This window comes from Cinclus cinclus, chromosome Z, assembly GCF_963662255.1.
Source record: "Cinclus cinclus chromosome Z, bCinCin1.1, whole genome shotgun sequence".
NCBI classification, from domain to species: domain Eukaryota; kingdom Metazoa; phylum Chordata; class Aves; order Passeriformes; family Cinclidae; genus Cinclus; species Cinclus cinclus.
This window is the reverse complement of record NC_085084.1, coordinates 75,384,409-75,487,991: the sequence shown is the minus strand read 5'-3', so window position 1 is coordinate 75,487,991 and position 103,583 is coordinate 75,384,409. Positions and strand designations below refer to the sequence as shown.

General features: G+C 41.7%; 2 protein-coding genes across 2 annotated transcripts; both read right to left on the bottom strand.

Moving 5' to 3' along the window:
* Positions 1-885: 885 nt before the first annotated feature.
* MRPL17 (mitochondrial ribosomal protein L17) lies at positions 886-1,744 on the bottom strand. Its single transcript, XM_062513618.1, has 3 exons — positions 1,571-1,744; positions 1,356-1,424; positions 886-1,285 (listed from the first exon to the last, which is right to left on the bottom strand). The coding sequence occupies exons 1-3, from the start codon at positions 1,742-1,744 to the stop codon at positions 1,022-1,024; spliced, it is 507 nt and encodes a 168-aa protein (XP_062369602.1). The 3' UTR covers positions 886-1,021.
* A 5,717-nt stretch (positions 1,745-7,461) lies between these two features.
* Positions 7,462-100,018, bottom strand: CCBE1 (collagen and calcium binding EGF domains 1). The gene is made up of 11 exons (XM_062513491.1): positions 99,918-100,018; positions 99,691-99,771; positions 28,433-28,485; positions 23,136-23,270; positions 22,235-22,372; positions 17,004-17,110; positions 12,002-12,122; positions 9,924-10,063; positions 9,796-9,831; positions 9,214-9,249; positions 7,462-7,695 (listed from the first exon to the last, which is right to left on the bottom strand). The coding sequence occupies exons 1-11, from the start codon at positions 100,016-100,018 to the stop codon at positions 7,462-7,464; spliced, it is 1,182 nt and encodes a 393-aa protein (XP_062369475.1).
* Between the last annotated feature and the right edge of the window lie 3,565 nt (positions 100,019-103,583).

Below are 103,583 nucleotides of genomic sequence, written 5' to 3'. Positions count from 1 at the left end.
AGGAAGAAATGCAACAATGTTTTAGGAAGCCACACTGGTTCCACCGTGTTTTGTCAAGAAAAGTTGGGGCAGGTGTTCTTGAAGTCCTTTCCAACTGGGTATTCTATCCTGTGATTCTACATTTGGGTTGGTTTGGGTTTTTTCACTTCAAAGTTACAGCCAGGACTTTCAAGTCCTTGCTGTACCTGAAATTAAAGGCAAAGTGAACAGTTTTGGATTCTTATTGCTTAGTGGTTGTATCTCTTTGAGAAAGCTCGGCTACTCCCCCTTTTCGCTCTAACAGATTTATACAGAGATACCTTGCAATCCTGCCTCTCAAGCTCTTCTAATGTTACTATGATTCATGCCTATGTTACCACCCCCATAATAAGTTGCTTTGGTTGTCTCTTTATAGGACTTAGCTCAGTGTTACAATCCTATTTGCATTCAGCACTTTTTAAACAGCAGAACTATTTTCCTGTCCTGAAATGCTGAACACTGGCTCCCAGAACACACTGTGAGCAAACCCATTTTTCTGGAATAAGGTATGAGTCAGGGGATGCTTATGTAATACATTAGGAAGAATTTCTTCACAGAAAGGGTGAATAGAACTGCTCAGGAGGTGGTGGAGTCATGGTCTCTGGAAGTGCAAAAATAAAGACTGGATGTGGCACTAAGTGCCATCATGGTCTGGCTGACAAGGTGGTGTTTGGTCATAGGTTGGATTTTATAACATCAAAGGTCTTGTCTGACCTAAATAATTCTCCAAATACAACTCAAATACAAAACAAACAGACTTTCTGAACAAAGTTTATTTACACAGAAAATATCAATCATCAGGGCTCCTAGCTTGATTTCCTTCTCCTGCTGAGTCTCTACTCAAACCACTCGAAGCAGCCAGTAAATTCAACCCTTGCCACGGCAACTTCCATCACCCTCCCGGCTCTCTTACCACACCTTTCCCTCCCCGTGCCTCAGGACAGCACCCGGGGCTGGTGCGTGGGCAGCTCCCCCGGACCTTGCTCAGGGCACGGGGGGAACCCTAGACGGGAGTGCCGCGGGCGGCGGCCGCCCTCTGCGCGTCCTGCCGGTATCCCTTGAGCAGCTGGTTCAGCAGCGTCTTGTCGGAGCCGCGGCGCGGGCGGACGAGCGGCGGGAGCGGGTTCCCCTTCAGCTCGATCACCGCCATCTTAGCGCGGTCCAGCCCGTCCCGGCTGGGGATCTGCAGCAGCCGCGTGTAGCTGCCGGGGTGCGGCTGGAAGCGGGGCGCCAGCACTTTGAACAGCTTGTGGATGAGATCCTTCTCCTGCGGGGCGGCACGCTCAGCCCCGGCTCCGCGGCGGGCCGGGACGGATGCGGGGCTGGGGGGTACTTACGGTCAGCCAGAAATCCGCCATGCGCATGGCGCGCTCGTCCTCGTCCCCCCGCTTGGCGTAGTCGATGAGCTGCGGGGAGGAAGGAGAGCGGCGGGTCAGGAAGGAGAGCGGCGGGTCAGGAAGGAGATCGGCGGGTCAGGGTGCTTCGGCTGCCCGCCGCCCCCCGGCCCGGCCAGGCCCGGCCCGGCCCGACCCGACCCGGTGCTGCCGCTCACCCGCTCGGCGTAGCCGCGCATCTCGTCGGCCCGCGCCCAGGGCGTCTCGATGCGCTCATGCCGCACCAGCGCTGTCACCAGGTTCCGCAGCAGGTCCAGGCGCGACCGCGGGCTGAGCCCGAACCGCCGGTACACGCGGCCATGAGAGATGGCGGCCGCCACCGACAGCCGCATCCCGCCGACCGACAGACCGACAGACCGCCCCGGCTGCCGCCACCGCCTCCCGGCAGCGCCCGGGCGCCGAGCTGCGCGTCGGGAAATGTAGTCACAGCCACAGAATCCCGGAACGGGTCAGGTTGGAAAGGCACCACGGCAGGACATCTGGTTCAACCTCCCTGCTCCAACAGGGTCGTCCTGGAGCACACCGCACTGGAATGCGTCCGTGCAGTTCTTGAGTATCGCGGATAAGGCAGACTCCGCAGCCTCTCCGGGAAATCTGTTTCAGTGCTCGGTCACCCGAGCAGTAGAGAAGTTCTTCCTCTTGTTCAAGAGGAACTTCCTGCGCACCAGTTTCTGCCCTTGTGTTCTGCTGCTCGGCACCGCCGAGCAGAGCCTGGTCCATCGTCTGACCCCTCCCTGGAGACACTGAGGGACATCGATGAGGTCCCCTCGCAGTCATCTCCTCTGGAGGCTGAGCAAACCCAGCTCGCGCAGTCTTTTCTCATAAGAGATACTCCAGCCTTTTAATTTTGTCACCCTCAGCTGGAGCCGCTCTAGGGTCTCTCTCTGCACGTCTCTCTTGCGCTCAGGAGCCCAGAGCGCTCCATGCTGAATAGAGGGACGGGATCACATCGCCCTGCTGTCACTGCTCTTCCTCACGGCGTTCAGCCCGCAGCCGCGTACCGGGACGTCTGACCGGGACGGGGAGCCGGCACAGACCCGCCGGAGCGGAGAGATGGCAAGCGGGAGCGAAGGAGCCGCGCCTCCGCGATCCAGTGTCCCGGCGGCCCTATGTTAGTTCTTTTTAAAACTCTCGGATGTAAGTTAATTAAACAGGCAGATTTTAAAATGTCTGTCTTTAATACACCTCCGTGTAACTGGTTACGAGTAAAAGGACTGCATCATGTCATACAACTACCATCTGGCTTTCCCCAAATGCACACATCAAGTAACTGAGATTCTGCCTTCCATGGATTCCTCACATGGACGTGTCAAGAACATGAGTTCTGTTCTGTTATCCTCATACAATCACGGGATCCCCAGTACGACCAAGAGCTCTTCTGTCTACCTTTTCATTCCTAGGTCTGCAAACCATAGATTTTTGCCTTTAACATTTTGTTTCTACTATCTACTTTCTAAAACCGAAGGCAGTTGTTATTACGACTATTCCAACTTTTTCTTTTTTTGCTTCCCCTCCCTCCCCCCCCCCCCCCCCCCCCAATGTTTCACTATGATTTATATACACTTACACTTTCCATTTTACTTTGTTTACACATTTATCAGCATATCGGGGATCCTGGATCCTGGTGGTGGAGTAGGATCCTGCCAGACATGACAGCCAATTTGGGCAGGCACCGTGGGCTCTGCAGGAAGGAAGGAGCAAGATGGGCTCCTTGCTGACCCTCAGCTGTCGGACACAGCCTGCAGGATGTTCCTGGAGCTGAAGGGAGGGGCTCGACCGGATGCATGCGAGAAGCAGGCAAGGCCTGATGGAGCCTATGTGTTATTCCCCCTTTCCCCCATTACTGGTGGTGGGATTCCAGAGAGCTCTGGGCCCCCGTATCCCATCCCTGAGCTGTGCAGAAGATGTGCACAGCCGACAGCATGGGGTGGGGCTGCTGGATTCAGCTTCATGTAGCCCTGATGTGGTACAGGAGCAACCATCCACCCGCAGAGCAAAGGTGGCTGTGTGCTTTATTCTCACAAAGAGAGAAACCCACCTTAGCTTGCAGGAGCTCATGCCTCAGAGTCAAAGAATTATTACAGTGCTGTTCAGCTCCAAGAAAAATGCTAGAAGGCAGCCTAAGGAGATTTCCTGCCATCTGTTTCTTCCAGGCAACACCACTGTGTGGCAGAGAAAGGACAATGTGTAACAAAAAAACAGCTACCAACAGAGTAAGAAAAAATATCTTTGTTATTATGAATACATCATAAAATCACAGTCATCTTATACACATTTTAGTATTTCATATATAAATAAAGTGAACAGTATAGTTTTTGGAATGTGTAGAAGGAACAAACATACAGATTTTTAAAAATGTGAAATTAACAGAGAATTGGACCCCACCCCACCTTTTGTTGCTGCTCTGGGACTTGGTACATTAACTCTGAAATACTTCCAGGGGGAAGTCTATGCAAGCTGTGATGCTAATAGGCATTACCATAATTTCATTTACAATCAATTTTCCTCTCATTTTCCTAATTTAGCCAGCCTATACAGGAATTCTTCTGTGTCAGAACTACAGCTTTGCAAGAAAGACTAAACCTTTATGTATTTGGCAGAGTGTTGAAAGAAAACATTTTTCATTATTTGTGATTTTGTTAAACCCATTAACAATTAGAATTTTCTCATCACTACACACTCTTGCAAATGTTCCCATTAAATATATTTCTAATATTTATAAAATAACAACTTCTTTATTATCCTTCTGCTTATAATTTGGTGTCTTAACATCAAAATAATATTTCTTTCTAATAAAATTATACATACCATTTATATGAAACAAAGTTGTCATGTGCATGAGCCTGGTAATGAGACTAGCCATGAGTGCAGAAGTTTCTACTTTCTTGTTTTGCATTCTTGGGAGAGTCTGTTATTTTTGGAGCCACTGAGTAATAAATAATTTGCAAGGTAATGACTTCTCTGGCTACCACTAACAAAACTTAAGATTGGAAATAATTCCTCTACTCTGGCTTTATGAAACATTGGGTACACTGAAGAAAATTACTCTTTTCTATGTCCTTACGTGTTTATCCCAAAATTTGAATGAAATGTTGCTGATACAATGTTTTATGAGTTATCATACAGGTAATCAGAAATGAGAAAGTTCCAGACAAAGATCTCAGCTGGATGCAGATCAAAGGCTGACCCTTCCCAGCCAGCTGTGCTCAGAGGGACTCTCCCTGCTGCAGGAATTCCTATGTCATGTCGGGTGGTCTTTGCCATAGTGTTCCCTCCTTGCTGCTGTGGCTCAGTTTTGAGGGCAAGGACAAGAGCAAACCCAAGGAACACATTCTGTCATCTTTCTTTTAAAGTACTGTGAAATCCAATGATGCCAGCTCCAGAAAGGAAAGTCATTGAGGTTTCCATTCAGAAAGGCATGTAAACATGTGCTATGTTTATATTTATACATCTGCAGGAAAACTTGCTGTACTTACAGTGAAATATGTATTTTATCTGCTTTTTTGGTCCAATCTCAGAATAGCTCTTCCCTGGCCACTTTTTCATACAGCAGGGCAGTTGTCACCTCTCCCTGAATTTGATGGTCAGACTGTGGGAACTTCTCATTTGGTATGTGCCTTTAGTTGGAAAAGGAGAACTTAGAAATAAAGTAAGTGCCTTTTTTAAAATACATCACCTTGTGGGCAGCAGGCAAGAGAATTAATTTATGTGTAGGAAGTGACTCATCTAACATAAGTTGGATCATTCAGCATCTGATGGTCAAAAACCTGCAGCTACTAATTCTCTAGTGGGAACCAGTCTGATCCAGCAGGGTGCAGTGGTAAGCATATGCAAATATTCTATAATTTGCTAGATTTAAAAATACAACATTTGACATTTAACAAATTTAACTAAAATTGCATATTCATAAATGATGTAATTTATACTCAGTTGCCTGCTTGAAGTTAAGAAAATAAGACACAAATACCTCAGTTCATGTTACCTTTGAGGTTTTTTTTCCAGCCTGCTGCATATAAGACCATCCCTCTTTTGGACACAGGTACCTTCCTCAGGTCTCTCTTATTATGTGATTTAGAAGATTACTTGGATCTGCAGCTGCTGGCAGAGCTCCTCCCAGACAGAAGAGAAGCCCAAGGACCACAGGGTTAGATTGCTATAAGTATTTTCAGCTATCCCCACAACTTAGGCATTGCTTTGTAAATACTGATACAGATATAACATGAAAAGAAATACAGAACACTCATGTTCTTAAAAGCTAATGCCCTGGCTTGTGGCTTAGTAGCAGTGAGACATTGGGAAATGGCCACAGGAATGAACACATCCTCTTAAGACAATACACAGAAGTTATGGAAAAGTCTAGACAGCCAGCTGTTTATGCAGCATGACCTGTACTGATGATGTCTGGATTACACCAACTATCTTTTGGCCCAGAAAATATGGAAGGGAATCCAAACCTTTACCTATTACCTGAAAAGGCCCTTCTTATATTTTACCTGTATTTATTCTACTGGAACATGCAAGCCCTGAAAAACATGGCAAAGTAACAACATTTTCTTTGCATTTGTGACATGGACACTACTGAACACCAAACATACTGTAGAAGTAGCAACTACACAGACACAACATTGAAATTTTGTGCTTAATATGCTCCTTTATATTCTAAGCCTGGCAAAGTCCTCAGCAGCTGTGGTAATCCAAAAGAAATGGCAATGTACATCATCCATGAGGTATGGTGTAACTTGTGCATCCAATTTTCCAGTGTAAATAAAGGGCACTCCCTTTTATCCCCATTCACAAGTATAGGATCCCATGTGCAGTACCTCACCTTAGCCATCCTCGTACCAGTTGAAATGTTTTGTCATGTGCACTCCTGCACCTACTCACAATTCTCATACACCCAGCCAAACCTGCTGCCACTCTGTGTTCCAGTTTGGTGAAAGCCATTAAGGTTGGTCTCATGCAGCAGAGGAACAAAACAGGTGGAAGCTCTTTGCAAACATGAAGCCTCTCTCTGGACTTGATTTTACTCAGACTTCAGAATTTCACCAAGGAAGATACACACCTGCAGGAGGTCAGAACCTGACTCTTTCTGCAAGGCTGGGGTATATTTTTTTCTTGCCAATAAGCCTGCTTGATTCACTTTTGATTTGGTTTCCTGCTTTAAGCATCCCCTTTATCTTGCCTATCATTGTGTAATGTGTCCAACATGTATCTGTTGAGAAAGCAAACTGGCCTTCACATTAAGCAGTGGGACAATGGTAAAGTAAAAGTAGTGTTTGTGTGTGTCCTAAAGTGATTTAGGACACACACATCTTTTGATTATCTCTGAACAATACTCTAGCAACACAAAGGCAAATAATTTCCCGATCAAGTAGCAGCACCCTTGTTTAACCCTTCAATGTACTTTTTCTTTTTTTTGGCCTTTTTCTGCCTTGATGAGGCATAATAGAGGACATGTCTCATAAATGGCCTCTGCTGTGAGACAGGGATCCACTTCTCACACTCTCCTAAGGCTGGGGACAGTAGCTGGAGAATTAAGTTCAGTGGTACAATTTATTTGCATTAGTAAAGTAACTGTGGACCAAGGTATTCATTATCAACATCATCCAGGGATGATGTTCAGCTAACCCTCTCTCCCTGGCAAAATTTATGTACTGGGTCATTTGGACATAGAATGCAAAGTGGGCAGATGGAATGCTGTGATCTGTGCTTTAGCTAGAGCATGGCTTAATCATATTATATGCTAAGAAGGTTTTTTTATAGTCTAGGTACAATGCAGAGTGCAGGCTTGGCATTACGGAATTTTTGCAAGGAGGCTACCATGAACCAGGAAAGCTACAGTACAGGCAGCATGGTTCAGGAAAAGCAGAAAGAAAAATGGGAAAATATACATATACATATACATATACATATACATATACATATACATATACATATACATATACATATACACATACACATATACATATACGTATATATATATTACATTGTCAGTGCATTTTTTTATATTGAAGAATCCTAAAGAGGCTTTATTTTTCAGTAGGAATAGCTAAGGATGGTCTGCCTTCTGTATTCTGGCATTTCTGGATGTTGCTCGTGGTTTGTAGTCTTCTCCGGATCCAAAATCTACTGTGTCGTGATAGTTTGTGAATTCCTGAGGTAATGGAAACTCTTCTGTTGATGAATGAGTCCTGTGTCCAAACACTCTCTCTTGCAGCTCAGCGATGTCGTTTCTGATGTCTGCCATCATCAGCAATAGGAAATCAAATGAACCCGGTGGGCCCTGCATTAATAACTGCCATTAATAGCAATCCAGCTTGCTCTCACAGTTTTCAAACTGGCCAATAGAATTACTCCTACAGGGGTTGTTCAGTGAAATTCTGATTTTTATCAGTTGCCAAAAGCTAATGGTCCATTTTTTTAACCAGCTTTGATCAGGAAACAATTTTCAAGAGAATCAAATGTTTTTGCAGAGCATACATTTACAAGATGCTCAGCCCTTTTGTCACTTGACCATTTCTTTGCTTCCTAAGAATATCTTGAGTCCTCAAGGGAATAGAGGAGATTAATCTTGATTTCTTGTCTTCTTGGTTATTAAACTGACATAAATTACATTCTTAGAATGATTAATCAACAAATTCTTTTCAGGTTGCTATTATTTGTCAAGTGTCTTTTCAATATGGTAACCTCACTGCTGTCCATCACTTACTAAATATATTGTTAATTACAATGCAGAGATACATGGCTTTAGAAAATCATTATTTCTTTTTAGCTGACTTCACACAGTAAAATAAACTATTTAATACTGAGCACACCCTGCTGGGCACACTCTTAAAAATAAACTCCACCAATGAGAAAATGCCTTAAGTATATTAATAGAATCACAGAGTGGTTTGGGTTGGAAGGGACCATAAAGACCATGTAGTCCCAGCACTTCTGCCATAGGCAGGGACACTTTCCATTAGACCAGGTTGCTCAGTGCCCCATCCTGCTTGGCTTAAGCACTTGCAGGGATCGGGCATCCACAGCTTCTCTTGGCAACTTGTGCCAGTGTCTTACCACCCTCCCAGTAAAGAATATCCTAATAAATATCTAATATCTAATTTAAACCAGCCTTCTTTCAGTTTGAAACCATTCCTTTGTCCTATCACTACATGTCCTTGTGAAGGGTCCCTCTCCATCTTCCTTGTGGATTCCCTTCAGGTACTGAAAAGCCATAATTAGGACGCCCTTAAGCCTTCTCTTTTCCAGACTTAAAAATCCCAACTCTCTCAGCCTTTCCTCATAGGAGAGGTGATCCAGCCCTCTAATCAACTTGGTGGCCTCCTCTGGACTTGCTCCAACAGGTCCATGTCCTTCCTGTGCTGGGGCTCCCAGAATTTTTTTAAACGAGTTCATCTGAAAACAGATTGTCAGTACTCATTCCTTCTTCTGAACTCAAAACCTATAGTTTCCCAAATCTGAGAGAGATGAGGGGCAGGGTTTTAAAAGGTTCCAGGGATGAATTTCCCATTGGGAGCAGAGGTTGAACTGTACTAAGTAGCTCCCTGCATGATTCTGCCTTCTAAGGATGTCTCAGCACCACTGTAAGACAGAGGTGCACCTACTGCCTTCAGTTGCACACCCAGGAAAGTAAGAGGTTTGTAGGCAAAAACATTTGAATGAAAACATGCAATTAATTTGTTTCCAACAACATTTTCTTGGCACAGGAGTTTTTTTTTTTTCTTTAACTTCTGGCTGACCTGTTGTTAGTAGTCAACATCACTCTGTTGTGGAAATTCCTCCTGTGTGGAATACTTACAGGTATCCCCTTTGGTCCTGGTGCTCCTCGCTCTCCCTGTAATCAATACCACCTCAGTTAGTTTGCTGTGACTAAAGGACATTTTAAAAATCACAATTTGCTTCTGCAGCCTCACTTAACTATCCCTAGATCAAGAATCATCAATTAATGCTTGTTTGGAAAAAAAGAAGGAAGTGAAGTAGTAATGAAAGGAAGTCGCTGCTGATTCTAATGGGAGCAGAGTGGGGCATTTCTGATATTTCTCCTGGACAGTAACAAGCAAATCAATGAACAGAAAGAATTCACAATGAATGAAAAGGGCTAAAGCATCAACATTTCTGCATGGAAAAGCCAAAAGAGTTGCAGAGAAAGAGAAGAATGCTGTGTGACATATAGCCTGGCAGGATAATTTGCAAGACTTTAGGAATGGCAAACACAAAATAGCAGAAGGATGACATGGAGTGTGACAACAGGATGCTTTCATCTTAGCAAAGGAAATGAGGTGGTAAGAGGGAGTAACTGCAAGTGTGTACAGTTTCTCCAGCAGCCCTACACTTCACATGTGCATATGCCCAGCTTATGGAAATTAGTACCTCTCCTCACCTTGCTACCGTCTCTCCCTGGGGCTCCAGGTGGGCCCTGCAAGAGAAGAGAAAATATTCACAAGGGTGTGAGAAGTTGTGGAGCTAAGGGCAATTGTGCAGTGCATGGCAAGAGACAAGAATACTGACCACAGGGCCCCGTCTGCCCTGCTTAATGTGTGATATATCTGGAGATGGGCCCATAGGTCCCATTGATCCACGAGGGCCTGGCTGTCCAGGAGGTCCAGGTAATCCAGGAGTTCCTTGACTCCCTTTAGGTCCTGGAGCCCCTGAAATCAAAAGCAAAAGTTACCTACCAGGGAAAGCCTTCAGAACAGTTCATCAGTGCAAGAAGTGGGGAACCACCACTTTTTTCAAAGACACAATGGGCTGGTTACTTTAACACACCCATATCCATAAGAACACAACCAATTTATTTGCATCTGCACATCAGCAGCCATCTGAGACAACATTAACCCTTGTCACAGTAGCTACAAGTGATGACCACCAAACAATTAAATCTTGTGTATAACAAGAATTGGAGTCTGCCAGGTGCTTAGGAATACAGACTGGGAATTAAAAGAAAAGCACAAATGCCTCATTTTCAGACAAAGAAGAGCAAATCACATTTGAGGAACATCTCATAAAAAGAAAGCCTCCAAAAACTCATGGGAATTTTGGGTCATGGACATCTACATGACTGACACAAGCAGGCTCTTTCCAGTGGGAAGCTGCACCTCTCTTTTACTCAGTGCAATAGCAATGTGCTAGGGGCAAAAGAGGCTCTGTTCTTCCATTTTGCTTTATATAATTTTCAGCTTCTGCTGGTTCAGCAGAGCATGTTACTTTTTAGGGTGCATTCAGGCAACAAAACATATGTTTAACTCAAGAGAAACAGTAGGAAACATAAACCAGAAAATCAGACAGCTGAAACAACTTTTGCAGACAATAAAGATCATTAAAATGTCTCTTGCTGAAATGCTTCATTATTAGAGGGGGAAACACTTCTCTTCATACTTAGGGCTCATGAAAGGTGTAGAGAATAAAATGCAGAGAGTAAAAAGCATTCAGCAGGATTGAATATGTACAGTTAGGATTTTCAAAAGGAGCCAACTCAGGTTCAGTGATGACTCCCTGGGACTCCTCCTGGGGAGGTGGTTTTAGCACCCAGCAGAGGAGAGTGAGCAGGGGTGGTTTTAGGGGGGGGAGCAGATTTCTACAGCACCTCGGACAGCTCCGAGTCAAGGGGAAACCCAGTGGGAGGGAGACCTGCAGGGTCAGACCTACCTTGGAGAGATTGCAAAGCAACCCATTCTACCCTTCAGAGTCTGTTGCAAAGCTTCTAAACCTACTTTCCTTGCATGTAAGGTGAATTGAAGACTGAAAATACTCATCCTCCAGGAAAACGAGGTAAAGACTCAGAAAAAAAAGACTGCAAAAGGGAGTATAAACAGGAAGGTGGGGTGCAGTTCAGGAGGGAGTAAATCAATCATCATAAGGAACATTTGCCATTACTCTGCAAGAATCCTTCTGAAATCCACCACAATGCTTGGATTTATTGCTGACCCAAAATTAGATCTGCATTCAACAGAATTTGCAAAATTTTAATTATTGCTGGCCACCATGTGCAAGGTGTCTGGATTAAGTTTGAGCTTTAGGATCTCTTTGTTTTGTGCATTGTTTCAAGCTATAACTTAGCAAAGAAGGTGTGAGTGGAGTTATACTTTTCTTTTCAGATTCCTTTCAGTCTGGAATACAACATAAAACCAACAGATGAATCCTTGCAAATCAGACAAGGAAAAATAAAAGAGCTGGCACAAACTCCTACAAACTGAAAGCACATTTTTTCCTCTGACAGTGAGCTAAAGCAATAGATATTCCAGAAATGAAATGGAGAGTGTTTTAAGACAGGGTTAAAGTACAGGAAATGACAACTGAAGCAGGTGAGATATCCCAGGGAGACGGAGAAATTTAACACATACAGGACAAACACAGCTTGCATGCCAAGAAACACATGGAGTCACAATGGATGATGTCAGACAGTTGGCAGAGACTGACCATGACACCCATAAAGCTTCTATTTTTTTCAATTTATCACAAATGTAAACATAATTTATCAATCAGAGTATGAAATACATTAAATGTATGAAATTGTATCACACTGGAAGACTGAAGTTTACTTTTTTTAGTCCTAGCACTTTTACACATTTCAACCTCTGTAGTATTACCTGGAGGGCCTGGTTGACCAGGCTGGCCTGGAGGGCCAGGGATATATGCATTAGAGGCAAGCACTTTTTCACCAGTGATTTGCTTGCTAAGATCAGCAGCATTATTTGGCAGCAAAGCAACCTGCCAAGAAAAGAAAATCTATGTAAGACCTTCATTGCTGAGCCAGGTAAAACACATTCTTATTTAAGCTTTCATGTGTAAAAGCAGCTATTTAAATATTTCAGGAAAATATAAAGTGCTTATTCATATCCTTTTTTGATACTATCAGAAAAATGTTCTTATTCTGTGGGTCTGTTCACTTTTCAAGTCACTGTGGAAATACTACAAGCCAATCCAAGAGAGGACAGAGGAAATTCAGGAGAGATGCAGCAACAAACTCTGAAAAACTTTAGAAAAACTTCATTATTGCTTCTCAGGAAACTTATTTTTGCTTATTTGAAGTTTCCTCTCTTCATTTACCGCCTTTCTCAGGGCAACATTTGCTCAGATATTAAGTTGCTTTACAAACTACTCACTTTCCATCGTTTAATGGGAACCCTAATTCCTTTGTGAATCTGGCCCTGGAAAGTAACCACACTTTAACCCATCAGATATCTGGATCTGCTCTGCACAGAGACACTAAGATAAAGTAAGTGAGAATGTAGGAGTATTGCACACTATAGTATAAAATGTCATTATCCATTATCTGTTTAATTATCCATAAAACATTCATCTATCCAGTTGAATATATTTAATAATTAAACATATTTAGAAATATTCTGCAAATGTTTAGTTTCTTGAGAGGCAGCTGAAGGGAGATGACAAGCCAGGAGGCTGGCCTGCAGTGAGGAAAGAAGTTTATTAGTAGTGAGTCGCTGCATGTAGATTTTGGGATTTTGCTCTGCCAAACTGAACAAGAAAACTATTTCAGAAATAGCTGTGCAGACCTACCCCTGGGTGAGTTTTGTTGTTTCTTGAATGAATTTGGCTCACTGGATAATCTGATGCTGAATTCAGCAACATTTGCCTGTGAGAGCTGCATTGAATAAAATAGATGATGACTCCTGCTATCTGACAAAGCTTTTCATCAGATATCTGTAATTCTCTGACCTGGGCTGTTCTCAAGACTCCTACCTGTTTCTGTAATTATTTCACATATATTCTTCTGCAATTACTGCTAACCTAATGTTTGTAAAGCACAGGGAAAAAACACAGTGTTATTCACTTGCAGTACCAACTTGAACTGGGAAAATTACCTTTGGCAAACAAGTATTGCTTAAGGATTACAGTATAAAGGCAACCAGTGCTGCTTGTAGTTTGGGGTTGAATGCACAGAACCGTTATGAAGAAAAAAAATTGGAAAAAAAAGTTAGAAATGCTGAGATAGTTCCCCGGCAGCATTTCCAAAGTACCTGTTTGATTTTGAGACTGGAACTCAAAATGTGGTAACAGGAAAACAAGGATTTAACAGACATTTGTGAGTTAGGTTTTGGAGAGGATTGTAGTTCCAAAGATCAGATGTCTGCTCTATAGGCAAATTAAGAATCATGAAGTAAGTCTAACAAGAATTTGATAGTTTAACTCCACCCCTGCAGAAATCAGTGGCTGGATGAGGTAATATTTTCACAGAAGTCCCACAGGGTGTTTCTTATATCCTTACTCCTATGAATTTGCTTTTCACACAGAAAATTGGGATTCAGCACACCTATAGTACTGGGGTGAGCTGTCATCTCTGCTTTTTCAATGGAAAACCTGTGCTTTGTGTGCCCGTGACCTCACAGTTTTCCCATCTAACTTCCCAGCCAATGCAGCACAGACAAAGCTGCGGAGCTCCAAAGTTGGAGGGCTCCTCTGTGGGACACAAAACCCTACCCCTGGGGCTGAAGAGAAAAATTCAGTGGCTGGGGGCTCTCACAACCTCACTATCTGGGTACCAGCATGGAAAGGTCTACTGGCTGGCTCTGGTCAGCAAAGTTTGTTTTCCTAGAGGTGTGTCCTGTCCAGAGCAGGTTCGATACAAAGGAAAAGCTTGAAAGGACCATGGTTCAAAACTTCCACTGCATGACAGAAATCAACTAAGGACTCTGAAGTGCCAATGCTGCCATGCTAAAACAGAGACAGAAAATCAAATCCCGTGGCTATCTGAGAGTATATTATATTTTTAAAGTAGTTTTTGTGAGAATTTTTTCAGTGTCATCAGTGAGTGCCTCTCCTTAGGGGTGGCCACAATTGAATGTCAGATTAATTAAAGTCCTCTTTTTAGCTTGGGTGTAAATTTTTCAAAATATCTCATTCTGGGCATCTATAGCTATATCAGTTGATAAATAGATGCCACTTGGTACATAGACCCAGCCATGAATACTCTTCAGGTTACACTGCAAATGGTCAGACTGGAGTAAAAAGGTGCATTAAGTGACAAAGACTTATCATGAAGTCAATTTGGAAGTGTATTCTCTTCTGATGCTTAAAAATTTACTTGTTCCTGCCAGCCAGGCTGTTATAACAACTGAGCAAGTTACAAAAGAAATCACATAGCTGCTGTGAAAGTATCTGTGCATGCTTCCCCACTGACTCAGCTAGACTTGAAGTACACACTAGGAGTGCCAAAATACCCAGGCTCTGGTCTAGCTCACTAATGTTTGATATCTTCTGGCCAGAAAATGGTTGTTACGTGCACTGGGCCAAACCATGTGTTTATGTTGTTGACTCACATCCTCTTAGCTATTGGCTATACTCACTGGCCTAATTTCTTTTTCACCTTTTAGCTGAACCAGGATCCTAGTCCGGGATAACCTTGGCTTTCTCCATCTACAGCTCTGAATCTTAATGGCCCTTGGAAAATAACATTTTTTCCCCTATGTGCAAGCAAATATTAGCAAGAGTAAATTCTAAAGAAAGACTGTTCTAGAAACAAGGCTTCAATGTGCTGCATTGCATGCTGCATTTGGAGTTTTGCATAGTTTCTAGGAGGTCTGTGGTTTAGAAAATTGGACAGTGCTTGTCAGGAGCAATGTGAAACATGGCTTTCTAATTAAGATGTTTAAACACATCTGTGCAATAGGATCAAGCTTACTAATCATTTTTCTTTTTTTAATTGTTCCATGTGTGTCAGTATGCCGGGTATCTTTTCCCCCTGTTTTTCAGCTTTCCACTCTTCCTCCTTTCATCAAGGTCTTAGATCAACCTAGGATGCCTGCAGACCTCTAGTCTATCAGGACAGTGCATTTCATTGGAGATAACAAGCTTTTCTGCTAACCACAATTTTGAATAAAGTTCATAAAATCTGAAAGCTTAAACCACAAGACTGAAGACTCATTTCATAAACCATGTCCCTGACAGACAGAAATGAACTTTTCTATGCAAAACAGAACAGCTTTAACCACAGCTATTGAGAGACATCCTCCCCAGGAGAGCTTGGCCATGGGGAGTGGCTGGTGAAACATGAGGGTTGATGTCTCCCTGGGCAGAGAAGCACCATGGGGCCAGGTCTCCATTCAGCATAGACAAAAATTCTCCTTTCTGTGGGGCTACAGTTGCTTAGGGTATTGGGAACCTTCTGTTTCAGCTCCTTCTGTGTGAAGCACAGCCCAGTGGGCTCCCTTTGAGGATGCCAAGTTGTTCAAGTCTCTCTAGGGGGATACTGGGGGAAAAATCTAGTTAGGGACTATGTATGAGACTTAGCTATGAAGCAAGAATGAGCTGCTTAATTTATCCACAGCTACTGTACAAATGCCCACAATGACAGGTATCAATAGTCTGAGTTTTCCTGGAATGAGTTTTGAACATGAGCATCTAACAGCAGAAGTTAGACAAAAATCCCCTTCCATTAATTCCATCAATCAATTCTCTAGTAAACAATGTGGCCAGCAATGTGACCCCAGATCCTTCCCTGGAGGTCAGTGTGAGTCTGCTCAGCATCATGGACAACAGCTGGAGAAACAGCCACTTAAAAGCATACATCCTTTTTTAACCTCTCTGCTACCATGTCTTTGAAAATCAGAATTTCCATCACACATGAAATTCTGTCACTTCCATGTTTGTGTTCATACTGATTCAGAAGGAATGCATGATGTTTTGAGATTTTGGAGATAAAGAGTATCTCCAACCTCAGTGGATTTCACTTTAATGAAGATAACTTCTTTCTTCCTAATATTAAATCAGTAACATCAAATGCAATGAGTGAATACACCAAATTGTGTTTTGACACAATAGAAAAAAATTAATTGAGCACCCTGGGTGAAATAATTACAGCCTGTCAGAATGAATTGCTGAGAATATTCCTACAGAGAACTTCAATTTGAGAGAACCTCAGTGATCAACGGAGATGTCACCAGAAAAGTCATTACACCTGCATCCCCGCATATGTCTCTCCAAACCTGAGGCTGGGTCTTTGGATTATTTCAATCCCACTAAAGTGCAAAAGGAAGCTACACATGGGAGCAATTAAAGCCCAGGATAAGTTTCTAAATGCATTATTCTCTATTTGCAAGGGAACAGGGGAAAACAAAAAAAAAAGTGTTTGTGACTGAGGGTTTTTCTTTTTTAAGGAGAAAGTAATATTTAAAGCTAGTGATATTTTTGCTTAGTCCCACACCTATTTGGCAAGAATCTTGTACCAGAATCCTATTAATAAAAAATCATGTTCCTGCATCTATGAAATATCTTGCACATGCTTACTCTGAAGGTGGATCATGTCCAAAACGCTGTTCATTCAGAGGGAATGAAAAGCTTGGGCCAGCACAGATTTCAAAGAAACATGGGCTCAGCCTGGGATGGGTGTTTGTCAGATTCTGTTACCACAAGCTTGGTAACACAGCTCCATGAACTTGGGGAGCAATCTGCTTACAAGTTGTACAGGAGCATAAGGCAGAGATGTCATTCTTACATGGTTTTAAAATATATTTCCATCCTCTTTGTATGTACAAGAACCACATGTCAGTGACAGCTCCAAACATAGAAATTAACCTCAGTTGTTGCAAAACATGCCAGTCTGGTAAAGACATGAGTGATCAGCGTTCATACCTTTTGCTTCAGCTGTAAAACCGTCTGCTTTATTTGATGGAATTCCTTACATGAGGCACAGCATGTCCCTGGTTTTGCCACACTTTCAGATTTTTCAGGAAGCCCAACTAAAAGAAAGCAATTTCCACTATAAATATAAAGATCCAAATGAAAGTAATTCATAAAGTGATAGCAAAAGCAACTTGAAGGTTGTTATATTTCCCAGACTGTGAAAAGAGAAGAGAATCCTGCCATTGTTAAATCTTTGACTGTGAATTTCTGTGTAAGGCTGAGAAACTTTGCAGGGACAGCTCTGACCACATTTTTAAAGCAGCTGTTTCCAGTTAACAGTCCCTAGAGAATTCATTTGTTTAATACCTGGAAAAGTTCACACCCCTTCTTTTATCTTTTTGTTTAGGGTAGACTAACCCCATAGATCTGAGCTGATTTACAGTTCCCTGAAGGGCAAATTTTCATATGCTATAAATTAAAGTAAAATCCCTCAGAATATGCTTATTTCACTCATTTTGCACAAACTGCTCTTTATCATCATGGGTTATTCTCCATGTGATGGAATCAGCCTAAGCAGAGATGGGGATTGAGATTAATGACAGGGATTTAAATCCACACCAGAGGAAGGGTCACATCTGTTGATACCATGCATGAATAGGATCTTTTCAAGAATCCATTAAATTTTTCAAACTGTGAGAGATATTGCAAATGTTATTTTTGTCCTTTTTCCAGTACCATACGCAGTCAAACAGTTCTGCATTGCAAGCAAACAAGCACTGTTGTAACAGATGTCTGCTTAAAGACAAATCTGGTTTCTGAACCAGAGGGTGAGTTCATACTGGCAAACTCTAGGTGAGTTTTTTTCACTTTAACATTGCTGAGAGATATCAAGTCTATTGAGGGTTTGCATATGATGTATAGCCTTGTAAGATGTTACCTGGGAGAGATGCTGGGCACGTTTAAACACTGATCTTTCAAGTCCCACAGTGATAAAACTCAGCTCCTGTTAAAGCCAAATAATCTTCAAAATCTTCCAAAAGGATCAACTGCAACGTGCTGACTTACTGTGTTACAATTGTCTCTTGGACACACCCTTAAATGCCCACCATCTTTTGGGAAATGTGTATTGATTTTGAAATATCTGCATCTTTTTAAATGGACTCTGAATTTTCTAATACTAAAAATATTATGTGCTACTTGACTTTAAATACTTTCAGGATCCAGTATGGAAGATTGCAACCATCTGATGGTCACCTATGGACCACCTACGCACATATTTAGGAAAGGCTGATTTTCAATACGTTTAGTCCATTGGCTGTAATGGCATATAAGGTATGCTTGATTTAAGAAGACAAAAATCCATCTTGCTTATCTGCTAATCAGTTAGGAGAGATGTAAGGGCAAGATATCGGAATAACCAGGAGCATTAAGACAGCTATTAGTACTGAACTGATTGGAAAATTGGGACACAAAGGCTTGGGCTTTTTCCACAGTCATGAACAGCCATTCCCATGGCTGCAGTCCAACAACCTTACAATATTACACATATTATTTACCATTTTTTATGGCAGGAAGCACAGTCTGCTGTTTGAGCTTGCCAGGCCTTCCCCCAGCACAGGTTTTGTACCTGATCAGCTTTCTGTGCAGTGTTCAGATGGCTCAAAGATTTAAGTCCAGATGGTACTTCTTGGTGTTTTCCAATGGACTCTACACAGCACAGAATAGAGTTTCACCAAATTTCAGCTATGCTGGATCCAAGACTATTTAACCACAAGACCTGCCAGAGGAACTCCAGCATTTTAATGAAGGTACTGGAATACACAACATATGCTGCTTTCCTTCTTCTCTCCTGTATTGCTAATGCTAATAATTTTGCCTTTGATTCCCTCCAAAGCCTCTTTGCCCATAAACATTTATCTTGTAGATGAAATAATTTGCACCATGCAGGGCTTTTTTTCCTTAAGAGGAAATTGATGTGCTGTAATGAAGACATCATTTTACATTTCTGTAAAATAAATTTACTCTTGAACACAAGTCTGTTTTGCAGAGTTCTTCCTCTCTAATTTTTCATCTTCCTCTAGAAAAACAGTGTCTTTACATGCCCAGTTTTGGATCTGTGTAGGAGTTACAGATGGATGTATATAGAGCCATTAGGAGTAAAAAAAAAAGCAACTAACAAAAAACCCCAAACAACCAGTTTTTCTTTTTTTCTTTTTTCTTTTTTTTCAAAGACCAATAAACTCTGGATTTTGTACTAGTCTCAACAAAAATTTCTTTTATTAGTTATCTCACCAAATGAATTCTATCATTGTGTTAGGAAATGTTGCTGAAAGTAACACAAAGTCATGGGGAGAAACTGACAGAGCCCTTGCTATTGGAAACCTAATGCAATCCCATCAGAATCTGTGGGATTATATGCAGATTAAGAAGCAGTGAATTTGGCCTCATGTTTCATTCTAAGATCCATTTTATCTTCCAGAAGGATGTGACACACCAGGCTGATAACTGCAGACAAAACAGGGCTGTAACAATCCATGGAGATGAATGCTGGGGGGGATCAGCTAATGTTTGGGAAATGTCATACAACTGAGATTTCTGCAAAGCTGGCTGGATTGACTTTTTGGAGGAAAACGTCCAAGATCCTTGTATGAGCAAGCATGAGCTGCTTCCCAGGAGAGAGGTGGAATCCCCCTAACTCATACCAGACAGAGGTGATGATTTGCCCAGGAAAGAGTCATCCATCAAACATTCACTCTACCCCCATCCAACTCTGTATCAGGACCAAACCACAAGTAAAGCCAGAATAAAGTGTGGATAAGGCCAGAAGTCACCTAGGACAGGCCAGCAGAGGCAAAAAGCCATTAGATGGAGCCACCCACGCATGGTGCAGAAACTGAGTTCACCCACCAGGATCAGCTGGGCCAGCATTGAGCAAGGCATTTACACAATTTGTTCCCACTGCACAGACCTACACATGGAAACCGAAATTGTTTTGAAGAAGGCTGAAAGCATCCCCATTTCATAAAGGTTCTCAGAACACAAAGTCTAACTCATGCATGATGGGAATCCTTTAATCTTGGTGAGATGCTGGTGAGCCCTGTGGCACCTCTTGCTAAGAGATCTGCTTGGGGGAGTGATGTGTTTTCTTTGTGTACGGGCTCAGAGGCCATGCCTTCCTGATGCTGGAAGAGGAGGAGATGCTGGCAGGGGAGACCTCTGCGGGAGCTCTGCTGTGGGTGGTTTTTGCATGGAGCCTCTTTAGCTGATCATCTGTGTCGTATTATCTGGGCTCAGCCTGCTGAGATGGCTTCATCTGCCTGCTTCTGCATGGGTTGTCTCCATCAAATGGGACTGTTAGATGCAAGAAAAGGCTCCCTCTTCTTGCATCCACTGACCAACCCAAAGCTCTCTGTCAAGTCACTTACAGAACCAAAAAAAAAAAAAAAAAGTGACCACATGGCAGCCACTTACAGAGCCAAAAAAAGTGTCTGAATTGCTTCCTTCGGGCATGGAATAATGAAAACACGGCTGTATCTCCCGGCAAACGTCCACCCTCGTTAGAAATGGAGAGAAGAACTCGTCTTTTGGCCTCTCACACTAAACCTAAACTAAAACGTGAATGTTCCGGCTACGATGAAAAGCAAATGATGTGTTTATTAGGCAGCCGCTCCGGCAGGGATGCGGTGCAGGGCTGGGGCTGGCCGCGGGGTGGAGCGTCTCCACAGCTGGCTCCGTGCACCATCCTTTTCCCAGGAACGAGTTACGGGCACAGCTCCTCGTTTTCTCCAGAACTGAAAATTCATAACATTTAAGTAGAGTACAGCGGAGTAACTGACCAGAAGGCATCCCTCTTTACTTCGCACAGCTGATTTGGGAGGTACCTGGAGAGACGGTGGGTATTTAATTCCTGGTTATATGCTGGAACTTACATTTCTATGAGCCATGTACATTCAGTGTAAAAATGATGGTTTTCAAACAGTAGAATCATTTCCATAATCTTGAGTATTTCGAATGGTTGGTTATCCGGAATACTTCAGACATTACTGTATCAAGAAATTTGATCTACCCAGAGGAAAAGTTTTAAAACACCCCCTATTTGTAAGGGGATTACCTAGGTTATGTGTCTTTCCTTACACACACATACACTGATAAGGAAAAAAAGTCTAAAACTTCAAGGAACAATTAAAGTTAATGCAGTGGCTCCAGTTACATATTTTCAGATGAAAATCAAAATTATAAATTGCTCTGGCCATCCAGTGGGATTTGGATCACCCTGTGATATCACATTAAGGCATTAATAGATGAACCTGTGGTAAGTCACCATTCATCAAAACTTGTTGGTGTTTTTTCTCCAGGGCAGTGTCCTCTTACTCCTTTCTTTTTAAATTTTCATAATAGTATTTATTCTGTAGCAGTTTAAACATTGTAATTTAATAACTGGGATGAAGTCAAAACCTTTAAAATAATTTTTGCACAGCACATGTATACACTTTGAACCAACAGTGAGGTGCAAGAACAAGCCCTTACATTTACCTCTTTCCTATTACATTTCATTTCCAAAAAAAGAAAAAAAGAAAAAAAAGAAAAAAATTGACCCCAGCCATTGGACACACAAACCAATTGCAGGTCAGCAGTATTTAATCTTAGTCAGTGTAATCTAGAAGTTGATTTAAGCAAGGCTTGTAAAATGTGTTGAACGCCCAAGCACACATTTTCTGAGCCTCTAAGGGCTGAGGGGCACTAGCCATCCAACCCAGGGCCATTTGCTAATCTCAGATGTGGGCGTGTAAATACAAATTAAAGTTACTGAAATAATTTCATTAGCAGGTGAAATGAGTGAAATTTTTAAAGTCTCATCATCTGGTAAGACTTTTCCCTGTGTCTCCTTAACTCTGTACCACAAAAAAAGTTGTAACCTAGACTGGTATTGAAATAAACCACGACTTTTAGCACTGGATCCAGCCAGAATGATCTAACTGAAGCTGTCATGCTAAGTTTCATTATTCAGCCATCCTGCGTCCCTAGAAGAAGATGCCTTCCACATACTTTAGTGTACTTACACAATGGAGGAGAGAGTATGGCCAGGCTGCTCCACAGGTGCTCAGGCACCCAGCAAACAGCCTGGCTGCCCCAGGAGCATCATCTACATCTCACCTTCAGACCCCCAGGTCCAAGTGTAGTGTCGGGAACAGTTCCTCTTCATGACATTCCCAGGACATTTAATCTACACTAGCACCTACCTTTATCTCCTTTGGTGCATGTCCTGCCATCCTCTTCCCGGACATAACCTTCGTGACACTCACACCTGTAGCTGCCCACAGTGTTGACACAGATCTGAGAGCACAGAGTCCCGTTGCTTGTGGCACACTCGTCAATATCTGGAGAGAAGCAGAAATTAAAAATGCCCTTTAACTGGAGGTTTCAGAATTCCAATACAATAAAAGATTTCCTTTAGAGTTAAAAAGAGATTTAGTGGTTAAACAAACAAGAAATTGCAGCACCACAATTGCAATTGCAGATGGAGCCTTTGGTCTGGAGTTCTGGGCAAGCTGCATTATTATTATTATTATTATTATTATTATTATTATTATTATTATTATTACTATTACTATTATTAACACACCTAGCATTTTATCAGTGAGCATTGCTTGACTTGAGTTTCCTTGCATTGAAAAGCTCACAAGCAAAGCTCAATCCTGCAAATCTTGGCTTCCTGGCAAGGCAAGTCATGCAGGGCAGGGTGGGACTAACCACAGAAGGACCACATGTAAATTATCAGTCCTGAATTATGTACTGGCCATTGAATCAAACCCCAAGGACTGGTTTTAGTAATTGTGCCTGGTGACAATGCTTCAATATTCAGCAAATATGGCTCATGACCTGCAGGAGGAATTAAAGGAAAAATTACATCAGCCCAACACTTCAAAGTGCTAGGGTACGTATGTCTTCTTGTAGGTAATACCTCCTAATAATTTCAGGAGAATCTAGATCTCTCAATTCTTAACATAGCTAACCCTCACATTTCTTTTGTAATAATATTGAGAAAAAAAAAAGGTTTCAGATCTAAATTGACTCCTAAAACACCCAAGGGAGCAGGATAAATCATTAACCAGGAGGAGCTCAACATGGTCATCCACCCACCCAGGCAGTAAGGCTTCTCCCTGTTCCTGTGCCTCTCCCGGTCATAGCGGTATCCAGGATAGCAAGTGCATAAGACTCGCCCAAAATTATCTGTGCACTGCTGTTCGCAGGGAGCTTCAGCACAGACATCATAGTCTAAGGGAGAGAAAAACATGGTTAGGAAAAATACCAAAATCTGTAGAGGGATGATACTTAGACTGCAAACATTTTACCTCTCTGCTAATTAATATAAAGTTGAGTTACATTGTTTTTAAGGGCTGAAGTAACCTAGATATAAAACATTCATGAGACATAAGCAAGGGAATACATTATAATTGGAATTGATATTCACTGCTTTACAGCTGTTAGGCTATTTCTTAAAGACATATTTTAAGCAAGGATCCCTTCTGCAGTTGGCAGATTTTAGGAACTCTTTTCACAGAAATATTAAATTACCTAAAACTTTCTTTCAGTTTTCTTTGACAGACTTTTAAGTCTAACAGCAACATTTCTTATACAGAATACTGTGAAAAAACCATTAGGTTAACTGCCAAAGCCAGGCAGAAAGTATATCACAAGGAAAAGTTAATTACATCACAAGTTAATTGTTCAAATCCAGATATAACCCTTCTAGCAAAGACTGCATTGTTACAAACCCATCATCTCTCTTAATAGCTGCAGTGTGAACATCAGGGTATGTCAGTGAAATCCCAAAAGACTGAAGCCCCTGTTTGAAGCCCAAAGGAGGGAAAATCTGTTTCTAATTTCACTGCTGTGTGGCAGTAGAACTGAAGCCTCAGGGATGGACACCAGAGCACAGTGGGGTTTGACCCACATCCCTGTCCTGTCAGGGGCTGCATGTGGCCCCTGGCATGGTGCTGGTGGAGAAGGATAACTCTCAGCTGTGGGTGTGAGGGTTTTGCAGCACCATGCCAGGAGACACCAGGAATGAAGTGGCATCTGGTCTCAAACCCAGCTTGGGCACAGCCTGCCCAAGGTCAGGTTTTACACGAAAGCAAGTGGCAGTTTCTGTGGCCATTTCAGAGAACATCAGCCTGCAGAGACCATCTTGGTGGCTGTGACAATCCAGTGAGTGGGTACTGGGGGCCACAACAGAAATATTTCATCCATGCTACAGACCAAACATGTCCAAACAAAATCTAAGTGGTTCAAGCAAGTTCCCAGCATAGCACTGTGTTTCCGTATACAAAATTAAAACTCATTATTGACTCGCCCCTATGACTAGCAGACACCTTTGGGTGCAATGATTGTTCTGAACAATTAAAATGAGCTAAGAGATGTCAGAGCAAATGAAAACACATTTTCTGTATGAAGTATATAGAACACATGCGCATCACTGGGGTTAAAAGTGACAGCATGCCAAAATAGAAAAGAACTAAATGAGACTTAACAAGATGCTGTATGTCACATCAGAACCCGTTAGAAAAAAATGTACTATTGTAATAGATGTACTACTCTAATAATGCCAAGCATTCTGCTTGTCACCTCCTAAATAATGGGCATCCTTTCTTTCCTTCTTGCTTCACAACTTGAAGTTTGCCCACAGCGCTGTGGTGTTGAATGGCAATGCTAGGACCCCCTGCAGTAACCAGGGTTCAACAATGCAGAGCCACTAAATGAAAACATAACTCTTGCCTTCAAATTGTTCAGTCTGGGGGTTGTTTGGACTTTTTAGGTGATGCTGGGCTGTAAACTCCTGTTACATTTGGCACTACTAAATAGTCCCAACTATAAAGCACTGCTGATGTTTCCCCTGTGCATGGTTGCAATTTTTGTTTTCCACTGAAACGAAATCAGAGTGAGAACAAGATGGTATGGAGATGAATGTCCTGCTCCTTATCCAGTGTACCTGTTCAGGTGTGAGGCTTGGCCTGTGCCATGTTCAGCTATTCAGAACAGAGATAAAACAAGTTTTGTCTTTCCTATTCTTCCATGAATAGATGTGCCCTAACAAGATCAGAAAAAAACAATGCTGGAAGGGGCCATCTCCCATCACAAGCAGGAGTAACTGTGCATAAACCTTTCCTAGTTTTCCATTTCCCTAAGGCATGGATATGGTCTGCCTTGTAGTCCAGTCCCAATATGAAATATCCTTGCAGACAGAAAGCTTTTTACTCATATCTAATCCAAGCTCCCCTTACAGCCACTTAAGCCCATTATTTTTGTCCTGTTCTCCTTGGCCATAAAGAACAGTTTACCTTCCTCCTTGCAGCAAGTTTTCACTTACCTAAAAACTCTTATCATGTCTCCCCTTAGCCTCCTTTTTTCTAGACTAAACAATGCCAGTTATTTTTATCCATCTGTCACCATATTTATTGTAACCAGTCTTTGAACATGGGCCTCACGTCCACCTCAGCACAACTCTGTTATATCCATTGCCACATTTACTTTCTCACAAAGCTGGGGAAGGGTCCAGGAAGTATAAATATCCCTGATGGGGTCCCACACAGTCAACCCAGATCACACAATGGCAGTAGGCAGGTCCCAGAGCTGTATCATCAAGGCTTTGGTCCCAGGTTACATGACTTTCTTAAAGACAGTTCTCAGAACTTAGATGAAATTAGGCAAAAAGCTGCTGCACCACGTGTGTGCTCTGCAGCACTGAAGATAAACACTCCCTCCTATGTTCAAACCCCTTGTTTGCCAGCTCAGCCTAAGAAATGTAGTTTGAGGATGAACCAAAACCATACAATGAGGATCAGGCTGTTCCAGATTTTTGGAAAATGTAGACGCCAAAGTAGAGCAACTAATACCTCCATATAAGTTTCAATAAACTGAGAAATGACAATACAACATGGAAAGTTGTACCAAGGAAATTTTTGAAACTATATTAGTAAGGAAAGAGCAGATCTGACTATAGTTCGCCTGTAATATTTTACTCTGAATTCTTCCATAGCCAGCTCAGGGAACAAATCAGCAGTAGGAAGGGTGGTCTCCAAAATAAACTGCTCCATACTGCATCTGTCCCTTCTTCACTCTGACACCATGAGACAGGATCCAAGACTGGACTTGGCTGGAGCTGTGTCTCTAATGAAAAGAAAAAGGAGGTCACACAGGAGAAAAAGGTGAGGAGTTTTTTTTTTTTTCCACTTTGCTGAATAGGTGGAACAGGAAGAGTTGCTATGGAGAGAATCAGACACACAGAAGTCACACTTCACTCAATGTTTTCTGAAGACCATTGCTCCCTGGTCCTGCAGCTGGAAGCCACAGTGAGAAGGTTAGTAAAAACAAATGAAATGCAGAAACTGGAGACATGGACTCATACTGTACTACACTGATTTCTGTTCCTTTTCAAGGGCAGATAAAAAAATAACAGGACAAAAACCAGTAAGGGACATGGACAAAGCCACAAGCCTTTTGGAAAGAGTCTGTTTAAGAAACAGCTTTCCCAGAAAGAGATTAGTGTGTTCCTCAGGCAGCTATAAAAGGGTGGAAAAGGGAGGATCTATAGCTCTGTCAACTCTCCTCCCTGTAGCCACTGCTAAATCATAGAGAAGACAGGGCTGGAACTACTTCTCACAGTTTCAATATGCCAGTACTGGATTAAAAGGTGCAGATGTGCTCTAATGAACTCACATCTGTAATGCATTTATGTGGCTGATTTGAGCTATGGATTTCATACAGCTACTCTGTCAAGATTATGCCAAAACAATGTGTGAAGAGCCAAGTGATGTCTTGTAACAAAGTAAGGGAAACTAATACTTCAGTGAATCATGTTTCTCATCCCTTTACCAAGGGCCTGAGATTGTCTCTGATGTTATAGCAACTGCTGTAGCCTCTGAAGTTCCAGGCAAAATGCAGATAAAGCTGAAAAAGAAATGGAAAAACAAAGGGAGAGGGGCTGCAGCCAGCAGAGAATTGAATTAGGGGCAGAAACTCTCAGGTTACTGAAATGCAGTTAAAAGACAGGATTAGACAAAGTCAGTGGGCACAAAATAAAAGCTGCTTTCATAATCACCTAACATCTCAAGAGACGAAAATTAGAAGCCAAAGTAATAAACTGCCATGGCTCTCATTTTATTTTTGCTCCTATTAATTCTCCTGCTCTATCCATTATATTCAGTGAACAGCCAGTACATAAAATTCTTAAATTCATAGGAAAGCTGGAGGACAGACTGTAGAGTCCTGGCTTCCTTCCACCCTGAATGGATTCAGGACTTCTGCCTCCAATAGACACTACTGCCTCCTCCAAGTGTGTGTCTCACACTGGAGCTGTCACCTGTATCACATGTGGTGAGACAAAACTCAAAGCAAAACCATGGAATGAGGAACTCATGCCATGAGATGAAGGATGTGTGAGCACCAATTTCACCCAAATTCTATCCAGCTCCTTCAGGCACAGAGTCATCATGAGCTGTTTCTCTCTTCTTTTCTCCCTGCCCCTGCCCCCAACAATCCACCAATTGTTTTACTGTTTTTAGCCAGCAGCAAAGAAGACACAAATTAAAAGCAACAACAGCAACAAACCACAACAAACCCACCAGAATTAGAGTTTGGGTTATAATCCCTTTTGTCTGGACACTGTAACTCAAAACCAGCTGATTCTCCAGTATGTTAATTTGTCACTTTTTTTCTGAAATATCACAAACATAAACTAGGAAAATTCTCAGACCAAATCAAGGCTTGCCATATACCACCAAATAGAAGAATGTGTTGCTATAGATCAACTTTTAACTTACTTTTTGCAAAAAAAGTTTATTGGCATGTTGTCTCCTGCCTGTCAGTTTCTGTGGTCCAACAACTTCAGAGTCAGTTTTATCCAAATCAGGTCCATTTTTACTACTGCATGAACTATCCTGATTAAATCTGCATCTTCCTTGGCCCCTGGTGACAAGGAAGTCAAGCCCATGGGAAATTAAAGGCAGGACTAACTCACCTATTCACCATCTCCCTGCACTGACAAGGGAAGCTGTACCAGATCCAAGGGATAAAAGGGGAATGCCGTCATCCATGAAGTTGTTTGGGGTGCACAGAATGCTCCCAACTACCCAGCCAAGGGCAGAACACGTTCCTCTGTCTGCAGGTTCCTCTCAGTTCAGCAGGTCATGGCACAAGCCATGTGTACTTAGGGGAGGATCAAGGCTTGGCATGCTAAGCAGAACTTTTGGAAGTTGTGGATCTTTTTATTTTCTCAACAATTTCTGGGAAACAGTTCCTCCCCACACTGATACATGAGATATGGACAAGCTTGTGCTTATATCAGGTTGCTTTTCCAAACAGACAATGTGGAGAAGAGGGCAAATGGGGAAAGACAAATGCATGGGGACATGATGTGTAAGAACAGTGAAATCACATACCTTCAGGGATGCACTGTCCAAGAACAAACTTATAACCCTTACAGCATTTTTTCCTGAAAAACAATAAAATAAATAAATGAATAAATAAATGTATTATCTATAGATTGGTGCTGCCTTAAAAAACAGCCATAAGTGGATTGTGGATGTGATGAACCAAACAAGACAAGGATCCTGAACAGCTGGAGTTCAGCATTACAGAACACAACAGGGAAATGCACCATCTGGCCCAGGGTGGGATTTCTCATGGGAGCGTGTCCAGCCACCTCAGAAGCCTGGGGCAGAATACCCCAACACTGACCCACCCAACATCCCAAGTGATTTCCAAAAAATTGTGCTCTCTTGTGTTGTCTGGATGTTGTCTGGACAGCTCAGTGCTGTTTAAATACACAACTCAGGTCATCATTTTCATGGTACAGTGAAGGGTGTTTTCAAATATCTGTCAATACAATGTAAACCTGCAGAAAGGGGTAAGTCTTAGTGAGGAGTACACAAAGGATAAATATTATCAGTCGTTTCTCATCTTCTAATAAACCTGGAAGGGGTAAATTAAATATACTGGGTACTTGAACTGGAGGAAGGGAGAGTACCATATAGTCTGAAATACTCTTATAAGAGTATCTTATACAGAACTGCAGTGTATATTCAATAGGATCAGACACTTCTTATCTGACTTTGATATGAACAAAGTCTGAATGCTGAGAAATTACTGTTTCTGACACACTGGCCTGTTATAAAATTCAGGCATCCAGCTAAACCTGCTGGTTTTCTCTCTAGGCAGCAGAACACATAAAGTCACCAAGGCTCCCAGCAGTACTCAGGAGCCTTTACAAATGGTTGTGTCCCTTACCACCCTGTGAGTCTCTCACTATAGGGGCCTGGTGACTTTCAAAGGGTCCTTGTCACCAGTCATGGTGACTACCATGAGTACTTAAAAAGAAAAAAAACTGCTGTTCAGTGCATTATTACATCAAACATGCATAAATCTGAGGGGGAATAAAAAACCTCAGTATTTTACAAGTTTTCACAAGTTTTTCATACTTTGTGGACATGCTGAAATATCTCCCAAACTGGGAAACCATCCATTCTGTCTTTTCCTTTGATTCAAAAACTAATTCAGAAGAGTGCTAAAGCCACATAGTCAATGACACAACACTCCCCTGGACAACATGTGGTCATCACAAATCATCATTATGTTGAATTTAATTCAACTATCATTTGCAACTGATGGCTTAAAACAAACAATGCATTTCTCTAAATAGTGTATAAACAAACTTTGGCTCCATATTTTACCCTCTTCCAAAGATTAGCTGGAATATAAATTATGCTTAATGAGTGTTGAACATCTGAAGAGGAAGACTTTCTTTGTTATGCAAACAGTGGTGCCTCATTAGACCTCTCTCTAAACACTGCTGTGAAGTTTTATCTGCAAGACAAACAAATGCAGGAGGAATGAGTTCAAAGGTGCATTGAGGAGGCTGTTCATGTGCTGCAAGCCCTGCTGAGGGCTTTCCAAGTGCACATCATCTCCTCCTTTCTGCAGAAGAAGAGGCACTTGCTTGTAGCTGCTCTTCAGAGGGAGATGCAGCCCAGCTTGAGAGGGCTGAGGGATGAGCAAGGAGAGGAGCATCTCCCTGCCATGAGATGATGACCTGTGGGGTTGTGCCAGTCAGAGCTAACCAGCCATAGGGAGCAGCAACTTCCATAATTTGTACCCTTCTCCAGGGAATTCCCACCTTATTTTCAGATTTAGGACCAATAAGACCCGTGTCAGCAGATGATGTGATAACCTGCTGCTGAGTAAGGGGTCACCTGCTGGGAGCCTTGCAGGAGCTGCCTCTCTCCTCTCAGCTTGCCTGGTGATGGCTTTTGGCTGGACTCATTGGATTTCTTGTGGTTAAAATGAGGTTTTACCTGCCTGACTGGATTCTCCTGAAAGCCAAACCACTTGCCCTGATCAACCCCTTCTCCCACAGCCATACATTGAGACCCATCACATGCCAAACTACAGTTATTAAATACTGCCCTGGCACCTTGATATTGCTCCAAAGCAAGCACAGCCTTGTGCTGTACTTTCACTTAAAACAACCAGAAAATCATGTCCCCTGGATAATATCCAAGTGCTTGCTGAAATCCCTCTCTTCAGTGACTTCTTCCAGCAATGGGTTCCACAGTGGGATTACATGGCTTTGAGAAACACTTTCCTTGTTTTCAGTGTCCTTCTCAAATTTTTGTTTGAATTTTCCCAAGCCTTACTGGTAAGGAGATGTTGAAGTATTTTCTCTAAATATATGATGATTTTTATGCATTGTAAAAGTTTTAAATCATGCTTAAAGAAGTGCTTAGAAGAGGGATACCCTTCCTTCGGACCACATTCCAGAAACCAATTTCCCATGATAATCTCTTCCTAGTTGAAAGTTACAGATCTCTGCATTAGTGCAGCCTGTACTCAACAGCACTCTTATCAACATGATTTTGCCAGGGAAACTGCTACTTTAGGGTTAATGCAAAGGAAATACAATACCTGTTTCTCTGAACATTACATTGCAACCCTGGGATTCCTGCATGCTTTAGCTTTCTACATTCTTAAAGTGAAATCTGTCAAAATGATGGACACATGAGCATTAGCAAAGGCATTTTAATAGTAACACTCATTTTCAGACATACAGGTCCAGCTGACATATCTAATCAACGTTGCACAGCAGCAATCTCATTGTACATAATGAGAGGTAAGAAGGGGTTCCTACTGATAATTTTAGCTACTGGATAACTTTCAGCAAGGTGGTTGGTATGCAGCTGTACTGGTGGCCACGCATGAAACAAAAATACACGGCTGTGTAAGGAGCTCCACCACTAAAACCTGGATCTCTGGGGAAATTAGGTTGATTTGTTAACCTGACATCAGATTTACAAAGGATGAAGCTTCTGGCAGACTTCTATCTGTTACAGGTTTTAATGGGGTACTTCAGCAATTAAAAACACAGTAACTTTTGATTCTCCTGCAGTCTTTAGTCAAGAATAGAAACAAGCCCAAACTGGAGAGTTTGGGGCACCACGATTTTGATTATTGCAACATTCAGCTTTTGTGGTTGCAAGAAAATCTGTAGCAATAGGGACACCCCCAAAGCTGATTCACCCCATTTTTTTCCCTGGTGGGTAGCTGCTGGAAAAGCAGGGAGGTATTGTGTGTCTCCCCACCTGCTCTGGAGGTAGAGATGCTTCTGGATCACTAATTACTGGAAGATGGGATTTAGGGTCAAACTTTTGGTACCAATAAATATATCCATGACTAGGCAAGTGTCAGATATACAATTTTTCCCAGGATTTGTGGCCCATTACCTTACAAACTGAGAGAGGACCTGAGCTTTCCAGTAGCTCCCCTGTGTCCCATCCCCCTTAGGACCTCCAGCATGCCTAACACACAGGGTTGCATCAACACAGCACCCTTGCCCCATCCTGCAGAGCAGTAGCTGCTTCATAGCTTCACCTCAGACAGGCTGGACAAGAGGCAAGATGAGAGGAATGTGGCTTAATTAAGCCACTGCTTTATTAAGTTAGCTTATCTGGCAGCTATCAGCAGTAACTCATCCAGCAAGGACCGTGTTTTTTTCCCCATAATTGCTTCCACCTGGTGCAGAGCTGCAGTCACCCCAGCCCCACCTCCTGCTCTGCACGGGGCACCACAGCAATGCTGAAGACACCAACCAGGGCATGCTGAACCCAGAAAATAAATACACTGTGTGAGAGGGGAGGGAGTCACTCAGGGTCCTACAGCTGCTGATAATCTTCAGAAATGCAAACAATAAGAGGATAAACATTTAAAATTATAATTAACCTGCATCTGTCTGCAGAAACATGGCAGTGAGTTGGGTTATAACAACAGCTGCTCAGTACATTTGTTGAGGTTTTGGAGAGGCAGCTCTAAAACTCTGCCATGACTTAGCTGAAAAAGATACATGATACATGAAAAAGACACAAATGATGCATGATGAAAAAACTGAATGCAAAGGGGAAATGCAAAGGGAAGAAGAAAAATGCAAGTTTTATACCAGTTTCAGACTGAACATAATATGTTAAGGAAGCTGTTGCTAAAGATGTCAAAAGTAGAAAGAGTCTGCTCTAAGAAATATTTGCCTCCTAGGAGCAAAGCAGACAGAGAAATCTCTATGTTGAGCCTGAAAATGAGTCCTTAGGATAAAATATTGCCCTTACTATATCCCAAAAATGCTGGCAGGCAATCAGTCTCCAGGCTGACTCCTCCCAGAGGTAGTTCAAGAAGAGAATCTTTACCTCCCAGTCACTGGGGCTAGGACAGCACACATGGATAGTTTCTAGAGCTCAGCAGAGGCCTGAGGTTGTGCCACTGGAAGATGCAGCAACTCCATAGGTGGTCAGGCAGGTCAAATCCCTCATCTCCAAAACACTCTTTCTGACCTATGGATGCCAAATGAGCTGCAATTTAGGGGGTAAAAGAAATGCTTAAGATTTTATACAGATTTGAATAGATCAGCACTGTTGTTTCAAGTTGGTGTGGGTAGAAAGCAACAACAGTACACTCAAGAAATGTCTTTAATAAAAAAGCAATTTCCTATTGTGAAAGGAGAGAACTTTTTTTTTTTTAATACCAGGCTTGTTCAGTCTAAATCATAACTTGAACTCAGAAGAACTTCTACTGTGTTCTGAGGACCTGAGTTAGCAAAGGCCATGGCACGATGCTTTTAATTGCCCAGAGTCTTTGTTAGATCCCTCTCCTTATTGTTCCTGCCCAGTGTTTCTTTTTTGATCACTCTGGCTTTGAGAAATACATGGCATAGCAAAAGTGCAAATATAAAATACAGAAATAAATGTACAAAAATTAATTAGACATCTATAAATGCAAGCCAGCAAGGTACACTAAAAAACAAGCTTAAGAAAAGCAACAAGCAAACTCATTTTTCTCCTATATTAAATCCAAATGAGCAACAGGTTTTTCTGCCAAAGCACGCACAGACAAAGCCCATCTGCAGCACAAGGGCAGCAGCTCAGTAGCTGTGCACAATTTCACCGTAATTCACATGCAGAGAGGATTTATGTCAACATGGTGTAAAACTGAAGCAATGCACTTTATTTTGTTTGCCTTTCTGTGGGACACATACCGAAATCTTGAGTAAGAGGGGATGGCCTCCCTGCAGACACTTGCTCAGCATACACTTTGCCATGATTTCCAGACTTAGTCCTTTTTCACAGTTTTGTAAAGAGATAATTTATGTTCACACTGGGTGTAATGCAAGGTCCAAGGCCAGCCCAAGCCCTTCCTGTCATCATCCCAGCTGAGGGTGAATACCCCAAGTACAGTAAAGTCTTCCAATGCTGCAGCACCTATGACTGCTGTGTGTACCTCTGCACTTCCTAATTTCTCTTAATTGACTGATCAGAACAGGATTTGCCTGAACAACAGTGTGGAACTCAGACCTCTGAGAGCAAATCACTGCAACTTATTAGCTGATTTCTGTAGAAGTAAAATTTTCAGTGTTAAAAACATTGCCTGAATCTAAGACTTGTTTGCTGGTTAGCTATTAAAGTAAAATAATTTTGCCCACACATAATGATTTTCTTTCTTTTAGGGAAAAAAAAAAGCGCACTCTGCTATCTGCTCTTTTGCTCAACTCTGGCTATTAAGACAGATACCAGAAATGAAATCACATTCCAGTCATTGCTAATGGGAAGGTTTTGATAAGATTCACAGTTTCTGGACTCCTCTTATGTGAACACAAGCCAGGGACCAGATCCTCCCCTAGCAAAAGCCACATACCTCTCTTGACTCTAAGGAACTGTGCCAGTGCTTACCCTGGGAGACCCTGACTGATGCTCTTGAAAGCTTTCATACACACTCCTTGACTGCTTCTTACTGTTAAATGACCCCTCCCCTACTCGAAGTGCTGTTTCATGTCATCTTTTTATGGCCAAAGGGATTTTTATGGTGGTGGAGCATAAACTGTAGTTCCTTCTTCCCAGAAGACACCTTCCAAACCAATATGATGGTTTACAGCCTCTGCAGAGCACAGTATTTGTAAATGCTTGAAGCTGATTCCTCTATAAAAGAGAATGAAAATACTTTGAGGTGTGGAAGAAACCCACTACCCCACATGGATATCAGTTGGGCTTGAAGATGCTGACCTGCATGAAACTGAAAGATGGACAAAAAACAAAACCTCACAGATCTGACAAATTTAGCCACCAATAAAAAAGTCCATTCTTTCCATAGGATACCCTGGGCCTCTGTTCTCCACAGGGACAGTGCAGGATGCCTCTCCCCATGAAGTTTGTGGTTTTGCTTAAGTAAATGAGATGTGGTGACATACTCACTAGAGGTTTCAAACAGCATCAAAGCAGGCTGACCATTCCCTCAACACACCTCCCTGCATCAGCAGATCAGCACTCCCAGGAGACCATCTTTTTTGGACTTTTTTAGGGCTTCAGGATGCAGAGAAAGGGGTTGGTGTTAAAACCCTGTAGGCAGCCACACCAGAAAAAATTTCTCATGAGCTTCTGCTCACTGCAGAAAGAAGTTCCAACCAAACCTCTGCTTTCTATCTCTCTCTTGGGGAGAATAAAAAGGACCTTTAGAAATGTTTATTGTGATCCTCCCTTTCAATGTTTAGTAAAATAAAAAGATACTATTGGGATTTCCACCTGAGCCACACACATCACAGCTCCACGCTTTTGGAGGAGCTATGACACTGTGCAACAGGGCCAGAACCAACCTAGGTTTTCCCTTGTTGGTTCCTGGCCCACTCAGAGCCTTGGGACTGCAAACACATTGACCAAACACAGGCTAATCAGCACCTTTTTTCTGCAGACCAACTGGCAGCACTGGTAACCATCAGGGCCTGTGTCTCACTTAGCATACCAGTGTCCAAAAATAACTAAATAAATGTCTGCCTGCAAATGTCCTCTAAGCAAAGAAGGAAACTCTCAGCAGGAAAAACGTTATGCAACTTCGAAAAGGTAATGACCTTGGCTGCCAATGGAAAAGCCATTTGTTGGATACTTTACACGCATGTAAACATCATTCTTGAAATCACATATGTGATTCCTTCAGAGCTAGACTGTGCTTTCTTCCGCTCTTTCTTGGATTTTTATTTCATAGTTTTTTTTTCTTAACACAAGGGAATGCTCATGTGGTTTATCACTAGACAACATGTCAAAAATAGAAGAATGATTAAATAAAAGGCTTTTGACTGTTTTCATCTGCTTAGGCTCAGCTTTATATACATTCTGTCAGCTTTGTCTTGCTTTCTTTTCTAACAAATTTCTTTTATTTTCTGGCATTGTACCAAGAAAATGATTTTGTTTAGTTTTGCAGGTGAAGTTGGTGTGGATTCTGCAGAATCAAGTCAATGTTTGACAGGTATGAAATCTGAGGGGAATAAAAAATGGAATTTTATACAATGATAGCACTCCTTGCCTTCAATAAGAGGTCTAATGTACTGGCAAAGTATAATGCATCCCCATAAATATATAGTAATTTCTACAAACAAGTAGCCTTCTAAATATCAATTCAAATGATCCAAGATTAAGCCTGAGTTTTAAAATAATTCACTGCTTTGAGATCTAAAGCAGGAGAATTGAGCAAAAGCCTTTTTTCCACCATCTCTGACTTCCAATTAGAGGACTGCAAGCCAAATTTTCTTCCAAGTCTGCAAGTACTATGTTTTGCTGACGGCACGCATTCAATTATTTATCTAACCCAAGGTGAGCTAGAGTACAGGACTAATCACAGCACATCTGTCCTGTCTCTTGGATTTTTTTAAACTTCCATGACTCTTCATTTTGTAACTCCAATTTCCTACCAACTATGCATGTGAGATAGAGAGTAATAAATTCCATTTCAGAAGGGAAGGCAGAGCCAGAGCAGTGCTGTGAGGAGCTACACTCATGGGCTGGCTGCTGTGTTGGTGCTTGGTCACTGGAGTCAAACAGCAAAAAATTGCTGGCAAGCTCTCAGACTTACAGAATCCAGTCCAATGCAGCCCTGTTTATATAGCATTTTTCATCAACAAGATCACAAAAATGCTGCATAAGCAACGTCTAATAAACTCCTTTTGATAAACAGCAAAAGGAAAGCCCCTTTTACACACGCATGCACAGAAAAAAACATCACACAAATCGTGCCAGGAAGTCAGATCTCTAAAGCTGGATCTCCAAACAGGACATAAATCCCAATTAACCTTCAGAGACAAGCTAGTCTCTACGTTTACTTACTGCTGTGCTGATATTAAAGGGCATGATCTTGGTTCTGCTGCAATCCCTGGCAGTTTTGCCAGGAGCATGTGATGAATTGGGAGCAGGCTCCAACCGGGGCTCAGGATGGTGGGTGAAGACATACTCAGCTCTGAGGATGTGCTACAATTGGACTTCTTGGAAGAACAGTTCCAGATAATCACTCTGACATAAACTTGATCATGTCTTGCTGACATTTGTCTTTGAAACAGTTGTAAGACTCTTCCTGGTTTTGATGGATTTGGGGTGTGACGTGTGTCACTGCTCCTGTACTCCCCTCCTGGGCACAACATCCATCTATACCTTAAATTATCCACCTACACCCTAGACACAGGCCCAGATATTTATTCCAGATATTTAATAGATCTTTAAATTTGCTTTTGAATAGCTTTTGAAATTCCATTCCAGGAAAAAATGTAAGTAAATAAGTCCAGCCAGGCTAACATTTCCAACTTAAATAGTCTAGAAGTGGGGAGAGCCAAACACAAAGCCTTCAGCTTTTAAGGAAATCAAATAGCATGGAAAAACACTTGAAGAAAGATACATCTTTGAGCACCTTAATCTCCACACTGGCTCTCCATGATGTCCGGACAACACTGTGGTTTCCAGCACTTGGCTGGAATGAGGATGATGTCTGCATTTGGAAATTCTGCCCCTCTGTGGAAAGATCATAGTGAAAGGACAAGAGACACGCAGGGCATGGAGGTCTATATGGTTTGTTCCTGATTTCAGGGACAAGGTGAAAATGTCAGTGGTCACTCTCCACACCACCTGTAGGTGAGGGGTATGTGATGGCTCCTCTCTTCAAAGCACATTTTGTGCAAAAGGCACGGCAGTTTAATTTTATACAATGTGCATCTCATAAGGGTGCTTAGCAACTCCTTATGCCTAAGAATTTTTATCCTTCCAGAACTGGCTTAGAGTCACCAGGACATGACCCTGCTTCAGCACAGCTGAGGGGATTTTTCAAGGCAAGGTTTCAGCCAAGCAATAGAAACAAAACCCCCATAATTTTAAAAAACAGATTCACAGCATAATTTGAGTGGCAAGGGACCTTTGGAAAGCTTGTGATCCAAGTGCACCTGACAGCAGAAAACTGCTCAGAGACTTGCCCAGACCAGTGCTGAATGTCTTCAGGGATGGAGATTGCCTCACTTCTCTGGGACCCTCTTCCAAGTGCTTAACCACTTCACTGCCCATTTTCCCCTTCATATCTTCTTAAAATGTCCCTGCTGCAACCCGTGGCTCTTGTCTCTTGTTGTTTTGCAGTGCACCTCTGATGAAGGTCTGGCTTCATCTTCTCTGTACCCCCAGCACATCTTCCCTGTAAATCCCCATTAGTTAGTGGCAGACACCAATTAAATGTCCCCTTAGCTCCCTCCTCTTCAGGCTGAGAAAACACCGGTTTGTATTCAAGATCTCTTAGGCTCCCCTCAAATACAATGTGCTCCAGACCCTGAGCATCTTAGCTCCAGCTTATTGGTGAATGTACAAAACTGCACATAACCAAATCAAAAAGTAACACTAGCAGGTATTCTTTAAAATATAAATAATAATAAAAAAGATACAAACAAACAAAAAAAAATTAAAAAATGGATGAAAGAGTGATCTGCTAAATTGCAATGCAATGGCAGCTTTAATCCCCTAACACTATTTTCTCTTCCCACTTAATTTCCACATTAGAAGTTTAAAAGAAAAAAAACTGACAAAAAAGGCAGTAAAATGCCTTGAATGAGATAAAAACTTTGAGATACTTTTTCACTAAAGTATTGTCAAATAGAAAAGTTCACCAGTTATCATCACTATCTAAGCAACAAGAACTTAAAGTTGCTTTTTGGTATAATTTCAACATCAATAGCAGCAATGCAATTAAGTTATTATTGTAAGTCCTTGGAAATATTTATAAAGATATTTCTAAAAACATACTATTTCAAGACTCTTTCACTGATACAGATGTTTTTCTCTTTTTTCTGTCTGTTTTATTGTTCCCAGAGAAGACATTATAAATACTGAAACAGCTTATTAAGTATACACACTTAATGAATTGGACAAGGGAAGAAATAATTCTTAACATAACATGCTCACAAGTCAGATCCATGTTTATTGTCAATGGAGATGATAGAAAAATACTCTTTATGCACAGAGTAGTCTCTGTTAGGGCAGAATCTGTCTCCATGAACCACTTCTAGCATACTGAAAAGATTAATTTCTAAGACAGTGCAGTATGAAAGTATGCTGAATTATGAAGTGATGCTATACCATGACCCAGGTGCCAAGGTTTATTTTTAGAGCCACACATCTGCAGGTGGATGGAGTGAATCCTTAAACAATTTCCCAAGTAGGGAATCATTATTGGAACAAGCAGTTGTTTATATGGCGCCACTGGAAGACCTGGTATCTGGGATGCTCCAGAGGTGTCAGAGCTCCTTGGGTAGCTGAGACTACTTCACTTATGCAGTACTCAACAGACAGTGGGAAGCTCACAAAGCGGCTTTTTGATGTGGCAGCCAGCTCCTCTGTTCAAAGTGGCAGGAGCAGGAATGCCATCCAGCTATGTGATTTTGCAACGGGAGTGCATTGCCCTCTCAAAGCCAGCACATCCCACTCTTTAATTTATAAGCAAATGGGTGGCACTATGACAGTCCCAAACATAAAAAGAAAAGCTATTTTCAGAAACTTCCCTCCTTTACCCCACCATGCTGTGTCCTACACAGGGCTCAGCTTTCAATCCAGCTTGAGACAGCCAATTGCCTGTTAGCCATATACTAACTGCAGGAGCACCCACACCATGCCCTAGCTGATCAAACCACTGCCCTACTCTCAGTTTTTATTGCCTAATTTAATTGGATTGGCACTGGCTGCTGCTCCTCTTTCTCATTCTGCTGTTAGAATATGGTTTTAGCTCTAAATAACCTACTGAGGTTAAACACAAGACTTCTGTGGGATGCTGAAATGCTATTGAGACAACTCACGCCCATTTCACTCTGTATACTTGATATTTGCAGCCATGTTTCAGTTAGAAGAATCTCCCTGCCCAAGTCCCCTCTAACCTACTGTCTCAAAAGTGGGATGCGGTCTGCTACCAGGCATGACAACCAGGAAGTCTGAGGCTGGATGGAGAAGCACTTTGCTCTGGACAGCTATGAAACACTGAGAGCAAAGAGATAGGAATGAGTCAAAGGAAAGTGGACCTGCTGTGGGACAAAATCTTCCTGCTGGGGAAGAGACTTTTGCTGAACGCAAAAATTTTTGGGATGCACCAGGAAGCTGAGAGGAAAGGTCTCAAACCCAAACCTGGACCCTCCCATCCTCAGATGGGCAGTGAAGATATGGTACTGAGCTGGTGAGGATGACTTGTGATGGATGCATGGAGAGCCTTGAGCCTTCATGAATTCTAAGAGGAAGCCTGATGGCTTGCAGCACTGTGCAATTGCTCTTGCATTAATTACACCTGCCATTAAAATGGGGTCATGTTTTCAGATACTGGTGTCTGAAGGCACACACCAAATTTGTATTTCTACCCCCTTTCCTAAAATCAATGCACACTGTGGATGACTGCTGGAGCTGGTGCAGCAGTTCCAGTTCCAGGCAGCAATTCAGAGCTGGAAGTGCTGGAGTGACTCTGACGTTTGAAGCACTGAATTGGGCTCAACATTTGTACTCAGAAGCGAAAAACCTGACACAATTGTGAGAGCAGAGTCAAGGTTGTTGACTAATTTATCCAGGAAGATTGAGTAGGCCCCTCAGTTGGCCACATTTCATTAGGTTTCCCCTCCCTGCAGACCAGCCTGGACAGCCAGCCCAGTTGTGACATTCAGTGGTTTAGTCTGTGATGGTAAGGTCTTTACAACTCACTTGCAAGCGTTTGTTTTCTTCTAGTGATGGGACTTTGCTTTGTCTGCCTTATTTCCGTGACCCACAATGAGGGCAAATGTCCTGCTGGGTGTCAGTTTTAAGATGTGCTTGCTGCTGGTTGTGTTCTTGTTCGCCTGTGGGAACCCGTCTCTCCCCATTACTCTGCCATGGCTTTTTGGTATTTCTCTCACAATGTCACTTATTTTGTTGGCTGATTTTGGTGGTCTGGGTCAGGCTGTCATTTCTTGACAATGCTTAGTGCCACATTTCTTGTTCTTCCTTTACCATTAGTACATTTAAGGTATTACAGCATGAATATCCTGCTGCTGTAATGCCTGTTCATACCTAGGAAATATGTGGAAGAATGGTCCTTAAGGAAGGACCTGAACCTACCTGCACAGCTGTCATTGGAATGGCACCATAAACCTGACAATTGCAACAATATGTGCATTTATCTCTGCTAATGCTTTATTCTCTCTACAGCGTTTAAACATCTTTTTCATGTCACAACAGTCATGGCTGAGAGGAGGCCCAGGACAAACCATGACCATGGCCTTAGGCAAGAGTCATCACCTTCATCTAAAGCAAGCCAGATGTGGATTTGGGTGAATTCTTCCTATTAACTTATACTTCTCTAATATGTTTCATGATGTGTTATTACTAAACTTCCAGAAATTCTCAAGCTGATGTTGCACTTAAATAATTAAATACAGAGTGACTGCCGAGGTAGGAGATAAGAGAGCAGTGTATTTTTACTGGCTTATCTTGACTGGTGTGACTGTGGGTGACAATAACTTTGGCTCTCCAAGAGTTAAATTTAATTCTTCCTGGAAAGTGCAAGTCATGCCCAAAAAGTGGTATTGCAGGTAAGCACACTGTACACTCAAGGCATCTGTCTGTGCTAGCCTGTAAAGACAATGATGAATTTAGACCTGAGAATAAATCAGTATGAGTAAAAAAAAAATTATAATTAAAGTATAATATATAAAAACATATAATATGTAATATACAATATACAATATACAATATATAATATATAACATGTAATATGTAATATGCAATATTTATTATATATTATATAATATATAATATTTTATGTTTCTTATAATATATTAGTATAGATTCACACCTCAGGACATTCATTTTGTGTTTCTGTTCCTCTCAGAATGCACATTTTGTGTCATTTTGTATTATTTCTACATCACCACCAATTTATCTACATGTAACACTTGTGCATTGTCTTTGAGTGCACTGTTCGCACCAGAATACTTTTGTAGAGATAATATTTTATGCAGAATAAACCAAATTATTTTTTTTCCTACTCTATTCACAAGTTGGTTTTTACTTCTGAGACACTCCAAGGAAGAAAACCCAATATTTTTATGGGCTGAGATATCAATCTGATTCTGCAATGCTCTTTGAAAGCACTATAGCATAACTGGCTCACTCTAATATATTTGGAATAAAGGTTTGGCATGTGGTCTAAAGAAAACTCCCCAAACCCGTGAGTGCAAGCAACAAAATTAAGTCAATATTGTGTGCATTCCTTGAGAAATTTCATCTCAGTTTGGATTTTTTTCCCACCTTTTCTACTAATGAAGTGCTTGTTCATCATTGTTACAACCCGATGGGCACAGTGTGTATTACAATCTCACCATCTGCATCATTTACATTCCCAAATGTGGAATCTCAGCCAGATGTCTGACTTATCTCCAAGGCATTGACTTCAGACATATGGTTTTTATTTAAATGAATCACAATATGAACAGAAATCCAGCATCTATTATCAGTCATAATTGCAGATAATAACTTAGAATAAATTTAACTTGAACTTTTTATTATTGCCCACATAGACACTTCCGTGGATGAATCTCCAAAAGTGCAATAATGAAAATTGAGTGAAAGTTAAGGCAGAATGTTAAGCAGAATAGTTCATTACAGATGAAGTTTCAGGTTCTATTGCAAGAAGAAAAATGTGCAACCTTTAGTAACATAGAGAGCCTGAAGCAGTGCTCGACACCAAGAAACAATTCAATGCCAGGCAACCCCAAGCCATATTCTGTTAATTCCTTTATGGGTCCAGCAAAACCCAATGCATTGGTGTTCAGCAGTAATGACTGCCACCATGTATGTAGGAGGGGTGGGGGGGGAGGCTCATAACCTGAAAACGGCATCACACTCTCCAGTTAGCACACAGAACTTGAAGCTTCTACTCAGAACTTGTGTGGTGTTTGCTGGCAGAAAACTGCCCACTTGAAATAAAATGTACACATTCATTTAGAAATGTGTCGTGTTACATATTTTGCTCTGACTTGGATTTCTGGATCTTTCCACACTCTTAATTAGTACTGGCAGTAGTAATAATATGTTTTTACTTCCATGATGTTAACCACTAGGGTATGAATGCTGCAAATAGAAACTAAGTGCACCATAAAGAAAATGGATAGTTCCTATCTTGGATTGTTTTCCTCCTCACTTTGATAAGTCTATGATTCTAATTCTTTAGATTAGCTACCAAATAAACACCACTCTTTACCTTTCACAGAAGAAAAGTACTGGTGCTTACACTAGATTGGCATCAAAATGTGCCTGTCATGGACCAGAATCCCAAATCCTTATGCAAACCCTGACCAGAACAATAATTTCTGACTGAATATTTTCAGTTATGACAGGATGCAAGGACCAGGACAGAGTTCTCCGCATGAGCACATTTCTGAGTGCAGTAAAATCAAAGCCATTACATTCCTTATTGTAACTGTACACAATTTTCTGAAGTGAAATAGCTCAATTTCATATCAAAACCACCATGTTGGCATGCACAGGGACAAATGTGCCCAAGTACAAGTGCCTCTGTCTTCCTCAGGGGGGGACAGAGGGACAGATACCTCTGGAGAGCATCTCAGCCTGGCAGTAGCATGGCAAAACTCCTAAACCCAGAGCCTTGCTTGAGACATGTAAGCAGAGAAAACCTGGTCTTTAATGCCCCAGTTTTCATCAGAGCTATACAATTTCTTTACACTCTTTCAGATTTTTGCTACTATGAAAGGTGGTCGAAAGCCATGAAATGATGAAATTTTCACCAAAACCAAGAGGAGGAGGTGGCCTCCTTGCTCACTCTGCTGACAGTTTCCAGCCACATCCCTTCTGGGGTGAGGAGACCCCACAGAGGTACCTCCTCAACCCTAAGCACCCCCGTGCACAGATGCATCACCCCATGTGGGAGGCTGGGTGTGTGCCTGTGGTTTGACAGCCAAGCATTGTGAACCCAGAGCAACTCCAGAGAGGGGTCAGCCTTGAGGGAGCTCTTAGGGGATCTCTGTTTGCAGAGCTGGAGACAAGGGCAGATGCCCCCTCAGCTGTGCAGCTTCTCTGACTCTCCCTGTGGATTCAGCTGTTTTGTAAGCCAGGGAGAGTGCAATACTAAAATATCATTGCATTTGGACCTCTCAGGAAACCCTTCCAGAAATGGAACTGGAAAAAAACTCCAGGCTACAATCATGTAATTAAATGCTGAATCACAACAGGGAACCACAGAAGTCCAGTGAAAATTGTGCTGGCATGTGGTTAATGCTGGCTTTTCTTTATCTGTGAGTGCCAAAACCCTTTGTGTGTTCACAAGGTCACTGTCATGGGCAATGGTGACTTTCTTTGTTCGCTGTTTCTCTGCACACGAAACTCTGTTTCAGCGCTGCTTGAAGCCATCAGAGATTATGCTTTTCTCCCTGTACTTTTTCAGCCAATGCCCAATTTAATTACTTCATCTGCCAGAATGCCAGAATGTTTGAACGATGCAGTCCTGCAGAAGACTGGGTCAGAGCACCACAGTGAGACACTCATGGGCTGTCTCTACAGCTCAGTACCAGCCCTGAGAGGGGTCTCTTCACCATCCAAGAGCACTGGTGGTTGTCTAAGAAGGATCAACTATAAAACACAACTCAGGGTGAAAATCGTGGGAATTGTCTCTCCCAGTCTTTGTGTCCCGATTTCTTAGCCCAGTATGGAGCAGACATATCTATGTCAGCATCCGTGTAACAACTCCCTTGGAGAGAGCAGCTGAGTGCTCTATCCCCCAGAACAAATCCAAACTAGTCTGATTTTTTTACACCTTGTGCCAGGTAACTTCAAGCAAAGCCCTGCAGACACAGAAAACTCCAACACTTCACTCATGGATAGGCAAGAACAGGCAAGGAGAAACACTCCTCTAGGTCATGGTGAGAAGTGCTTCCTTCCCATAGGACTTTGCAGGCACATGTTAATCCCTTGAGTTCTGTTGGTTTACACAGTTGATATCACCCCTGTTCACCCCAGTTCAGCCCCCATTTACCATATGTGTACCTTCCCTAGAATGTTCTTCCCTCTCCTGATCCCCATTTGTCCTGGTTTGCTGCAGTGCTCTTCTCCTGTCACCCCATTTGTTCTCCCTTTGGCTGCCCCTCTGCACAACTTTCACCTACTCCCATTGGCCCTTGACCCTCAGATCCACCCTCTTTGTTCCCTATTTAACCCTGTGCCCTCAACCCGCTTCTGGTCTTTGTCCAAGGAACCTCTTTGAGGCAATAAGTAGTTCTTGGAGCTCCACACAAAGACCCAGCCTTTGTTTGCTGGCAATTCAGTTATTGTGCTCCAGGCTTTGAGCATGCTGGTCACACTCAGAGACTTGTTGAACTGCACTGCTTCACTTTCCATGTTCACTACCTGATGATATGGGTACTGGCCTCACTGGCACACAGCTTGAATCTCTGAATTTTCATAGATTCAATTCACTGTTCACACACAGTGTAGTGCAGTAGTGCTCAAAGGTGCCCAAGCCAGTTTTCAACACACTAGCATGGGTCTGGAAGTGGGGCAGCTGCCTGAATCCATTATTCTGCCCTGGCATTGCTCTGTGTTGATGTATTTCTTTGTTCTATGGCTTTGGGGATAAAACAGGGACAACAGGATTTCTATTTTGCTTTTATTATTATCACCATAATCACAGTAAAGCAGCCGCTCTGGTTAGTTTCTGCTGGGGGATGATCTTTGGAGTAAATGCTGCTGAGGATTGATAAAAAAAAGGTTGATAGTTCTGCTTGAGGAGCAAGCTCATGGCTTGAGAGCATCCCCCTTTCTTTCACATGCGCAATGAAAAACAAGCACAAAGTCCAGCTGAAGCCTCCTGCCTTTGAAAGCTGGACAACTGTTCAGGTGTTGTCTGATCTCACCACAGCTGTCTGCTACAGAAGGATGGGCAGGACTGGTTTGGCCCTCCATGAGTGATAAAGCAGTTAAGAGAACATATGAGATATTATAAAAATGATGAATTCACTTTCCACAGAGAGTCCAGTAAGTTTTATGCTGCTACCTACAAAAATGTCAACTGCTCAGTTTCTCACTGAGATTTAGTTGTTGCATTTTGACAACAATGGAAAAGAACAGCAAAATGGCCAAATCTGCTCTTATTAGAGCTGAGCAGTAAATTACACGCTCTGCTCCATCCACAAAGAAATGTTTATCAACTGCTGCCAAAAACCACAGCACCCTGGTGTTTCTTCAGGCTTGCCTTCCCTTTCTACAGCCACTGAGGAGGTTGTTACCCTTGGGAAGTCTCATTTAGAATAAACAGTTCTTCATGTTCATTATCGAGAAAGGACTCCGTGAGAAAGGATTGGAGGAGCTAATTAGCAACTAAGCATGACTGGAAGTGCCAGGCTAGACCCAGCAGATCTGCGAGTGCATCCTCCAGGCTGAAGAGCTACGGCAAACCCATGACTCTTTCTTTGGCCTCAAGGATGCCTGGGCTTTGAGATAGGGATTTTCTTCTTTTTTATTGGGATGACAAGCAGTTCACTGGAGGAGGGTAGGGGAGAAATCTAACTACAGCACTATTTCAGGAGATGACCAATTCTAAGAAAAATATAAGATGGACCTGAGGGCCAAAAATGTTCCAGTTCCTCACAAAAAAGTGGTGTAAAAGGAAACTCCAAGCCCCCAAAAATGAGTGTTTTAGGGGAAGCCCAGTTTGCATTGTTTGGTGTTTCTTTGCAGATCAGTTCAACCTCTGGATCTGTTTGTCTCTGGTTCAGTCTCACCCCTGTGATGATGGCAGGTCCAGCCAGGCTCAGTGAGCTTGGAGCTTTGGAGCTTTTGGAGCACTCAGCAATGCTCACAGATTCCTCATCTGCATGGACCACGGGCTCTGGACCAAGAGAGCAGCTTGCCCAGCTGCTGGGGCCGGGGCTCACACCCAGGGTTGCCCAGCTCCACCCCCCAATCCCAGCACACTGGGGATCCTGGACCCAGCAGCTGTAGTCCATCATACTACCAGTCAGGGGAAAACAGAACTGATGAATGCCTTCTCAGAGCAGGTCTTTTTAAGTCCAGCAAGATGAAGCATTTTGCCAGTTATGGAATTAGCCACAGACTTTGCCAGTGGCACAGATTTTTTTGGTTCAGCTTTTTGCCTTCACCAGAGATTCAGCTCAACTTCTAATGGTAGGGGTTAATCTCCTCTAGTCAACACAATTTATTAGGAGATCACAGTAATCCCTGTATGGGCTCAAAATCAACAAGTTAAAAATGTATTAACCTATGCAAAGCCATGGCAGATTAAAAGAAATTATGCTCGTGTTGAGGCCTATCTATAAGTTGGGGGCTGGGTTTTCTTTTGCTGATTGTACTACTTAAAGGAGCTGTTTTACAAAATACAGCTTAATTGCTGTCTGATGTCTTTCTAACAGGCACAGAGATTGTTTTACTTTTGAAATGTCTAAGATTTCAAAGACTCACAAGGACAGTCTTCCAATTCCCACTGGACTGCAGGAAATGCTTGTAACCCATGAATTTGAATCAGAACAGTGGTTTTTTTTAATCAAATCTTGTTCAAGTTTTTTTTTAAATCAAATCTTATTCAAGTTTTTTTTTTTTATTACCAATTCCCCCCCCCACCCCCAAAATCATTACTTGCTTATACATTCTTTGCTACTTAGAAACTCAGGAGGAGAGAACAACTGCATCAGCCGGCGATGCACCGAGGATCATCTCTGGAAACGCTAAGGGCTTCTCACTCAACAAATAGATTTTGATGTATGCATGTCTCATTCAGAGAAGGAAGGTGAGAGAATGGCACTATTTCACATGAAAGCACATAGAGATGGCTGAAACCCTTACATAGCACCATGGGATTATCAGTGTGGTTAAAAACAAAACCATCTCTGTGGTGCTGGACTGCGCTGCATACATGGTGTCCTGGAGACCTGCCTGTCCTGGATGCAGCAGAGCATACAAAATTCTGAGCTGTTTACATGGATGAGGAGTCTTGGCCAGAATTCCACTGCATCTGTAGAGCCTGAGTTATCCAATGTGCTCTGGACATGCAGGGAGCACATCCCTGCAACTGCACCAACATGAGAACATGCCTTGACAGAGCCTTGACATGGCTCCATCTGCCTTCTCCACCTCAGCCTATCTGTATTTGTCCCTGCAGCCCAGGAGGCAGAAAGTGAAGAAATAGGGTCTGGCATGGGGGAAATAATATTTTTAAAAGGCAACATTTAAATTTCCTGTTTCACTGAAAGCCAGAAAACATATGCAGGATGAACTGAAAAGGCAGGTTTTGATTTGTAGGGAAATTCAGGATCTCCTCCTGCAAGACTGCACAGGGCCCCCAAAAACCAGTAACCTACATTTTTTGCTTTAGTACTTGCAAAGTACCTAGAAAGGCATGGCATTGTCTTATGAAACCAGAACAAAAATGAGCCAGCCCTGTGGTGCCTCAGCCAGACTGAGGTGACCCCCCAGAGCTGCTTCCTCCTTGCAGGAACCTGTTTCCTTTGCCACCAACACATGTGGAGTCAGCAGTTTACTCCCAGCCTGCACAGAGTGCCATTGCACAGGGATACCCAGGGAGATGGGCTAATCCTAGGTACCCCTTCCTCACCTCTTGGATGCTGCATGTCCTGCACACAGCATCACTCAGGAAACTGAGGCTCCAGCAGCCCTCCCTCCACTGCAGCCCCTAACAGACTATGGGGTTGATGGTCTGCAACCCACCAGCTTGAAGGCAGGTGAAAGGTGCCCTCTGTATCTACAGGACTGGGACAAAACACCTGAATTGTAAACATAAGGTGAGTTGCATCCCCAGCTCCCAAAGAGCTCACCAGAGCTCACCCATAGAGGCAGATCCTGGAGTGGGGAGGAGATCTTCAGATATCTGGAGAAAAAGTGCAGGAATGTTCAAAAGTATATAATTCTGTGAAGAAAATTTGTAAACAAGACAAGAAGTTTCAGTGTAAAAAAAAAAAAAAAAGACAGTGAAAGGGAGGAACAATGGGCTAAAACTCTAGAATGGTGGGGAGCAGGCAGATAAGGAGCAGTGCTGTGCCATGTCTCACTTCATAAAGTCCAAAGATAGTCCAAGGAAATGATGAGGCAGCAGAATTAAATAAACCAGATAACAAGTACTTTTTCATACAACACTAAGATGCAATATTTCGGGTGAGTTGAAGGCTAGAGGCTTAAGGAGGTTCACACAGGACTCAGACAAATCCATGAGGAAGGGCTAGATAAGCATCACAGGCACAAGCCTGCCTGTCCCCACTGTCACAGACAAGCAGAGATGCTTGTTAGGCACAGCACCAATCCTGCCTTGCGCTGCTTTTATGCTGTCACCTGCCAACATTTTATCTAAGCTCATACAAAAACACTCTCTCAGGTCATTGAGTCCAAATATTAACCCAGCGCTGCCAAACCCACCACCAAACCTGTCCTGGACTGCCACATCCATCTGTCTTTTAAATGCCTCCAGGGATGATGACTACACCATTTTCCTGGGCAGCCTGTTCCAGTGCTTGACAACCCTTTTGTTGAAGAAATTTTTCCTAGTATCCAAACTAATCCCACCCTGGTGCAACTTGAGGCCATTTCCTTTGGTCCTAAGCTTTGAAGCTCTTGCTTCAAGCAAGAATGCTGAGGAAGAGCAGCTTACTCTTAGCCTACCCAGTTACCTGGGCTAGTTTGAAAGCAAGATAAAGCAGCCCCCTGAGTGTTATGACAAGAAGCTTTTCAGCAAAAATGAAGCAGTGAGACTGTTTACAAGAACCACTTGTAAATGGAAACCAAGACACAAATCTGAAAGGAAAACCACATGGCCATAATCTCTCTCTTGTGAAAGGAGCAGTAATTACAGTGTCACACAGCAATCTAAATGGTCTCTAACCAAACTAGGATTACAACCGCATTCCTGGATCATACCTGACCTGGAGAGTGCTCTGAAGTGCAGGGAGGGAATCAGACCTCCCCCCAGCTGCATTACATGTCCCTGGCACAGCTGGACAAAAGGTTACAGATCAGCTCAGTAAAGTTTACAAAACACCCCAAATGATTTTCCTGGAATGAAACCTTGACATGAATGTTTCCAGTGGGGATGGATACCAGCCTGCTTCCTCAGCTTTGTTGTCAACAGGAAACGTGTGAAGTATGCGATGGGATTCTCCACATTTCATAATTCAGCCTATTGGTGCTAAGTAAGTGTGGATTGAGGAAGCTGTTGCAGTATTTATTCCACCAGCGGATGTTCCATGCAAAGCTGGACTTCAGTTTGTACTTCAACCCAGATGAATCATGGGTTAGGTTTGGATCTGCTCTGAAGGACTGTGCAAGTTGGGGGTCACAAGGACCAGCATATGCTGCACATGTACACTTGGGACAGATGCAGATGGATAAGCCAGCGCTTTTACAGGCAACAGGGCTTATTAACATGGCATTAAGAATGCCTTGTAGCTATGGAGCAGAGATTCCACCCAGGGGTTTCTGCACCTCTATTCTGGCCATTGGAATGTGAAACAACTCCAGGGCTCAGCTCCTCCAAACCCCCATCTTCCTCTGACATGCCACCTGTGGAAATGTAGGGTTGGGAAAAAGTCTTAAAACTAGCCAGGAGTGGCAATGTAACTCAAAAAACTTTGCGGGTTAGTGTCTTTGCTACACTGAGTAATCCCAACAGGGAATAAGAGGTAGCCTCTAAAGACCAAAACCAAGGTCTGGGTTAGAAGGCCCTTATCGTCAACTCTAAAAAGGAGGTAGCAATGTGCACTGACACAGGACATTCAGTCAGAGGCACAATTAAATGTGTAAGAAAACAGGAAAGTCCTTGTTCTCCTTGGGAAAACTCTGGAGACAGACACTCTTGTACCCACACAACTAAGCATCCAATTGCATGGCCTTGCAACACGATTCTCACGGGTTTTCACATGGTGGGTCATGATGAAAAGGCTCGCTGCAAAGCCCTCACATCAGCGGGGACCTCCCCTACTCCAGGTCACCACACGCAAAAAAGAGCAGACGCTTTCACGAAGTCCTTACCCTCAAACAGAGACATCGTCTGCTGACAGCCACGGTCACTGGTCTTGGTACGTGGGGAAACAAAACAGCCCAGCAAGTCAGTAACCACACACTGCTGAGCACTGTGGTGCAGACAGAGGCAGAGATGCGTCCAATTCACAGCATTCTCCCTGACCAGCACTTCTTGTGGCAAATGTTCACATTAAAGTACCTGAAAAACCACTGCAATCAGTGCTTGCCCAGCCCCAGACCCCAGTCAGCTCAGATCCCCAAGGTACTGCAGTTTTTCCTAAGTAATTTGCAACTTTTGGCTTTCACTTGAGAACTCAACACACTGCAAATTCCAAGAAAACTGTTGATATTTTTAGCAGCATCACACTCAGGAAACAAAATCAAGAAATAATCCTTAAAGCATCATCCAAAAGCAAATAACCCAAGGAACTAATGGCTGTACTGACACCCTTTTCTGGTAAGCACTGGTTATACCCCAGCATATTTCTGATGATTGAGTGGAGGCATAAGCCAAGCTTTCCCTACTTCAAAAATATAGCAGTCATTTTTTAAGAGCTGAAATTTCACCAGTGGCTGCTAGTCACTCTGCTAACCATCATGACAAGCTGGCTTGCTGCAGAAGGGAGTTGTTTTCTTTGTTAATTATACTGTTATTTCCAAAAACATGCTTTAGATGATAGGATATAAATCTTGGTAGGCCTCTCCTAAGCGCATTCTGGCCCACATAAATATCAGCAGTGAAGAAGCATTTGACAAAAGCATTAGACCTAAAAGAGGAACAGGGCTGGGGGGAATGCTGGTGAGAAGCACAGCTCTGTGATAGCACAGCAGCCAAAGTAAACAGGGATACTCTGAAACTGTCCTTTGTGCAGATGAAAAAACAGATAAAAAAATGATAAACCCACAGGTAGCAGCTGTGCCGCAACCGGCATGTTTCTACTTCCAGGTGTTGTTTATTATTTCCCCTCTTCCAAAGAATTAGAGAATCTTTAGAGATCCTAGCAGCTTGCAGGAGACAAAGTGGCATCCACAACACAATGCACACTGAAAGCGCTGCACAGGACAAGAACTGCTGGGTTTTCATCTCAGAGTTGAAAATATCTTGCAAGATTGTTCTATCTGCCCTGCAAGATGAATGTAAAGCTCAGACAGGACCAGGGCAAACAAGACTGGATTTATCTGCAGCAGGAAAGAGGGAGGTAAGAGTGCTGCCAGTCGCTGCTGGGTGTTCAGGTTGGCAGCTGCCTCACTGCTGGACATTTATGGCAATAACAACATCAGAAAGGAGATGGGAAGAACTCACGAGAAATAACACAGTGCAGATGAGAAGGACCCCAGGAGTGACCAGAAAATCCATTCACTGGGCTCAAATGATTCATTCACTTCTTCAGTTGATGTGATCTGCGTGGAACTTGCAGACTTCTCTGTAGCATTTGACTGGGGATCTGTGGTTTTGTATTTTTGGAAGAGACATTTCACCTTTCGCAATAAATTCTTGACTGATGCAAGCACAAAGAGATGCAAAGGAAACACTGGAAATGATCTTACCAAGGGGCTAAGAAAACACTTCAAACCCACATGTCAGCTGAAGACAGATTCATGTGCAGCATGTGCTTATCTGTGCTACAGCATTTTTTTTGAAAGTATTATTGCTATGAAAGATAAAGAAAATTTACTAGCACACCTACGTTTCCAGAAACCTTTTTCTAGGATTCAGATTGGAGATCAGCAACTGCAGCCAAGAGGAAAGATTACAGGGTTAAAATCCCTGTATTGAGCACAAAAGTCAAAACATGATTCTTGAGTCAGAATCAGGATTGTATCAGTTCAAAAAGATGAACATATTGCCCAAGAGCTTTTTTCTAACATTTCATTTTATAAAGCAAATTTTATATATTGAGCTAGGCACACACTCTTTTATATACACATAAAAATAAGCAGGTTCTGTGAAATTTGTGGAGAGTTTCCTCCCTTTCTTTGCCAGGTAGTGAGCTGAAACGCAGGGAGATTAAGACACAAAAACCCCCAACCAATCAACCAACCAAAATCTCCACTTACTGTGGAGAGGTTTCTGCTCACAAGAGGCTGCTTTTTCAGTTTTTGCACTGTTCTGTGTTTGAAGCCTGGTTCCCTCTGACTCTGGGTCTAGCTGTGACTGCTACCTACTACAGTAAATTCAAACTGAAGTCCCAAGCCATGTATCACCTGAGAAAACAGCTTAAAATACTTTTTTGCACTGGAAAGGACTGGAAGGTGAGCTCCAGCTCTCCCCAGACTTTGCCTTCTGCAGCTGTTACTCTATTTCCACATACTCTTCTCCAGCATTCCAAGAAGCAAAGGGTTGTACAGAAAAAAAACCCAAAAAACCAAAAACTTCTTGATCTTCTCTGTGGAAGAAGGGAAGGAAGATAAAAGAGAATTTCACCTTCCACCCCACCTTCTACTCTGGGCAGACACCACTTCTAGGGATGCTGGCCTTGTGCAGAGATGTTCTGGCATGGCCTCATCCATCCACCACCTCCAGGAAGGACTCTCCAGTACAACCACCATGTATGGGGTCTGCAGCACTGGGTACCTCCTGGTATACTGCAGAGGATTTGGGGGTGCCTTCTCTTCCCTCTGTGCTTCACACACTTGCACACAGAATATTGTCAGGCATTGCTCGCCATCTCCTTTCCCCTCATGCTGTTGGATAATAGAGGAAACATAAACCACAGGACAGGAATCTCTCACGTTGATGATATTGCAAGGTCACAGCTACCCATTTATTTTACTTTAAAAGCTCAGTAACACAGCCACTACTCCAAAGTGAATTTTAATAAGTTCCTGTAGTTGACTCTGTGCTGAAATATTACTTAATTTCGTATTTCTCAAATCTCTGGCAAACCCAGAAATCTGGCTATACTATTAGGTTTCTCTTTACTATTTTTTTTTAAACACATCACTGCAATGCTTAGCAACCCCAGCTATTCTAATGAACTCTTCTTTAAATGCAAAACATGTTTTTTAGCACTTAAAAATCAATCAAGCTGCCAGAAATTGCTAAAATAGCTCATATGAATTCCCTGCCATTTTCTACATGCAAAGGTCAAGCCTGGGAGATGAGCAGGCACTATGAGTTTGCAGACTGGCTCCATCTGTTACACATAAAGTTTGGGCTTGGCAGTGAAAACACTAGAGGAAGGGGGGGAAGCCCAAGACTTATTGTCTGTGTTTACTAACTGCAGGGCCTAATTTTGCAGGGAGCTGAGTGTCTTAAGCCTTGGCAGGATGGAGGGGACACACTGGTGTTCACCCATCTTTGGGGACCTACAGAGTTCACCTCTGCTTAATGAAAAGTCACAGAAACCTGTAATTTCTTTGAAGCTTTCACCTCAGCTTTCTCTGTGTCTGTCCCACTGGCTGGGATGCCCATGACTTCTCTGGTGTAGGAAACACATCTCCATTCCGGTTGTCCACTGCACCCACAAATGTGGAACGGGGTAGTGAAAGGCTGTGCCTGTTTGAAGCTCAGGACAACTGGTGCTGCTGGCTGCAGCTGTGCCCTGTCTGCAGACAGTGATAAAGAGGGAGTCATGTTTTTAATACCAGAATGTGAAAAGACCTTGTATCAGCAAGGACACGAGAGAGAGAGAGAGAGCTGCACAGCTGCCTCCCCAGCATTCCTCCCCATGATGATTAATGAGTGCAGACCATGGGCTGCATGGCCATAGCTGAGGGTGACATGCCAGCAAGGCCTTGTGTTTGTGCAAGGATGGAGGCAGCCCAAAGCTGCTCTGGTAGGAGAGGAGTGGCAGGGAGCTGTGGGCAGGTGGGAAGGCAGGGCCGAAGGGCATCCCTTGCCCTTCGGATGTTCAGCATTCCAGTGCTGCCAGGCTGTCTACTTCACCTCAGCTAAGACTATGCCCATGGAAAAGCAAGACAAATGGATCTCTTTTCACCTTCATTTCTACCTTATTTTATGTTTCAACGTGTTAGGTGGAGGTATTTTTCTCCTGTTGTCCTTTATCCATGAAAGCCATACTACTGATATGCCAGGGCGGCAGCAGAGGGGATGCAAGGAGCACAAATCCACCTTGCATTGACCGGCCAAGGCTGGAAAGCCACTGCTAGCCTGGGGCAAAACTTTAGTCGGGGCATTCCTCCAGCGTGAGTCACATCACAGACCAGAAGTACGAGCCTGGGTCACTAGCTAAGCAACAACCAAAAAACAACCCAATAAAGAGAACAATGTTATTGCATCTCGAAATTATACTTGTGGTAAAATGAAAACCTTTGCAAGAAACGCAGTCTGCCAGATTAGAGCAGAGGGCAGGAGCAGGAGGAGGGCTATTAAAATGGAAGTCAGATCTGAGCTTCTTGTCAGGCTGAATTCTTTGCTGTGAATAATAAGCTTTTACCACAAAGAGAAAAGAAAGTTTGTTCACTAGCTGGGGTTTTTCCAGAACCCACACAACATCTAAAATTCTACAGTCTTTCTTATCCCAATGAAAAATAATTACTCTAAAGAATATTCTTCAATGTACCCTTAGGGGACAAATTATGATACTTCACTGGAAACACTCTGTTCTTTTCCCTTCGCAAAAAAAATGTTCTTGTGCTTGTTTCCAGGAGGTAGGCAGGCGAGCACCGCAGCCAGCAGGAAGGCTCTTTGGTAATCCATGTAATATTGCATGTTCTGTGGCAGCTGTACTGCACCACTCGTGATGGAGATACTTCAGTTTTGTAAAATTCAGCAGCATCAATCAGAAGTCCCATCTAGCAGCATCCCTGCAGGAACCCCCAGCGAAGGTGCTTTACAGCCCAGGGTCAAGCACTACAGGCACTCAAGAGACATACATTTATCTGCATTCGTCAGCGTAAATCTTCCTATAAGCACTGGGGCTAATCTGGCCAGCAAATTCGGCTTTGAGTATCGAGGAAATACGGCTTGTACACAACAAAATAACTAATTTTAAACAGGATGCAAGAAGCTTTTATTGTAGGATATTTATGTTGCTGAGATGTTTTATAAATAACAGAGAAAAAACCGTAAATAACAAAGCCTTGGGGTTCTTGTGAATGCACAGACTGTTTCAATCTTGTCGGATGTTGCCAAAAATGCTACTTTGTTGTGCCTCTAGCTGCCACCCATACAGAATTCCAGATACACCTCAAAGAAGTGTGATACAGGCCAGTGATCCTATGGACAATCTTTGATTTCAAAGACTGTAGGGTGCATTTTTAATATACCTCTCTATGTCATCCGAAGAATTCTTGACACAGGTGTCAGAACCACCATTGTTTCCAAACATGTACTACCACTAAAAAAGAGTAAAATTAAAACCCCTTGTGTGCATTGTGAAAATTCACAATCCAGTAGGATGTTCAGGGACTTATGAATGCCTCATTTTCTATGCAATAATGAAAACAGCTATCCTTGACTTAACTAAAGTATTACCACATAAAAATATTATGTGGAATTATGGCAGGAAAGGGATTATACCTATTACCTTACCAATTTTTTGATTGAACAGCACCAAGAAGATTGCTGGAATCAGTTCACATGCAGGCAAAAATCCAAAAGAGAGTAATTTTGAAAAGCAGCATTCCAGATTGAGCACTTTTAAATAGCTACAATAGGGGTTATTTTATTTTCTTTTCCTCTCTTTATGTACAAGAGTGGTGTGTTCCAGGCTCCCAGGAAAATTATTAGTAGTACTTTGTTGATGCTGAGATGTTTGGTTATGCTATGTAGGGCAGGCAGGATGCATTCACTGGCTCCTTGTTTTATTGCAACCTATTCCTTCCTGCCATCTTTCAGAATCTCCCCTAACTACTGTGTTGTCTCTGACTTGTATGGTTATTATTCACAAAATAAATGGTGCCTACACAATCATGTCACAGATAATAACTGAGAGGATGGGGTTGCTTGAAGTATTTTCTGTAACTGCACTCTAAAAGAAGTGAGATTTTATTCTGTGCTTTAACACAAAGCAAATTAATTCAGTTCTATGATTTTTCAAAGTAATCTGACCCTAGTATCACATAAATAAATCTATATGTGTGTACACCCATTGAAAATGAAATCCCAGTTTTTAAACTGCTTCTCAGGAGCTCCCTCCTAAGTGGCTTGTCTCTGGCTTGAAAGGGCTGGGTCAGAAACTGCAGGCATACCCATCCAGCACAGGAATAATGCTGATTAACCACAATTCAGGTGTTATCCATGACTGTGCCAATTTTGATAACATCTTCAATAGAAAAAAATCCCACATAATTTGAAGAGCATTTCAAGTTTTCTTACACAGAAATGTTCACAGATATAAAACAAAGTGTTTCAAAATTCTTATTTTAGCCCTTAAATTGGGAGATAGCTTGCACCAAGTATTGTTATTTCCTGTTTTCTGACACATTTGCTTGTGAACTGTTTAATACAATTAGACTCTGCTCCCGACTTGGGCTGCTCAACCAATCCCAGATCCCTTGGGTTTGCTCTCAGCAGGATGAATGACAAGTCTTGCACTCCAAAGGACTGAGAACATACAGGTGTTGCCAAGCCACAGCCAGGCTTGTGGTGCTACCAAATAATTCAGGTAGCTTTGGTGGCAATGGCTAAAAGATTAATTTATGCTTGAATGTCAATCTTTACTTTTAAAAATGTGTATCTTATTCAGAAGAATCTGAATAATGTGAGATTTATTTTTTTCCTTACAAACAAAATGCTTAAGCCATTTTCCCTGCTACTCTCAGTGCTTATAATTTACCTGTGAGCTCACCCATTGATTTCAGCAGAGAACCCATCCATGAATTCTCCAGCACTGCTTTGACTAGATTGGTTGCTGTGATTTACTTTTACATACACTGCAAATAACAGTGTTCTGTTTCTATGGGTTATTTTTGACCTAGCAATTCTTCATTTACGCACTGCAGTCAGTAATTTTTCTCCATGCTCATACTATCGGTTTGGTTTTCAAACGTGGCAGAATGGTAACATTAACCCTCCCCTCCCCCCACCCCCCAAAAAAATGCCATCCATGAGGAACATCAAGTAGACAACTAGGTAACTGCTGAAAATGAACATGTCTCCAGCTTTCCATCTAGCTCATGAAAGGACAATTTAACTTTGCGAGTTCATATGGCAAACAGTCCAGGTCACCCCATACCTTGGGACATGATATGTTAATATAGACAGATGCCATGTGTGCAATTTGAGATGCGAGGTGAAATATTTTTGTGAACATTTGAATTTAAAAAGCTTTAGGAAGCTGAATGCCACCAGCTGCTGATGTAGCTCAGTGTGGAACCACCCCATTGTCCAGTTCTGAGAATACCACAGGGCAACATCACATGTCTGCTTTCCAAACTGAGGGCAGTGACTCATAGAACAGATAAAATAATAAATCCCTGGGTAAACAGGCTCAGAATCCAAATATCAGAAAGGAGGCTCTGTAGTGGAAAGATGAGTAAAGACATCAGGCAAGTCCTGCTGTGATCTCATTATAGCTGCAGTTTAACTCTCCAAGTTGTGCCAGTCAGTGGTTTGATCTGTCAGGAGATGTGGTGGATTTTGATTCTGGAGTTTCAGGACAGCATTTGGACAAAGACTATTAACACCTTGGCAAAGTCTAGGAAATGAAGCTGTGTCTGTAAGCAGAAGATTGCTCCTCTGAAATTGTTGCATCAGGAGTGTGCCTTCACAGGTAGACAAAGAAGAGACAGTCATATTCTTCCCTAAATATACATGACAAATATCATCAGAGGAAATGAATAGCAAACACTGAGGTTGAGGAACTGGGTCAGGCAAAGGAAGAGAAACCATACATGAATCTCGTAACAGCCTGGAAAATTATCCTTCAAAATCACAGTGGCATCTAACAGAGAACATTAATTTTAGGGAGTGTAGAAAAGCGCACATGACCTGTAGTGTGCAAGCCTTTCATAAGGAACCTGAAAATAGTCAGAGATCATACTCTGTTGGAGCCACTTCGAGTACCTGTGGGAGTGACTTACTTTCTCTTCTAATTTTCAGCCAGCAATCGGACAGTGATAAAGAATACATCTTCCTTAACTTTGGAAGACAATTTGCCTTTCAATCCACAGGGTGCAAAGCAGGGAGTTAAGATCTATGGGATTTAAGTTATAATTATGATATAAAGATAAATTTTAAGCTTGTCTTATAGCTGCAGCCATGGTACACAGCCATGGTACACACTGGCTGCACAGCCACCATTGTTCCCAGGGTTGTGAGGTTCTTCCCACTATGGTTTTGTATAGTGAGGCAAAAGCCCAGAAAGAGATCCTGGGGCCTGACCCACCTCCTAGCTGGCTTCCCATCACAGTGTTTGACTACTGCAAATGGGCTCCAAGAGGGGATTTTGGACAGCTAGAGTTTCCCCCAGGATGCACAGGCCAGCTGATAGCTCCTACTAGCAGGGAGACCCTGCACAGTCTTAGTTTAAATCCCTGTGTCTTACAATTGGCAAGTGGCAGCTGCTGTGTATCCCCTTGGCCAATCCCTTTGCTGTTGTGCATAGAAAACTTTGAAAGAGCTCACTGGTGACATGCCACCAACACTCTTGCGTGGCTTCCTTGCATTATTCCAAAGACCTTTATCCTCATCTTGCTGTCTTTCTACCCCAAAAGTCACATCATTTTGGCAAAGGGGCTGTTCCTCCTCCTCTGTGTTGTACAAGTATCCTCCACCAGAGCTGGGAATGCAGGGTACCCAGATGGCAAAAATAACAGCAATCCAGATCTCACTTTTGTTTCCTTTGCATGGGTATGGACAGCTGAGAAAGGAAAGATAATCATTCTCTTGCTCATGGATTTTGACACTTCAGTATTTCAACTGACATGTGTGTCCATAAGCTAAAAGCAGCAGAACATCCCTGTATACCAACAAGTTATTTCCATTGTTGGCCGTAGGTTTTGATTTACAGTATTAAAACAGACTCACATTCAAAGCATTGCTGTGTATAATCCATCTGAGGCAGTATTCTTGTAGCAGTTGAGAATTAGACAAGTTTTAGAAGCTGGAACCAATTGCCAGTTACAATGAAAGAGGAACCTCTACATAAATGGCTCAGGATTTCCTGTTATTGCAGATTGATTTTTGTGATGCAAGGCAAGATTCATTTTTCCCCCCCCAATAATTAAACACATGTGAAGTAGCATTCTTTCCAGTCCACAACAATGACTTTCCTGGAGATTGTTTTGACAGCGCTTTCAACTGAAATATTTTTTTTATTAATATAAATAAGTTTGTTTCCCAAAATCATGACTGCACAATGATATCACAGCACACTAATCTACTTTTTGAGGAAAGAAAGATGTTATTTTAAGAATGTCCACAACACAATTCCTTGAAAAAAGACTATCTTAATCCACTCCATTTGCTAGAAATTTTTGGGCTTGCTGGCGAACATGAGGCTGGTGTAAAAAGCTTTAGCATAAGGAAAAGTAAGATCAGGTTTGAAAATACATTGCTGTTTCATACAAGAAAACTTAAAAATGACAGCTATTCAAGTCCAGTGATGTTTTTTGCTTATATGGCATTACAGAGGTAAACTTCTCAGACAGTTTATTGCATCTCATCTGTAAAATAATTGCTTTTGATATAAAAAATGTGTGGAGCTTATTACTGCCTGGAAGTGGACTACGGCCTCAGTCCAAAGCTTGTTGATGTTAGTGGGGATTCTTACACACAGAGTTTAGTATCTTAGTTAGCAGGAAGTGCACTGTCAAGAAACTTGTTTTTCCAAATACCATGATCTAACCACTAGAGATAACTCAATGGTTTCTAACAAGAGTTGAAAATACTAGCAGGGTAAGCAAAAACTGGGGCCAGTTTGTGTTATTCCTTGTCAAAAGGAACAGACACTCATGCCACAGTAGTCCTGCTCAGCACTTTTCACCACAAAGCCTGTCGTCCCCACAGTCCTGCCTCTTCTGGAAGGACTTCTCAAAGCTGTGTGTGCTCTGCATCTCCTGGAGCCCAGCCTCTGTTTCATGCTGCATCCTCCTGTCTACCAACATCCCAAGGGTGAAGCAATGCTCAATTTGCCCAATTTGCACAACCAGAGCCCTACTTGCTCTCTTCCCTGTGCAGAGGTCCCTGTCACCACTGGAAAGATAAAGGTGGGTCGTATCAAGGAGATTTAGCCATAAAACAGCGAATGGGCAAGTGGCCACACAGCCCACACTTCAAAGGGCAATACACTCCTTGGGTCTCTGTCCTGGAGAAAGGCCTGTGTGCAATAAACATCAGATAACTGAAGCCTGAAATGAGCCCTTTGTATTTTCACTGTTGCTTTTTATTAAATGTGGGATAACATATCTTTTATTACCTCCAGTGAAGTAATTCATTTGTACCCACAGTGGCTTTGGGGAAAGACCCAACTTCATTTTCACCTTGACTAAGCCTTTCCACTTTCCACCCACCTCCCCCCCTCCCCACTCCCCCCTTTACTGTTGCTTTTTGTGCTGAATGAATGAATGCTCACTCAGGCTTCAAAGTACATGGCAGTTTAAAAGGCCTTGTTTGTTAAGATCTCCCAGCCGTCTGCTGGGGAATTCCACACAAAAGCAGATCTCCCCTTAGGGATTATTTCGCTACCTTTGAAGACTGTTTGCCAGCATGGCTGCTTTTTATTTGCAGAGGTATTTCAGCCTTGTGAACTGGCGGACTGTATTACGCGCTGGGGATGGCTATGCTAAAACAGCTTTACAGGTTAAGTGTCTAAATGTTGATTTGCTGATATCCAGCTTCCATGATGCTGGCTTTTTCCTAGTCAGCCTAGTCCTTTGAAAAGCAATTGGATAAATCTTCCCACTGAAGTTGAGATACATTTAGGAACAAAAGGCGCAAGTCCCACACCAATTCTGGTGTTGGCAGCCCTTCCATTTGCCCCCAGGGACACACAGCAGAAGGGCACTGGCACCTTATTTCTTCCCATGCACCCAATAACTGAGTCGAGGCTCTCACTGTCAAACAGGGATCATCACAAGTATCTTTCCACTTTCCCTATTAAGAAAAGGTGCCTAAAGAATCCTGAAGCTGCAGGAAGGGGCTCCAGGCAGACAGTGCAGCACTGAGCAACATCTTAACATGAAATTTGCCACTGGCTTGCTCAGGCAGCCTCTCCATCTCATGGGCCTCCATGGAGCTCCCTCATTCAGGTCCTTTGTCTTCCCTGGATGTCTCTGGATGTTTGACTTTGGGATCTGGAATTCATTAGGTAGCCGGGTGCCTAGAAATCAGCCACTGCAATACCAAAATCCCTTTGGGATTAACCCAAAGCAACATGCCTAATGACACCCAGCAGCTGCAGTTAACTCCAGAAGGATTCAAGATGGTCAAATGTGATTGAAAGACCAACTCCTGAAATAGTCTCCTTTCTAAAAGATGTAATGCAGCATTTTCCTGAACAAGATATATGTATCGTATCTTCTCAGCACTGAGAATACACATCTCTTTCTGACTCCAGACTGGGATTTAGAAGTACTGAGAAGTTTTGAGAACTGAAAAGCAAAGTCTGAGCCTGAAAATGTGCCAAGATGATGGCTTTAAAGCTCATGATCAGACACTTGTGGGCTGGCACAGAAAAACTGGGGAAGATAAAATATGGGAGATGGGGGACAGCCCAGTGCACATCCTCTGTGTGCAGTCAGTGCAGGCAACCCATGTCTCCCTTTGCCAAGTTTCCTTACTATTTCAGAGGGAATAAATGACCTCCTTAACATATATAACAATCTTGTCTAGATAATGTGAGGAAAGGTGAAAAAAAAACCAGACAGGCAATATAGGTAACCCCCTACACTCTGAAATGATAAATTTGATTGTAAACACATGAGTTTAACGTTTATTTTAAATTAGTAGGTTTAAGAATTAGTTCTGGGCATGTGCTGTAAATAAAACCAAAACAAACACAAATGGTTGGGGTTTTTTTTCTTATTCCATAGTTATTATAATGAAGAAACTGCACGGAATAACTATAACTTTTATAACTTATTTGTCTAAGCCATTGCCCTACTTGTCAGAGCTTCATTTTTAGAAATCCACCAACTAAACCAAAATGTATTTCTAAGGCCAAACTGGAATGAAACAAAGGACTTCTCCCATGAGGTAATCCCATAGCAGAAGACTGCTCTGTCCCATGTGTAGAGCTATTACCAAAATACTGCCAAGCTGAAGTTTCTGCTCAAATTGTTTGTGTATGTTCAACTGGAAAAGTGTATGAGGAATGGCATGGATTAGCTGTACTCGCTGTTGCTCATGGGGAAGTGCAGGCATGTCAGGCTGTCACAGTACAGATGGCAGATGCTCAGCTTCAAAAAGCTGCACCTTCAAGTAAAGTGTAGTAACCTAAAACTGACCCAGAGGGACAGCCATATATTTATGGTTGCAAAAAACCGTGGTGTATCAAAGCTGAAAGATTAAGTACTAGCAAACTACCACCTCTCATTATGTCACATGCACTATGATATAGAAATTAATGATGCAGTGTCATTTCTGACATTATGTTACGGGCCAAAAACTTTAAAAATAGAGAGAAACATTCAGAATGAAAATGCTGGCAGTTTCCAACCTTAAGTGAAATAGTAGGAATAACGACCAGCTCTTGATATTAATAATAATTAATGCAAGTTTATGATCAGCTGTATAAGGTGGGAAAATCCTTGGCAGGCAAAGTGATCTGGAAAGCTGCATTCACACAAATCCAGGAGACACAAGAAAGCCAACAGACATCCCAGTGCCCTGGGAAACTGGCTGGGAAGAAACACAGCACATCCCAGAAGGAGCTTCTACACATTCATAAATTCTAACTGAATGTAAAACATCCAGGAAACAGACCTCAGAGATGTGAGGAATCCAGTGAGAACATCTGTTCGCTGCACAGGAAGATAAGTTACATAGCCAAGAAAATATTACATTGCCTCAAGAAAGATGAAGATAGTAGCATTAATTTTCTAGCAATTGGCTTGAATGTCTAGAAATAATAAAACCTAGGTCTTATTTGGGGGAAAACAAAGTTCAACCTGACTCTGAACCTCTCAAAAAATATGGTCTACAGAGGGTTATTTATCCTGTGTAATCACAAGAGGGGATGGCCACATGAGGGAGAGACCTTTGATACCTGGGCACTCTGAGATTTGCTCTGCAGATTCCTGATGGTACACAAGCCAGTGTCTTGGGACAGTAATTTACTGGAAAGGTCAATATTGGGCATTAGCAGAACTTAAGAAATTCTTCCAAGAACTTAAAAAAATAGGCAGTTTATGTTTGTGATGTCAAATACTCATACAAAATTCAAGGAGATGGTGAGAGCATAGCTGATTTAAATCTTACAAGTGACAAAGAAAAAGAAACCCACAAAAATTGGAGGACTTCTGGTATCCATCATAGGCAGCCTTCATTTTAAAGACACCCAGCCTGGTAACACAGCGTCCGTGCTGTCAGTGGGAAAACATCACTCCACTTCCAGCAGCTGCTGAACTCATTAGCATCTAGCCCCTCACAGCCACCCTGAGGACATCCCAGAAAGTACAGAAATAAGCCCTTTTCTCAGCCTCCAATGTCTCCCACCCAAATGACATCCACGTCTGACAGATACTCAAGCTAAGCAGTTATCAGAGGAGCCACTTATCCTGAGTTTAGTTAAAAAGCTCACAGCTGCTTAGTGTGCTTCATGGGCTTTACCTCTGCTTTTCAGGACCAGCCTTTTCAGTAGTACTTGGTGAAAACTGTAATTTATATCCTGGGTTTCATGCCATATCATGCAGAGATAAGAAACCTTCGTTTCACCAACTCTCCCTTTCCCTACAGTTTATCTGTAAATCCCATGATCTCTGTTCTGCATAAATAAGTCACCTATGGAAAATGCCTGTGTCAGGGCACACATTTCTGGAGAGTTAACAGCAGGCTCACCTCGTCTTTCCTAACCCCATCTGTCCCAGGGATGATCATTACATATGTACCCAGATAGATGCTGGACCAGCAACTACTTTGATGGATTCCCACCACTCTGAAAGTTGGCAAAGGGAAAAAGTCCCCACATTCTCTGCTGGCCCCAGATGGTGATACACTAGCCTAAGGATGGGTGACTGAAGAGCTGCTCCTTGGCCTCAGCAATTTCACACCCAGTGGGGGTGAGATCCAAACAACCTGCAGGTTACCTGTTGGACAGGTTTTGGGCAAAAAGGGGAGGCGAGGATCAACTTTCTACATGAGCTGAGTGGTGAAACAGTCTCCTGGGATCTCTGGAAAGTGCCCAGTCAGGATGTTCAGGGTTAAACCAATGCAGGGAACTGGCCTCAGACATTGACCACAAGGCAGTGCTGCCCCAAGGCCAGGGATCATTCCCTGGAGCTGGGCTGTTGGCACTATACAGCCTTTCATACATCAACCCAAAGCACACACACAGCCCAAAATGAGGCCCTTTGGAGATTAAGGACAGGTTACAGCCCTTGCACAGAAACCAGCAACAGGGCTGGAGGACCAGCTGTAGGAAGGAAATTCATCACCTCAGTGGTGATGAGGTGGCCAGGTTGAGGTTAGAAATCAGCCACAAACCCATAACAAAGCCATACCAGTCAGGTGAGGAGGTTCTGAGGAGCCACATGAGTGGTCAACCAACCCTGTGCCAGGAGAAACAGCCCCAGGCTTTGTAGGTGCAGATCTGCCTATGCTGAACCTGAACACAATTCCTCCCTGCTTTTGCAGAAAATCTCAGTGGAATGGCATCCCTCGATAATTTCACTCCTTATTGACTACAAATGAGAAACTTTTTACTTAACAGAAAATATTACTTAAGAAATGTTTTTCCCAGAAATCAGATTTAAGAAATACAAGGGATTAGAAGCAGAGACTTTATAGGAGAAACTTTTGTGATGGAGTACTTTTACCAAATAAATGTCTGTAAAATATTCTGGAGCCTGACAGGCTGAAAAGTCCCAAAATGTGTGATTACACTGTAGTATCTGATGCTAAATCACTGGCATATTTTGGGAAACAGGGTATCAGATGAAAGTAGCAAGAATCAGGTACAAGTGTAATAAACACAAGTTTACCCACACAATGGCTATTTGAACAGTGGATCTACTTACCAAGGAATAATAAAAATTTCTTCAGTCAAAGGGGAAATTGAATTAAGTCATGTAAGAGTAATTCATAAATTTGATTAAATATAACCAAATTTACAGAAAATATCTCCTGCTCTGCAAATCCCTGAATTGAAAATATTTGAAAACTGGAAGAAAATTACAGAAAACTGCAGCAGAGTATTGAGGAGAATAGCTCTGGAAACTCATGAAGGTGACATATTGGGACTGGTGGACCACCAGCATCACTTAACCCAATGATACTGCTGGGTTTAGGCAGTACTTTAGGCTGTGGCATTGCAACTTGGTGCACAGGAGGTGCCAGAGGTGCTGAGTTTTTTGGTATTGTCCTTGCACAGGCCTGTGAGGAGCATGTGCAGCCTGCTTACTCCAGTCCACTGAGTAATCACAGTCTCCAGAGGAGTGGGGATGATCCACCAAAACAGGCACAAGCAATTTCTGTGCACAGGAACCAAAGACCCTGCTCCAGTTAAACAAGTGAAAACACCTTTACCCTACACTGCATTCCTACAGATCCCACAGCTGAAGCCCCTGTCCACACCAGATTTTGTCCACACCAGACTTTGTCCACTCTGGGTGGTGTCAGCTCAGCTGCCCTCATGGGGTGAAACACAGAGACACTCCACTGCTGCAGCTTGTAAAGGATTTGCTTTCTTGTGGCTTAAGTCTCAATATTCACATAGTCTCTGGCAATGGCTTGCAATTCTGTTTTGTTCCCTCAGCTGGCTTGTAAAAATCAAACCATCCTCTAACAGGCATCCCTGGAAATAAACAGGGACATGAGACCAAAATGTTGGTACTGCATGACCAAGTTACAGGCAGATTGCTAGAGAAAAGCCCTACAATGATCCCAGGGATGAGCTGCATCTGCAGGTATAAAATGTTTTTATCTGGCACAATGACAATAGCATTACTGGGGAAAAAAAACAGAAGATGTATTATGTAAAAAGGAAATGTATAATGAGTTGACAAGAGACTTGCAGGCAACCAACTGATACCCGTTGCTTTTCTGGACAAATGCTGACACAGAGTAATCTGTCCTTTTATCACTTCCATAACAATCCAAGCACAATTCCAAATATTTCCTACTACTTGTTATGGGGTATCAGTAGTCATAACGCTGGAGCTACAGACATTAGGCAAAACCAAGAAGAACGTAGTTAGCTGAAAAAAGGTTAATGATATAAAAACTCACTAACCTATGAAATGCAGCTCATAGTTGCATAATGTGGGTGAATTTAATGTTGTTTTAAGCTTAAAATAACAGAGTATGTAAGGACCTGCATTTTTTTTCAGCAACACAGGGCGCTTGGGGAGGCTGTTCAGACCATGAGCTAAAATGCAGGGGATAGGTGACAAAGAGTTTTGACAAATCCAAGATTTAAAGTTGTCTTTCTTTCCCTTCCCACCAGAATGTGATATTTTGACAGCTGAATGTGTCTGGCTTTCCTGAGAGATGCAAATATATGGACTGGGACTTGACATCACCAATTGCATCAACACAAAGCATTAAACAGCTGCACACGGTGTCTGCAACCAAAGTTCTCCTGTACAGAAAACAGGGAAACTCACAAAGTATGGGTTATAGTGGAAATGGAGGCTGCAGATTTCAGTCCATTCAGAGACTCAGTTCCCAATTGCACATCCTGGCATGCAAGGTCTGCCCTTGGCAGAGCAGACAGACATCCCTCTGCCTCCTGAAGTATTACAATTTTCCTATTATTTCTCAAAAAAAAAAAAAATCGTTGTACAGGTTTTCTCCCTGCAGGAGCATTCACCCATCTGGCAGCCCACAAGCTGCTTGCTTGCCTTGCTGGTGGCCCCACAAAGACAGCTTTTCTGAGCCTGGAAGAGTTGTTGTTGTGGGGAAATCTGCTCCCTTGGAGAAGGGGAGGAATTTGGAGATAACACCAGCAGAGGATATAAACAATGGACACCCAATGGACTCGCACACACGGAGCAAATGCCCTTACACAATAAAAAAAATGCATAAGACACATTAAAATGCCCACCCAGGTTTGACAACACTGCAGACAGTCTCCTATTCCTTATCCTCCAGAGTCATATACAAAACAAAGGGCTATTTTTTTAAGATTAAGAGCAGAGACAGTGGGATTATATGAAAGATTTGACAAAGTGTATAATGGACGGACTCAGCATGGAAACGGGTTTGGGCGGGTGCCAAAGGCTCAGATCACAAAAACTACTTTGTTTCTTCTTCCCGCCCCCCCCCCCCCCCCCCCTTTAAAAGTCTTTATAAATAAGCATTGTTGGACACAAGCTATTTTTCTTCCTATTTCTAGACATCAAAATAATTTCTTAAGCTTGGAAAGTATTTCAGATCCAACTTCAGAAATCAGAAATTTGAAGTTTAATTTGCTTCTGATATTTGGAGTTAAGAGAGAATACTCCTTCATATTAAATTTGGTGACATGAAGAGCACCAAGTTTACCCAGCTTCCAAGATACCTTCTGGCATTATCATACGATGTGCTAAAGGTACACACACGAAACACAAGTAACCTTGATGCTCCTGGAAGATAATAATCACCCTTATGCTAATTATTGAAATTAACTCCATTGTCTCACAGTACCCACTCCAGGACTGAGACATGAAGGGTAGAATCAAACATGAATCATTTAGGGGAAAATTCACTATTTTGCATTGGGACTCTTTGGCCATCAGTGACTTTTGCTATTGCTCCCTGCAAACACTCTGGTTACTCACAAACAAACAGCACGTGTGGGTGAGGTTGGAGGTACAGGCTTGCTTGTGAACACTCTTGGTGTCAGCCTGAAGCTGCTGTGCAGGCAGAGCAGTTCAGGGACAAGCACCAGGGGATGGGGAGACACAAGGAACTTGTAGTCCCAGCAACGACTCTGCACCACAAAACTGTGGATGCAGCTCTGCTTGAAAAACACCAGAACAACAAACAAAGCATTTCCAGTGGGACACTCAGGATGATGCCATCACTCTATTTCCCGGCACCAAAGTCAGGCCATTCTGTATGTCTCATCAAGGAGGTCCAATAAGAGCGACAGAGAAGAATGTGATCTCTTCTTTGAACCCTAAAACTGCAAGGATTAACCTGGGCCTATAGGAATGTGATGCCATGAGAGTGAGATCCCACTGGTTTAAAGTGCTGAGGAAGGCAGCTTGCAGCAGGTACAGGGACACTGCACACCTTGGGAGGCCTTCACTTGATGTTTTTGGCTTTTTTTTCCCTTGTTTGTTTATCTGCAGAGTCCCTCTACAGAAAATAATTTAAAAAATAACCACCAACAACAAGAAATTCATTCTTTCACCCCCACAAGCACAGCTTTTTCTCAGGACAGCTAGGAGTCATTAGCTCAGGTGTTAAGCAAACCTTGGACAAGATTCCCAATGAAACTGAAAGGATGAGCAACTCTGCCACAGCAGCCAAGAGTTCCCATTGATAACTGCACAGGTTGAGAGTACTGTGCTGGACTTTCTCTAACTAGCAAACTTGCCAGATGTTTGATTCAAAGCTTCTCTCATCCTCCAGGAATCCAGATGCAGCTTTTGGCATGATACCAGCTCAAAATACTTTTAAAGACCCTCTGTGCACTTAAAATGACAGTGTAATTAAGATTAGAAAACAACAATCAACCCAGAATTTGATAATACCAGTGAAAACCTAAGAATGAACAATTAAAATTGGTTTTAGTTGTGCAACCCATATGTAGGATGAATTTGTTAGAGACAATCTGGATAGGAATCTTTTAGTAAGCCAAGAAGCTTAGGAGAGATAAAAGGAATGTATTAGTGCATCCAAACTGTTAAAACAAATTTCAGAGTGTTTTGTCATTTTGAATGTAGCATTTTGGCTCTTCACATCTTTCATGGCTTTTTAAGAGACATATTTATTTTCAAGTTACTGAGAAACTAAATCAGCCCATCACCTCACTAAGTACATGCATGTGTTCTCCAGATACCCAGAAAGATGAAAACACTGTAAAACAAGATTATTTTGGAAATTATTATACAAAAGAGCGGCATAAATAACCAGTGATGATAAGACCACAAAACTGCCATAGGTAGGTCAGAACAAAAGCCCATCTATCCCAGCCCTCTTTTAAGCAACAGCTTTGAGAGTGTTAGAAATGGTCATGCACAACATGGATTTCCTTCTGCATCTCTGTCCCAGCAATAAGGAGGAGGCGTCCCAGGGAGGTGGCACACAAAATGTGGAGTCTAGCAGCCAGCACCAACAGAGCTGGGGTTTTGGCATGATCCCATACAAACATGGGTGTTTCAAGGTGTCAAAAGTCTTACAGTTACAGTGGACTCTGCTCCAGCCCAAGGTGCAGCCCTTGCATGCTGTGCTCAGGGCCAGCATTGCTGCCCAGAGAGCTGTATCTTTGTCTGCCTAAAGCATCCTAAACTGCTCTGACGGTCAGTAGAAAGTCAACCCACACATCCAGCAACAAACTCATTGCCTGTTCCTCATGGAGCAGGAAAACTGACCCTCAGAATATCCAGAACCTTGCCAGCTGTTCACCTCTCAGGCGAAGAGTTTGGCTGAGGAGCTGAGACATCATTGTGTCCTGACTCCATTGGTTTGGGTTTCAAAATATTCCCCGGTCCATCCCAGAAGAACAGACTCCTAACCCAAAAAAATTAAGTAAACAGCCTTAATCTGCCTTTGAAAATCTTGGCTTCTCTAAGGCCTGTGAGATTCCTCTCCTTTTACCCCCATAAACAACTTCAAATATCACGTAGCTTTCTCTGGCGCAGGATTTATTCAAAATTTGAGTGGACCAGGACAATGCAGACAATATCTTTTTGAAAGCTCTCAGTTATGTAAACACTTCAGCTATTTTTGGTAAATGACTGCTGGTATAAAAATAATGAAAAAGAAATGACATAGCAATTATTATTATTATTACTATTCTAACTATTCACTAAATAGCGATATGATTATTTTTGATTAAACAATGCTTCACTCATGGGATTGCATGGAAAGGTCAAACAAAGGCTTTGCTGCATTTACAAATCTGCTCTGAAATCTTGGAGTGGCCTCAAGTTTCTTAACAGTTTCATCCACCATTTGGACTAAACTACAGCTGCAAAGGTACACTGTGTGATGGAGCAAAGTGCTTCTCAAGGGATGCCTCTTCAGAGGTGGGAATTTGTATGTTTAGCTACTAGTTCTCTGTCTCTAAGCTCTGTGCTGTCCTCATTCCTTACATTATGTTCCTGTTCCTCTCCATCTCTTTTTGTAAGGTTGTACCTGAATTGCTTGATCCTGGCACACATACAATAATGGCAGCATGGCTGGACTGACAGGGACACACTTGACTCAGAGTGCATTAATTCAGGCTGGATAACAAATTTCTCATTCCTGGGTACTACTGAGAGCCCAGCATGCAGGCAAAGGAAGGGGACTGTCCACAGAGCCAGGGGGAGAGGGCTCAGTTGGAGTGATACAGAGTGTCCCAGGCTCCAGGACAGATGAGGAGATAAGGAGTGTCCATACCAATGGCCTTGCTCCTTACCTGTGTCAAAGGGAGCAGACCTGGCACAAGAAGACATACACTCTGCAGTAAAATGGCTTTTATCCTTGGGCAATTTTTTATTTTCCTCTCTTTTTTTTAAATCCCTTTGAAAAATCAAATCGTATTCTAAATTTTAATTTAGAACTTTTGTTTAAAGCTGATGTTAAAAAACCCTACAATAAGTTCTGCTAATATAAATTACCCAACATTCTTTTTTCCTTAGTCATGCATCACATCTTCAACTCCAACTACACAACTTATTTTCAGACCCAGATCAACAGGATATCCACAAGATAACAAGGACAGCCTGAGTAACGAGAATAAAAAAGTCCGTGCACCCTTGGCTGCTTCAGGTTCAGAACTCAGACTTTCTCATTTCTAAAGTATTACCTTTCTTTAAATTAAAAACTGATTTCATAATACAACTTCATGGAAGAATATTCTGGCTGAATATTCTGCAGAAATATTCTACAGAAATGCAGCAAATTCCCCTCTCTTATGGATTCCAACTTTAGAAATATCTCAGCATATCCCTCTGTTTTAAGGAAGGGTGAAACTGGGAAGATGCTAGAAGCAGAACATCTGACATCTGCTCTGACCACTTGGGAAATCTCTCTATGCAAAATTCTGAGAGCACTGACTGATTTTAAGGAATCTTTCAAGTGTTGAATGATTTGGTGCATACTGAATGAGATTTTTGCTGGCAGAGTTTATGTCACTTGGAAGAAACTGGGACAGAAACACGAGGAACTGATACACTGATCAAAGCTGAGTGCAGGCCATGCACATGGCAGCTCTGATTTGCCAAACCACTGCTGCCAGTGGGTCCTTCTGCCCCAGGCTTTGCTAATAAGCTTTACCTTCCTTGGTCCTGAACGTGGTGATTGCCATCTCATGGGACTGCTCTTACCCCTGGAGATTTGTACAGAGCTCCAGTCAGCTCAGAGACCCCGTGTCAGCATGAGCACCAGCTCTGGTAATGCAACAAACCCCAAGGGCTCGCTGGAGACAGATATCTGACAATCTTTAGTGTGGAGATGATGCAATCTGAACCAAAAACCTGCTGCCTTCCTTAAGTATGGCTTATTAATTCCCTTCTGAGCCCACACATCACCAGAGAGGGGCAGGCTCCACCACTATGTGAGCAAAGACAGGAACACACCTCACCTGGGCTTTTGCTTGGCCTCAGTAAGCAATCTTATCGAACAAAAGGGAAAAAAAATGTCCAATATCAGCCCAACAAATCAATTCCTTCCCCTTTTAGCTCTCCTCCTCCCCACAGCAGGATTTGGATTGGCTTTCTAGACACACACATTTTTTGCTATCCACTTGAAGCACCATAAAATAAAATTAAACAACATAGTAGCAAAAATCAGCATGGCATGATTGATTTGTGGAATCCAGACATGTTTGTAAGGATACCTGTGTGAGGGTTTACACACCTGAATTCCCAGGCAGTCTGGTCACTTATCTCAGCAATAAGCACACACAGATGGGCATGTTTGTGCCTATTTTTCAGGAATTTAGCCATAGATAATATGACAGTATAACATCACTCTCCAGAGCTGGCCTTCAGCTCCAAACCAGGTCTTGGTGCAGAGGAAACAGCATCTGCACAGCACAGCTACCCACTAAAGATTTCAGGCAAAACATTCAAGCCATTAGTATTCATGAGAGCTCCCTCATCTCTTTGTTATTGTTTAACAGAAAGCACCTTGGAAATCCTGCAACTAAGTTTTAAGGGGGAAAAACAAGGGATAACTGTAGCCAAATGAGCCTTGACAAATGTTCCCCGGCACTATACAGATGTGAACAGATTACATATCTGCTTGCAGGAACACACAGGTTTGCTATTACATTTCAGAAGGCATCTCGATTAATAATTTCAAGTATTCAGAGAAGTTAATACACTCTGTCTGAGGCATTTTTGATTAGGCAAAAGATTTTATTTTTCTTTTTCTGAGCCAAGTATGTACGCTGGCAGAATGATGCATGTCCAGTATGATATTGAAACTGTATTCATCTTGGGGCAATATGCTGTAAGATCTTCCTGCTAAGAAACCCCACTTGGAAAAAAGACATGAAAGCTAAAGATAAAGTGTATTGTTTCAAATGATGAAAATAAAAATTTCCATGAAGAGGATAAAGTGAGTGTCTGTCCTGGTGGAGGAGGTCATAGGTGGAACAAAAGCCTCCAGCAAAAACCTCTTCAGAGGTTTCTTCAGACAGGTTTAAATCACACTGCTCTCTATCATGCTGGCCTTTGACTCCTGCTATCATCTGCCCCGGGGCACTTGGCCACACAAGTTTTCTGAGGCTGGGTTGTGACACATCTAAAACATCTCGGTGAGCGGGGTGGAAATAGAGCAGCTGGGCTTCATGGCAGGGAAGGGCTGAGTAAGTGGATGGATGAAAAACCTGATTAGTAAAACATGCAGCAAAAAGGCAAGATCGAGGCATGCCAGAAGTGTCTTGTGGAAGATATATGATTTAAATAAGGAACAGAGCTAATTAGGCTTTAGGAGAATAATTATGGATCATATGACTTACTGAAGTGTGAAATGCTTGTCAAATATAACTGGGATTTATTTAATCTTTTGTGATTAAATCCCCTTTATAACTCTAAGCTTTGGAATCCCTCCCTCAGCACCAAAGGACAAATTAAACCCTCTAAATGAAGTTTAATTATACTCCGATGGCTATTCCCACTGCCACTGCAGGCTGATAAAAGACTGTGGTGCAAATACCATTACTAAAACATAATCAAAATATAGTTTCTACTTTATAGCAATTATTGGTTTACTGTTCTTTTGATGTATTTTCTTTACATTGAATATGAAATGGCAAAAAGCCCCCAGCAGTTAGGGTGCTGCACTTGCAATTCTCTTCTGAAGGTAGATTGCAACCTCCACTTTGACAATGCCAAATATTCAGCTCCACAGTAAATCAGCAAGAAAGAAGACACTAAAATTTTGCAGAGGCCAAAGACTTTCCTCTGTCCCACTAAGCAAGTTAAAGTTCTGATTTGAACTTCATAATGAGCCCTTCTCTCAGCATCACATAAAGCCTTGAGGAACTAGTTAGATTTGAGGGTGCTATTGTTTTCTTTGGCCATCACTGAGAAACACCAAATGATCACAGCATGGATAATAGTTGAGCTCTCTCCTCGAGCTTTGAAGTCCCAGGTGGTCAGTCATCAAGGCACAACCTCATCCTCAATTATAGAAGGAAAAAATCCCACTGTTGTTCCTGATAAGCCAACCATCAGTAGTGCTGCCTAATTGCAAGAGTGATGAAAGCATATGGAGTTTAATTTTTATTTACATTCTCAACTCCTTTCTTTACTGAGTTGTCAACAGCTTAAGACAATTCTATCAGAAAATCCGGGATCAATTAACTCATAGACCAAAGAGAGGCTATAGGCAAGGAAAGTATGTAAAAAAATAACTTATATGCGTCTCTGCAGTCTTAAGGGGAGTGCTGAATGGGCTGCGTTCCTTGCTGCAATGTCATTTTACCAAGCACCATCAGAATTAAAGACTAAAAGTGTCTTTAAATTTGCAATTTGAATTTATGCAAGAAATAAGACCCAAGACATCACTTGTGTGTGAGGATTCACCTGCCATAGGAAAAATATTAATAGATTGTGTAATGGACACACTCTTGTCCAAAACTGGAAAGGTTAACACTATTCACAGGAGGAAAATTTTTAAAAGCAGCACTTCTATCAGGAGGATTATAGATTTACTTGCTGCCCTAATTAATTGTGTGCTATTAGGAAGTCTTTTGGTAATAAAAAAGCCAACAAAAATTGATGTTGCAGTACCCAGTATGATGGAAGATCTCACAAAACGGGTTTTTTCACTCAGTGTTGGCTAACATTTAAGTGCAGGGAGTCCTCTTCATTTTCAGTTTGCCAGCTCATCTACTCTAAATTCATTAACAATTACTCCATTTCCTGTGGCTGTACTTAAAACCACAAAGTTCTTACACATACAAAAATTTCCTAGTTAAGAACTTTCTCTGTATTAATTCAAGATTACCAGAAAAGATCAGAATCTTGGTTATGCCTGAGGAGAGGATGTCCTGTCTTGTCTGGGACATGACCGCATTTCCAGTCGTGTGTGTCTGTCAGACATTCATTTATCACTACAAAGCCAAAATCAGGTTTTACAAAACACAACTGTGCTTAGGCCAGAAATGAGCAACCAAGTCACGTACCCTTTACACACATATATTCAAAATATTGTGCAGGCTGTAAAAGGGTTGTTGTTAAAAATACACTAATTCCGTAGAAAATCTCATGTATAGCAAGGCATATTCCAGATCTGGAGAAAATCTGGCTTCATTATTGGCACTTGAAACACACTCAATATATTAGACCTACAATTGATGTCAGTTTCACTTCAATTACAGCCCAGGACAGTACTTGGCTAGCTGGGAATGTCCTTTGGATGTGCACAATGCAAGTAGAGAAACAGGTTTTCTCCCTTATTTCTGGGCATGGCATCTTAAGGAAACAGAAAATTACACTAAACATTTCTTAATTTCAAAATACTTGGAAATTATGTAACTTCAGATGATGATTTTAGTGCTAAGTAGGCTGTGTTTTCTTATCAATCAAACTTGAAAAAGTGTATTAAAGAGTACAATTTCTTTCATCTTGAGTGAATGTAATGATTTTACCTTTCTTTGGTTTACTTGATGTTTTTTTAGTAACTCTTTAGTAACTTTAATAACTGTTTATTTGAGGGACTTTTCAGTAATATTTTGGAACATTACTGAAAAGATATATAAAATACAAAGTACAAAATATATCAGCCTTATAAACAATCAAGTAGAAAGAGGTCTGTTAAGATTGATAAAATACAGGCTGCAGTCTGGTGACTGCAGTCATTGGTCTTTGTAGATATAAAGTTGCTTACAATTTCTGTCATCTGGTTGATTCTCAATTCTGTCTAATTTGATACTCCATTTTTCACAATGCACATGTACATTGATGTGAATTTTTAACAGAACTTTTATGTTCTCCAACATAGCTACTTGACCAAGCTCCTCTCTCTCTGATGGCTATGCAAACTCCAGACCCAGAGGGTTTGAAAATGACAAAATATTCATTGTGTTTGTGCTCTAAAAGATGGGGAGAGCAGTAAGCTCTGAGCAATTTTAATTCAATGGATTGTGACTTTGACAAAACACACTCCTGTAGTTGTGTGTTGTTTGGAGCAGTTTTACTTTAGTCAGATCTTAAGTGGTTTCTTGCACATTCATTTACTATCTCATTTGTTCTTGATAAAACTTTGTAGTTTGGGAAATCTCTTTCCAGGCATGAAACTTTGGAACAATTTATTCTCTGCTGGCCAGTTATTTTAAATTACTAAAAAAGAAGCCAGGGACTCTTGAAAGATAATTATCTCCTGCTGGGTATCTGCCAGGAGCACAAAAGCTACAAACCAGCCGCTCAGCATTACCTGGAGATTCATACAAACTAAAAAAACCCCAAAATTGTAATATATTCCTTCCTTCCATTGTTTAAAATATATTCTAACAATATAGAGTTGAAATACTGGCATTTGTTTAAACTCTTTTTTTTACAATCTGTTACACATAATCATGCCTTTTCCTTTGGAGAGGATCTCAGGAGTACAGGGATGTGTTGGCTGTAGAAAACGCTAATGTGGATACCACCCATCGGGACATGCTGGTTTCCCAGGGGATGTGGAAATCTCATTAAGCTGTGTAATGAAAGACAGTGTACACGGGTATTTGTGACTTCTCCAACTGTGGGGCAATTCACACCAAGTCGCAGATGCACAGCTAGACTGTGGGTATGGAAAATAGCTTAATGCCATCAACGCCCGGCGTGCTTTCATGCTTTAGGATATGTATTGTTTGAAGACCATGACACTGTTAAATGCAAGCAGAGCCATGAAACTAGCCCGAGCTCACAGCTTATCTCACATTTACTCGATTAAATGGTCATTAGGATTTCAAAAGCCACAGCAGATGAGCCAAGCCTCTCTCATGAGGCTACGGGCCATTTACAAGAAAAGCGCGTTACGGCCATTTTGACAAATAAATCATAAACTAAGCAAAGAAAATGTGAGTCATGGGCTTTACTGAGAAAATCACATTTGTAGAGACCAGTTGAGACACCTGACTGATCGAAGAGGGTGGTTTTAGAGGGAGCCTCCACACCTCAAACCACAACAACCATGGAAATTTGACATTCCATGCACAGATGAAGCATTTGACTCCCCATCACCCTGGGTTTTATGACAAAGTCATCCAAAACATAAGCAGTGCCAAAGGGCAGATGTGATGATCAGCAGAAGGGAGCAGATGGAAAAGGTCCCTTTGGTCTGTGAGTGTTTATTTCTCCAAAATCAACACATGTCTTTCTTGGATTATGGTCAGAGGGCATACAGTGTTTCCTAAAAATGTCAATAATACAGGTGCAAAAGCTGTTAAAAAATGCATTCCAAACCTTTTTTTTTTTAACAAAGTGTTTACTGAAACTGCTGATGTGAGTTAAGTGCAAGGTCCCAACCACAGCACACTCCCGAGGCTGACTGAAAATAGACGGGCAAAGTCGGCCAAAAGAAAAAGCAGAACAAAACCAATAAAAACAGTGTTTCCAACTTCTCAGCAAACTGCATCTGCACGCAAACTGAAAACTACATAAATCTGTTTTGAAGCTGTGCCCTCAACAAACACCTTCCTGCCTGGGTTTTCTTGTGCAGATCTCTGCAGTTTTCTGGGTCAGCAAAATTCACATTCACAAATGAACAAAGATATAGATACAGAAGGTATTGTTTGTGAAATACTGCCATAGCACTATGGATAATAAATCTGGCAGTAGTTACCACCAATAATATAACTTTCAAAGTATTCTTTTTCAGATGAAAGCTTTTAAAAATTCTCAGTTTACCTGGTGATTAAAGTTTTAAAAAAGAGAAAAAAAGTTGTCTGTTTTAAAATTATCATTGGCATGCCTTAAAAAAAACCCTATAAACAAGAAGTGGTAAAAGAGCACAAAAGTAAAACTTGTTTCGAAGTCAATAAAATTTATCTGCAATTTTCAGTTTTTGGACTTTCAGTAACTGCACTTTCGCACTTTCAGTAATTGTATTTTTAGTTTGTCCCCTCTTTTCCCAGATTCCCTCTCCAGGATGCAGGCATACTGAAATGGAGTAAGCTGAGAAAAATCCCTAACTTCAACCTAAGCCAAAGGAAAATAATAAATCTTTTTGAAAGGAAGCTCAACAAAAATAAAAATAATTTCATGGTCTATCTTGAGCCAACGAAAATGTAAAAATAAGATACAACTAGAATTCAAAAATCATTATGTTTCATTTACAACAAAACAGATCTTCAGGGTTTTACAAACTAGTACTAAACATCCGACCTTCTGTCATCTAAGACATGACAATTTCAACTACCTATATTGAAATTTTAATTAAAAAGTAATTTTAAAAGTTGTAATCTCACATAAAGAAACCTTTGCTACACTTATGCAAATACAATGCATGAAATTATGCCTTAGGGAATGATTAAGAGATTTATATATATGTGCATATATATATATATGTATCTATGTATATATACATAATACATATACAAAATAAATAAATGTTTGAGATTATGTATGTATTATGAAAAGTTTATTATGAACATAGAAAAGATGATGCTGTATATTTTAGCATATTTTGATATGTTTATGCTAAAAGTAAAGCTCCTCTTAGGAGCATTTTGGGAAAACCGAACTTTTATAATGCAAGGTTTCATATTGGACTGTGTAAAATCCTGTGAGAAGTACACTGATGTTACCAATATTCTTATCAGTTTCCAAGTAAACTCTATTTGCCCAAACATTTATGGGGACCAGCAATAATGAAAAAAGCCCATTAAAAAAAAGAACTTTGATCATCCCCTTTCTAAGAAGGGCTTAAAATTTTTCCTTACTTATATTTTCAACAATATCTGTAATACTTTTAATTTTCTTTCTCTTGATGAACTTCATCAACCATTTGGATCTGTTCAGCTGTTTATACTCCACAAGCATGCTAATCACACAAGTGATAAATGCAGTCATTTGGGAATTTTGCATGTTCAATTGACTCTCAATAACTCTTACAATTACAAACATTAGGTCATAGTCCCACAGCCTCTCCTTAAGGAGGCAATATATCCTGGAACACCATTTTCCTTGTGTGGTCTTGAGCTCTAAAACACCACTGGCAAAATGTCAGCAAAAATGCAAGCAATTTAGGTTTCTATCCCACAGTCAGTATCATTATATTGTTCCTGAAAACAGATCACAGTGGGAGCTTTGTGGGCACTTCATGGAACCTCCTACCCATTCCCCACCCAGTTAGTTTTGGTGCCAGCTGATGGGAGACGCTGATATTGGCAGGAGCTGGCTCCTATTATTAGGCACAGATATGGTTTGGACTTGCCTCTTGAGAGCGTCCAAAGTGGGATGTGCCCCATCCCCACTGTGCACCCATATGGACAGCTCACAGCTCCTTCCCTTGAGAAGCAGCCAGAAGGATGCTGGGACACTGGGGAGAGGAAGGCTCAGGATTATTTTCCTCACAAGTTACTGTGTTCACAGCGTTCTTCTTAGAGGATTTACAGTTCCTCTGGCTCCCCCTGAATATGAAACACCAGTTGTATCCTCAGGGCCCCTGTGGTGCTTCATTTATCTCATCAATGATATGTAACAGAAATTAAAAACACCAGCCTAGTTTGGGAAAAAAAAAAGCCCAAACCACAAACCAACCCAACAAATGAACAATTGCCTTATGAGCGTCTGAAAATCTTCTACATGGAAGATGGTAAATAACAATCTATAATGGAGAAAAAACCAATTTTTATACCAGTTAGCAACAGCCATCTCTCTTTCCTGCAAAATCCTGCATGGCTTGAGGATGTAAGAAAATGTACACAGTTTCTACTATAAAAACCAGTGTTTCCTGTGCTGATTTCACTCTGCAGTATAAACTGAGATCATATTCAAGACAAGTGGAACAGAGACCCTAAAACCTATTAAAATTATGGCTCTTTGATAGTTTTGCCTTTTCTTAAACATTGCAGCAAGCTTACAGCTGTCACAGCTGAAAATACTGTTTCACATTTCCCTATAACCCAGGTATAAATTACAGATATTGGGGGGTGTGAGAGCCTACGAAGTGCTTCCAGCCCTAATTTTACCTTTGGATTTTCATTTCAATTGATAAATATGAAAGATCAGATACTGTCTGATAAAAACTTACTACTGATACCTCTCCAGAGAGTGGGGATAATTAATGTCCTTCCATTTTAGACTTTTCCAAGAAAATTTATGCTTATTGAGATCTCCACCCATTTTTGCTAAACTGTACCCGCTCTGGAAATCCTTGCCAAAATAACAGTAGAGATACAGCTATTGGCTTTAGAACTGGAACTGTACTTTCAGTTCCTGACCTAGACACAGTAAATGCTCTTAGCTTGTAACATTAATGGCAAAAAAATATTTGGCTTATTTCTGGCTTCCTTTTCTAGGTGCCACGCACAAAAAGTAAAAACAACAATAAAAAAATGGGAAACAACAAAAAATCAAACAGCAAAGGTAAAATTGGAGAACGAAACGCGATACAATTGTGGGAAGCATTTCCAGCCAGCTGATCCATCTGAAAAGGTGGCTTGGCTCCTCACTAGCACTGGAGTGTCAGTGAAGCTTGCTGGTATTCCCACAAGTTCCTCTGTAAAAACTCAGGGAGTTTAGGCGTGGGGTTTGTTTTACTTTAAAACTGCATTTGGGAACACATTGACCCACAGCACATAACTTCACTGCATTAGCATCCTAATTTTTTTAAAAGTGAACATAAAAACAAAATGCCCCCACAAGCTGAAATCCACTGCTTTATGTTTCTGTAAAATTGTAAATTTAGCTCATTGTACCTCCTGGTCTAAGACTTGTCAGCTTGTTAAATTGATGCAGAATATTAAGTTTCACTTAACAATTTAATCAAGATCTGATAAAAACCAAACCCTTGGTATTGTTTATTTACTTGCATTTTTTACATTCTGTTTGTTTTATATATAAATTTACAGGATTGTCACCATGTGGCATGTGCCAAATCCAAGCACGTGTGAAGCTGCATTACTCTTAAGGTATTTTCCAGTACCCTGAGCCCTCCTGGCAGCTACTTACCAGCTCATGTGGTGGCTATTCCTAAAGAATTAGCCATGTCTGTGCCTAGGACTAAATGTGCCAGTAATTTGCAAATATTTGGCTAGCTTGGCAATATTTGTCTTCTTTCTGTTAAGTGGTCATAATGCCTTTGGTGTTGATCTGCTGCCATGACTCCTGATTGTGCTATCCTTCATTCATATCCCAAGGACCTAAAAAAATAACAAAAAGAGCAGAATCTGCCCTAAAAGCTCTGGCATTTGTGGCAATGACCCTTAAATACAGAAGGCTGGGAGAAAACAGCTGTAAAGGTTGGGTCGGAAGTGGAGTGGCTGGCCGGGACATGTTTGCCTTGACTTTGTCCTGTAAAATCTCATTCCATAGTAAAATCCTACCCATAGCAAAAATAATCTAGATGGAACAATTTCTAAAAATGACAGAAAACAGAGACACAGCCTCTTTCTTTCTGGACATTAAGTAATTTAAAATTGGTGGAAATTATTTTTTCAAAGGCTCTTCTGTCCTTCTTGGATGAGAGACACACTCCGAAGTTTGACAAAGTAGACAGCTCATTGTAATAATGTTAATTATCCTGTTTCAGATCCCTGTTTACAGTAGTATAGAAAGGATGTATTTTGTCTTCATGTGGCCTTAAGCAAACCCAGGATCTGACCCTGCAGCCTCTGAACACAGTCACGACTGTTGGGGAGATAATATCGCTCATGTCGCTGCTGTATCAGCTTTCTGCTGGCATCGGTTCAGTTCTTCTTACAGCAACAATCTCCCTTTTCTTAGCCCTCAGCTAACTTCCAGCTTTTACTGGTGCAACTGCTGCTTTCTCAGTTATTCCAACTTTAAGGGTCACTGGAGAGTCAACCTCTAGATTAAGTCTTTCCTCTCTTATTATCTGGTAATGAGAATCTCTGAAAATCACGTTAACAAGACAAACCGCTTCTTCATCCTCCTGATGGAAGATTGCAAAGCCAAACTATTCCAGTTTGTGCACCAGCAGCCTCCAGGCTTGATTTGAGCAGGCAGCAAGCATACAAAAAGTTTTCTTTCTACATGTGTCCTGAGACATTTAATCCCAAAACTGCCAGTTGGAGCAACAACATAAAAAGAGCAAAAGTTCTGTTCTTTGAGCAACATCATGGCTATTACCCAAAACTGTGTCCCTGGAGTTACTGTCTAATTGATGTTAAAATCTCTTGATCAGGAACTGAGAAAAGCGGACTCAAACGTTTATTCCTACCCTCAAAAAGTAGTACAATGTCATACTTTAAACTAATTAAAAATTTAATTTTTCAAGAATTTGTGCGCGGCCATGACATTAGGACTCTAATTCCGTTTCAGGTTTTAAATCATTCTGTACAAAAGACTTGTCATGATTTAGATCTATGAAAGAGACTCTTGACATTTCAAACTCCCCATGTTATCCTGCTAGGATTCAAAAGGAAAAATCAACATTCAGGACTAGACAAAGAATGTTCTGCTCTAAATGTGTATTATTAAGCTCCTTGGGAAAATCTTCAATTTAAACACAACTCTGATTTATAGCAGGTATTTTCTATATTTCCTTGTTTTGTTTATTTCCAGGGATATTTGTTCCCTGCTAACAATTACAAGGGAGATGTTTGTAATGAGCCAGCACCATCACAGGATGTTGAGCACAGCCTTGGAAGTCATTCAGACAAGATATAAGATTTCCCACATTCACCATGTTCAGTAACAAGGCTAAAATGCCAAAAAGGAAGGAGCCCACGATTTTAAGGCACCAGATGATGACTGTGTGAACTTGAGGGTTTCCATCCTGCTGAAGCAATCAGTGGTAGAACCACAGGCACTGGTGAAAGTGTGAGGGGTTGAGCTGGGGTCCCGAACACCCTGCTTGTGCTGACACAAAACACCTCCAGGATGGAGCAAGCAGGACCACAAGGGGCTGCTAGTTTCTGACATGTGAAGGTGGCACTGGCATTTCCCATGAGACCTGGGAATACACTGGCTCAGCTTGGCCACTGGACTGTTGGCTACATGATGCACATGAGGACACAGTTTTGATGGCTAGTGAAAACATCTGAGCTATGCAGTAGGAGGAAGGAAACTCCATGTTAGATGCTTGCATAAAGATGCCTGCAAAGTGTCATCACCATGTCCAGAATTCCCTGTGCAAAGCAGTTCCAAATCTAGAAGATGATTTTCACATGAATATGGCAATACCTCTAACAAGGCCCATGTCTTAAATCTTGGTACTCATAGTCATACAAATAATTACATCATTTTTTAACTAGGGCTGCCTTCTACCTTTCCAAGAGGGATATTGCTTCTTTCCATGTCTAGACCACTTCCCTCTTGCAACCACACAGTCTGTGCCTATTTCTGAAAGCCTTGTGCCTGGTATGCCTCCTCATCCTTGCAAGTTAATGACTAGGATTACTGAGGCTCTTCCAGCTGATGTCTTGTCAAGGGTTTGCACAGTAATATTAAAAATTTCTAACTGCTACTGAAAAGACTTCACCACGCAGACTGTAGCACCACACTTGTCTTTCTTATTTCCAGTTCCTGGTTGTACAGTAACCAAACCTTTCCTTCTGTGCCTTGCCCAGCTGATAAGCTTCTCACTTGCCATGCCATCTCCTTAAAGAGACAATTGTCCCAACACTCCCACTAGACCAGACAAATTTATTTTACCTACAACAATCTGCTCTTTAAAGGATACATGGAGCAGCAAATGGTTTAGGTAATCCCTACTGGGGAACAATTCCTGCCAAGTTTAGACCATTATTTATTTTCTCTAATTTCCACACATTTAAGTACCAGAGGCGATGATCCACCAAACAAGAGTGTTAGAAAAGCACAAACATTCCAGCGATTGCATATATTCCTCTAAGAAAATGCTGGAGAAAGTCTGACTGGAGTGACATGTCTAAAGCAGACAGAACATGTAGTTTTCTCCCCTGAGATGCATATCCTTCGGCTCTTCTCAGATGACAGAACAAGGAACACTTCAGAGCACCTCCTCACAGTTCTGAGTGCCCCAGGGAAAACGCTCTGTTTTTCTCTGACTTCTAACAAGAAGTCCAGAGTTTTCAAAGACATAATTCTCCCCTTATTTAACCAATGGGCTTTTCCCTTGTCACTGCTATGACAAGCTAGCAGTTTCAGGGATGCTTGTCCTGCATCTCTACATTTCCAGTTCTATATGTCCCAGAAAAATAATCCACAATTAATTTTCTGCTCAAAATCAAAATCACAAATGCATTTTTACGTTTGTGATCAGATCCATGCCTTTAATTTCCTTGCAGACTCACTGCATGGTACCATGTCACACAGCATGGAACAAGGACAGTGTAATCCTGCCGTGTTCAGATGCTGGCGGGGCTTCCCTCCTGGGCATATCCAATTCCTGCTTTGGCAGACTTACACACTCTCCCCAGACTCCTGATAAAGCTGAAAGGTTTTCCATCTCTCTGCTTACTTGCAGCACTGCTTTAGCAAAGTTACGCAAGCAAATAAAAAAGAAAATTTTGAGGGAACTTTGCAGGAATCTGTGCAAAACTTCATGAGTTCAAGTGACACATCTAGGAGGGGAAAAATGCAGATCTGTAACAAAAAACACTGCTGAGCCTCCTGGATAATTAACAAGGGGAAAAGAGAGAGTATGTTCTGCCTTGGTATCTGGAAGGAGCAAAGACAACCTTAAAATTAAGCACCTTTTCTACTCTCTGCAGTTCAGGAATGTTTATATATGCAAGAAAATTCAGCAAACAGAGAAAGTGATGTGAAAATGAGGGAATATAGAGCATTCTCCTATCTGACCTGACAAAGATACTGAACACAGGCTTGATCATATTCTGAAATTATGTTTGTGACCTTTTTGCTTTGTTCTGTTTTGTTTTTCATGTCAGCAAATTGCCAAGTTCTAGCACATACCAGAATTAACTGCTCCTTCCTAACACTTTTATTCCACGCACCCTCTACTTGAGCACAGGTCCTCAGATTATACATAGGCATTGGACTCCTACCAAACTCAGTGGGTTGAAGCATCCAAATGGTTTGATCATCCATCTCTTAGGGGATCACAGGGCTGAGAATAAACTTACACTGATCTTGACAGGACAGGGCTAAAAATGCAAAGTCTCATAGTTTTTACTGAAGATACATTAGTTCATTGAAGATTTCCAACTTTATTAGAACAATTGCATATATTTTATTTCTTTATTTAGAAGCAGACCTGAAGTGCTGACTAGCAAAAAAATATTATGCAAGAAGCCTGGATTTTGCTGGGTTTTTGTTGGAGCTTTTTCTCTTGCTGTTTTTTTTTTCCCTTTTCTTGTATAACCAACAATCAAAAATAACTTTTAAAAAGTATGGTGACACAGAAGAGTTCTAAAGAAACAACTTAATTACTCATGCACAGAAGTTGCTGTGTTAGATGATTCATTGTTAAGTACAATCACATTACTTCATTCTGATGGGAAATGGGAGACCTCACAGGAATTGAGGGATGAAATATTATTTTCACCATAATTTAAAGCATCATGAATCTAGAGAAGTTCAATCAAATCCAGTGGACCAATATCCAATTTGCACTAGTGATGCAAAACAGGTTTTGACTCTAGCTAATTTTTTGTACATGGGCACTAAACTCAAACACAAAATATTCATGGTCTCTTGGATGAGAGATTAATATATGTACCATATTAATGTGTATATGTTGTCATATCTCAGCCTAAATTTCTTCTAAGAAAATCCATACTTTGCCATTACAGACAGCTAAGAGATTGTCAGAACCTTTCTAACTTCATCAGCTGAGATGGTAAGTTTATAAATTTTTTCATTTTGTTACGGTTTCCAGCTCTATACTGTAAAAGGAAAACCTCAAGATGGCTAATCCTCCATCTAAACATTTGCTTTACAAAGGGAATGACAAAACATCCAAATGTAGCCTATGAATTACCTCAGAGCAGTTAACATAAAAATACATTGTGGAAAATTTACTCTTTAAGAAGGAAATTTATAAAATGAAGTGGTATGAAAATCAGTATGAAAAAATGGAAACAATAGGCAGCAGGTGTCTGTGCCTCTCAAAATCTTTCAAAGATGTGCATTTAGTCTGAGTAAAGAGGGCAGATAATCTGCCATGCTCTATGTGTCTGCTCCCAAATAATGAAAAACATCTTGCATCTACGTGTAAAACTTGCATTTCAGTAAGAAGGGCTGCAAAAAAAAAATGTTCTGCCCAATAAACTAAGCTATGTTTAATAAAGGTATCACAAAATGTTTCAGGGAGTCCTTCAAGTGGGGAATGTTTTCATACAGTGCAGTAAAAATTGGAAAAGCATCTCCAAAGACAAAAAACCTCATTTTGTCTCCAGAAACAAGGAAAAACTTGAAATTATTTAAAATCTGCAGTTTATTCCTTTTTAAAGTAAAACTTATTTCTAATAGAAGCTAGAATTAACTTCTGTGTTTATCAAGAATCTGCTTCTCCAAATAAAGCTTCCTCACCCACAGACTTTTTCATACATATAAATGATCTTAGGAATTACAGTTTACCTACAAAAAAATCAGGATTAATGAAACTTTTCATTCAGATATTGATGTCCAGCTGCAGAACACCAATTTGACACTTGATGCCAAACCCATATTTTTGGAGTCTCTGCTTATCTCTGCCATTATTGTGGGGTTGTTTGGGATGATTTAAGGGTACATGGTCCAAGTCTTCCCCACAGCAGCCTGATAGGGAAATCAGGAATGTGGTTAGAATCAGTTCTAAGACTCATGTTCTCAAGCATGTCCCACAAATATCAACCACATGCCTACATAACACAGCCATTTTCAGTTCTCTGCTGTTTTGCAGTTCTTTTCCACATGCATCCCATTGAAGCAGGGAGGATATTCAATCTTTTGAAACACTTCATCTTCTCACAACCGAGAATGGATTTCAGTAATAAACACTTGCTGTAATTTTTCATCCTTTGGGCCATTATTTTTCCAAGAAGCAAGGTCAAGATGGCATTTAATAAAAGGGTTGCTAGATTTGTTTGGTTCTTTCTTCCAAAAGAGAAGCCTTACAGAGGCAAGCAGCAAATGGAACAATATGGAATACAGCCAGAGTATTCAGACCTAATACATAATTAAGAGGAATCTTAACACAGGAAAGTTTTCCCTCTAATTCCATCCTGGATATATATTTGTCCTGTATTAAATCTTTGTCAAGTCCTTGAGGAAAATTTCTTGGAAGAGTTTTCTTTTCATTGGAGCTACTTATAACTGTAATGGCTTTAAGGTCAATAAAAATGTTTGAAGTGTACTTTTACTGGTATTTAAAAATATCCAGAGGTCTATACTGCAAACAAGGATGTATAAATAAATATATGTGTATTTTTGCCATTGTTATTCCTGACTACTTGTTTTGTACTGCTCTTTCCACTCTGCTGCAGTTATTTTCACTGGAGATGTTCCAGTGATGTACCATTAGCTTATTCCCTCTGTGGAAATACTCTGGATACTTTTGAAATGTAAGAAAACATCTCAAAAATCTAATTTGTTTCTTGGTAGATATGAAAAAATATACTTCTAAAAATCAACATTTTTTCTTCTTATCTCAAACAGTAGTATTTTGTTGAGCTGGAATGACAGCTAATCACCAAAGCAAACAAAGTCTAGCCAGTTATTTAAACATTTGATTTACAGCAATCTTCTTTGCTGTAACAGGAATGCTACATCTTCAGCATAAGCTTTCAGGTTCTCTTCCTTCCCTGTGAGGCTTTTCCCTCCATTGTATAGCTGGAGAATTATATAATATTGACATCCTATAGAAAACTTTAGTGGGTAACTGAAAGCAGAATTTGGCATGATACAGCATCTTGAGGAGCAGAGAAACGAAGCCCAGGACCTTGGCAAGCCCCTTTCTAAGGGTTAACCCCATTGCCTTCCTGGATCACAGTGTTCCCACTGATGTAAATCTGGAGGGGCACCATCCAGGACCTTCCAGGCATGGTCAATAAAACCACAAATTCAAGTACAGGTCAGCGCGAGGACAGCAAACAGCACAAACAAGACTCTGGCCAAGAATCTCAGCTTGGAAAACCAGGCAGAGAATTCTCTTTGTTGGTAAGATGCATTCAATCTGCTTTAACATCTTTCTGCTCTCTCTTTTTTTTTTTTCATGGAATGCTAAGAATAATTATGAAGAATTCCCCAAATGACGCACTTTGTTGTAGGTCCAGGGAAGTCAGTAGAGCTATGGAAATGCAAACCTCTGCAAATCTTTTCATATGACCTCTTTAGTACCCATGCAGGGACCAAGAGAAACATCTTTTAACAGAAGGTGAGCTTCTAAGAAAAATCAGAAAGGGGCCAGTCCTGCAGACACATTCAGAAAGTATACTTAAGTCCTGTGCCACACAGGGAAATTTCTGCAGGAAAAGGGCTTAATTTAAGATCAAGCGCAAGAAGAAGGTTTGACTGCACTTTGAATTTACTTCAAACCCAGAGGAGATTCAGGAATGCAGGTCTGTCTTTATAAAACTTTGTAGATAAAGCTCTTTGTTGAGTTTAAATGACAGCAAAATTTCCATTTCTCCTTAAGAAGTTTTAAAACTAAGAGGAAATATCATATTAGCTTGCTGTGAAGGGTAACTATTTCCCTTTCTTCTCATTGGCCATATACAGTGAAAAGAACTGGAGTCTGGACTCCTGAAGCAGACTCCGAATAGAAAAGTCTGAAAACTGGGAATTGTCATATTGTCCCAATTCCCTCTGTCACCCCTAATTTACTGTGCATTGATGGAGGTTAGAAATGTAGGGAACTGAAGTGTGACACTGAGCAGGGCAACACTCTTAGAAGTAGCATGTTCAGTATCTCCTGGTTTGCTGTTATACAAGCCAGAAGGAGAGCAGGATAAGGTAGAATAAAAACAAATCCCACATTCTCTATTTCTAATTACATTCCCCATTCTATTTTGTATTTCTGAATTTTAATATAAGAAGAGTTTGAACTTAATACTTTTGCAAGAAAACTCTAAAAAAACCCCACAAACCCCATTAAATTAAAAGCAAACAAAACCCCACAAACTAAACAAAAAACAAATAAAGAAACAAACAAAACAAAGAAGCAAAAAGTCCCAAACCAAGCAAATAATAAAAAAGAAAACACAAAAAACCCTAATGACCTATTTACTATATGTTCCTTACTTCTCTAGGCCTCCAGGGAATCCTAGTGGAGTAGACATACACTTTCCTCAGGAAAACAAAACAAACAAACAAAAAAACTAATAAGCTTTTAAAATCCAAAATATACATCAAAACAACCTTCATACAACTGCCTAAGCAAACATACTACTTTGCACACAAGCAGCCCAGTAAGTAACATACCAGGAAGTCAATGTCTGAGCCATCACAAGAGCCACAGTCTGAGGCACCACTTGCCCTTAGACTGTCCAGGCCACTGTGCAGTCCAACAATTTGGGTTCATCATGCTACAGAACTCCAAAGATCAGTCCAGACTGCCAGCACTGTCCATCTGCCACCGCTTCTTACTCTAGCCTCAGGAAGCTGTAGTTTAAAAGCATGTATTCCCAGGAGGATCAACATTTACCAAACAGTAGCTATAGTCCTGGTCCCTCAAGTCTCTTTCTCACTCTCCACTTCTCAACTACTAAGAACTCCCAAAGAGCTACCAAAATCCCTGTTTTCACCTGGCTTTTTTTCTCTTCCCACAAATGCTGTTTTAAAGATTAAATTATTTTCCCTTTGGCTATTTTTGTTTCAATTCTCCAAGGCAATAATCTCTAAACTAAGGGGTTTTGTCATAATTCCAGACAGCAGTGTTTAGGAAATGACTCCGTTATTTTGGTGCAGCTATGATAATAAACTCTTTAGTGAAAACTGAGTATGATAATAACATCTTATTGAGTAGGCAAGATGTCCAGTTTACAACATACATTAAATGCGTTGAATGTGATCACAGAAGTATTAACATTCCACACAGACACTGGGGCTCTGGGCAGGGAATTATTTACAAAGAAAAAAATGCATCCAATAAAGTTATTTTCTCTCTTATACAAAAAGTTCTGAGCACAGTTTTTTCTGGTTGTACTTTCACAGATTTCTATGTTTTCCGTATTCATCCATTTCTCATTAAATATTATGATAATTCTTAATTTATTTCTTAACCCATTTTGAAAGCTGTACAGTACAACTTCTTGGACTTGCACACTTTGTTACAGAGAATTAAGTGGTCAACTTTCCCTCTTGAGGGTTGATAATGAGATGATGAAGCCAACATGAACACTTCTATTTTACACTGGAAGCTGTGCCCCAATAATTTTTCTGTAAAAGAGAAATAATATGCTTGCTAGCCCAGATAAATACTGTCTTATATTTCTCCAAACTTATGTTCGACAACGACTTGCTATTGACCTGTAATAAGCTTATTCATTTTTCCAAAAATGATCAATTTAAAAATCTGGATTATATCTTAGATTTTACCCCTCTTTCCCACTTAAAACAGTGTGTCTGCACTACTTTATCTCCCAGCCCATTTTAAAAGGATGGAGAAGAATTCTGTTTAATGTGTGTTTACTACTGAATGGCTGCTAAAATTAATACAGTTAATACAAACACTGTGTATTTCACCTCATTTCAATTACAGCCCAGATCGTCAATTAAAACAAATGTGGTTAGAACTTGAAGCTAACAAAGAAACTCAGAAGAAATTATTTACCATAGTTGAATGTACACTAAATGCTTGATGGTTTTGTACTTCGTTTTTTGAACCAGGATCAGCAATGAAATCAACACAATACAATGGAAAACACTCTTTAAGGGAGAAGGATTTTCTAAACACTAAACTCTGAGATTACTGTCTAAAACTGAAATTGTTTTTCTCCTCAACTGTTAAACAGAACTACTCTTGAGGAGATGCAACCAAATTGCTTTCTTTTACTAGGCCAAGAAGAAATCAAGTCAGCACTGTATGGGTTCTGGTTTCCATTGCTTCTGCTTACAATTGGAACCACATAGAAGAACTGGTAAATTTGAGCAACAGAGTGACATTTGCTACTGTTAGTTTACAAAAGAAGCCCCTATTAGTTTGAAAACTGAAACTGAGCAAACAGAAAATGGACAACACAGAAAAATTATTCTGAGCAGACTTTGGAGAAAGCCTTTTTTTTTTTTTTACTGTAAATCAAAGACAGCTTTGCTTGTTTGGGGTGGTGGGCACAACTAAAAAGAGGAACCCTGGTGGGCACAATTAAAAAGAGATGTGTGCAACAGAAGATCTCCAGAGAAGAGAGACCCATGTCCCTGTCACTGGCTTATGACAAAGCCCTGTGCCATCGCCCAGCAGCTCCAGCTGAAGTGACGTGTACTGAACACTCAGCATTGACTCATGCTGTGAGACAGAAGTCATCTCAGGAATCAGGGCGCTGAGATGGAGGCACAACCAAAATATTATACTCAAGATCTGAAGAATTCAGCACAATCTCAAAGAAACCCAAAATCACACATGCCCCAAATGACAAGCGCTGCACAAGTGAGTGCAATCTGAAATGAGATCTATCCCAGATACAGTATAACTGCTTATCTGTGCATCAACATCAGGTGTCTCCCTCACACCTGCTTTGTGTGACCTTGTTCCCCACATACAATTACTTCCTTTCCACGCATGCAATGACATAAAAACAGGCCAGAACAGCAAAGGTCTCAAAAACCCTGTTCTCAAAATGTGTTCTTTGTACTGGTCAATGGCTTTTAGAGCAGAATGCAAACAGTCCTGTCTTACCTGGGATCTCCAGCCAGCCTGATTTACTTTTCCACAAGTAGTTTGAATATTTCATGCTCAGCTACTTCCCAAAACGTCTTTGCTATGACAAAGAGTGCAGGCAACCTGAACATAGCAAGGGCTGAAAGGGAAATTTAAATATCTGCCTGTAAGTTTTCCCTCCTGTCCCTGCACAGACACACACTTTACAGAGAGGGACAGAGAGAGAGAGAGAGATTTTTCCAGACTGAGGAAGGAAGGAAAGGGAGAGGCTGTCAAGGGAAGATGCATCAGTGCCTGTAGTTTAGCTCCAAGTCTAGCTGGGAGAACACGAATCCTCCCAGGGGTGCATGCGTGCAGATTTTTGTCTGATTTTGGCTAATGTTTTGTTTTTATGGGTTCAACTTAAATAGAAGCCTGGAAGCATTTAAATTATACCTCTTTGGGGAGTGATTACCTCCTTTCTGTCACTCACCTATCTGTCACACAAACCACCACCAAGACAGAATTTTTGTCTCTTTATGGCTATATCAGGTTTTTTTTGTTTGTTTGTTTTTGGTGGTTTTTTTTTGTTTGTTTGTTTGTTTGTTTTGTTTTGTTTTTTTTTTTTTTGTCTGCTTGCTCCATGCCTCTGGGTGTTTTGTCCTTTCTCTTCTCTGGTGCTCCATACCTTAATCCTTTCATTCCTGCCTTTTCTGTCTTGCCTGTTTTGTCTGCAATCATTACAGCACAACTCAGCTCAATGGGTGTCTACCACAATGGGAGCAGTAATACAAGTATTAATAACATCCTGCTGTTAGCAGGAGAGACTACAATCATTTTTTAAGGACAAAACAACCTGACCTTAGGGAACATATACAATACTTAGGATAATTACAAACGTCATGTTCCCTTTGGCGGCCTATTTTTATTACTTATTTCGTATCAGCCATGGGAGGCCCTGGGGCTACTATTTTGTTTGTCTGGAGTTTCTGAGCTAGACAACATGGCTAGGAAAGTCAGTTCATATTTAACCCTATGTTCTGTAGATGAAAACCATAATGCAAAGCACCTGGGTTTCATTATCAATCAAACCACCAAGCAAGGCACTTATCATAAAGCTCTTGCCTTGCCAGTTCTAAAATTCTCCAAACTGCTTTGATGTGAACATCAAAAACTCCTGGACTACATGAACGACCACTTGCCTGACTTCATCCTTTAATTAGCACATCGTACCTGAGAGCACCACTCACAGTAATTATGCATTGTTCTTTAAGACCATTAATTAAATTATTTCATTTTGGAGTGAATTGGCTGTACAGAGGAGACACTGCACAGGAGATCCACAGGAGCACCTTTTGCTGCACATTTTGCTGCAGGAGTCTCTGCTGCAGCCAGTATTATCCACATCTACTGAGATCTCAGGTGTCCCTAACGTCACCAAAATCCAGAAATAATTAGGTTTCCTATTCTTGGCACCTGAGACAGAAAAGTGACACACAAAGTCACGGCCACTTAAATGTAGTATGGAAGCCTACAGACACTTGTGTGGCATTGGTGTTACCCTTAACTGACAGATATTCACAATGCATCTCAGTAGTTCTGAGCCATCTGTTCACTTGGCAATCACAGCAAAGAAAAATGAATGAAACTCAAGACTGAATGCAGTCAGTACCATGCAACTTGAAGGTGCTACTTCCAAAGAAATAGTGAGAAAAAAAAAATCTGGGAAAACTGGGAAGCATATCTTGACACCATTGTAGCATATACTGTTTTGCAAAAAAACCCACTGTATTGAAGAAAATTTTATTCATAGATATGTACCAAGTTCTACCTGCAATGGCAATTCCCTGCAAGATTTTTTAAAAATGTGTATATATATGTGTATTCTATATGTTTAGTTTTCTGAAACCAATACAAAATTTGAAATCATATTCTTTCTAAATTTTCAGCAAAATTCTACTATGGAGTACATTTCCCTTCAAGATAACTGGAGATTAGGCAGTAGTTTGCTCTAAGCATGTTAGTTTCTTGTATAATTGTTATACTGTTATATATGAGTTGAGGCTCTTTCAGTGATATGGAATAGTCAGCAAAACTTCAGAGAGAAAATGCAATAGCAACTATAAAAAAGAAATTTATGAAAAGTAAAGTCAGAAGATAAGATGACCAGAGATTATCCCTTCTTACTCCAGCTGAAAGCTCCACAACTATATACAGCAATTTTTTTCTCATGTTGGAAAGCTCTGCAACATGCTCGCCGAGTATCTGGGAACCAGAAATTGCATATGGTCCCCAAGGGCATATTAGTGAAAGTGCTGCTCTTTGTGAAACAGCTACAGTCCAGCTTATTTGCAAATACTTTTATCTTTTAAGAATGTGCAAAATGATAGAGTCTGTAAAAATAATAGTCTTTACCAGAAGTATAAGCATTGAAGAGGGTAAAAAGAAATGCTTTTTGAGGCATGTCTTCTCTGTTTAGCATCAAAACAAAGTAGGGTATGAATATATATGCATTCTCTTTCACAGTATATTTGAAATGTCTTTTTGTTATGAAGTATACAACAATTTTTTATGGCATAATTTGATACCTGAAGTGCTGGAAAGACCTATGCAAAATACTTGTGGCTGCTAACTGTCAGAAGAAGCTGACCTACACTGAAATGTGTTCACCCTATTTAAGAGACCTTGCTTGTAAAATACAAAAAAATAAAAAATAAAAAATTACAGATTAAGTTCTAAGCCAACATTTATGTCCCACAAAATGAGGCTTGTTTGGAGATTTATGTGAAGATTTGGCTCATCTTTACAAAGATTTCACCATCATTAGCTAGAGTTGTTCTGCCCAGCACCCTAATTCTAAACTGTTTACTCCTTTTTGGTCCTGCAGAAGGAAGGACCAGGAGCAGTTTCCATCACTATACACAAAAAGTTAGGGTATAACATGTCCTTGCTCACTTCATTTTCAGCAAAAAATGCAGGAGACTACTTATGGTCAGAGAAAGATGGATAATTTCTCTTATCATGGCAATAGTCTATTTGTTTTAAAAATAATCAGACTAACATTTAGTCTGATTTTAGATTAATTTAGACAGTTTCATATGAATAAAAGAAAAAAACCCCAAATATTCCCTTAGCCCATCAAGGCAATGGCTAAAGTGTTCTTCCTGGCTGTGCAGACCCAGGTTCAAAATTTCATCTCCTGATTTATGCTTCTTGGTTTCCTTTATTTAACATTTTACAAAAATTTTCTGAGGAGGAGCAAGACTGTTTCTTTCATGTCAACTTAGAACAATATTTAAGTGAGCAGTAGGCAAAGAGATGAGTACAGTCAGGCAATAAAAATATCCTCATTTTCCTCATAACTTGCTTGAGTCTTCCTACAACTTCTAACAGCTTCCCACTAGCAAATGTTTCTCTAAAGTGTGTATACTGAATAATTCTGAAGAATTAATTCACTGCACTCTCTGAATTTTAACTGACTAAAATATTTAGCTCTCCTAATATATAACAGTTACTATGGTAATCAAGTTTGCTGGTTTTTAAAAAGGGAGCAACTCCAATTAATAAATTGTGCCAGATTAGACATTGGTCCTCCTGAATTTGGAGGTGACATTAACCACTACTCTCTTATGGGAATGCAGCTCCACAGTCAGGATGAAGAAAGGGGATACCTGTCCCAGATGCTACTTTTCCTTCTCGACCAGAGCAACAGCATAGAGGAGTACTGTTTAAAATGGAAATTGAGGAAAGGCTGTAATAAAAAGGACTGCTACAAGGATGCACAAACTGAATATTATCACAGGCATTGGAGAAAAATACATTTGTCTAATTTTCCATGCCAACAAAGCATTTAGAGATTTGTCTGAGAGTGAAACAGTTTATCATCACATCCAAATAACTGGAGAAGACAGTAACAAGAGGCTGAAGCTTCATATTCTCATGCTGCCCAAATTTCCTAAAATTTGATGAGTTTTTGCATACCGTAGGAATTCAGAGTCTTACTGGGCCATACAACTATCAACAAATCTGCAGAAATTCTTTTCCAAGTTTACCTGATGGGGACATTAATACTGGGTACTTTGTGCAGTTACATACAAGAGTTTAAATGATATTTCCATAGAAAAGATTTTGTATAATGCCCCTCTGCTTTTTTCATCTGTTCCTCTGTACTCCTACAAAAACATATACAGAAGACACATAAAATTAAAAAAAAAAATACAAATCAAACTAAACCAAGGGCCAGACTGCACACATTTAAAAGGAAAAAATACATCAGATTGTGTATGTGGTCGCTATGACCACAGGGAAAAATGTCAATGTATTCTCAGTACTTGGCCCCACTTCTGGCTTGGCCCCTCCACTTGGATCATCTTTAATCATGAGTAAATCTGACTAAAAAAAATAAAATCAAGAAACACTTCTTGTGATGAAAAGATGCTATTTTTATTGAAGTGCTCTAAAAACATGCTGATTTTAATGACAAACTCCAGCAGGAGGAATAAAAGGACAAAATTACTTTCCATCAAGGATTTTGGTCAGGAATTTTGATGCCTAACTTCATACATATTCCTTATTTTACTTAACTAATTGCACAACAGATCATAAGTAGCGGTGCATGTAGCCTTATGCCTGATGTGTTATGATATAATCTGTTATGATATATTTGGTGTCAGTTTGTATAATTTCTATACAAATGGTACTTTGACCTAGAAAAGAAGTTAGGTGTGTCTGCTAATAGTAAATAGAAGCTGACATTAACTACTTTTTATCTACCTCTAACAATGTATATAAATTACATAACTATTGTCATTATGAAATTCTGTGAAAAAGATGTCTAGGAAGATAAAAAATGAAGTGTTGTAAGAATAAATTGTAGAACACCAAAATCAAGTTTATCTGAAACCTGGAGTGAAAGCTCCTAAAAGCCATAGCTGAGTTTCCACCAAGCTGAAGTTCTTTAAGTGTTGGTTGTCATTCCAGAGATGAAAACTGAATCTTTAAGCTCCTGAATGTCCTATGAAACAAAATCTGCCTTGAGGCACCACAGGATTAGTCAACACTTGCAAGTTTCCTGTCATCTTGTTAACAGCCTCAACCTCAAAATATTAATGAATCTTACATTAAAATGTGTTCTGCCAGGGTAATCCCACGTGCCTGCTGAGAGCACACCTTGCTACCAGGAGCAATTGGGGTGCTGTTCTGCCCCTGGGGTTCACCACCTCAGGTGGGTGATGCTGCAGGTCTGTGCCAGAGTGTGGCACAGCTCCAAGGGGCAGGACTGCCAGCACAATGCAGCTCAGGTATGAGCTCAGTGCAGAGCTGCTCTGCTGAGCTGAGTTGCTCCCTCTCAGAGCTGCTGCCCTCTTCTTGTGCATGGAGAGCACAGAAGAGACCTTGCAGGGTGACGAATGGAGCCCTCACCCAAGCCTAAAGGTTAAACCCTAAAAATACATAACTGCACAGAAATGTAATTTTTTTTCTTTTTTTTTTTTAAGCAAGGGGGACTTGGAAGTCATAGATACAGAAAATGTTTGAACTAAAACAACCAAGAGTTCAGCCCAGCAATTTGGAAATTCTCATCTACACAGACTGTGCTCATTTGGGACAGTGAATATTGCTTGGGATTGCACGGAGGGAGATCTGGGTAGGGAGGGAGGCTCATCACAACCAGAGCCCAAAGGTCAGAAATACCTCAGGAAGGGTGAAAGAAAGCACAGGTGGGACTTGGCAGCTGGACAGAGTCCTGCCTTCTTTGCACAGTGGTCCATAGCCGCCAGTGAAGCCTGTGTAGTCCTCTGTCACACACAAAGCAAATCACTTTCCTCAGAGGGGTTTTGGGACATGCACAAAAGGGCAGGGTGGTCATGTGTGTGCTGCCTTATACAGCTCCCACTCTGGCTTCTTCATTCAGTAACTCCCCACTCAGAACAGTCTTGTCCACCTCAGTGCTCTGCCTTCAAACCAGAGAAATGCAGCAGGTTCAACCAAGTACCTGCAAAACCTTCCCTGCAAAACCTACACACTGTTGCTCTCCAAAATGTGTTGCCACTGTGTGCTACAGAGCTGCTTGCAAGAGGGTTCTGCCTCACCTTCTCAGGGAGAGGAGAGAGAGAAGATAAGGGATGCAGGGAAGGGTGGTCTCCATTCCCTGCAGAGCCCTTCCCAAGAGCTGGGAGGAAGCTAATGCTGCCGAGAACTGGGCAGCGGCAGGACACTGTCCCAGGTGGCTGTGGCTGTCAAAGAACAAGAACAAGCCTGAGAGCATGGGAGAGGGACAACACTGCTGCAACGTGTGTCTGCAGCTCTTTGGAACTAATGTGAATCAAAAGAGATGGACCCTCTCTGTAGCACTTTCTACATGTGTTACTGTATTTTTGGTATACAGAAGTGGCTCCCTGCCACATGCAATGTGGAAGCACACGCGTGCAGGGCACTGTTGCGTCCACAAAGCAACCTCTCACAAGATGCAGCTTTCATACATGAAACATCTTGTCTGTGGGGATGAGGCTAACTCAAGAGCATCAGTGAAGGGATATGTGTGTGCTCATACTTTGTGTACAGCTCTTGGAAAAAGCACATCCACTGTCAACTACTCTGGATAGCCGTCATCATTAAAACAGATGATGTTTCTCAAACACACAGATGTAAAATTAAAGCTCATTATTAGATTAATATTATTTAATTTGAGAGGCCTCTTCCAAATTTCTCCCCCAGAGCTGGTTGCTGAAGGACTTACTAATTCTGAGAGTGTGATTCACCTACCTAATTTAAGATATCTTTTGCATAGCACAAATCCCTACGGTCTCACTAATTATCCTGGAACTGATGTAGCTGTAAGTTCCCATGTGGTCCCGGACACCCAGGTCAGAGGAAGCCTCTCACACCATATCAAAAGCTGTCGGTGGCTTCGGTACAGCAATGAGAGCCACACGCGCCCTCTCCAGCGATGTCTCGGAGGTGACGTTTGCAGCCAGTTACTGAAACCCTTCCCTGGGGCAACTGCAGGACTTGCCAGGGGAGATGCGGAACGCGGGAGGGACGCGACCAACTTACCTGCTCCGTGGCCCGCGGCGTGGTGGGACTGTCGGGGTGGGCTAGCACAGAGCAGGGGGGAAGCAAACAGCTGCCACAGCCGCCGTCCCTGCGCCTGACGCCCACACCTCGTGTGTCCCCCTCTGCCTTCCCCGCGGGCATCGATTCCCCAGCCGCGGACACGCGTGAGATCCGCGCCCCCTCTGCCCCCGTCCTCCGCTGCCGCGGCGCTCACCTGAAGCAGGTAGTGATCTCTCCCGTGGGTTTTAGGCAGGGGTACCGGGTGGTGGCGATTTTGTTCTCGGAGCAAACCTCCCTGCAAGGTGGAGAGTCGAAGTATTAAGGAAAAAAAAAAAACAAACAAAACAAAACAAAACAAAAAACAATAGATAGGAAAAAGAAAAAGAAGGCGGTCGGTGGGGAAGAAACGCACAGAAGCAGCCTCGCTATCGCAACACCCACCTGTCGCCGTCCTGCGGCTCCTCCCGGTAGGTCCAGGCGTGTCCCAGCGCCAGGAGCAGCAGCAGCCGGAGCGGGGACAGGCTGCCGGCCGGCCGCCCCATCGGGCCGCCGCTCCCCTCCGCGCCGCTCCGGCTCTGCCCGCCCCGGCCGGCGGCGGGGCTGCGCCGACCCGCGCTCCTCCCGCCCCGCCGCGGGGCCGCCCCCCGCCGCCGACAGATGTGCCCGCGGGGAGGGGCCGCGCGCGCCCAGATGTGCCGGCAGATGCTGCCCCGCGGCGGGGCGGCGGCCAGATGTGGCAGGGTCGCGGCAGATGTGCGGTGGGAGTAAGGGGACGTCGACACACGGCCCCGCAAAGTCACGCTCCGCTCCCGACCCCGCGGCTGCGGACGGCGCGGGGAAAAGCGGGGAGGAGGGTGCCCGCCCCAAGGTGAGGGGGACGGAAAGTGGTGGAAAGGTCCGAAGCGGCAGGGGTGATCAGCGGCTCTTGGTGCACCACCACTGATGCTTTCCAGATTCGGCTTTATCTCAAATCTCTTCCCCAAAGGAGCATAGCAGTTCAAAGCATCTCTGCTGCGTCGGCTGTTTATCCTTGCGTACAGCTGCCATTTCCCCACCATTCATAAAGGCGGAGATTAATGACAACAGACTCTGATAAAGCAGCGCATCAGGTCTGGCCTGTTGTACCATATCCTGTTTTCACGGTTAAATTGCTTGGGACCAGCAGAGCGAGCCTGCAGAACGACTGTGCCTCTGCAAAGTGTTGGGCAGATGCATTGGCTTTGATCACCACGTAACTTCCTACAAGTACCAAAAGCTTCAGGGACATGGGAAGGAGGGGAGGGTGCGAATCAGCCTTTCCAGCACTTTCACCCGCAGTATAAAAGACCTCATTTTGCAGTCAGAAAGATCAAGGAAATGCGAGCAATGAATTGTACTCATCTATCATTAGAGCCAGGAAAGTCAGGGTTATGCAAGGAAATCTTAACTCCTCTGTTAACCAGCACAGGAGTAAAAAGGTGTATAAGATTGGAGCAACACACTTCTATTTTTTCCCCTGCCACAGGCAACATTTAAACAAGTAATTTCACCATTCTGTGCCTCAGTTTCCCATGTCTCTAAGAGGAAGTTCATGATAACAAAATAAATAAATAAATAAAAAATGCAGATCCCCATATATGAATCAGCTATGATTAAGCTGTTAATCCCTTTGGTATGTTGTCCAGTACCCAGAAAAAAAACTAATGATAGATGAACTGGGAAACTGTAGGATTTTTCAGAAGCTTTTTCTGACTTGTACATCATCCACTGTCACCATGGTTTGTGAACTGCCAGCTTCAAGGTATTTCTCTCCTTAGGCAACACTGCACATTGTCTCCACTCCTGTGCTCAGCTAAGAAAAGTAGTGCTACATGGCAGAATATTTCCCCCTCTTGCTTTGGCTTTTGGTCTCAAGAGAATGTTTCAGATGTTTATTCTGTCATAATTACTTCTTTTTCCTTTATACAAATAATAAGTAACCAAAGACAGGACTTCTTGTCTTGAAGCCAGAGAAGGCTGTGGGTCTTTCTCACAGGGCTAAGCCCTCACCTCTCCCAGGCAGACTCTCCTGATTTGGAGATAACAGGAATAAAAGCAGGACCTGGGTGCTTGGACCCAAGAGCTCAGGAGACACCTGTCCCCACATCACGTTCCTTACCCTTCAGCTCCAACCAGAGAGTATCCAGTGACAAAGTCTGAAATGAAGAGAGGTTTGCACTGCTGTAACCCCTGTGATGTCTGTCTAAAGATTACAAAGGATTTAATTTAACACATTCCAGAAGTGGTCACTGACCCTCCCAAAACGCTCCTTTTTTGAATTGAATTGATTCCCAGAGCACAGAGCCGAAATCCTCTGGATGATTTCCAGCCCAGACCCAAGTGTCATGAATGCAGAAGGACTTTGATTTTCAAAGGGCTGTATATAGGCTTGGCAGAAGTATGCTTCCAAAAAGGTGGGTTTTCTTCCCAGAACTTTTGCCACTCAGTGCAGATCTGATTCACTACCTGAACTACTTAACTTGTCTCCCTGCCTTTTCTTTAATTCTTGCCACCCACATAGCATTGTATCAACACACTGCTATATTTGAAATTAAAAAATATTATTTAACTTACATATGTATTCATTTAACCCAGGCTAATGGCTTTGCTAATTTAAAAATGGTAACCTGGAGGTGAAACTAATCCTGTACTCAACTCCTTGCTAAAGCAGGGCCCTAAGATTTATATTAAAAGAATTTCATTGTGATCCATAGCTGACAGAAAAGAGAGGTTAAACAGCATCGTACTTTGCAGTTGGTAACTATATTGCAGCTGAATACATTAAAGTTGGAGGTTTGGTCGTTTTGCTTCATCAGTTCCATCTCAGCTTTAATGACCATGCAGCCAGGGTCATCCTGAGAACAAGGCCTTAGTCCTGAAAAGTGTTGAAGGGTGGCGATGGTTAAGGAAACATGGAAAAGTTCCCGTTGCCTCAGGGAAGGAATGGTTTGGGCTGTTTTCATATATAGTAAATAAGCAGAATGGGATTTCTCGTGTGAGGGATGCTTTTCCTTGTGCGGGGTCATGTTAGTTTTGACTTGCCCAACTCAAGCATGTATGAAGTTGATTAAGCTGCACACTAAACTTTGGAACGCTCTCAAAGAAAAAAAAATGAGGAATTCAATGCAGTAAAGTGCTTATCAGAAGTTTTATTTACACTGTTTACATAGGAAGAAGATGCATTGTTTCCTGCAGTTCATTCATAATGGTGTTGTTGAATTAATAATTCAAATTCAAGTAGTTTCTTTTCTGGATATTGCTGGTAACTGGAATAGCCTAAATAGATCTACACTGAGCTCCACCAGGACAGTTGTATTTGGCTCAGTACTAATGCATACAAGAGATTTGAAAATTTGATAGTGATCCTAGAAACAGAAGATTATTTTTACCCCCTTTCTACTCCCACCTTTAAAAGAGCTATGACCATGATGTTTGGGGAGGAAGGGTGGGGGTAGGGGAGGACAGGGATTTCTTGGTGGGTTTATTGGTTTTTTTAGATGTTTCAATGCAGTCTTTAGAAGTATGCACTGTGATTATTCTTGATCCGTTTACAAACAACATTTTCATTGGTGCATTTTCCGTCAGCTTCAAACATAAAGCAAGTAACCACTTATTGTAAATAGTCTTAATCCCACCACAGCATTGTGTTTGCATCAAGTGCCAGGTCTCCAGCTGTCAGTATTGACATGTTTGGGGACATCAGAGCAAGGATGAAGGTATAAACAGACAGAAAACAGAGATTTTCAAGAACAACTTGGGTGGATACTTTGATACTTTGGCCTCATGTTGGTCATTCATGGACTAGGCTCCCTTCCAGGTGAATGTCCGAACTGAACCTGGAAGTCTGTATCCAGTCTTCTGCTTTCAAGGAATATTGCACAATCCAAGCTCAGCTGCTATAAACTCACCCACGCTTGGGCAGTGTAAAGATTTCCCACACCACTGGAACTCCAGGAGGCACCTTGAGAGTGCTCCATCTCGGAAAAAAAGCCAGAATCAGATAATAGAGAGAGAAAAAAACCCCTGAATTATTCTCTCTCTCTCTAGATAGGTAGATAGACAGATAGAAGTGGGATTTCTTCCTAACAT

Bases quoted from the DNA above. Each gene is read 5' to 3' on its own strand.
- MRPL17 (XM_062513618.1), bottom strand. From the start codon at position 1,744: ATGCGGCTGTCGGTGGCGGCCGCCATCTCTCATGGCCGCGTGTACCGG. The intron at 1,425-1,570 runs GTGAGCGGCAGC...TCCTCCCCGCAG, and splicing joins TGCGCGGCTACGCCGAGCGG to CTCATCGACTACGCCAAGCG. The intron at 1,286-1,355 runs GTAAGTACCCCC...GCCGCCCCGCAG, and splicing joins TGGCGGATTTCTGGCTGACC to GAGAAGGATCTCATCCACAA.
- CCBE1 (XM_062513491.1), bottom strand. From the start codon at position 100,018: ATGGGGCGGCCGGCCGGCAGCCTGTCCCCGCTCCGGCTGCTGCTGCTC. The intron at 28,486-99,690 runs GTGAGCGCCGCG...ATTGTTTTTCAG, and splicing joins GAGATCACTACCTGCTTCAG to GAAAAAATGCTGTAAGGGTT. The intron at 7,696-9,213 runs GTAAGTATTCCA...TTATTAATGCAG, and splicing joins CAGGACCAAAGGGGATACCT to GGCCCACCGGGTTCATTTGA.